Below are 144,179 nucleotides of genomic sequence, written 5' to 3'. Positions count from 1 at the left end.
TGCCCCAAACGCGCAGCGCCAATCACCCTAAGCGCAACGCCACTTCTCCTTGGCCCAAAACTCGCTCAACTTCTCCTCTCTTCTTCACTTTTTGACTCCTTCTTTGCCAAATAAGAATGATAAGCTTGAAAATGAAATGTGACACCTTATATAGGAGTAGATTTTATTTTTCATTAGAAAAAACCCACTTTCTAATGTTTTTTGACCTTTTCAAAATATCTATTTTAATGCCTTTTCTTCATTGTTCCTTTTCAGGTGGATGATGCTCAATTTGAACTAATTTTTGCAGTGGTTCATTGTCTTGTAGCAAGGAGAGATGCATTGATGCAGCCGGGATCATTTATTACATAAAGTGACTTAAATTACATAAAAATATAAATTAACCTAAAATACTTTGTTTTCACCTCAAAAACATGTTTTTGAGGTGAAAATTACATTAGTGAAAGAAATAATTGTACAGTGACTATGACTTACTAGCAATCATTCTTGATTTATTTATCATCCTCATACCCTTGCTGCCCTTTATTTACACTTTTAAATCATTCCTTTGACCTTGGAAATGAACCCTAAAACCTAGTGAAAACATGTCCTAAGACCTAATGGAAACATGATTGCATTTGACTCTGAAACTATGGCTGAATATAACCTAGAGATGGGTCAACAAGTGTACTTTATGAGGGAGAAATTGGATTTTCTGAGGAGAAGACAACCATTAGTGGATCAGTTTGACATGACCTAATGAAATGATGCAAAAATTTCAGTATGGGACCCCTAAAATGAAAATGAAAAGAGAAAATTTGATCCTTGATGGAAGTATGCAGATACTGACACTAACATTGGCCTTATTGGGGATGGCAGCTCCTTGGAGGTGTCAAGAACACTGTAGACCAAGTGCCTAGCTGATTGGGCCAATATGGTCAAACAAACAAAAGACTGAAAAAACCCCTTTTCTTTTACAATTTTGAAGAATAATGACTCAATACAAACTGAAAAATGACATCATAGGCGACTCTAAACTGACTCAAAACAAAACCAACCAAACTCAACACAAATCATTCAAGCTTTATAGCCTTCTCTTTGGGCCCCAAGCTCAGATGATATTGTACTTGAAATCTTGCATGGAAAAGTAAACTGGTATATACAATGACGGTGAAGCAACTTCAGGGAACAACATCAAAAGTAGTAGTGTTTCAGGAGCCTACCATTCACTGGTCCTCCTGAGAATTCTTGACCATCCATTTCCTTTAACAAAAATGCATTCTATCCTCGATAGGCTAAGATTTTATATGGTCCTTTCCATAGATTGTCAAACTTACCATGCTTTCCTTTTTCTTCATTTCGTGCATCCCATCGCAGCACTACATCTTCTAGCTGAAACTTTTATGCCTTGGTTTTGCAGTCATAAATCCTCTTTATCTTCTCTTGCAGCCAGAAAGTGTTTTGAGAAACCTCTTCCCTTGTTTGCTGAAGGTGAATCATTTGATTAATCCTGCGCTGAATATCATCCTCTTCACTGTCATCTTCCTATAATAATCTCATGACCGAGACTGCAAGTGATGTGGGAAACACCGTATCAGTACCATAAACCAACTCAAAAGGTGACATACCTATTGATTTCTTGCTGCTCACTCTGTCGGCCCACAAGGCATTGAAAAGCTTTCGATGCCAATTCTTTTTGTTTGCCTCCAACATTTTCTTGATAATGTTCACCAAGGATTTATTTGACGACTCAACTAATCCATTTCCCTGTGGGTAGTATGCTGTGGAATGACCCAATGTGATATTGTACTTGTTACAAAACTCGACCATCCTCTTTGACTTAAATGCTACTGCATTATCTGTAATAATATTGTGAGGGAAACCAAAATGAGACAAGATATTAGATTCTAGAAACTGAATAATTACTGTGTCCGTGGCTTGCCTCATCGGAATGGCTTCAATCCACTTGGTGAAGTAATAGGTAGCTGTCAAAATCCATCTGTGTTGTGCTGATGATGTGGGATGGATTTATCCTATGAAATCAAGTCCGCACTACTGGAAAGGTGCATTTACTTCAACTGGCTTTAGAGGAAGAGGAAGCAACTTCCTTTTTCCCTGAAAAACTTGACATTCATGGCATCTCATAATTGTCTTATATAAATCTGAAAACAAAGTTGGCTGATAATATCTTGCTCTCAACACCTTGTTAGCTATTGTCTTCCAAAACAAATGACTACCACAATCACCTCTATGAAAATCATTCATTACCCACTGAGCTTCATCTTCAACCAAACAATTAAGAAGAACCCCTCTCAGGTCTTTCCAATAGAGAGCACTATTTAAAATACAGAATTTTACAGACTTTAGTTTTAGTAATCTACCTTTACTTCTTGACATTCTAGGAGGCGACGAAAGATGCTGAAGAACATATACTATATCAGAATACCAAGGTGATTTGAGAAACATTTCTGATACCTGAATGAGTGAGCCACCATCTTCGTCATCTGACATTACTGCAATGAGATTGTCCTTTGATCAGTTTGGTAGGCTTAATCTCAAGAACGTACTCCAACATTGTTGCTATCCACTTACCTCTTCTTCCCTCTGGATCAGTTTGCATGAGAACATCTTTGAAAACTGCGTTAGGAAAATATGCTATGGTATGTGAATGCAGAATGTAGACTCAGAAATCCTTCAATGCTTTTATAAGAGCCAGATCTTGTTTGTCAATAATATTGTAAGACAAAGCAACATCTCTAATAGTCCGATTGAAAAAAATCAATGGGTTGCTCCACTTGATCCCTCTTTTGCATCAACACTGCAACCATAGTGTGCTCAGATGCAAATGAAAATATAATAAAATCATGAGTATAATCAGGGCTAATCAAAACTGGGGCTATGGTTAAAGCAAACTTTTCCAAGTTGAATGATTTCATGGCATCCTCGGTCCATTTCACAGTGCTGTCCTTCTTCAACATATTAGTTAACTCACGTAAATGCTCAGCCAAAATTGGTATAAATCTGCGTAAGAAATTCATCTTTTGAATCTCCTTTTTGTTGCATGGAAAGTCTATTTGTTGGATTGCCTCCACCCTTGAAGGATCAATGTGAATACCATCTTTAGAAATTATATGACCAAGGAGTTTACCTTCTTCCATGGCAAAAAAAACCTTTTTTTTATTCGGGTTTAAAGAAATCTCGAACTTCCTGCATTTCTGAAAAACAATCCTTAAGTGGTGCAAATGCTCATCATCAAAACCAGAAAATATTGTCAAATCATCTAAATAGACTACCAAGAAAACATCCTTCTCATTAGCAAAAGCTATGTCCATTGCCCATTGAAAAGTGGCTCCGACATTCTTCAGCCCAAATGGAATTTTGGCATACTGAAAAGTTACCCATGGTGTTGTGAAGGCATTTTTGTCTTGGTCTTTTTCATGCACCAAGATCTTATTATAGCCCAAGTAGCCATCTGGTAGTGAAATTCGTGATGCTCCAACTACTCTTTGCAGAATATGGTCCATCTTAGGAAGAGGGTAATTATCCTTCAAGGACACTTTATTGAGGTTCCAGAAATCAATGCGCAACCTTATCTCTCTATCCTTCTTTCGTATTGGGACCAAATTTGAAATCCAATCAGAAAATCTAATTGGAACAATGATACCAGCTTTAAACAATCTATTTACCTCTTTCTCGATGGATGGCAGCAACTTTGGATTGATTCTTCTCAACTTTTGTCTAAAAGGTTTTTGATCTGGCTTGATAGGAATAGTATGCTGAATGATGTTCTTGTCATACACTTTCAAATCTGAATAATCCCACACAAAACCATCAGAAAATTTAGAAAGCAACTTAACATACTTATCCTTTGCTTCAAGAGACAATGTTTTTAATAACTTTACAAGCTTGGGCTGGTCTACTATTCCAAGGTTTACATCTTCAACTCCTTTGTCCGTAGGAACCAAGGTTGGTTTTCTTGCCACATCATCTTGATCAAAGAGCTCCTCTAAAGGTATGAGACCTCTAGGAATAATATTATCCTTTAGCTGTAAAACCTCCATCTAATTTACCTCAATATCTTGTTCATCGGAATCACAAACATCATCAATGAAATCATTCTTAAACTTCCCTTCATTCTGCAAAAGGGAATTAATTTCATTGTCATCCAAAAAAACTTGCCAATACCTCAAATTATCAGGAACAGTAGGCCTATGTTTGACATGAATTTCAAATTTATTGCTATAATTCATTGGAATCTTCAAATTTCTTGCTGCGGTAGCGAGGGAATCAACAATGATGTTTTGACTTCGAGGTACTGCTGTCAAGGTGTATTCCGGAAACATCTTCAAAATATCCAAAACTGCATTTTTGTAGGCTCTCATCCACAGATGCTTTGCTTGATATTCTCATTTTACTTGTTTAATCACCAACTCTGAATCACCATAAATAGAAATCCTTTTCGCACCTAGTTTCTTCAAAAATTTTAGACCTGTAATCAATGCCTCATACTCCGCTTCATTATTAGAGCAATCAAAAGCTAACTTGTAGGAACATACTCTAACATTACTTGGGACTTTGGCAGACTAGAAAGTAGGGCTTTGAATCCAAATTCCAATACAGGCACCGTCTTTACCCAAAGCACCATTGAAGTCCATGCTCCAAAGGCCAGCTTCATCTTCTAGATGTTGGAATTCTATTTTATTTTCAACCTTACCTTCGCTGATTACTTCATTTTTCTATTCTTCACTGACCTTTTGCTGCTATGTAGGCTGCTCATAGGTGTTGAAAATGCAACAAGATGATGGAGCTTAGTGAAAAGAAGTCGCCTTCACTAAGTGGGCCCGCAGACTATTTTTGGCGCAAAGTCTATTTTTAGACATATGGATCATGGTCTATGAGTTGCAGGATGCTATTTGTGGATGATTGGTCATGTTGGTAAAAATAGATGGACTTCTATTTTTAGACATATGGGCGGAGTCTATTTTTAGACTGCCAGTCTAAAAATAGAACAGTCGAATATTATTAGCTCTTAATAATATTTGGACTATAAACATTATCTTATCCTCTTGGAGCACTTCAGTTCGAGCTACGGATGTGGCACATGCAACTGCCAGAAGGAAATATGCTTTTCTTATGGGTTAGTTGAGCTATTGCATGATGGAATTCAGTTAGAACTCAAGTGATTGAGTTTGGTGGAGTTGATTGAGGAGTTGATGGAGTTGTGTGCAGTTTGACTTAGTTGAACTAGTTGTATTTAGTCTAACTGCCAAATACACTAGTGATGAGTGATGTGAATTAATTCTTAATTAATTCACTAATTATTAACTCATAAAGCAACTAAAGGATACATAAGTTAACTCAGTGCATGGACAGTTCAGTGGAGACAGGTGTTAGAGGTGGAGACTACTATCAGTTGTGACTATAGCTGTGCATGAGATTTGCACAATCATTGATTGAGATTGCCAATGAGGATTACGCAGTACAAGCCAAGGGAAAACGAGCTTGGATCATTCCTATTCTCACATTGGATTGCACAGTAGAGGCAGGCAAACAACGGAGGAGATTTGAACCTGTGACTTGATTAAGATCTGAGCTAGTTTGTGTGTAGCAGGTGGAGATAGTACTGAGTACTTGTAAGGAGCATTATATTATGTATTGTTACATGTTCTCTATCATTATAATATACAAATAGTTGGGGGTTTTCAGCTGTATGCTTTCCCCAGTACATACTGTGTTGATATGTGTGATTGATGTTTCAATGTGCGCATGCAAATGTTTTAATTCTGCAAATTCATGATCAACGTAGAGGAGGTTATGTATTATGCATGCATTCCAAAAATAATGTATAATCAGGATAATTTCTGTAAATAAGTGTTATATTATTCAAAATTTCTACATGGTATCGGAGTGAAGTTGATCATCAGATCTATTATTCAGAAAGTGATTACATTTTATTTCTTTAGGCAGAGTCTGTAATCGGGCCAGGTAGCCTCTGGATTCATCCTTCTTTTGGAAGGTGAGATATCCGGTAAATTCCCATACAGTCAATCTCTATACGAGAAATACCTTGTTCACACAAATTTTAGATCAGAAGCGGTTGAGTTTTGAGTTGGTGGAATTCAAATTTGCAGCAGTGTTTTCTTGGTGTCGAAGTTGAAATGTCTTTCAACGGATTGCGATTGGAGTATGCCCTTGAAGGTAGCTTGAATTATATTGCATGGAAGGACAGGATGGAGGTGGTGTTAGATGACAATGGGCTGAAGGAGTTCATAGAGGTTGAGGTCCCAAAGCCCACCGATGCTGCTCACGTTGAGGCTTGGCAAAAGAAGACAGCAAAGTGTCGAAGGATTCCGTTGGAGGGCGTGAAGGATCACATTGTATCCAGCCTGCATGGAAAGGCTTCTCCATACTTGATGTGGAAAGCGTTGACATATCTATTCCAAAGAAAGAGCGACCAGAGGAAGTTGGCGCTCAAGGATAAACTTAGAAACATTAAGTGTGAGAAAGGAGACAGTATGCCCAAGTATCTCATGAAGTTCACTCAATGCTGGGATGAGCTGGGAAGTGTGGGGGTGACTGTCGATGATGAGGACTTGGTGAGCTTGGCTCTCCTTCGTCTTCCGAAGAGTTGGCATTCCTATCAAGACTCTGTTAATGGTCGGGAGAAATTGCCAGGATGGGAGAGACTTTGGTCAGATCTTGTGCAAGAGGAGATCAGGTGGAATACCGGGGACGGATCTTCATCAAAGGCATCTGATGAAGAAAATTGCGCTTTGGCTGCCAAAGCAAAGAAGGGGAAGAACAAGAAAGCTTCTCATTCTACTGCGAAAGGCAAGAAGCAAGACATGTCCAAGGTGAAGTGCTTTCACTGTCATCAGCATGGACATTATGCCACAAATTGTCCGCAGAAGAATAAAAATAAGCAAGCTGCTGGATCTGCAGCGGGAGAGGCCTTAGCCTCGCAGTTTGAGCTGGATTTTTCACTGATCGCATGCTTGGTATCAAGTGTGATGGGATCAGTATTGTTCTTGGACAGTGGTGCGTCTTTTCACATGACAGGAGATCGAGATTTGTTTTCTGATCTGGATGAGAAAGATCTTGGAGTGCACATCGAGATGGGTGATGATGGCAGATACAGTGCGACCGGTATCGATACCATTTCCTTTGAGAGGGAGTTTGGTAAACCCTTCGTATTGAAGGAAGTGATGCATGTTCCAGGATTGAAGAAGAATCTTATCTCTGTGGCGATGTTAGAAGACAAGGGATATGATGTTGTTTTCAGCAAGGGAAAGGCTTTCCTGCGCAGTAAGACAACTGGAGAAACCCGGAAGATAGGGGTTCGAGTCAGGAACCTTTATCAATTGCATGTAGATGGCTACGCAGCAATGGCATGCAAGGCAGAAGGATTGGTGAGCCGGGATGATGGCGAGCTGTGGCATAGGAGATTGGGCCACCTTCACCATGGAGCCTTGAAGATACTGCAGCAGATTTCTACTGGGCTTCCTAAAGGCACTCTTGCGCAGTCAGATCAGTGCAAGGGGTGTACTTTGGGAAAATTTGTGAAGGTCACCTTTCACGAGAAGGATAGTCACGCCACGACGATCCTTGAGAGAATTCTCACAGACGTGTGTGGAACTTTCTCAGTAGGTTCGATAGCAAAGTACAAGTACTATGTGATCTTTGTTGATGACTTCTCTCGGAAGTGCTGGATCTTCTTCATGCAGAAGAAGAGTGAGACATACTCTAAGTTCTGTGAATTCAAAGCACTGGTCGCGAAGGAATTGGGGAAGAAGGTGAAGGCTCTTAGGAGCGACAATGGTGGTGAATTCATCTCTGGCGAGTTCAAGGACTTCTGCAATGCAGAAGGGATTCGAAGAGAGCTCATAGCTCCCCATAACCCACAGCAGAATGGAGTTGCTGAGCGGAAGAACAGAACAATCGTGGGTGCTGCACGGGCAATGTTGCATGATCAGGGCCTACCCCTTCACTTGTGGGTGGAGGCATGCAATACTGCAGTATATGTGCAGAACCGTTGTCCTGACAAGATATTTGGCATGAGTACACCCGAGGAGGCTTATTCTGGTAAGAGGTCTGATATTTCCCATTTGAGGATTTTTGGTTCTCCTATTTGCATGCATGTGATGAAGGATGCCAGGAAGAAGCTGGAGTCGACCGCAGAGGTTGGGATATTTGTGGGGTACACTGATACGCCCCACAACTATCGTGTGTATTTGCCAGACAGTCACAAGACTGTTGTGCGACGGGATATCAAATTTCAGGAGGAGAAAGCCATGAAGTGTTCACTAGAGAGGGAGCCACACTTGCATGCAGATGAGGAGCTATTAGTTCCTAAGGATGAGCTTCAGGATGTGGATCAACCACGAGATGAAGTTCATGGAGTGGAAGAGACTACTCATGCAGCGCCAACCATCAGAGGGTGAAAGTGCACTACAGAAGCTGAGCGACTGGCTCAAGATGCAGAGAAGGTTGTAGGACCACCTACAGGACAGTGCAGACAGAGACAGTCACTTGTTCGGTACACTGGATACATGGCTCTTGTGAGAAAATGTGTCGTGACTGAGCCATCCTCTTTCGAGGAAGCTGTGGAGGATCCCGCATGGGTAGATGCCATGGTGGATGAGTATGATTCGATTGTCAAAAACAGTGCATGGGAGATTGTCCCAAGACCGGAGGGGAATCAGTGGTGGGTTTGAGATGGATCTACAAAGTGAAGCAGGTAGCTGACGGGAGTGTGGAGAAGTACAAGGCAAGATTTGTTGCCCGAGGCTTCTCACAGATAAAGGGGATCGATTATGAGGAGACCTTTGCACCTGTCGCAAGGTATTCTTCCATACAGATGATTCTTGATTTCTCAGCGCAGATGGGGTGGCACATTCATCAGATGGATGTGAAGACTACATTCATCAACGGAGTCATTGAGGAGGAGGTGTACATAGAGCAGCCCGAAGATTTCGAGATCTTCAGCAGCGAGTCACATGTGTGCAGGCTCAAGAGAGCGCTGTATGGGTTGAAACAAGCACCATGTGCTTGGTACACACGGATAGACAGTTATTTCACCGGACTTGGATTCTCCAAGAGTGAGGCGGATCCTAACCTATACCAGATTGTGGTGGAGGGTAAGTTTCTTATCATTGTACTTTATGTAGATGATTTGATTTTGACGGGAGGATCTTGCTAGAGTGTTTGAGATGAAGGACTTGGGCCTCCTTCATTATTTCCTGGGATTGGAAATTTGGTAGCGCAGTGATGGACTATTTGTTTCTCAGGGTAAGTATGCTCGGGAGATACTGGAGAAGTTCAAAATGCATGGCTGCAAGCCTATTGATACTCCTCTTCCTGGAGGTTGGAGGAAGGAGGATGCTACTTCAGCGGAGGTAGTGGATGCCACTGTTTATAGATAGTTGGTGGGATAGCTTATATATCTGGTCAATACACGACCCGATATATGCTATGCTGTTAACCAACTTTCACAAGCTATGGTTAAGCCAACCAATCTCTTCTGGAAGGCAGGCAAGCATGTATTGCGTTATCTCAGAGGCACATCAAGATATGGATTGTGGTACAGACAGGAGGATGAGGTGAAGCTATGTGGCTTCACGGATGCAGATTTGGCAGGAAGCCGAATGGACAGAAAGAGCACATCTGGAGGGATCTTCAGTATCGGGTCGACAATAGTTTCTTGGTACAGCAGGAAGCAGAGATCCGTGGCACTAAGTTCAGCAGAGGCTGAGTATATGGCAGCAAGTTTCGCTGCATGCGAGGCTATATGGATGAGGAAGATCCTAGTCGGGTTGTTCAGGTCACAATTGGAGCCTATTGTGATTTATTGTGATAACTAGAGTTGCATTAAACTCTCGGCTAATATAGTATTTCATGATAGATCCAAGCACATCGACATCAGGTACCATCATATCAGAGATTGTGTGCAACGGAGAATCATGCTACTTTCATACATTCCCACGGAGGATCAGGATGCTGATATCTTGACAAAGGCGCTCACCAGGAGAAATTCGAATACCACAGAGGCAGGATAAGGGTTGCTAATAATCCATATCTTGTTGAGAGGGAGTGTTGAAAATGCAACAAGATGATGGAGCTTAGCGAAAAGAAGTCGCCTTCACTAAGTGGGCCCGCAGGCTATTTTTGGCGCAAAGTCTATTTTTAGACATATGGATCATGGTCTATGAGTTGCAGGATGCTATTTGTGGATGATTGGTCATGTTGGTAAAAACAGATGGACTTCTATTTTTAGACATATGGGCGGAGTCTATTTTTAGACTGCTAGTCTAAAAATAGAACAACCGAATATTATTAGCTCTTAATAATATTTGGACTATAAACATTATCTTATCCTCTTGGAGCACTTCAGTTCGAGCTACGGATGTGGAACATGCAACTACCAGAAGGAAATACGCTTTTCTTATGGGTTAGTTGAGCTATTGCATGATGGACTTTAGTTAGAACTCAAGTGATTGAGTTTGGTGGAGTTGATTGAGGAGTTGATGGAGTTGTGTTCAGTTTGACTTAGTTGAACTAGTTGTATTCAGTCTAACTGCCAAATACACTAGTGATGAGTGATGTGAATTAATTATTAATTAATTCACTAATTATTAACTCATAAAGCAACTAAAGAATACATCAGTTAACTCAGTGCATGGACAGTTCAATGGAGACAGGTGTTAGATGTGGAGACTACTATCAGTTGCGACTATAGCTGTGTATGAGATTTGCACAATCATTGATTGAGATTGCCAAGGGAAAACGAGCTTGGATCATTCCTATTCTCACATTGGATTGCGCAGTAGAGGCAGGCAAACAACGGAGGAGATTTGTACCTGTGACTTGATTTAGATCTGAGCTAGTTTGTGTTTAGCAGGTGGAGATAGTACTAGTACTTGTGAGGAGTATTGTACTATGTATTGTTACATGTTCTCTATCATTATAATATACAGATAGTTGGGGTTTTTCAGCTGTATGCTTTCCCCAGTACATATTGTGTTGATATGTGTGAATGATGTTTAAATGTGCGCATGCAAATGTTTTAATTCTGCAAATTGATGATCAACATAGAGGAGGTTATGTATTATGCATGCATTCCGCAAATAGTGTATAATAAGGATAATTTCTGTGAATAAGTGTTATATTATTCAAAATTTCTACAAGAGGAAATCGCTATTTTTTCTTTTTCTTGATTAAGAATTTCTCTAAAATTCTCAGAAATTTCTGGTACATCATATACCTCTACAAGATGAATATCTACATCATTCATTCCATTATCAGAGTACAAAACAAAAGACTATAAATTAGTATGTACAACATTTATCGGATGATCACAGGCTTCTCTTTACTAGTGACATATACTTCATTTTCTTTTCCCGGTACAACTTCCTCAATTGACCAAAAATAGGGATTGTAGCATACGAGAAGTCAAGTTGTAAAGTGCCTTTGAGTTTGGCTCTCCACAATCTAGATAATAGCATACCGAATCGTGGTGGTATATCAGCAACTACCACATCCATCAAGACATTTTTGGCTGCGATCTGATCTAAAGAAACCACCAAATCTTTGAAGAGACCAATGTAATGAACTCTACCAGAATCAAATGAGTATAAATCATGATACTTTTGAGTGATATCAAGGCCCAAATTTTCCATAATGGCCTTGGGCATCAAATTGTGGGAAGCTCTGGAATCAAACATAACATTATGGAGAATATACTCATGCAGTCTAAGACTCAGATAAAAGGGAGGGACTTTGCTATCTTCAAACTGACCTTCTATGGCTGGACCAAAAATGAGTTCAGGATGATCATCCTCAACATTCACCATGTCAGACAAAGGATCTATTTGCAGTATTCTAGATACATGATGCTTATAGTTGCTATTCTTAACAAGCTCAGTCAAAGGAATGGACACTTTCAATTTAGCAATTTCACTTTCTAAATTAAAAGATGAAACTTTCTCTACCTCTTTGACACCGATGTCCTTCTTATCTATTTTCTCTTTCGTTGCACTATCCTTTTGCTGATTGTTCTTCTCATTTGCAGCGGTACTTGTTGATGGTACCTTGTTGGGATTAGGATCAACAAGCTCTTTTCCTTTCTTTTGAGTGTTTGAGGGATCATTCTTTGACTGCACATCCTTTCTTTTCTGAATGGGATTGACTGGTACATCTCTGCTCCTTAAAGAGTATTGCCTCTGCTGTGCAATCAAAGCATTCATGTAACCACGCTGATAATCATCATATTCAGCCTCCAAAACCACATCATTTTCCAAGATGTAGTCCTCATCCTTTTGAATGTCGGGAACTTCTGCATACTCTTCATCTTCGGTCAGAAATATGGGCATACCATCAGCAGTGAAAAAGTGATTTGTTTCAATTACCGGATCTTCCTCATCTTCCTCTTCCATTCCTTGAACATAATTCTGCTGTAGGGGAGTTCTGATCTGTTGTTGTTGTTGTGCTGGTTGCTCTGGTGCTTTTTGTTCTCTCTACTTGATTCAGAATTGGGGTTGCTGCTGGCCTCTAAAATTTGGATTCCAGATCTGAGGTTCAGGTCTATCTGTGATGGATAACCGGTCAACCATCCGCTCCATTGTTCGAATCAATGTATCCATTTTCACATCTGAAGTAGATGCTTCTTCTTTCATGGTCACTCTTTTCTCGGATCTCATTCTTGCTCTTTTGGCCAACAAGTTTGCTTCTATGCTCACAACATTCTTTTGCATGTCTTCTAGTGTTGTAGGATCACGTTCCCGCAACTAATATGCCATATCAATATCGAATCTGTCTGGAAACTTAAGCAAAGCCAATCCCTCTGATGGTTTAATGTTTGCAGGAATAGTATTGTATACTGCATTAAACCTCACACAATAGTCTTGCACACTCTTGCCAACATTTCTTTTGATGTTCTCATATTCGGACAAAATCTGAAGGGGATTCTTCTTCACCTCCCATCGATCCAGGAACTGCCTATGGAGGACTGGTAAAGTGGTGATAGAAGCTGCTGGTAGGGCTCTGAACCATTTCCGAACTTCACCTCCAAAACTTTGTACAAACAACCTCATCATTACATCTTCAATTTCAACTTCATGGAGGTCAAAGAAATCATTCATTTTATCTACATGCTGCTGAGCTGTAATGGTTTGGGTGGCATCAAAGAAAGGTATTTTGGTTTGATAATCAGCGGGCATGGCACCAAGATTTTGAGGTAAAACAAGGGGTGCATATTGGACAACCATAACTTGAGGTGGGGGAGGTGGATTTAAAGCAAGGATTGGGGCACTCGGTATATTCAAAGGGGGATTAACAATAGCTAGAGTAGTGTGAACAATCTGTAAAGATGAAAGCAGTGGGTAAGGAATTGTTTGAGTTGTAGTAGATGTAAAGGAGATATTTTGAAAATTAAAAGATGGCCTATTTTTCACCCAAGTGTCTACGCTTGAAGTAAGGTTCTGCAACTGATCTAGAGCATGAATAAGCTGTGACCCTGATTTACTTTGTGTAAACAAGTCTTCAACGGGGTTATCAAAAGATATAGAGGAATCAATAACTATTTGATCAATCCAACTCAAAGATTTACTGCGAAATAGACTTTGCTCAAAATGAACATCAAACTCAATATCTTGCAAAGTGTCTAACCTTTCCGGGAGTGAATGAACATGAGGAATGAAAGTTTCACTTGATTGTTCTTCTACTATATTTAATTTCTCTGCAACTTTCTTATATTTCTGCCCAATTTTATGAGGATCACTGACAATGGTTGGAGGATTCGGATCTAGATTGGATCTGGTGTACTTTCAAGAAGCCAATATGCTTAATTTTGAAATTTTATATATTTCTTTACAACTTTCCAATTCAGCCTAGTAAATTCTAAAACTCATCATCCACAAGCTTAAGAATTCAAATGAAAGATATTACCGGGGTGATTAATCTTTCGTTCCCCAGTATGGTCACCACTATGTTATCACCTGGATTGAACCTCAAGCTGAAGGAAGGCAATGCCAGGGTAACCACAAACCACACTTAGCCAAGTAGCTAGCCCTACTAGGCCATGAGAGGGCTCTCTCTGTAGGGATCTCAGTCAAAATGACTGGATCAGGAAAATGATATTAGACTAGATATAGTAGCACAAGGTTTGATTTGATTTTGAAGGGGTTTTGCTGGATTAGGAGGAGCCGAATAGTTTGGGCAAGGAAACTAGGTCAAAATTGTAGGGTGTTCAATGGGGCAAGGTAGGTATGAAGCTTAGCACTCTAGGGTTTGGTAGGTGAGGTGATGGGAGGAATAATAGGGGTTAGGGTTTTAGGCACAACTAGGGGAGAATCTAGGGTTTTACATTGCCATGGTAAATTATCCTTAAAAGCTTTAATTGCAAACCAACAATGAAGTCCAAGGAGAAAACTTACTTGTTTGAGGGAAAGGAGGACAATTTTGATGTGTTTTAGGTGGCAGGAGGTCTTTTGGCCCTTGTTGGCCCAACGCGCAGTACCTCCTACAGACGCGATCCGCCCTTTGCAACGCTATTGTTTTCTCCATTGCCAAAACCGGCCTAGGCGCAATGCTCAATCTATATGCGTAGCGCTCCGGCCTGAACGCGGAGCACCACCTCCAACTACCCCAAATGCACAGCGCCAATCACCCTAAGCACAACGCCACTTCTCCTTGGCCCAAAACTCGCTCAACTTCTCCTCTCTTCTTCAATTTTTGACTCCTTCTTTTCCAAATAAGAATGATAAGCTTGAAAATGAAATGTGACACCTTATATAGGAGTAGATTTGATTTTTCATTAGAAAAACCCACTTTCTAATGTTTTTTGACCTTTTCAAAATCTCTGTTTTAATGCCTTTTCTTCATTGTTCCTTTTCAGGTGGATGATGCTCAATTTGAACTGATTTTTGCAGTGGTTCATTGTCTTGTAGCAAGGAGAGATGCATTGATGCAGCCGGGATCATTTATTACATAAAGTGACTTAAATTACATAAAAATATAAATTAACCTAAAATACTCAGTTTTCACCTCAAAAACATGTTTTTGAGATGAAAATTACATTAGTGAAAGAAATAATTGTATAGTGATTATGACTTACTAGCAATCATTCTTGATTTATTTATCATCCTCATACCCTTGCTGCCCTTTATTTACACTTTTAAATCATGCCTTTGACCTTGGAAATGAACCCTAAAACCTAGTGAAAACATGTCCTAAGACCTAATGGAAACATGATTGCATTTGACTCTAAAACTATGGCTGAATATAACCTGGAGATGGGTCAACAAGTGTACTTTATGAGGGAGAAATTGGATTTTCTAAGGAGAAGACAACCATCAGTGGATCAGTTTGACATGACCTAATGAAATGATGCAAAAATTTCAGTATGGGACCCCTAAAATGAAAATGCAAAGAGAAAATTTGATCCTTGATGGAAGTATGCAGATACTGACACTAACAGGGTGGAAGCGATGATCTCTTAGGTAGGAGGGAAAATATTAGTTGAAGCCAAGTCACATTTTCCCCTTGTGATGGGTCAACTAGAAGGCATGCGAAAGGACATGGATACTGTTAAGGATTCCTTGTAGGTAATCATGACGAAGATTGATAATTTATATCGGAAGGTGGAGAACTCATAAGAGAAAGTCAAAATCACTGTAGCGTCAGTGTTGAAGCAAGTGTTTCGTGTCGGGAAATGTTGCAACAACAAGCAAGCTAGGAGTGACTAGGGAGCTCCCTCTTCGGAAATTCAACATGTAGCTACCTAAAGTGATCCTAAGGATGCAGGCCAACAAGAGTAGGCTGAAGTGGCAGAGATGGAAGAAATAGAAGAAGATGTACCAGAAAAAGATGCTAGTTAGTCCTTATATGTGGTAGTCAGTCTATATATGTAGTTTTGGTTTTATGTTTTGAAAATATGTAAATTTTAATGGTGTGATTTGGTGAGTATATAAGCTAAATTTTGTTTAAACATTGAGTTAGAAACCTTTGAAAACTCTCACTCTCTACCTTTGGTCATAGCTATTCTGGAAGAATATACTAAAGAAACTGCTACTAAATGTATTAGTTCTGGCTAGATTCCAACTTATTCAATAGAAAATACCCGTTTATTTAAAAAAAACAATAAATATGAATTTAACTTTTCTTTCTTATTGTACTTGATGCTCGGCCCCACTTGCAACAACATAGTCGTAGGACTAGGTCAACAACAATAAATGTTACACTAGAGACCATAACAACTCAAGGGATCCAAGATTAAGACATCCTTGCTAACTTCATATTAAAAAAGAGAAAGAAACATGATAAAAAATGGTTGCACTTGTTTAATAAGAGCCCATTTTTTTGAGTACCACATTTTTGACTGAGAGGTTGAATGCCTCATGACATGTGCACATGTAACTTTAGACTATCTTAATAAAAAGTTGTGATTTTTCCATACAGAAAATTAGAACAATTTTGTTTCATATTATGTAAAGATATTTTTTGTGATACAAGGAGGGTGTAGAATACCATATATTTGATAAATTCGTGGTATAAGTCAATTAACTCTGTTACAAACACCAAGAGCCTATAATCATATTTCCGTGTTAAACTAAGCCTTTACATAATCTGTGCCCATGATAAGTCAACCATATACTAATTTGTATACCTATCACACTCCAACATACACCACCACACACCTAATTTAGGTGCTAGCTACTCGTGCTTCAATGCATAATCACACGAATTTGTGATTATTAGGACAATTTAAGTACATATGTGTGTAATTTCCATGATGGGATGTATGAATTGTCGTCCCCAAATTGTTCATCAACGATTATAACCTTAAATGGGCTAGCACTTGTCGATCTCATCATCTCAAAATGAACCGACAGATGAAAATTTACAATTTCTGTCATCATCACTTCACACTATCTCATGAATGACCCTTTCTATAGATTATATACATGAGTTTATGAAGGTCATCCCCTCTACCTATCCTATGATTGATTTTGACAACAAGTGAATAAAGGACAATCGAAAAATCTATGTTGACAAGATCCCCTACTTATAAATTATACTTTGTTCACCTGTTCTCACAATCAATCATAAGCTAGGTAGACGGGATGGTCTGGTAGAAATTCATGCATATAATTTGTACAAGGGGTCATCTACGAGACAGTATGAAATGATGATGACAAACAAGGTAAATTTCCATCTTCCGTGTCATTTTGAGATGGTGATGACATACTAGTGCTAGCCCATTCAAGGTTATAATCATTGATGGATAATGTGCAAAGGACAATTCATACATCCCATCATGGACATTACACTCATGTGTACTTAAATTGTCATCATAATCACAAACTGTTGTGAATTCACAACCAATATATGTTAGAATTTTTTTAGACTAATATAAAATATAAAATGCAACAAATATATAGATTAGTTACAATAAAGATAATAGAAAATATAACAACCATTCCAGTAGGATCAACTAGTGCACAAGGTAAATAAAACTCTAATGCTATTTTTATTAATGAATAATAACAAAAAAATATCGATTTAACATTTATTTTTTATTACAACTGATGATCTCCCCTCTTGCAGAAGTCTCGACAACATCATGAGTACACGACCAAGCCATCAAAAATAAATAAAAAGAAAAATATTTTTTTGGGTTAGTTATATCATTAGAAACATTGCGTACCATATTATGGAAACATATTTTTGATGATATTTTTTTTTGAGATAAAGTATTTTGTGTCTATGATTAATGAATGAACATTATATGCTAATGAATAATTTATGTATATCTCTTTATGTACATGCCCTTGTTTCATATTATGTAAACATTTTTTATGATAAAATTTATTGAGATGAAATATTTTGTGGATTTACGAATGAATGAATGTTTGCTATTTGTTGTTGTTGTTTTTTTTTGTATCTTAATGTCTTGCATTCAACTATTTCCTATATAATATATAGTTTGGGCACTGGGGAATTGAGAGTGATGTGAGGGAGGGGAGGGGCCATGAGAGCTTCTACCTTCACATGGTTGGCCCTGTTCAGTGGAGAGTAAATTAGGAATTGGATAATCTTGGAGAAAAACACCCTCAATCCAACAGAGCAACAACAAAGTCAATGTTGAGTTCATTGTTGCTCCGTTGAGTGGAGGGAGATTTGCTCCAAGATTAAACTACTGCAACAATTTATTCTCAAAATCAAGAGGAGATCTTTCAAGTATTCATGCGCTCAAGTATTTTTAAGTATTATTTATTCGTGAAATCAAGTTTAATATTTTGTCAAATTTAATAGAAGTTTGCCTCATTGGTTTCATGAATGTGTGTAGGATAACTAGTTTCAATTCATATATTGAAGTGGAACAACTATTTGAAGAAAATAGCTCAAAATGGTAAGGGTTTAGGTGAGACAACAAAATTTGTTTGATATTTGTGTTGTATGTCTTGGCTGAGTGGGAGTTACATAAATTTTGATAATAATTAAAAAACTTTTCCATGAAAAAATTCATATATGACAACTCATATAATAATAAGTATTTGTCTTTCTTTGACTATTGTGTTTGTATTTGAGTGAAATATCATAAACTGTCATTTTTCATGCAGGGTAGTAGGATAAACTCTTAATATATTAATTGGGCATAAGGAACTGGCATGATTTTTATTCTATTTTATTAATTATTTATCACATCTAACTTCTCTTCCTTCCTTTGTTTTGCAGGCACTTTCATTCGCATATCTGGATTTGAAAGATTAACTAAGGTTGGAGTCATATACATGAAAACAACTCATCGAAGTACTGCTCAACTTTAGCCCACCAAACGCTTGGATACCAAGTGCATGATTTAGTTTTGCATTGCATTTGATTTCAAGCAATTTTTTATTTCTACATTGCAAATGTTCCAAGACCATAGATGTTGAGAAAAAATAGGGAAAATAGAATTATGGTTTCTTTTATAATGTTTTTTCTTGCTATATTGAAACTTATTGTGATATAATGTTAGTTCATCATATTCATTATTATTTTGTGGTCATCATCAAGATAATTCCAATAAATAAGATCACAATACAAACAAGAACGCTAGAAATAGGTTCCATGCCAGGGAAAACCCCTCCAAAGGGGGAAAACTGAGAAAATTCTCTTCTTATAGAAATTCAAGTAAGACTTCCAAGACATTTAACCAAGACAATCACCAAGTGATAGGCCAACCACCCAAAAAAATAATTTCTGCTCTCTATTACTTAGTCTGTTGCTCTTCTCTAGCTCGAAATCTGAACAGAGATAACTTTCTTCCCATACGTGTGAGCTTGCCAGACAAAAAAATGATGCACAATCCAAACAAATAGACCTTCTTGCTTTCCTCACTATCCTTCACCTCTTTCTCTTTCTTAATTTGCCTCAAACTTCTTGAAGAGACCGAATTACTTGTGTGAATCAAATGAGGTCCAATACCTCTCCTTTCTTGAGAAATATAGGGAATTATATGTGTTAGGTTCTTCAAATTTATTTCTCTTATCTTGACGCTTACTTGTGAGATTATATGTTGATTATCTTATTGTTACTTTCATAAAATAAATTCCAACATTAAGATCACAAAGACAACCCATATGAAGGGGAAAACCCAATCAACTCTTTCTCTAGTAGATTAAATCATGTTGAGACACACTTGACCCTTTGAATAAATAAATAGACTTACTCCAACCGCCAGACCAATTCCTCCTGCAATTGTCTCTGCAATAATGGTTCTTGGCCCCTTTTGTTTCAACTTAAAAAATTTGACCCTCCTTTTGCAATAGCCTTGACCCTCCTACTTCAAAAAATCTTGACCTTCCTGCTTCAAAAATCTCAGCCTTCCTTCTACAATAGTCTTAGCCCTTTCTGTAATCATATTTGCAACAACGAATTTCAGCCTCCTTGTAATTGTTTTTGCAATTCACATTTTCAACTTCCTCTCTATAATAGTCTTCTAATATTCTTTGTTTCCTCTCCATTTCTTGGTCCTATAATAGTTTCTCTTACTTCTTAAACGAATGCTTCACTTATCTCCTTCAAATGGTGCAATAGTAGGCTATTTATACTTATTGGTCACTATGCATTTGAGTTAACATGAAAAATTTGACTTGAAGCCGACTTGTAGGTTTGTAATGAAGGTTGACTTGATTATCTTCTGTTTGGAGGCCAACTTTGAAGGATGAATGGTAATCCTTCGGGAGAAGGAACTAATTTGGTGGAGGAGATATTTAGAAACAAAAAAAATATCCTTTCTTGACCTGAAGGAGCCCAAGAAGGGTCTCTTACAAAAATAACTTTGACTTTGATTGAACAAAAATCTTAGAAGCCTACAATGGAGGCTTGAGCTGTTGACCATTGACCCAAGCGTGAAACCCATGCTTTAATAATTCAATAAAAATATTTTTCTCTTCTTTCTTATGACTCAAATACAATTATGAAGACTGACACTAGTTACATTCTTCAACACTCCCCCTTAACTAGGGAGGTGTTAATAAGTTTTACATATACGTACAAGGATGAACTAAAAATGAAATGATCTACAAATATAGAGATTCATACAATGCTGCAACACTTTTGACTTAGATACTTGACGTGGGTATCTAACTAGGTGGGACTAAGGTGTGTTCCAAGCTTCAACCAATATAGGTACCATCAAGCTTCCACTCTAACACCAACTAAGGGATTTAGGCATGTATCCAAGGTTAGAGCTCTATGGCCAATGCCACCCTCCCTACTTCGGGATCTAGACATCAACACATGGGCCGACTAGATGTCCTCCCAAGCATCAGGCACTCAACCCCAAATGCTTACATCTCTCCCTATAATTTAGATATATATTCATTGGTCAAGCATGCTTTTAAAAATTTGTATTTTATCATGGAGAGATCATGTGAAAACAAAACCCCAATTAGTAATAACCTTTCAATACATCTATATGTTAATACAAACCTTAGGAGTCTTCAATCATCTTGATTCTCCTCATATATCTTGTTGCATTAAAAAAAAAAACATTTAAATCTTCTTCAACTTTATTATCGGAATCTTATGAACTCATGGACGGTATCCAAGCTCCCCCTGAACTCAACAATAGACTTTATCAAGTTCTTCTTTTCATCATGCTCATCATTAAGTCATTTTCAAGATAGTTGAACATCTTCAACATTTTGAAGATTGTGTACCTGCAAATCTAGTAACCAAATACAAATATACATGAGTATGAGATCAATACAAGGTTACCATATCAACATAAAGAGAGTATCGATCATAAGTAGCCAATCTTTCATATCTTAAACTTAAATAATCTTTCATATCCAACTCGAGATCTTCTGCTAGGGTTTTTGACACAATCCTTCGTATCCAAAGTCAAATCTTAGGTATTAACAACTTAATAGTGAAAACAATTATTTAAGTCCCAAAAATTAGACTCAATGCCCACAAAATCAAATATTGTAAATATAGGGTTTCAACAATGTGATTTTTAGAAGTTCATGACATACTTTACTAGGTTTTGTTACAAACCCTAGAACAAGCAAGTTTACATCTAGGGTTTCATTCATACTAATCTTTTGGATGGATACAAACAATACACCTTAGCAATTTTGACTAGGGTTTCAATAATGCACGAAACCCAAAAGGTTTAGGGTTTTATGACAACCCTAAAATATTATGGTTTTACCAAAGTATTACCAAAAAACCTAAATATTGTTAGACTTACAAAGCCTATGTAGCCTAGGATTTGAATATTATCGACAATATATTCTAAGCATCAAAAAGTTAGAGTTTTATAGTGAACCCTAAAAATTAGAGTTTCCACAAAAATGAACAAATGAAAAGAGATATGACAGAGGTAGTTTCAATCTAGTGATTGATCTTCCTAACAATAATGTTTTACGATTCAAAATCCTAAACATAAAATAGTTAGTAATACAAGGAAAATTTTAAAATAATTTTAATAACTAAATTTTTGCAAATAGACATACCTGGAATTGGTCCTTTTACAAACCTTGTAGGGCTTTTCCTTGGAGTTCTCTCTATCATGAATCACAATTTATACTTGCAATACTTAATGACAAGTACAACAAATCAAACAATAAGATACCAAAAACTGTGAAGTCAATCTAGGATTTCCTAGGCAATTGAAGTTTCCCATTACAAACTTTGGAAATCAAAATATCTTTTACAAATCCTATGATTAGGGTTCTTCATGAGTTACCTAGGGTTTTACACTATTGGATAACAACTACTAATATTAAATTTTCTAAACCCTGAGATGACTCAAACCTTGATCATACATATCTTATAAATACATACCTTTGCCTTTGTTTGTTTCGTTGACCTTGTTTCCCTTTGCAAACTGAAGACAAGTTGTTGGATAACCAAAACATAAAAGATAAAGGTGATACTTACCTGAGATAGATGAGGTCTTGGTGCCAAGAATGTTAGAGAGAATATCTCATAACATTTTCATTATCTACATCACTTGCTTGTAAACTTTGATCCTTCTAATTTTTTGTTCCATGGTGATTTCTACTTATTTATATAAATACACGTCTTATTCACTACTGATTAGATTTGGAATTCATGAAGGTGACTGTAAGAGGTATTTTTTGTCAACATATGTTTACTGCTACATAACTTGAAGTTTCCCATCACCAAACAAAGGAGATAGTTCCTTCTTAGAGACTGTATCTTTTTCTTTTATGATCATGGAGATTGTTGTTAGGCATGCTCCTACATGTCATGATCAAAAAATCTGTCTTCAAGGGGTATAGTGACTTTTATTAATGTCATGTGAATAATTCTAACTGCAAACATCCTTCCTGTTTGGTTATGTGGTGCACATGTCTTAAGATATCGACTTCTTTGATCAAAACTTCTTTGTAGAGATCTTCAAGGGAGACATTTGTAGCTTTGCTTGGCTCACTGAATTGTATGGGCTTGAGCAATGTATACATATATACCAATCTTGACATTGGAACTTTGCATAGAAATTATACTACAAATTTAATCTTCTAAGGTGACTGTAACTAGATGATAGGCCTAATGAGCCTTCGCTCTCAGTCTCCTTTATGCTCAGAAATAATGTGGGAAATATTGGTTCCTATGGTTGAATCCTTTTAATATACTTATGCTTAGAAGGTGGTATTATGGTGACTCATGTCACTTCTTATAGTCTTCAAAATAGTAATGTGTATATATATGCCTAGAACAAAGGGTCTTTACCACCAAATTGGATGTGACATAATACTGTAATATTAGCAAAATACTTGCTCCAAGATGATGATGTGAAGGCGAGTGATAGATTAGTTTAGAAGTCTTGACCTTGAGTTTCTTTTATGCATACAATGGGTTTCAATCCTCTTGAAATAACACATAACCCGATTTCTCAAAAAACACATAATTCATATCTTTTGGAGTGATTTTTGAAACAACACATAACCTGATCTATAGCCTAGGAAGTTTGGTCTAGAGAGAGTTTCTTTTCCACCTATTCAGACTCTTCTAATGGAGATTAGTCTAAGACCTTCGCTATTCTACCTTAGGTTACCAAATTATCCTTTGGGTCCTCTAGAACAAAAAATATCTATGTTATTTGTGCTAGTGTACATGTCCAAAATAATTGGGCCTTTAGCTTATATAATGATATTTCCCCATCCAAAAAAAATGTCATGGAGGTCTCATCTATATGTAAAATATATAAGTCTAGCAATCTAACCCCTCAAAAAAAAATTATATTTTCTAATTTCCTAAAATTAGTCATTATTAACCACCTATGTGGCATCCTTTCCTTTTTTTCAATGTAATTTTTTAACAAAGGATTACTCAACATCCCTATGTGTCACCTTTTGGATATTTCCAAATAAATATTCTTCCTAATTACCAAATTAAATAATAATATATTAATTTTCACTCCAAAAGTGGGTAATTTTTAAGTGAATTAATATCAACAAGTCCACTTACATTTGTACTAGTTTAAGTAGAATTTGGAAGGATTAGTGTTGGGGAGTAAGGATTACACACCACTAATGCATTTCCCATATCATAACTCCCATTATTCCCAAGGTGAAGGTATTCAACTCACATATTTTACAAAATGGGACTATTTCACTTGCTATCCCATTAGATTACTTGTCAACGTTGTCACTGTCAATGTCACAGTCAAACGAGTTAAGTCAAAGCAAGAAACTCATCATAATACTTCTCATGGTAAGGCATCAGTATTAGGTCAATCAATTCATATTTTCATAACTAAATATTCTATATTACAATATAGTCCAAAGGTGTTGTAGCTTCATGCACTAATGTTGTCACATTAACACAAGACCGTGTCAATATACCATTGTCCAAGACACTGTCATGTGTGCATATCTATACTCATAAACTGATTTTACAACTCATGAAGTCTCTATGTTAAGTTAGCAGTTGTCTTCAAGTCACTATCTCTATGGCAATTTTAATATATCAAGGCCAAACAAAATCTGTATTGAGGTATTATGTATTTGGTATAGAAGCCATAATTCTTAGAGAAAACATGCCATACAAACTATATAAATAATTGATGCCAAGAATGTATGCAAATTTCCATCACATAGCCAAAACAAACTTTATATTGACGTCATATGTATTTGGTATAGAAGCCATAATTCTCAGAGAAGTCATATGTATTTTGAGACCAACGTTGTTGAAGAGTTCCCCCTTGATTAAAATTTCTGAATCTCTGAAGACTTGGAGATCTTTAGCACCTTTCTCTCTAGCAATAAGACAAGCTTTGAGCAGCCCAAGGATCTCAGCTTGATTGTTAGTTTTCAGTCCTAGGCCCCAGGCAAAGGAATCTCTAAAAGACCCACCCGTGAAGTAGATGACCCCACCAGCACCTGCGGCTCCGGGGTTCCCTTTGGATGCCCCATCAAAGAATATAGTAGTTAATTTTTGGGCCCTCCACCAGTTTTGGAAGATGTCGTCTGGCTCTCTTTTTCGCCAGTCCGGGTTAGCTTTCTGGGGGGGCAGGAGGTACTTTCGGGGATGTGGCTCTAGGGCTAGCCACCTCTTTTCTTCTGGCGTGAGCATAGGGTCATCTTTGTAATACTGTTGTTGGGCCGCTTCCAAGAGCAGAGACTTAGCTTTTACAGCAACTTGAATCGGAGAATGTTGTATATCTTTGAAGATCTGCTGATTACGTGCCAGCCAAAGCTGCCAACAAACAAATTTGGGGAGCGCTATCCATACTTTGCGCCAGAAAGACTTAGGAGGGATACGTTGAGGGTAGCAGGCACTCCATGAAGCAAAGAGGTCCGGGACAGAAATCTGAGAAGGGAGGGAGGTCTGAAAATCTTGTAGTATAAGACCCCACACCTCTTTGGCGAAGAGGCACTCCAAAAAAAGGTGTTGGGTAGTTTCTAGATTACTTCTGCAAAGCACGCATCTGTGAGGCCCTTCGATCTTCCTTTTTACAAGATTGTCTCCCATTAAAAGCTTATTGTGAGCTAGAGTCCAGAAGAAGAAATTTACTTTTGGAAGAGCTAACGACTCCCAGACTTGTTTCCAAAAGGTGGGTGATTGATTATTGTTCTTAGAGCCCTGTGGAGCTCTATAACCCTCTGCTGCAGTATAAGTTCCTGTGAGGCCCTAGTCCTAACCGTCCCTCATGTATCTGTTGATCGGCGCGGCGTCTTCAAGCAGTTCCTCAAGCAGGTTCTGTTGGTCGCTTAAACACGCAGGGACTCCATGTAGATCCCTACCTGCCCAATCGCCACGACTGTCCTAGTTTGACAAATCATAAATGCTGTTTATACCCGCTCTTTCTAACCAGTCTCTGAGCTCAGCAATTTCTTCATTTTCTGCCAGAGGATCGCACCCCATTATGCGATCTTTCCACAAATGCGTGCGCTTACCGTTACCAGGGATTCTGTACAAGTGTTTTTTGAAAAATTTGCTGCTTTTGCAGCAGAGCCTCCAAACCTGCGTGCAAGATACTGAGCTGTTGAATTGCATTTTCCTGAGGGCATCATTGTCTGCGTATTTTGACCGTAGAGTAACACTGACAGGGTGAGAGGGATCATGGATCATTTTCCACAAGAGCTTGCCTCCCAGCGCTGTATTAACAAGGGAGGGGTCACGTATTTGCAGTCCGCCCTCAGCAATTGGCCTCTTGACCAAGTCCCAGTTAACTAAATGCATTTTTTTGTCATTGCCTTTCCCTCCTTTCCATAAGAAATCCCTAAGGAGTGTAGAGATTTGTTCCATTACATTTTTGGGAGCCAAGAGGAAAGCTGATTGATAGATAGGAAGGGCTGATAGCTGAGATTTGCTTAGGATAGTTTTTCCACATTTTGTTAACCAGTGGCCTCCCCAAGCTGTGATTTTAGCTTTGATTTTGCTGATGATATCATTCCAGAGGGACCTCTTATTCACACCTGAGGTTATAGGAAGACCAAGATACCTGAACCTGTCCCATTGAGCATGTCCTTTGAACCCCAAGATCTTAGAGATGTTAGTGATCTCTTGCTGATCAGTGTTCCAACTGAAGATTTCACTTTTACTCTCATTAACAAGTGCGCCAGATACCCTGCAATAACTTCTCAGAACAGTGTCAAAGGCTTTCGCAATTCTGGAGGAAGCACCTCCAAGGAGCAGGGAGTCATCCGCAAAGAGAGCGTGATTCAGGGGGCTGATCCGTTGGAAGGTTTGAGACCTGGGAGGGAGCCAGCAATTCTTTCAGCTGATAGTTTTCTACTGAGGGAATCTGCCATGAGGATGTACAGAAAGGGAGAGAGAGGGCATCCCTGCCGAATACCTCTCCGAGCTTGGAAGAAATTAGATGGGCGACCATTGATAAGGGGAGCAATCCACGGGGAATCAATACATGCTTTTATGAGCTGAACAAATTGCTGAGAGAAACCAAAAGAGAGCAGAACTTTGCAAAGGAACAAATGGTTAACTCTATCAAATGCGTTTTCCATATCAAGTTTAATCAACATACCTTTCTCCCCTCGCTGTTTGCTTGTGTGGATGGTCTCCTGAACTTGAATAACGTTATCCATAATGTACCTGCCTTCCACGAATCCGCCTTGAGAACTGGAGATCAATCTTTTGAGCAGGGGCTTGATTCGGTTAGCTAAGAGTTTGGCTATAATTTTATAAGATGCATTACACAACGAAATAGGTCTAAATCTTGCAAAAGAGTCAGGGTTGGTTTCTTTAGGGATTAGAGCTAGATAGGTGGAGTTGGTTCCTCCTCCTATCTTAGCTTTTTTCATGAAGCCTCTTATCATTTTAAGGAGATCAGCTTTGATAACTTCCCAGCAGGATTTGTAAAAATGGATTGTAAATCCGTCAGGCCCAGGGGCCTTGTCGGCTTCCATGGACCAAATTACGTTGATAATTTCCTCCTCAGAAATGGGTCTGCAAAGAGCTATATTATCTTCAGGGTTAACGAGAAGAGGGATATTAGAGAGGAAGTCAGCAGTTTCCTCAGCGTTACCTTGGATTCCATCGTTGTATAAATTCCTGAAATGAGTTTCAGCAGCGTCTTTAACCTGGTTGAAACCTTTGCAGACTTGGCCCTCCGTAGTTTTGATTTCAACTATATGATTCCGGGACAGTCTAGCTCTGTATTGTCGATGGAAAAAAGAAGTGTTCCGATCACCAGCCTTTAACCAAAGACTTCTGGATTTTAGCCTCCAGTGTTCTTCTTCAACCCGGAAGGATTGATAAGTGGATCGTTGAGCTTTTACTTCCTTGTCCAAGAGCTCTTCTGTAATGTCTTTTTTTCCATTTCTGTTTGCAGGGAGTGCAACATCTGAACTGCCTCTTTTCTTTGGTTGGTTGGAGTGGGGTCTGGCTTTTTTATCCATTCCTTCAACGCTTGTTTTGTGGCCTTCAACTTCTGTTCCCAGATATAGCTGGAGGAGCCTGAGAAGGATTTAGCCCAAGCAGCTTTCACAGTTTCCATGAAGCCCACTTTCTCGATCCAAAGAGGGCTGAAACGAAAAGGAATGGGCCCCAGATCTTCTTCATCTTCCAGTAGGAGCTGAATTGGCTTGTGGTCTGAGGTCAATTTAGGCAGAATTTTTGTGATGATGATCTTTTTGTTCATCATAAGGGCGCTTTGAACCAGGAACCTGTCCAGACGAGCAGAGATGTGATCCAACCCAACACGATTATTTGACCAAGTGTAAAGCCCGCGGACTGGATTGAAGTCTAAGAGGTCCCAGCTCTGGGAGAGCTCCTCCACAAAGGCCAACATGGAGTCTCTGGTGCAGGAGCCACCCCTCTTCTCTTTTGGTTTCAAGACTATGTTAAGGTCTCCCGCTATGATAATGTTACTTGGGGAGTGCTGCTCAAGAAAAAGTGAAAGCGAATTCCAACATTCTCTTTTTTCAGAGTAGTTTACAGGAACATACAGATTGAAGAGGGAAATGTTCAACTTACTAGCTTTATGCATGAGTTCTGTGAAGATCCAGTGCTGAGTTTCTTTAAAATTGTGAAGCTGGAAGGTGCACTCTGACCAAAGAGTAGCCAGTCCTCCAGAAGTGCCCCTGGCGCTGACTGCCTTGCCTGTATTTTTATTCCACTTTGACTTACTGATATCTAGAAGGGCTTGCCCTTTAATCTTGGTCTCTTGGAGCATGAGGATGTCTGAGGGTTTTGTTTTAAGTAGGTCCTTGACTGCTTCTAGTTTAGAGGGATTCCCTAATCCTCTGCAGTTCCAAGAGACAAGCTTCATTATTTATTGAGAGGAGGGTTGGGACCTCCCTTGGAAGGTCTCGGTCTAGTATTTTGTCCGATGGACATTTCTATTGTGGTCTGACTTCCTTGAGTTTTGAGTCTTTCGGCCTCTTCTTCTCTCATTTCTTTGCGGGATTTCCTTCCAACTCTTTTAGAGGGGTGCTCATAGGTTTCATCCTCCAATGATCCTGAGCTTTCTGTTGCTTTTTTCCTTGTAACTTCTGCATAAGAGGGATTGGATGGGCTGCCTTGGGTGACTTCGGTCTGCTTTGCTTTCTCTCCTTCTTTGCTTGGTGGGGTGCTTTCTACCTGCCCCAGATTTTCCTGCTCTGTGGCTGCAGGGTTGGTCTGAGTGCTTGCTGTCCCTTTTGTGTTTGCTTCGTCTTCCTGAATGGGCTTAGAACTGCTTGGAATCCCTGTTGTGTTTCCTTTGCCGGCACCTTTTTTTGGGTGTGTTGTTTTCTGAACTAGAGTCCATTGATCCCCATTTTGTTTGTCTGGTTGCTCTTCGACCCTTTTCTTGCAGTGCTTGGCGAAGTGTCCGTGCCCATGACAGTGTCTACATTTGAAGGGTAGTTGTTCGTAGTCCAGTTCCTGGATATGCGTCCATCCAGCGACAGTGAGCTTGATTGCTTCCGGTAACCCCTCCTCTAGGTCAACTTCAACGCATATGCGAGCACATGAGTACTGATCTTTTCTTGCAGCTTTGTCTATGTATTTACCCAGCGCATTTCTGATGTTCTCAAGGGATTTTTGGTTCTAGCAATGGAGAGGCAGATGGGGGAGTCTCACCCAAACCGGAACAACAGAAGGGACATCCTGGGAAGGGTCAAAGTCTGGGGACCATTTGTTCAGATACAATCCCTGCGGTCCCATGAAGTATGGGCCATTCCTGAATATTAAGCTTCTGTCTTCCGAGCTTTCGAACACAAAGACAAAGAATCCTTTGCCTACAAAGTAGCTTTTGACGCCCTCTTTGATCAGTGGGTTCCAGTTTCTTTGAGTCCAGTCTTCTACTGATTTAGGAGAAGGCCAGAGGCCTGTGAACTGGCCAATGAGGCCTCTCTCTGCCAGATTCAAAGCTGCTTTGCACGTTTCTTCTTCAGGAAGGGCCACTGAAGGGATCTTTTCCATCTTCTTAATGAACTTCTGTTGAGTCGCCGATGGAGCTCGCTTCGGACCTGCATCGATCATTGCTCGGAATGCTAACACCTCAGGAGGCGGATTGGAGGAGCCCCCGGTGGATTCCATGATAAGGGCGCCTCAGGGCTGAGCGCAGGGGCGCAGCAGCCACAAGGGCGCGCGAAGGGGCACCCAGCAACCCGAAGTTTGAGTAACGCTGCCCTCCGGAGCAGCCAGAGGGCCGAGACGGCCTGCGGCCTCAAGCGTAAGGGAGAACCAGTAGCGAGCGTCGGCTAGGTCAAGCTCTCGCAGCGCAGTTCGTATGCATATTTTTAATATGGTCAAATTGATAATACGTTAAAATAATCATATTAAATTATTATTTATTTTGTTAAGAATAAAAATAATAATAATAAATATGGGATAATATTAGTAATAGATCAAATAATTATATTAAATTAATATTTGATTTGTTTAGAATCGAAAATTATTATTAATTATGGGATACGATTAGAATACAAAAAGTAAAGGAAGAATTAAGAACACATAATTAATAATTTAATTAATGAGTTTATATTTACTAATTTAGGTTAAATTATTATAGTATTAATGTGATATTGATGAATTAAATTGATATTTAAATATTAATTGAGCTTAAAAGATGTGAATATTAAACTAGAAAAATCTTTAACGAAATGGAAAATTAAAATATTATAAAATAAAAAAGGGGATAAGATTGAATTAGTAATAAAGAAAGAAACTATAGTTATAATTAGATATAATGTAAAGGGGAATTGAAAACTCAAATTATTTATTAATGGTTAGAAAGGAGAAATAAATGAACAGGAGGGACTATAAAAGAGAAAAAAAGGAAGAGAAAGGGAAAAAAGGAAGGCGAGGGGGGCAACAAGGGGGTTTAAGGAGGGTTAGGACTGATATTGGTTTTGGAGAAATTGGGTCTAGAGGACAAGAAACAAATAGTGGGCTTCCAAGAATGGCTTAACTGGTATCCATCTTTGCAATTAAAGTTGTTAGGGTATTTTCAATTTTTAGGGCCTTCCTAATAACACAGTTGGAGTAGAAGGGGGAAAGGCCAAAATGTTGGTTTTATCAAAACAAATTAGATGCTTGGTATTGTGGGAGTGTTCAACTGTGGCAAATTTAACATTGTGATTATGGTAGGTGTCATCCATATCTTCTTTGAGCCAGGCATTGAAGGATCTACTAGTTTGTCCTATATAAGACATTCCACAGGAGTAAGGGATTTCATAGACTCTAAGGCCAAACATATGGTCATTCTTGTTCTTGGTCGATCTAAAGAGATGGTTGAGGGTTTTCTGGGGTTTGAAAAAGGTTTTGATGTTATTTTTAGAAAGAAGTTTGGATATATGATTGTTAACCCCATGAATGTAGGGAATTGTTACTTTGGCTAAGGGTGGGTTACAGGAATGGATTTTAGGTTGGGTGTGGAGAATAGAATGAAATGCCTTGTTGACTTGGGATGTGGAGTAACCATTGGCTTTAAGGGATTTGGTGAGATGGGATTTTTCATTGGGAAAGGATTGAGAGGAGGAGATACACATGGCTTAGGTAACAAATGTTTTTAGCGCAACAACATTTTAAGTCGGATGATGGTACAATTTGGCATGGAGGTACCTATTAGTATGAGTACTCTTGCGTTAGACTTGGTGAGTAAGAGAGCAATCAGGGAGGCAAGATGCAAGGACATTAAGAAAGGGGAGGGGATGGTTATCTTCAAGCTGCATAGTGAATTAGATGTAAGGGGAAATGTGAATGAGATGGGAAAGGAAGGCTTGAAATTCAAGTATAAAACACTTCCAGAATTTAGGTTTTAAGTGGAAGGTATCAAGGGCTAAGGATTCAAAGTTCTCCATAAAAATTTTGGTCACAAGAGGGTAAAGGGAGGAACCCATAGTTGTTCCCTTAGTTTTCTCATAGCAGACTCCATCAAAGGTGAAAAAGGTTGTAGTAAGGAAAATTTTGATAAGGTTGAGGGTTTATGAGTCTACTAGCTTATAAATGAGATCAATAGCTTCTAGGATAGGGATTTTGGTGAATAAGGAAATGAAATAAAAGCTAAACAGGATGTTTTTTTCCTAATTTTAAGGTGTTTGGTTTGCTAAATAAAATTAGAGGAGTCCTTAATGAAGGAGGCAGGGTGGTTGAATAAGGGATGAAGCTACTTGGCAAGGAATCTAGAAAGGGCATGGGTAGGACCACCAATAACGCTAACTATAAGTCTAAGGGGAATATCCTACTTGTCGATCTTATGATAACCATAGATCCTAGGGGTGATGGGTTTAAGGGGGATAAGAAGCTTTTGGATAGCGAGGTAAAGGGAGGAAGATTTAATGGCTTTGGTGACCTTATTTCTCACACATTGGAGGGGGTTCTTACTTAAAATTTTGTATGGATAGGATAAAAGGAGATCAAACATCTTACAATGAAAATTTGAAGAATTCATAACAACAGACTAATTTCCTTTATCCTCTTTTAGAATGATAGTGTTGGGGTTGGAATTGAGTTAACGAAGGGCCACAAATTCCTCTTTTGTAAGGTTAGGCTTGGGGATCTTGGAGATCCAGAGAATGCATCCACATTCTTGCCAAAGCTATTTTTCCACATGGGATGGAAGGTGGTGGAGATGGATTTTATGGAGCATATAGTATACTCGAAGGGAATGGTATGGGGAACTAAGAGCATAGTTAAAGCTTTTTAATAAAAGGCTTGAGGAGGGACTGTCAAGTTCAACAAAGGATAGTTTAACCACTTTTGCATTAAGAGGGGGACGAACAAGAGAATGGGATGAAAGGGGGGTAGGAGAGGAGGAGGAATTATTATTAGGATTAAATTTAAAATTAATGTTAGGGTTAGAATTGGGTAGGAATTGCAATGAGACATGGAATTAAAGGGGAGAGGGTTGGAATTAGAATTAGAATTGAGACCAACATTGAGATTGGAATTCTTATTAATGTTGGGGTTAGGATTAAATATGGGGTTAGAATTGGGATGAGGCATGTAAATAAGGGGGACAAGACTGGAATTAGTATTATAATTAGAATTAAGACTATCACTAAGATTATAATCAAAATTAAAATAAAAAATATCATTGGAATTATCTTTAAAATATAATAAAAAATTGGCCTTAGAATTAGAATAAGTGCACGAGCTATCAGGGTTAGCTTTATCCCTGAGGTGTTTGGAATGAATGGAATGACTGACGAAAATTTGGGACGGTGTAGGAGTAGCGCAGGGAATTGGAGGATCCATAATGAGGGGAAATTTATCAACTGAGGGAGGGATAAAAAGGACTAGTTCAAGGGAACTAGAACTGTGAGGTTCATCGCAGGATGGGGTGGGGATGGATAACGAAAGACCAAATTGATAAGGAAAAAACTTTGAGGAAGGGGACAAAGAGTTATAATGGGATAGCATGTTACAAGGAATGGTAAAAGTGAAGGTCAAAATGACAAATCCGAAGAAATGAAAACTTGGGTAAATGGCTGAGGGTGAAGTTGGGGAAGATGCAGGAGCTCTTGAATTATAATATCTAGGCAGAGCGATGGCATCCAAGAGGATGGAAGTCAATTTAAGAGAAGAGACAGTAGTAGGGAGGATGGAGTTTCACAACAAATTTTAGTTAAGTGAAGAGACAATTTTTTGGAAGGGTGATGTTGGGGACATAGGTGTCACAAAGATAGAGGATAAAGGTCATTAGGGAGGCCCTCGAAATTGAAAAACACCCTAACAACTTTAATCGTTACAATGGATACTAGTCAAGTTATTCTTGGAAGACCATTATCCATTTCTTGTCCTCTAAACCCAATTTTCCTAACACTAATTTCGGTCCTAACCCTTCGTAAACCCCCCCCCCGTCCCCTTGCCCCCCCATTTCTCCTCTTCTCCCTTCTCCCTTTTTTTTGCTTCCCCCCTCCCTTTTTTTCCCTTCTCTTCCTTTTTTCTCTCTTCTAGTCCCTCATGTTCCTTTATTTCTCCTTTCTATTTATTAATAAATAATTTGAGTTTTCAATTCCCCTTTAAGTTCTATCTATTTCTATTTTCATCCATTATTACTAATTCAATCTTATACCCCCTTTTATATTTTATAATATTTTAATTTTCCATTTCATTAAATATTTTTCTTGTTTAATATTTACATCTTTTGAGTGTTGGGTGTGGAGCCTAATTATCGTCCTGATTCAGAGGTATTATTTTAGCCCGGTCTATACCTTAGAAAAACTGTACACCATTCCATGCGGGGGGTGGGGGGTGTACACTTGTCTGCCCTACAGGGGTTTAGTGGTAGCACCCCTGAAGCTAAAAATAGATGAAAAAACTATTTTGTAAAATATTGTAATTTCGTAGTCAATTTGGGCCATTCATTAGGCAAATGATCTAACGGTAGAAATTATGTTAATTTAGGGTTTTTTTTTTTTCCCTAGAAGGCATCCCTCAATTTATATGAGGGAATTGTATTGCGACTGTGTATTATTATTCTGAGCAAGAAAGAGAGAGGAGACAGTGTGTTGTTGTAGGTGGTATCTCTTCATTTTGTTGGATAATATAAAAGGAAGGATTGACTGTTTCTTCATGGATGTAATCCAAATTGGGTTAACATGTATATTTGTGTCTCTCTTGTTTTATGCATCTTTTCGTTTTTATTTCCACAATATTGTATGTGTTTAATTTCTCCATTAATTATTTTCTAACAACTGGTATTAGAGGCGAAGGTCTATTTGGATGATAAACACACATGAGAGAAGGGTTCCTAGTTCTAGTGGGAGCAATGATAGAAGATGGTAGGTTTAGGGTCGATAAATTTAACGGCCAAAACTACCTGTTGCGGAAGATGCAAATGGAAGATTATTTGTATCACAATATATATGTACCTACCATTGAGCATAAAATCAAAGAAGCCAACAAGTATGACCGACGAAGAATGGGATCTTCTTGACAAAAAGATGCTAGGAACAATAAGATTTTGTCTACCAACATTGGTGGCATTCAACATTTCAAAGGAAACGACAATGGAAGGTTTAATGACAACATTAGTGAAATTATATGAAAAACCCTCAGCCTCAAATAAGGTATTTCTTATGAAGCATCTATTTAATATGAATATGTTAGAAGGTGGATATGTTGTTGATCATTTAAATGAATTTAACACGGTTACGAGTTAGTTAAGTTTTGTAGGGGTAAATTTTGATGATGAAGTTAAGGATCTTTAATTTATTTGCCCATTGCCAGAAAGTTGGAATGGATTAGTTATGGCTATTAATAACTTTGTCTTTGGATCTAGTACTTTAAAGTTTGATGATGGTGTTGGTGCCATTCTTAGCAAGAAAATGTGAGGGAAAGCTCCGGTAAGACATCAGGTAATGCTTTGACTGCAGAGGCTAGGGGAATAAAAATGGAAAGAGGAAGGAGCCCAAGAAATCGCAGTAAGTTAAGAAAAGGCAGATCCAAATCCAAATCAGGGATAGTGTGCTGGAAATGTGGGAAGAAAAGACACCTAAAGAAAGACTGCAAATATCTGAAGGGACTAAGAAGGAGATGGACAGTAAGAGAAAATCATGAAGCGAATGTGACAGGTGATGTGTTGCAAAATGATTTGATTCTTTCATCAGAGAATATTATTGATGCTTGGGTGGTAGATTCAAAGGCTTTATTCCATGCCACACTTGATAGGAAACATTTTGATGACTATGTTCAAGGAGATTTTGGACAGGTTCATTTGGGTGATGATAAGCCATGAAAATCATTGGAATGGGTAAGGTTTTTATAAAGCAAAAAAATGGAAACTAATGGATATTAAAGGGGGTAAGGCATGTTCCATATATGGAATTTTTTTTATAATTTCAACTAGGCAGTTAGGCGGTGAAGGTTGTGTAACTACATTCACAGACAATACTTGGAAGGTCACTAAAGGATCCTTGGTAATAGTAAGAGGATAAAGGGTTGGTACGTTGTATTTATGCAACGGTATATCTAATTTTCTTAATGACTTAACCTCCACAGGAGCATATATGACATCGTGGCATCACAGGCTTGGGCACATGAGTGAGAAAGGGTTGCAAATTCTTCACTCAAGAAATTTGTTTCCAGGTTTAAAGCATGTCCATTTGGATTTCTGTCAAAATTGTGTTTATGGAAAACAAAAGAGAGTCAAATTTCTTAGAGTTGGGAAGGAAAAGGAGCACAAAATTAAAGTTTGTGCATACATATTTATGGGGACATGCTCAGGTATCATCTCTCAGTGGGTCTTGCTATTATGTTACATTTATTGATAAATGTAACTAGGAAAACCTGAATTTATTGTATTCGAAATAAATCTAATGTATTTGATACTTTCAAGAAATCAAAATCTTTGGTTTAGAATAAAAAGGGAAAGAAGTTGAAGTGTCTCAGATCAAACAATGGAGGTGAATACTACAACAAATAGTTTGATAACTTTTGTTAAGAGCATGGAATTCATATAGAGAAGACAGTTTCATGAACACCACAGGAAAATGCTGTGTCAGAAAGAATGAAAAGGATAATCATGGAGTGTGCAAGGTGCATTATATTGCATGCATGATTGCCCTTACAATTTTGCACAGATGTTGTAGATACTGTTGTTTATCTAATAAAGAAAGGGCCTTCAAGTTCCTTGGATGGTGGCATTCTAGAGGAGGCATGGATCGGTAAAAAGGTAAACTACCCATTTTTAAATACTTTTGGTTGTGAAGCCTGTGTCCACGTCAATAAATAAAATAGAACAAAGCTTGAGGCAAAATCAAAGAAATGTACCTTTAATGGATATGGTGTTAGTGATTTTGGTTATCGCTTATATGATTATGAAAATAGCAAAATCATTAGGAGCAGAGATGTCATATTCCGTTGACACCTAATCATAGGGATTGGGTGAACAACTGTAATTAATGTAAATAAATAATAGAAAAGATGAAGAGTCACCGAGAGATGAAATGAACAGTCTCTCCCTCCTGTATATAATAATGAACAGCCCGAATGAATTTCATGATTTGTTTTGAGGAGTTACCTCTTGGCCTGACATGGTATCAGAGCCAACGCCATTTTTGGCTTCCCTCTCTACTTTGTAACTCCCTTCTGCCTATTCTGCCTATATTCTGCGGACTGACATCTATGTTCTGCCAGAAATCTCTCCGCTCCCTTCTCCATAGTCGATTTTAATAACAATTGTTTTTAAAATCCCTCTTTGTTGTATTGGTCACAATACACTACCATACTTGCTGGGTATTGAAATCTTTGGTGCGTTTTCCAGTTTCGACTCCAAGAAGCCACGACTCGCACCAAAGAACCACGTAATCAAAGAGGAGGGACAGGTCGGGTCTGGTGCGTTGAAGCTCCTGCTGATTCGATTTTCAAATTGGGTGAAAATTCAGTGCTACAGTTCTGCAATTCCACAAACACAACTTCAAGCTGTGGTGAGCCTCCTCCATGCTGCATGAAAGGAGAATTATATGTGGTATGCTCCTGTTACATTGAATGTTGTTCCATACTCCGCACGATATATATAGTCCTGTGGTATACGCTGTGATTTTTTTTACCAGTCCCGTGGTATATGCTGTGTGGTATCTATTGTGGTATACGCTGGTTTTTTACCAGTCCACCTCTCTGCAGACCTCCCCTCCGTTGTGCCTCCACCACCATACCATATATATCACCATTTTTTAATATATAAAGTCTCTTCTCGACAGTCTCTTCCGCTCCCCATACCATACGATGCCATTGGATGCTGTCATATCATACCACAGTTATCAACACTCCCGGTTTCGGTGCAACATAATCGTGGCCCAGCAGAAACATGGTTCCATCGTGATACTGAGGGCCCAACACAGTTTTCATGTTTCATACATATCACTCCACCACTTTGCGTTAACTCCACACCATTCCATACCACTACACTCTTGTGCCTTAAAGGCCGACCACCATAACACCGTATTTTGATTTTAACATTGTGATTTTAACACTGTCTTTTGTGCCACCTACCCCGTAAACCACCTCCCCCACATAATACCTTTGTTTGATATATGAGAGTGCAATTTTTATACATATTACTATCAGAAGTACAATTTTATATATTGGCAACAGAAGAATTTTTTCACAGTACATAGATTTTACAATGCATTCAATCATATCTATTGTGGGAGTAGTTCTCACTGGTGAGGAGAACTATCCTGAGTGGTCTGGGAAAATAAAACACACCCTCATTTTCAATGAGTTGTGGAAAGGAGTGTGTCTTGGAGACAGAGACAAAGAGCCAGAACAACCTACCTCAGACAAGGAGTTCGCCATTTGGGAAAATAAGAACAGCAAGGCCTATGCATTGATTGCAACATTGGTAAGTGAAGAGGTGAGTCACCATATTTCGCCATTTTCAAATGCTTTCGAAACCTTACAAAATTTGAAGGAACTCTATGACTCACACTCTGCACTTGAAGTTGTTCAACTCATGATTAAACTCTTCACTCTTTAATTACAAAATAATGATCCTCTTGCTCTTGCATCCGAAGTAAAATCTATAAGGCATGATATCAAAGCAACTAAGGTTGAATTGGATATTCCTCTGATAGCTTTTCTCAAGGCACTTTATCCTACTTACTCCAATTATCTTGAGTCACTGCAAGCAAATGGAAATCTCAAAGTTATTACCTTTGACTCCCTTGTGAAAAATTTGCTGAAAGAGAGAAAGATTTTGGAAAGAAGACAACCCCTAAATCTTCTGAAGAGGTTGTGTGCCTTGCTCATAAAGAAAATAATCTTGCCCAATATTCTTCCATAGGAAGAGGTGGTCGAAGAGGAAGAGGAAGATATTTCAGAGGCAGGGGGGGAAGACACTCTCAAGGAGAAAAGTCAGATTTGCATGCATACGCTGCAAAAGAAATGGATCACATGATGCCTCCACATGCAAGTTACCTTGGGATAAAATTGAGCAGCAAAGAAACCAACCCAAATGTAAAAATAATGACACAGACAAAGGTAAAGCACCTGAATCCGCTCATTATGTTGTGGCACACTGAAATATTGGAGTAAATGAAGACTTATTTAATGCTTCACTTGCTTCTTGGAAAAATGATTGGTTGCTTGATTAAGGAGAAACTTGCCACATGACTCATAGAAAATATTTTTTTGAAGAATTTACTGACAATGTTGATGGAGCAGTATACTTTGCAGACCAATCAAAACTCAAGCCATCAGGGCTTGGCACAATCAGGCTTAAATTGCCTGGTCTTCCAGACTTTCTTCTGCATCATGTTCTATATCTCCCACAGCTGAGGAGAAACTTGTTGTCCTTGGTCCACATCCGCCAGCAAGGTCACTCCATTCATATGTTTGATGGCAAGCTTGAGGTGAGAAAAGCATTTGACCACTCACTTGTCATGACAGGGATAAAAGAAGAAAGGCTTCTCAAGCTGCCGGGTACCTCTGCTCGTACACAACATTTCTCATACAATTCTCATTATGAAGAAGGTACACTTCCATCAAGTTTATTATGGCATGCTATATTTGGACATTTGAACTATGACAGCCTCCGCTTGTTGAAGAAAAATGGTGTTACTGGTTTGCCTACAATTCCGAGGAAGCTTAAGCGATGTGATGCTTGCATTTTAGGAAAGAATAACAAACAGTCCTTTCATGATTCACACTCCAGAGCACATAGAAAACTTGAACTCATTCATTCAGATTTATGTGGTCCAATGCCTATTCCTTCTGCAAATGGAAATAAATATATGATGACATTTATTGATGACTACACTAGAATGTGTTGGGTTTATTTATTGAAGAACAAATATGATGCTTTTCAAACATTCAAGAACTTTCATACATGGATTGAAAATGATGCACAATCTCATATTGGCTCTATTCACACTGATAATGGAAAATAATACACTTCAAATGAATTTGAAAACTATCCTCACCAACATGGGATCAAACATCAAACAACTGTGCCTTATAATCCCCAACATAATGGTGTAGCTGAAAGAATGAATAGGACAATCTTAAATATGGTTCGCTCCATGCTGTTCTTCAAAAATGTAAAAATGATGTTTTGGGCTGATGCAGTTCTATGTGCTGTATATATAAAGAATAGATGTCCATCTAATGCTATCAGAAACAAGACTCCCTATGAAATGTGATATGGCACATTCCTTCGGTAAAGCATCTCAGGGTCTTTGGTTCCACCTATTATGCCTTGATACCAAAGGTACATAGAAACAAACTTGGTGCAAAAAGTCGTAAGTGTATCTTCCTAGGGTATTCAAACACCTCCAAAGCATACCGTCTCTATGATGAAGTCAATAAAAAGTTTGTTGTATCTAGAGATGTAATATTTCTTAAATAATCCAAAACTGACAACGTTGTTGAGCAGGAACTTGATCGCTTGGATAAATTTGCAAATGCAAAATCATTTCAAGAATTTGATAATCAGATTCCACATCTTGAAGGGAGGATTCATATACTAGATCAACCTGTGGAATCTTCTTCTGAAGCACTCTCTCCCTCGCATGAAACTCCAACAACGGATGATACTTTAAGTGATGTGATTGATAGAATTGGGAGACTCAATATTGATTCAGTCCCAACTCAATCAACGGAGCAGCCTGGACCATCTGAGAAAGGTCCCCCAAAGTGGCTGACAAAGACACTTGAAAGTTTTCATCTTGATGAGGTTGGAAAGACAGGAACTAGAAATTCAAACCAGCAAAATGGAGGTGATGTAGATGACTCTGATTCACCTGTTGATATGGATGTTTCTTACGATTGTGAATTGAATTTTTCTACAGATTTTGAATCAGCTTCCTTCAAAGAAGCTGATTCTCATGAGGAATGGAAAGAAGCGATGCAAAAGGAGTATGATGCCTTGATAAAGAATGGCACTTGGAAGCTGGTTGATCCTCCATTAGGAACCAAACCAATTGGCTGCAAGTGGGTCTACAAGAACAAGTATAAAGCTGATGGCTCACTTGACAAGCACAAAGCCAGGCTTGTGGCAAAAGGTTTGGCACAGAAGGAAGGGGTCGATTATGAGGATAATTTTACCCCCACAACAAAATGGGCTACCATTCAGACACTCTTTGCCCTAGCAGCTCAAAACGGTTGGAAAGTCCATCAAATGGATGTAAAAACTGCTTTCTTGAATGGAGATCTAAAAGAGAATGTTTTTATGTCCCAGCCTGAAGGATTTGCTGTGAAAGGACAGGAACATAAAGTATGCAAGCTCATGAAATCCTTGTATGGCCTCAAACAAGCACCGCAAGCCTAGTATGAAAAACTAACTGAGCATCTTCTAAAACTCAATTTCAAACATTATGATCTTGATGATGCAACTTTGTTTGTTAAGAAGGTTGGCAAAACAATTGTATATCTTGTGGTATATGTAGATGATCTTTTGATGACAGGGAACAATGAAAGCTACATTACATCCATAAAGAAGGAATTGAGGAAAGGTTTTGAAATGACTGATTTGGGCTATGTTCATTACTATCTTGGTATTGAAGTAACTCAACATCTGAAGTCCATATTCCTTTCTCAAAAGAAGTACATTGGGGATCTGTTGAACAAGTTTGGCATGACAGAATGAAATCCTCTTACTACTCCAATGGAGCAAAACTTAAAGCTCACATCCATTGAAGGAAAAGAATTTGAGGATGCAACAAAGTATAGATAGCTTATAGGAAGTCTCAACTACTTAACTACTGCCAGACTAGACATTTCATTTGCTGTTGGAATCCTCTCCAGGTTTATGCAAAAGCCTTGTGAGGGACATTGGTCTACTGCAAAAAGAGTTCTAAGGTACTTGAAGGGAACTCAAGACTTTGGAATCAAGTATACACAGGTGGGCGACTTCAACTTGATTGGATACTCTGATTCAGACTTCGATGGAGACAAAGAAACTAGGGTATCTACTTCAGGTTATGTTATGAGTCTTGGATTAGGAGTTGTATCCTCGAGATCACACAAACAATCAGTTCCAGCAGATTCCACAACAGAGGTGGAATATGTGGCAGCAGCTGAGGCAACAAAAGTAATTGTGTGGCTCAGGAAAATTCTTGAAGATTTGTAGGTAAAACAAGTACAATCAACTCCACTCATGATTGACAATACTTCAGCAATAAAGTTGGCCAAGAACCCAAAGTTCCATGATCAAACGAAGCACATCAATACTAAATATCATCTGATTTGACATCATGTTGAGGCCAAAACAATCCATCTCTGCCATTGTTCCACTAATGGGAAAATTACAAACATCTTCACCAAAGCACTTGGAAGAGAAAAGCTTGAAATATTTAGAACAATGCTTGGACTCACCAACATCCCTTCAGATTAAGGGGGGGAATGTTGACACCTAATCATAGGGATTGGGTGAAAAATTGTAATTAATGTAAATAAATAATATAAAAGATGAAGAGTCACCGGGAGATGAAATGAACAGTCTCTCCCTCCTGTATATAATAATGAACAACCTGAATGAATTTCATGATTTGTTTTGAGGAGTTACCTCCTGGCTTGACATATTCAATGAAAAGGTCTTGTATAAGGATCAAATGTAGGAAAAGAAACAGGAAAAAGAAAACAAAGAATACACGGTGCTTGATGAGATCACAAAAAAAGTAAAGGTGCTTGAAAATCATAATGATCAACAGTCACAACAACAACAACCACCACAACAATAATAGGCACCTCAAACACCTAAAAGTGGTGTTAGAATATCTACCAGGATATGTAGACCCTCTGAATGATACTCTCCTTCATTATACTATGTATCGTTGACTGATTTTGGTGAACCATAAAGATATGAAGAATAAATTTAGGTAGAAAGCAAGAAGAAGTTGGAGCAAGCCATGGAAGAAGAGATGGACTCCTTGATGCATAACTAGAATTGGGACTTAGTCTAGTTGCCTACAGGTAAAACAACATTGTGGAATAAATGTGTTTATAGGTTGAAGGAAGAAGATGGAGGTAAACATATGTATAAGGTTAGACTTGTGATGAATGGGTTCACACAAAATAAATGTATAGACTTTGATGAAAGTTTTTCTCCCGTTGTTAAAATGACTTTAATCAAAACTATTTTAAGTCTAGTGGCAACAAAATATTTGCACCTTGAGCAATTATATGTAAAGAAAACCTTTCTCCATGGGGATTTGGAGGAAGAAATATATATGCAGCATCCAAAATGGTATGAGGTCAAAGGGAAGGAGAAATTAGTGTGCAAATTGAAGAAGGGATTATAGTGGTATCTAAAATTTGACAGGTTTATGTATGAACAAAGTTATCCTAAATGTCACTCTGACCATTGTGTTTATCTTAAAAATAAAAATGATGGCAACTATATTATATTGCTATTGTATGTAGACGACATGCTTGTTGCAAGGTCTAACATGCAGGAAATAAATGTGCTCAAAGGAAAATTGGAAAATTCATTTGAAATGAAGGATTTGGGTGCCGCAAAACAAATCCTTGGCATGAGAATAACTAGAGACATGAAAAAGTGCAAATTAGCATTGTCTTAGAGTGAGTACATAGAAAAGGTGTTGGAAAGATTTAATATGTAGAATGAAAAACCATTTAGTATACCTTTGGCCAACCATTTCAAACTAAGTAAAGAGATGTGTCCCAAGACTCAGGAAGAGATGGATGATATGTGTAAGGTTCCATATGCATTAACAATTGAAATATTAATGTATGCAATGTTGTGCACAAGGCCTGATGTTGCACATGTAGTGGGAGTTTTAAGCAGGTATATGAATAATCCAAGAAAATATCATTGGATGGCATTGAAGTGGATTCTCAGGTATTTGATAGGTACCACAAATCAAGCACTATACTTTGGTGGTTCAAACATTGATCTATAGGTATATGTTGATGCATATATGGCAGGTGATAGAGATAACATGAGGAGCACCATAGGGTATGTGTTTATTGTAGGTGGAACAAATATCATTTGGGTTTCAAAATTGCAAAACATTGTTGCACTTTCAACAATGGAAGTAGAGTACATTTTTGCTACAAAGGTTGCTAAAGAAATGCTTTGGTTACAAAGGTTTACAGATGAACTGGGAAAGAAGCAAGAGATGGGAAGGTTATACAATGACAACCAGAGTTCCATTGATCTTGAAAAGAACTCAACATTTCATTCCAAGTCTAAAAATATACATATCAAGTACCATTTCATATGGCCAGTTTTGGAAGGTAAACAATTGAAGCTGGAAAGAATACATACTAGCTAGAATCCTGCAGATATTTTAACAAAGGTTGTAACCATGGATAAACTAAGTTTATGATCTATTTCAATGGGTATTCAATTATGATGACTAGGATGAGAAACATCCAGGTCCAAAGTGGAAGCACTATACAACAAGTGAAGCAGTGATGGATTTGCTATAATCAGTCTCCAAGTGGGATATTGTTGGGTGTGGAGCCTGATTATCTTTCTAATTCGAAGGTTTTGTTTCAACTGAGTGTATACACCAGGAAGACTATACACCCCTCCATGTGGGGGGCACTTATCCCCCTCACAGGGGTTCGGGGGAAACACCCCCGAAGCTAAAAATAGATGAAAACATTGCCTTGTAAAATATTGTAATTTTGTAGTCAATCTGGGCCATTCATTAGGTGGATGATCTGACAGTAGAAGTTATGTTAATTTATGGTTTTTTTTCCCTAGAAGGAAACCTTTGATTACTATGAGGGAATTGTATTGCAACCGTGTATTATTATTCTTAGCATGAATGAGAGAGAAACCTATGTGAGAGTGAAGAGGAAATTATAGCAGATCAATTGTAGGATGTATCTTTTCATTTTGCTGGATAATATAAAAGGAAAGACTGACTGTTTCTCCGTGGATTTAGCCCAAATTGGGTGAACCACATATATATGCGTCTCTCTTGTTTTATGTGTTTTTGTTTCCTCAATATTGTATGTGTTTCATTGCTCCATTAATTATTTTCTAACACTGAGCTCAAATTAATATTTAAATTTCAATTTAATTCATAAATAGTATATTAATAATATAATAATTTGACTTATATTAATAAATGAAAAATTATTAATTATTTATTCTTAATCTTTTCTTTACCATTTTATATTCTAATCTTATCCCATAATTAAAAATAATTTTTGATTCTACACAAATCAAATACTAATTTAATATAATTGTTTAATCTATTATTAATATTATCCCATATTTATTAATATTTTTTTATTCTTAAAAAATTAAATAATTATTTTGACCTATTATCAATTTTATCATATTAGATTATTTGACCTATTATCAATTCGACCATATTCAATTTAATTTTCCATTTTGACCACATTATTAACCCTTTAAATTGATTATTTTTAATCTGAGTTCAACTCTAATATATTATCTCCCTAGTCCCCAAATTTCCTATTAATTATTATTTTTTTATCAACATCATCATTATTATCACCTACCTTAATTGTTATATTCTAACTTCTCCTTATATTTATCATGGTTTGAGACTCTTCGCATCATCAGTTAAGCTTTATGTCCTTGAAGATGGGTGAACTTTTCACTCGAAAAGTTGGACATCTCAATGAGAAAAACACACAATTTACCAAAAGTTTTCATCAACAACATAATTATATGTTTAGCACTGTGATTGTGTCATAGTAATGCCAAAGTGTCATTGTTTTAATGTCACACTTACATCATTTTTGTGTCAAAATTATATTATTAATGATTTATTATTTTGATTATTTAATTATTTATTATTACTATTACCAATTTAATTATTATTTATTATTTTGTTATTTTTATTCATTTGAAAATTTAAATTTATTTAATTATTGTTAATAAATTATTAATTTTTTAACAAGTTATCACTTTTATAATATTTCAATATGGATGAGATTGATGAGTAGTATAAGTCTCTTTCATAGAATGCTAATCATGAGAGAAAAACCATGTATATATAAACACACAACTTCACTCACATCTAGTCTATTTAACACCATGATAGAGCAAAACAATGTATTCAACAACACAATTGTGAAATTTTACTAAGTAATAAGGTCATAAAATTCTTCATGCAGAGGCCCATGAAGAGGAAAAGGAGACAACATGTGAAATTGGCGAGTATGTTAAGTAGACTATTTGGGTTTTGGAAAATAAGGTCTAAGAGTTTATGTACAAGGATGTGGCATTAGCCAATGAAGAAATTGTGATTCTATATGTTGAAAAGTGTAACTAGGTTCGGTCTTCGTAATGACATGTAATTATGATTTTATGTAATGAAATGTAAAGAAGAAAAATAAAATTATTGTATACAAGAGATTTTGTTTTTTAGTCAAGACTCCCATTTAGAGTCTTTAGTAATTATTTGTCATCTAGTCATAAAATGATAGAGTCATTGTCATGTAATGAAGTCATGTTATACTTTGTAAAAGGTCAAAATTGTCTATGTAAAATATCCTCCAAGACCTTGTCACTTATCCTCTTCAAGTCGACGTACAATGATGGAAGAACTTGCTAGAAGAAGTTGGCCTAACTACTTTTGATTATGTCGGCCTAAAGGACATGTGATGAAGTGTATATATAGCCACACCCGGCCTCACTTAGAAGCAAGCAACTCGACAAGCATTCAGTCAAGTATAAGTGTATATATAGCCACAAAGAAAAAGTACGAAAAAGTGACAAGAAGGATTCCTCTGGGCATAGCGAAAGAGAGTTTCTTATGAGCATTGAAAAAGCAAGTTTCTTCTGGGCAAGTGAAGGAGAGTTTCTTCTGGGCAAGTGAAGAAGAGTTTCTTCTACGCAATCAAAGGAGAGTTTCTTCTGGATCAGTGAAGGAGAGATTCTTTTGGGTTAGCAAAGGATAATTTCTTTAGGGGTCAGCGAAGGAGAAGTTTCTTTTGGAGATAGCAAAGGAAGGGTTATTCTAGGGTACTTGTTATGGGTAACCAAGCTAGAGACTAGAGACCAAGATTCTCTAGGTGAAGCCGAGAAGAAGCAGTGTGAAGGATAGAGACCGAGTTTCTCTAGAGGAAGCCAAGGAGAGAAATTCGAGATCAAGAAGAAACTCGAGGAAGGGAAGAGGCAAAGCATCAAGGTTAGTGAAAAGGTTCTTGGGAGGGTACTAGAGTCAAGGGTCATTGTCATGGTCTTGGTACTTATCAATTGAAGATATAGAAGAATAATTTTGATCAAGTTTTCCTCTCAAGAGTTGAAAGGTTTTGGCCCTGGCTGACAAGCCTACATACTGTGTCACTTGTGTTTTATTGTGCATATTGATAACTGTCTTGATGAAAAGAACACAATACTAACATAACAAAGAAAAGACTGTAAGCTAAGAAGTAAAAGTATATCACAAGCAATTATCAAGCAGAGATATATTTTAACTTTTCATGCCTTATATTTCTCAACATGGTATCAGAGCTTAGGCGCTGAAGTCAAGAGGGGGCATTCACTCAAGAAGACATCAAGCCTTGAATAAGGATTGTAGTAGATTGTTGGTTTAATGGGCCCTGACCCAGGTTCAACGTTAAGCAGCTAAGTAAATCCATACACTACTGACCCTTTTGGCATCAATTTGTGGAGCGCGGACTGAAGTCTCACCCGAAGCAGTATGGGGGGATGTAGGAACCAAGTTTCCGCACCTTGAGATGGTTGTGATGTCGGTTTTTAGACCTTCGATCTGTCTTCACGTAGATCGACAAGACCTTTAGGGCTTATCAATGTACTTCTCTTATTCGTCCTTGGAGCCTTTGCGGAAGTCTCAGATCGTCCTTCGTGGACCCTAAATAGATAGATCAGGTGCTTATGCACCTCTGTAATTATCCTTACTTCTGTGTTTATCCAGATTAGCTTAAGTATTGGTTAACTTTAACATGCATTATAGTTATCTTTGTGTAACATATATTCTTACTTGCGCTTATATGACAGAGTGAAATACATAGATTCGCGCATCAATATAGCATTAATTCATAGCCCCAATATTCAACATAGCATAAACACATCATTCATAGTAGAAATAAAATAACACATACACAGATGGAAAGTACACAATAATTTCAGAATACTTCTCTTTATTGATGATTCAGGTTCTCAATACAGACTCTATCTTCCCTGTGCACACAGCTGCAAGAGTCCACGCACTCAGTTGTGGACTTCTACCCTAGGCCTCTGCGTACTCAGCTGCAAAGCCTCTTCCTACGCTAAGAATCTCGCTCTTAGCTCTTTACATACTCATCAAGTACTTATACTTCCCCCACTTACCTCAGACTCCTCTAAGACCTCATTTTTATATAAGCCCATGGTTTGCGGACCAAGGACGGAACTCTAAAACCGACACAACCTATATAGACTAAGGTCGGAAAACCCTTTTTTACTTTAGATATCTTCGTGCTCCGTGACCACAAAATGTAGATACTTTACATTTATTTATACAAACTTCGGGCCTTCTTCCCCAAAACTTGGGTTTTAACCCCAAAATTGACCCCAAGGGACCCGTTCCCAATAAGCCCCAACACAAACATGGTGACTCACCCTTGAGTCACTCGGCTGGTGTGGAGATATTTTTGTGAAGACCTCCCAGCTCGACTTGGACAACTGATACCTCGACGATGCACTGTGTTGCCTCCTACTTCATCTCCTCGACCAACTACTCTATCACTATGTTGGGTTGTGTTATATTCTTTCCACGACTAGCCCACGTAGTTAACCGGGGGATTAGAGGGGGGGCGGAGCAACCCCTTCGTTGCGCCGATTGTGTAGCGAGGGGGGGTCACTGGGGGTTTGAGGTGTACTTGTAAGCCCACTTTATGGTGTCCGGGGCAGCGCCCAGGAAAATTTTGGTTTTGGACCCTATGTTAGGTTGGGCGGACCCACCTATGGTTTTGTGCATGATTTTCGCATATGAATTTTTTTTTGGACGCGATGGTTTTCGGTCCATGGTATTGGATGCGATGGCTTTCGGTCCATGGTATTGGATGCTTCGACATGTATAAATATGTATTATAGCAATGAAAGGAACATAATGAAAAATCAAGCTGGTAGTCCCGGTTTTGGGATCCAAGGGAAAATCTCTGTGTATGTATTTTATGTGTTCTGCTCTCGCATTATTTATTTTTTGTGTTTTAGAATTCATATGCAAGTAATTTCTGTATGGGGTTAAAACCTACATTTGGTATCAAAGCAGATTTGGCTTCAAGAGGACGCCTTTGTTGCTGAGGGGTTTCGCTTGGGCCTGTGGTAGACCCTGTTCAGTGGGAGATCTGCGAGATCGATTCTGGTGGTGAAAGAAGATGGTGAGCAGTGGAAAGACAAAGATTGAGAAATTTAATGGTTAGAGTTTTGAGTTGTGGGAACTCAAGATGGAGGATCTGTTGGTGGATAAAGATCAGTGGATCGCGGTAAATCCGGGTACTAAACCAATGAGAGTGTCCGATGAAGAATGGAATAAGTTGTATCAGAAGGCAAAGAGCACAATACGATTATGTGTCTCAGATTCGGTGTTGTTGAATGTATCAGGGGAAGCTACAGTGAAGGCTTTGTGGGAAAAGTTAGGGAATTTGTACCAATGTAAGTCTCTAGTTAATAAACTGTTCCTGCAGAAAAAGCTGTATAACCTGAGGATGAAAGATGGAGACTCGGTGACATAGCATCTGAACGCTTTCAATACTGTGGTAAGTTAGTTAGCATATGTTGATATTAAAATTTCAGATGAAGATAAGTGTATCAGTTTGTTGTGTTCTCTACCAGATTCGTGGGATAGTCTGGTTATTGCAATAGGTAGCAATGCAACTGCTTTGTAGTTTGATGAAATAGTCTCAGCCTTGCTGATGGAGGAGATGAGACGGAAAAATATGGAGAGCCAAAATGGTGATGCCTTGTTTGTACGAGGACGGTCCCAGAACAGAAACAAAAATAAGTCATCGAGTGGGAGATCTAAATCTAGAGGGAGATCTAAATCTCCAGGAAAACCTGTAAAGGTGGTGTGCTGGAAATGCGGAAAGGAAGACCACTTCAAAAGGGACTGTAAATCTAAAGCTCCTGACAAAGGAAAGGGATCTGATGAGGCTCCTTCTGCAGAGGCAAAAACCACCTCAGATGAAGGTGGGGATGTGTACTTGGCTTCTTCAAGTACACATGTAGATCATGAGGCATGGTTGATTGACTCAGGTGCATCCTTTCACTTCACTCCCCATAGAGAGTGGTTTTGTGAGTATGAGAAGTATGATGGTGGTGATGTCTTCTTGGGGGATGACAGGAAGGCTAGAATCATTGGTCGTGGAAAAGTAAAGTTGAAGCTGCAAGGTGGAAGGGTTAGAACACTTCCGGGTGTTTTGCATATTCCTGCATTGTAAGCTGGATGATGCAGGTGTAAAAACAATGTTCGAGAAGGATACCTATAGGATGGTTCGGGGAGCACTGGTATTGATGAGAGGAGTTCAGATTGGAACTCTGTACAAGCTGCAAGGTAGCATTGTTGTTGATGGGTGCAATAGTTCCGTGGTTCCTAAAAGTGGAGCAGAAAATCTAGTGGTCTTTGGAGAAAAGACCATGCTGTGGCATCAAAGGCTTAGACATATTGGAGAGAAGGGCCTTTGAATACTTCATGGTAAAGGTATGGTAGAAGGTATGAGTAATATCTCTCTGGACTTTGATTTCTGTGAAAATTGTGTATATGGGAAGAAGAATTGGGTGAGTTTCCCCTTTGGTAGTAAGAGGGCGAAACAGATATTAGAACTTGTGCACAATGATGTGTTTGGACCTTTGAAGGTTCCACCACTAGGTAAGTCTGTGTACTATGTATCATTTATAAATAACTTCTCAAGGAATACATGGATATATTTCCTTAAGAAGAAATTTGAAGTCTTTGACAGGTTTAAAGAATTTAAGGCTCTGGTGGAAAACCAGATAGAGAAGAAGATAAAGGTGCTGAGGACAAATAATGGTGGAGAGTTTTGCAGTAAGGAATTTGAAGAATTCTGTAAGAAGTGTGGTATATCATGACAAAAGACTACTCCATATACACCTCAGCAAAATGGAGTTGAAGAAAGAATGAATAAGACGTTGATGGAAAGGGCAAGAAGCATGCTCAGTGTTGCTGGGTTAGGACATGAATTCTGGGCAGAGGCAGTGGATACTACATGTTACCTGGTCAACAGGTCACCTTCATCAGCGTTGGAGGATAAGACTCCACAAGAGGTATGGAATGGTAAGAAACCCTCTCTTTGACATCTGAGTGTATTTGGATGTGATGCATATGTACATGTTCCAAAGGAGAAACGAACCAAGTGGATAGTAAATCTGAAAAGTGCATCTTTATTGGGTATAAGGATGGTTTAAAGGGTTATAAGCTTTGGAACCCAGTCACATGGAAGGTTGTGTACAACTGAAATGTGGTGTTTAGAGAGGTGAAAGATGTTATTAAACATGAAGTCCAATGAAAGGAACCTTAGAAGATAGAGTTTGAGCTAAAGGAGGAAGAATCAGACTCTATAGCAGAGAAGGAATCATAAGATGAAGAGCCACAAACTCCAACTGTGAGAAGATCAGTTCAAGAAAGAAGGCAGCCTCAAAGGTATATTCCATCTACTTTCTGTTAAAATTTTTCTTTATCTATTACTGATGATGATCCCAAAACTGTGAAGGAAGCAGTAGATTCAAAGGATGGAAAACTCTGGAAAGAGGCCATGGTTGATGAAATGGCATCTTTGCACAAAAATGAGGCTTGGGATCTGGTGGAGTTGCCGGCTGGAAGGAAACCCATTGGCAGCAAATGGGTGTTCAAAAAGAAGACAAATTCAGAAGGAAAAGTGGAGAAATATAAAGCTCGGTTGGTAGCAAAAGGTTATTCCCAAGTCCCGGGAATTGATTTTGGTGATATTTTTTCTCCTGTTGCCAAGGTAACTTCTATTAGATTACTTTTATCTGTTGCTGCTGCTTTTGATTTTGAGGTAGAACAAATGGATGTGAAGACAACATTTCTTCATGGGGATCTAGAAGAGGAAATCTACATGAAGCAACCTGAAGGCTTTGCAGCGAAGGGTAAGAAAGAGCTGGTATGCAAGTTAAAGAAGTCTTTGTATGGGTTAAAACAGTCACCAAGGATGTGGTATCAGAAATTTGATACATTTATATGGGGACTTGGCTTCACCAGGAGCAAAGCAGATCACTGTGTGTATTTTAAATTAATTGGTGACGTGTTATTTATCTGGTCTTGTATGTGGATGATATGTTGTTGGTTGGAAATGACAAAGAAGTTATCTAGGATTTGAAGACCCAATTGTCCTCCAAATTCGACATGAAAGATCTTGGTGCTGCAAACTATATTTTAGGCATGGAAATTAAAAGAGATCGGGCAAAGAGGAAGCTTTGGTTAAACTAGAGGAAGTATGTTGAGGCAATATTGCAGAGGTTTAATATGCAGGATAGTAAACCGGTGAAGGTTCCTATTCCTGTAGGTGTGAGGTTATCTACTAAACAGTGTCCCAAGACACAAGAAGAGGAAGAGGACATGTCCCGTGTTCCATATGCAAGTGCAGTCGGTAGCCTGATGTATGCAATGGTCTATACTAGACCAGACATTGCACATGTAGTGGGAGTATTGAGCAGGTTTATGTCAAAACCAGGGAAGGAGCACTGGACAACAATGAAGCGGGTTTTCAGGTATTTGCGTGGCACTAGTGATTATGGTTTGTGCTACCAAGGAAGACCAGGATTGGACGGAGTGTTGGATATTCATGGCTTTGTTGATGCAGACTGGGCTAGAGATCTGGGTCATAGAAGAACTACAAGTGGGTATGTGTTTAACCTATTTGGAGGTGTAGTCAGTTGGATGAGTAAGAAACAATCTGTAGTGACACTATCAACTACAGAGGCAGAATACATGGCAGCCACTCATGCAAGCAAGGAAGCAGTTTGGTTGCAGAGATTGTGTTCAAGTATGGGGTTAATATAGGAAGCTATAAGGATAGACTGTGACAACAAAAGTGCAATTTTCTTGGCAAAGAACCCTGCATATCATTCAAAGACGAAGCACATTGATGTTCAGTATCACTTTGTGAGGGATATGATAGAAGACAAAAAGGTGTTGCTGGTAAAGGTGGACACTTTGAAGAATACTGCAGATGGATTAACAAAATCTGTGAGCTCTGAGAAGTTCTCCTGGTGTAGAGAGACAATGGGCATTTCAGGGCTGGAAAAATGACTAATCTCTCTTGTGGCCCCCTGTGGAAAGAAAACAACAAGTGGGAGAATGTTGGATTGTGTTATATTCTTTCCACGACTAGCCCATGTAGTTAACGGGGGGTTAGAGGGGGGCGGAGCACCCCCTTCGTTGCGCCGATTGTGTAGCGAGGGGGGGTCACTGGGGGTTTTAGGTGTACCCGTAACCCCAATTTATGGGCTCCGGGGCAGCGCCCAGGAAAATTTTGGTTTTGGACCCTATGTTAGGTTGGGCGGACCCACCTATGGTTTTGTGCATGATTTTTGCACATGATTTTTTTTTTTTGGACGCGATGGTTTTCGGTCCATGGTATTAGACGCGATGGTTTTCGGTTCGTGGTATTGGATGCTTTGGCATGTATAGATATGTATTATAACATTGAAAGGAACGTAATGAAAAATCAAGCTGGTAGTCCCGATTTTGGGATCTAGGGGAAAATCTTTGTGTATATGTGTTTTATGTGTTCTACTCTCGCATTATTTATTTTCTGTGTTTTAGAATTCATATGCAGGTAATTTCTATATGGGGTTAAAACCTACACGCTGGCCCTGCACTGTTGGACTTAATCTTCTGCTGAGTGTCCTGCAGACTAGCCATCTTTCCTTCAATAGTCGTCGTGATCAAGTAGGCCTCATCCAATCAAGGCTTCAAGCGAGCCTTCAGCTCGACTTGCTTGTGCTGAGCTTCATCTACTTGCTCTTTCAATGCCTTGGCCTCATACAGCTTAGCTAACCTTTGCGTGATGGTGACAGTGCACGCTGTCGCTTTGACTTTGTTGTAGCGCTGCTGCAATTCTTGTGCTTTTGTTTCCAGCCGCTGTACCGTAGGATCTTCTTGCAAGTAGGTGACTACCCCAAGCGACTGCTCGAATAGCATGGTATAGTCCTTTATTGCTCTCTCCATTGCTGTTACTGCGTCATTCATAGCAGTCTCGCACTTCTCTCTGATCTCTGGCGGAGTCGAAGGCTGGGACTTCAATTGCAATTCTGCAATTTTGAGGTTCAGCTCCAGATGAACCTTTTCCAATTCAGTTCGTGCATCTCACACTCCAATACCTAGCTTTTGAACCCTCATATTGAGCGGCTCAGCCTTGGAAATGCCTAAATTCGGGACAGTACTGCACGCCTCAGTCACGACGGTGGTAATGCGTTGGTTCCGCGCAGTTCCCTGATCGCGTAGCTCTTCGACCCGGGTAGTGTAGTTTATAGTCCCGCGCTTCCTTTCAACTGCATGGAGCACTAAGGCTGTGCTTCCCTTATATAGTCACCTAGCTGGATCACCAGTGTATGGCTTCAATCAGTTGCCATTATTCACCTTCCCTGAGTAGGGTTCTCCATTCAATTTAACCAGCTGAACTGCTCCACCATTGGTAATCTCCTTGATGACATATGGCCCTAGCCAGTGCATCCTAAATTTCCCTAGAAATGTATCAAATTTATAGTCATATAACAAGACCAAATCATTTACCTTTAAGGTGTGCAGTTTGATGTGTTGATCGTGGCATGCCTTTTTGTGCTCCTTTTGAACTTGTTGATGAAATCCAGCTAGAAATTGGTCCTCCTCAAGCTTTGATAGCTGCGCGAGCCTCTCTTCCAGGGATCCACGGTACGCCATTCCTGTGAGTGCCGCTATGCGTATACTAGGTACAATGTATTCCATTGGCATCACAGCTTCTACGCCATACACGAGTCTGAAATGTGTTTTCCTAGTCAGCTTCTTGCAAGTCGTTCTGTAGGCCCTTAGCACCACAGGTATGCGCAAATCCTAGTCATTTCTCTGAGCATTTCAGACCTTCGTCAGTGCGCTCTCTAGTATCTTATTGAATGCTTCCATTATCCCATTAGCCTACGGATGATAAGGCATACTTTTATGATGATACACCTGAAATTCTTATGTCAACGTGCTAATTGTTTCATTAAGAAAGTGTGTACTGTGATCGCTCATCAAGATCTTTGGACAACCAAATCTTGTCAACACACATTCAAAAATAAAATTTGCTGCTGTCGCGCCTGTATAGTCCTTCATAGGCTGTGCCTCTGCCCACCTGGTAAAGTACTCAGTCGCGGTGATGATGTACCACGCACCCGTCTTCTTTCCTTGAGGCTGAATTGGACCCATAAAGTCAATCGCCCATTTCTCGAATGGTTTTAACGTCATCTGTGGTATCATAGGTAGTTCATCCCTCTGCGATGGCCTACTAGTCCTTTGACATGTGTCACATGCCCTACAATATGCTTTCAAATCCTTATGCAGGGTTGGCCACCACAACCCAGCACATAGAACCTTCTGCGTTGTTGCTTTCCCTGCATAATGTCCTCCTGCAGCTCCTCCATGAGCCTCAGCGAGGATGCTACTTCATTCAAAGTCAGGCACATAACGTCGCAATATTTTTTCTGACCCCATTTTGTACAAGTGCCCTGCAATGATAGAAAAGTCTGCTGTGCGCACTACCAGTTCCTTCTTCTGTTGACTTGTATAACCTTCTGAAGGCGATCTTGTTGTCAGGAAGTGGATGATATCTTCAAAGTGACTATTTGTGACACATACCACAAAGAGATGCACATGACCCTTCCTCCAAATTAGTAGGTTCCTCTCCCATTTCAATGCGCGACAGATGATCAGGTCCCGTATTCAGTCATCTTGGCTTCACAATAACTTCAAAGTCGTACTCCTGGAACAACAATATCCCTCTACATATTCCCACCTCCTCCCCCCCCCAAACATAAGCTTGTTGACCAGGTACTTCAACGTGGAATGATCTATATACATTTTAAAGTGTCCGCCCAACAACTATTGCCTCAACTTCTGGAGCACGTACACCATAGCTAATCCTTCGCGCTCAGTCGTGGAATAATTTTTCTCTGCTTTAGATAGTTTCCTACTTGTGAACACTATAGGGTGATCCAGTTCTCCCTCACTGACCTGTGTCAGCACGACCCCCAACACAATACATGATGCATCCACGTGCAGATGAAATTCCTTCTTCCTGTCCGGGAAGACTAGGGTCGGCGTGGTGACCATTTTATCTTTTAGCATGTCTAAGCTCTTCTGAAATTCATCATTCCAACAGAACGTAGCATCCTTTTTCAACAATTTCTCCATAGGCGCGGTGATCTGGGCATAGCTCTTGATGAACTTCTTATAGTATCTGGTATGTCGTAGAGTTCCACGCAACTGTTTCATGTTCCTCGACACCTCTAAGTTTATTATCACCACGATCTTCGCAGGGTCTACCATCAATCCTTGTCTGCATACCACATGACCCAGCAGGATCCCAAAAGGGACACAAAACATACACTTCTTCAGATTGAGCATGATCTGGTATCTCCGACATGTATCTAGCATCAAGCGCAGACTTGCCACATGGCGCTTGATCAATCCAAACATTGTCTAATCGTTAAAGTATACCTCCATAAATTTATGAATGAAGTCTTTGAATGTCGCAATGACTATGTGCGAAAAGATTGTTGGCGCATTCTTCAGCCCAAAAGGCATTACAGTGTACTGAAAACATCCCCATTTAGTCATGAAGGTTGTCTTGCTTCTATCCTCAGGTGCGATTTTGATCTGATGGTACCCAGAGAACCCATCAGTGAAAGAGTATGCTTCTTGGCCGCCTACATTATCTAGGACCTCGTCAGTGAACGGGGTCGGGAAAGGATCATGCACACAAGTGTCATTCAATTTCTAGAGATCCACGCATATCCTTATTTCTTCTTTCTGTTTCTTTTCCTGAACCACTATTGGGCTTACCTAATCAGATTCTTCCACTGGTTGAATAATTCCTACTGCGAGCATCTTATCTAACTCAGCTCGACCCTTTCCTTATACTTCAGATTAAGGAGGTAAGGTCTTTGTTTCACAGGTTTCACGTCTAGTTTCAGGGTGATCTTCATGACACCTAGGTCTCCTTTATTCCCTTTAGATCATAAAACTTTGTGGGGAACAATTCCTGATATTTGTGGAGGAGCTCAACGACCTTGTCTAATGTCACATCGTCCCAATAGTCCCCAATATTTGCAAATTTCAGCTTCGCCTCTGTGCCAATGTTGACCTGCCTAGTTCTCAGTGGCACGGTTATGTCTGGATCCTCTATCTGCAGACCTTCAAGCTCGCGGTGACCCTCGGTTTCTAGAATATTAATCTTTCTGGGATCCTTGTCTTCTTCTTCTTCAACGGTCATGTTATAACACTCTAGCGCGTGGTTCAACTGGGTAGTCCAATCAGGTTGAATCAGGTCCAAAGGATCTTGCGGTATCCTAAATATCACTGCTTTAACCTCTTATAGCGCTACGTCAATATAGTCAAACCCATCCTCAAAGTTGAACGTCATTATAAACCCCTGGCGCAAGATATCCCATTCTTCAGTGCCATGGCAGAGCTCTGTTTCCAAGTACCAATTCATTGGTATGAAAAAACAGATGCACCCATTCAGGCTGGGGCTTCGCTCCATAAGCCTTAGTCCATTTGGCGAGGTGATCATGTGGATCATCCCTTCCATCATACTTGTTTGTCATCCGCACTTTCAGTTGTCCAAAACGTATTCCCATCATCCTCCTATAGTTGCGCCAATCACCAAAATTATCCTTGTGCGCACCCCACTATCTTGCGGGCGTAGTGCACAGTGCCCAATCCAAGGCCTATAAGTGATGCTTCTCTGGAACTTCTCTCTCAAATGCATCCATAAAGCGATCAACATCAATTAGCCCGTCATAGTGAGGCAAATTCCTTGCCTCTGATGATACGCAACACAGTGACTTGGTCATCATATTACAATGCAGCGTAGATACTTCATGCAACTAGTTTTTACAATACTCTAATTCTTCGTCTGAATCTGATGTGCAGGAGCTCTCGTGCCGTTATCTTGTAAATTTGGTCCAAATCGTCATCACTTTCATAATCATGGTTTGGTTCTGTATAGCGCAGTCCTTCTGCAGGATCTAGTGGCACCACTACACGAAGAAATTTCTTTTCAAATACCATCTTTTGCTTCTTCAGGTTGATTACCCCATTCATGTCAGTGGACCAATCGATTCCAAGGAGCACAGGGTAGGGATAGCTATCATCCACAATCCCTATTGCCTCAAAATCTGCCAGTGCGCTTGCGCCTTCGATGTCAACTGTTACTCCCTGCAGCCTCTTCATTGGGATAATTTTCTGTTGATTCACCATCATCAATTGGATCAGAGACCACTGGAGCACAGGTCTCCCCATTCTTTCCCATGTTTGTTTTGGCAAAACATTTGCATTGGACCCCAGATCCAAGATAACTTGGTCCATTTCGTATTCCCCTATCTGCGTGGTGAGCCTCATCTCACGCCCAGTCCTTGCCTTATGCTTGCCAAGCTTTCTGACTACACACAGTTCACCAGTAGCACCGTCCTTGCCAACGAATCGATTGATCAGTTCCTGTAGGCCCTTCACAACCTTACTATCATAGAGCAGTTTCATGCAAGTCTCCAAGAACGTGGTAATCATGGATGGGTCCATTTCTTCAACTGGTTTCTCCTGACTTCCTCAAGTAGAGGCCTCAACGAAGTTTTTCTTTGCTTCCATAAATTTTGCTTTTGCGCGCTTCAAAACAAACCTAGTCTCCTTTTCTAGTGCTCTGCGGACCCATTCACCTTCTGCAGGATGCTTCCCTTTATCCTCCCTAGTCATCGTTTCGCTCCACATCATAATGTTTACCTTAGGGTCTTCCTCGTGAGGTTTAGCTCTCATCATCTGGAGGTTATGCATCGGTTGTGGAGGCTGTGCCCCCTTTTCATGAATATTTTCGAACAATATAGGGAAATCCTTAGTCACATGGTCAAACTAAGTATAATAGTGGCATGACAGTCGTGTTGGATTCAGACAGTCTCTCGCGTAGTGTCCTGGTCCTCCACAATTGTAATAAATAAGCTGCCCTCGGCCTCTACCAGGTCCCCCTCCACCTCGGCCTCGGTCGTGCCCCTGATACTCACCTCGCATTCCCCCAATGCCTTGGTCCAGAGACCACGTTTCTGCTTACACCCTGTATGAAGGTGTCCTGTCCATCATTAATTCGTAGCTACAGAAATTGCACTCATCATGACCTACTGATTGATAGAAATTGCAGAAGAGATGTTGTGGTGTCTGTACAAATTTCTACAGAAAATGGCAGTTGTCGGTCGCATGTTTCCCAACTACTTGGCATATGGCACACCCTAGCACGGGCTCTGCACTTGGCCCTGCCGCAACTTCCGGCCCTAGAGGCATTGGTCCCCCTACTGCAACATAGTTCACAAAGACTGGACAGTGATCCTTGTCATGCCCCTAACCTTTGCATTTTAGGCACCAAACTTCTTCTCCGCTTCTTCGACCGAGCTGTTCTGTCTTTCTTCAAACTTTGCAGTTCAAGGCAAAGGTTCTGCAACTACGCCTGAATCTGCTGAACCCCCATATTAGCATCCTGAATTGGTGTCTCATGTAGTCTCATCACGATTTCCAGAGCTTCTGCCTGGGTCCCAATCTTCTGTTGTGATAGCGCAACCCTTAGGTGGGGTAGGAGTGAGGCCACGAACCATTCGCGATGCTCCATCAGTTAGGTTCATGTTGGCTTCACGGATCATACACTTCAAACTTTGATCCAAATCCTCGGGCGTCTCCCCAGGCTTCATCGTGATCTCCTTGAATCTTACAATTGATTGTGCTTGAGACTTAGGTCTACTGAATTCTCTATTCAGGGTAGCCTGGATATCTGCCAATGTGAACGTTGGGTTATCAGTACTATACTTAATGTACCACGTTAGTGCGCGGTCCTGCGAAGCACTAACCAGTGTGGCGTTCTTCATTTTTTCGTCCGTGATACCCTGAGCTTCCCACACAGCCTTCACGACGAACCAAAACTAGTCCGGATCTTCATTCCCTACGCCCTTGAATACAGGTAGCTTTACAAAGTTTTCCATGTTGAACAGTGGTGGAGGTGGCGGTGGTCTGGGTGATGGGGTGAGTGGTGGAGGTGAGGATGGAGGCGGTGTGGATATATGGGACAAGGATGGGGGTTGTGTAGGTCTTCGTGGGAACCCTTGTCTGATCAGCTGAATAACACTAAGTGGAGACAACTGCACTGCTCCTTCGTCGTCACCCAAAGGAGGTTCAATCAGCGGGCTATATTCAGGACCTTTCCTTCCTTCGTCCCTGAAATACCTTCCACTTCGCACAACTCCAAACATCAAGGTAATTGCATGACCCACTCACACAAGAGCATATTAATCCAAGTATTTAGTGATTTCAAATACTTACCTTGCGGTCCTTTGAAGAAGTGGAACTCTGCTTCGTTGTAACTAACAGAAGTATCAACCGCGAACTTTGTCACAAATCCTCCTATAATGTGGTCGAGCCAATGGTCGAAAACGCACGTGATCTTATCTTCAGAGGCTTGCAATCTCCACACTAGTCCCGAAAACAGAACCATTTTTTGGCTTAATGGGCCCTTACCCAGGTTGAACGTTAAGCAGCCAAGCAAATCCCTACACTATTGGCCCTTTCGGCAGTTTGGGGGGATGTAGGAACCGAGTTTCCACACCCTGAGATGGTTGTGATGTCAGTTTTAGACCTCCGCTCTGCCTTCACGGAGATCGATAAGACCTTTAGGGCTTATCAATGTACTTCTCTTATTCATCCTTGGAGCCTCTGCGGAAGTCTCCAATCATCCTTCGCGGACCCTAAATAGATAGATCAGGTGCTTGCACATCTCTGTAATTATCCTTATTTCCGTGTCTACCCATATTAGCTTAATTATTGGTTAACTTTAACATGCATTACGGTTATCTTCGCGTAACATATATTCTTACTTGCGTTGATATGACAAAGTGAAATACATAGATTCGCGTATCAATATAACATTAATTCATAACCCCAATATTCAACATAGCATAAACACATCATTCATAGCAGAAATAAAATAATGCATACACAGATGGAGAGTACACAATAATTTCAAAATACTTATCTTTATTGATGATTCAAATTCTCAATACAAACTCTATCTGCCCTACGCACACAGTTGCAGGGGTCCGCGCACTCAGCTGCGGACTTATACCCTAGGCCTCTGCGCACTCAGCTGCGGACTTATACCCTAGGCCTTTGCGCACTCAGCTGCAGAGCCTCTTCCTAAGCTAAGACTCTCGCTCTTAGCTCTTTATAGACTCATCAAGTACTTCTACTTCCCCTAGTTACCTCTCTTAGACTCCTCTAAGACCTCCTTTTTATACAATCCCATGGTCCATGGACCAAGGGCAGATCTCCAAAATCGACACAATCTATCTAGAATAAGGGGGGAAAACCATTTTTGACTTTATACATCTTCACGCTCCGCGACCACAAAATGCAAAGACTTTACATTTCTTTATACAAACTTCGGGTGTTCTGCCCCAAAACTTGGGTTTTTAACCCCAAAATTGACCCCCAGGGGACCCGTTTCCAACATAGATTCAAGGGCTACCAAGGTCAATATCTTCAAAACCCTAAATCAAATAAATCTACACAAACAAGAGTCTTGAAATCATCTTCAAGAAAGAAGGAAGACTAAAACATCCATGAAGGATCGTGAATCAAGCTCTCCCTAATCAATCTCTCAAGAAGCAAATCCTCTATCAACATCAAGATTAAGGAGGAAGAAAGCATCAATTTCTCAAGTAACTATATGATTATATCTGATAATAACAAAATGTCTTTTTTCAAGGAAAACAATAAATTGGTTGGGGCTACAAATTACCTTGCATGGAAGAAAAGGACAGACCTAAATCTTATTGTGAATGAGTTCATGGATCACATCAAGGGGTCGATAACCCATCCTCCAAAAGAAAATACTAAAGCACATTCTATGTCATGAAGGGAGAAGTGAGAGCCGAGGGAATCCTTATAGAATCTATAAAAGATCTCTAATCCCATATGTATCAAAGTTGGAGACTGCAAAAGCTATATATGATAAATTGGTAGAGTTGTCTTCTGTAAGTACTGCAGCAGAAGTAATCTCATTAAGGTAAGAAATCTACAAACTAAAGATGTCCAAGGAATATGGAATAGCCTCATACTTCATGAGGATATCAGAAATTCGAGATCAACTACAAGAGTTAGGAGAAGTCATGTATGATAGAGAGATGACCACAATAGTACTAAATGCACTACCGGAAGAATGGGGTAAATTCACTTCAAGTTTATATGGGAAGAAAGAGACTACTCCATTTCAAGATCTGTGGTCACTTTGTAAGATCAAAGAAGTCAGACTGAAGGTGAAGGTTGATATAAGACCAGATGGGCAGAATTAAGAATATGCCACTATGGCAAGGAGAAAAGGGAAATTTGGAAAGTTTGGTCCTCAAAAGAAAGGAAGAACATGGCTAAGGTAAGATGTTATGGATGTTAAAAACTTGGGCACTATAGAAGAGATTTTCCTAAACGTAATAAGGACAAAAGGGATAGGGAAGAAGCCCATATTACTGAGGAAGTGAAAGAAACTGAGACAAAGAAGCTTAATAAGGAAGAAGTAAAAGATCTCTACTATGATTGAGATCACTTTCTTCACTAGAAGGTACTTTTCACTTGAAATTTATAGATAGGAAGCAATATAAATAAGATAGGATGCATCATATTAGAAAATAACATCATGATAGAAGCATTATAAGTTAGAGCTCTTGACATGGGAAGCATAAATAATTTCTGGAAAAAGTTCTATTGATTACAAAGAATAAGGGCTCTTGGAAACCTCATTGAAATCTCAAGTGATACTCATATAAATAAGTAGAGGTCATCATCGACTGAGATCATCATACAATAGTCAAGTGATACTCCAGCCTTGTATGCCAACTTAAAAAATACCCTTTATGGTCTCAAGCAAGCCCCTTGGGCTTGGTATGCCAGAATGGATAGCTTTCTTTTAGAAACTGGATTTTCTAGGTGTCATTCTGACAATACTGTCTACACCAAGAAAGTGGGCAAGTCTCTTATCATTCTTGTTATTATGTTGATGATCTTATCCTTACTGGTAGTGATCCCATCTTTATAAACCATGTGAAGTCCAACCTTAAAAAGAAGTTTGAAATGACATACTTAGGACACTTGCATTATTTTCTTGATCTTCAAGTCTTGCAATCCAAGGAAGGTATTTCCCTTTCCCAGTCCAAGTATGCATGTGATCTTCTACGCCATTTTCACATGGAAGACTGTAATCCATCCCCTTCTGCCTTTTAGTCTGGAACCAAAATTTCAGTCACTTGTACTTCCCCTGAATTTGATGCTACCTTATACTGTCAACTTGTAGGAAAACTTTTGTATCTGACCCATACTCGTCCTGACCTTTCCTTTGTTGTTGGCTTTATTGCTCGGTTTATGCAAAACCCACATGAAATTCATTGGAAAGCAGCTAAAAGAATACTTCGTTATGTTTGAGGTACAATTCAGTTTGGGATTCATTACAGTGAAGAAGCATCTCCTCTATTGGTTGGTTTCACTGATTCTGATTGGGCTGGTGACCTTGATGATCGAGAGTCTACTGTAGGTTATGTGTTCACTCTTGGTTCAAGACCTATTACATGGGATTGCAAGAAACAAAGTGCCATTTCTCTTTCTTCAGCAGAAGCAGAGTATCGTGGTGCCGTAGAAGCTAGTAAGGAAGCCCCTTGGCTTCGTCAGATCCTGTCAGAGTTTGGCTTTCAATAACAACATCCGACTACACTTTGGTGTGATAATCAAAGTGCCATTCAACTATGCAAAGATCAAGTCCAACATTAGTGCAACAAACACATTGAACTGCACATGCACTTCATCAGAAAGCTCATTCACGACCATGTTCTTGAAGTGCAATACTGTTCAACAGATGATAAAGTTGTAGACATCTTTACAAAGGATCTCACAGAGGTGAAGTTTACTAAACTTTGCTTTATGGTTGGAGTTCAGGAAGTTGTCACTAAGGGGGGATAGGCTCTAATGCCTCCTTCCTTCTCCTATTGTGTCATATTTGTACATCCTTCAATCCTAACCCAAGTTGTTCTTAAGGGGGGATGTTAGGATATTCCGACACATAGAAACTAGTTAGGTATAACTTGGTCTAGTGTAGAGTTAGGTAAAGTGTGTTTCTTTACTATGTACTTTTGTAACTTACAATCCAATAGTCATGATATGTAATGATCTGATGGTTCATTCTCTCCTCGGTATTACCGAAACTTGATCTGTGGCTTAACACTCGATTGGTCCATGATCTCTATTTAAAGAGCATGGAGGGTCATTTGTAGGGTAACCGTTCATGAGAGAAGCTTATGTAAATTTTCATTCTTTTATTAATAAATTTCCTGAAGTGACCGCATTGGCTCAGGTCATGGACTGTTTCCCTCTTTGAGGGTTTTAACCACGTCAACAATACTGGTGTATTGATATGTGATATGTTTGTGAGCGGTGTCCTTTGGTGTTCTGTCTGAGGAACTTAACCTGTAAATTCCTAAAAACTTGATAGAAGAAGTTGACCTAACTGCTTGTGATAATGTCAGCCTACAGGACATGTAATGAATTGTATATATAGCCACACTTGGACTCACTTAGAAGAAATCAACTCAACAAGCATTCATTCAAGTAGAAGTGCGGAGAAGAGGCTACAAAGAAGAAGTACGAAAAAGTGACAAGAAGGATTCTTTTGGTCATAGCGAAAGAGAGTTTCTTCTGGGCATTGCAAAAGAGAGTTTCTTCTAGGCAAGCAAAGGAGATTTTCTTCTGGGCAAGTGAAGAAGAGTTTCTTTTGGGAAATTGAAGGAGAGTTTCTTCTGGATCAACAAAGGAGATATTCTTCTGGGTTAGAAGAAGACAGTTTTTTCCGGGGTCAGTGAAGGAGAAGTTTCTTCTGGAGATAATGAAGGAAGGGTTCTTCTAGGGAACTTGTTATGGGTAACCAAGCTAGAGACTAGAGACCAAGATTCTCTAGGGGAAGCCGAGAAGAAGCAGTGTGAAGGATAAAGTCTGAGTTTCTTTAGAGGAAGCCAAGGAGAGCAGTTCGAGATCAAGAAGAAAGTTAAGGAAGGGAAGAGGCAAAGCATCAAGGTTAGCGACAAGGTTTTTGGGAGGATACTAGAGTTAAGGGTATTTGTCACGGTCTTGGTACTCATAAATTGAAGATCTATAAGAACAATTTTGATTGGGTTTTCCTCTCAAGAGGTGAGAGGTTTTGGCCCTAGCTGACAAGCCTACGTACTATGTCACTTGTCTTTTATTGTGCATATTAGTAATTGTCTTGATGAAAGAAACACAATAATAACATAAAGAAGATAAGATTATAAGCTAAAAAGTAAAAGTATATCACAAGTAATTATCAAGCAGAGAAATCTTTTAACCCTTCATGCCCTAGATTTCTCAACACTATAAACTATCTAGGGGTAATAATCATTGTGTTGTGACATTTGATCTTTCTTTTTTCCTTAATAATTTACCAAATCAAAATAGTACATAATCCTTGTTTACAATCGATCAAGATAGGGTTTTTACAAGTTCGTGACACAATTTGATCTGATGGGAGGAGGTTGGAATTCCTCAATTTGAATGAAAGAGGAGTTTGTATACTTTACAAATGATTCACTGGAAGGCTAGGAGATATGATCTGGTCTAGTGTTCATCACATTTGGAGCCTTGTTAGAACCATGGTGTACCTACCACTTGGAAATAAATCCACTAGAAGATGAGACCATGGTCATTATTGAAGAAATGGAAAAATCATTATCCATCAAATGCAATTAAGATGATGTACTTTCTTAGTGGGGGTGATAGGACATGTCATAATATTTCTCGAGGTTCATAAATGTAAGGACACCATTCCACATAAGATCTATAATTAGTGTGATTCAAAGATCTTGAGACTGTAGTTCAAGCCAAAAATTGGATAGGATATTAGTAGTGTCACATGATGTCTCTACAAATGCATTTCCTATAAATCATACAAACAAACCTTTGAAAATCCCTTACTATGAAAAGGTTGGAAATGGTATTTAAGCTTCAAAATAAGGGTTCATTAGAGAAATATTATTAACATTATTTAGTTTTATTAATGTTATATGGATATTAGGAGGAAATTACTATGTGGAGTAAAAGTTATTTTTCCCATAATAATTCATGCACTTTATCAATAGGTCTAAAGACATCAATGTCCTCTTTGGACCTTCGTAAAGAAATTACTCTTCTAAATGTTTATGGATCCTATTTGGATAGGGTGTAATACTAAGACAAGATTTTCCAAATTGAAGGGATACAAAATGGTTTAGTTGTGGTGGTGAAACTTAAATTTTACTCCGGGAGCATTAGAAATTTTGGAACTAGATGCACAAATGGATTGTCTACCTAGATGTTTCATAAAAAAATTGGTGGAAGTGGGCGTACTGGATATCGAACTTGCAAAACTATCTCCAACTTCAAGAATTAAGAGAACATGAGAGGTTCACATTGGAAAAAAGTTATATTTATTTTTAATTTTTGAAACATTCCTTTGAAAATTCATTATAATTCAACAATGTGCCACCTCTAAGGGGGATTCTGACCATATCCTTGTGTTATTAGAAGTAGCCCAAATCCAGGAGAAACCAACTAGCCCATTTAAAGTAAACCCATAATGAATAAGGGAGGATTGGGAACCCATTGGATCCTTAAGAGAATATACACACATAAATTTCCACCAAAATTTGAAAAAGTAAAAAAGGCACTAGTCCAATTAGCAACAGGAAAAAAACAAAAAGATGAAAGAATTCTCAAGGAAGTGGTGTATATTTAGCATTTCACTATAGTAATGAGGCTTTAGAAATGTCTCTAAAGAAAAAGTAGAAATATAAATATCTAAAGACAAAAAGAAACATATACTCCTCGAAAAAGAGAGACAAAGGCTCAAAATGAAGGCATTATGGCTCTAAAGTCTAGGCAAGTGATGAAAACACAATTTTTTTCCACGTATATGCCAAAAATAGAAATAATATTTAATTCTATTTAGAAATTTGAGAAGGAATATGGTTCTTGGTCCAAAAAATAATAATGATATGTCAGTAGAAATATTTAATTATTTCATATCCCTCTTTGAGGAGGAAACTTATGCCACAATAACAAAGGTAATAAGATTGACAGATTCCTTTCCAAGTTTCGACAATTAGTTATTGGGCGAGGAAGTTGGCAAAGAGGAGTTACAAATGATTGTACATATTTTTCAAATGGATAAAATCCTAGGGCCAAATGGACTGCCAACAGAATTTTCTTAGGGTGTTATGAGTTTACTGAAGATAAATTAAGGAGGGTAGTTGAATCATTAAGAACTACAAGTAAAACCCTTGGTGATTCATACAACTCTTATAAAATTGGTTTTTAAAGTTGATAACCCAACATCATTTGAAAAATTCAAGCCAATCTCATTATGTAAATGCATCTATGAAATCATATTAAAGGTTATTGTGAAAATACTAGAAGAGTTTTGTCAAGGAAACTTTACGAGGAATGAGTTGGATTCTTAGAGGGAAAGCATTTCATGAGGCTCTAGGGTTGCCCAAGAAGGACTTCACTCAATTAAGATTTGGAAAAAAGTTTGATGGTGGTCAAAGTGGATCTATCCAAAGGATACAATAGGGTTATCTAGCTATACATAAGACAAATTCTCATAAACTTGAGATTTTTTCATCAATTTCTTGTATGGGTGATCACGTGCATTAAATATATATCATTTGTTATTCTCATTGATGGGGTGGAATTCCGCTTATTCAAACTAGAAAGAGGCCTAAGATAGAAGTTCCAATTGTTTCCTGTGCTTTTCCTTTTAGTAGTTTAAGGCTTGAGTAGGACTTTAAAAGAGGCCTATCAAAATTGTAGTTTTAGATGGTTAATATTGGGATTTTTTGTAATGTCACACACTGATTGTTTCTCGATGATATTTTAATTTTCTATAAAGGTTCAAGAAGGGTGGATGAGAAGATTTATGAAACCATGTACATTTTTTCATGGTTAATAGCATGAAAATTTATTTATATAAGTCAACAATATACCTTTGGGGTATCTTGAAATCGAATAAAAACAAATTCCTATATAACTTAAATATTTCCGTGCAATTGGTGGATCTAAATATTGGTCTATAATATTTAGGATTTCAACTAAATTACAATATGTACAAAAAGATGTGACTAACATTAGTTGAACACTTGGTGTAACCAATGGATATCTAAAGGGGGTTTTCTGGTTCTTAAATGACAGTACTAGGAGCAATTTTTGCATACTAGATGTCCTTTATCTAGATTCCAAAAATAGTTGTAAAATGATTGGATGATTATGTTATAGGTTCATTTGATTAGGGGACCAAGGAAAAAATGTGTTTGTTATAGAACCTTTAGAAAATATATCTTTACAACGGAAAATGGAGGTTAGGGAAAAAATAATCATTTCTTGTTATCTAATGACTTACATTAAAAACATGTCTAGAGATTTATTGAAGATATAGGACTATGGGTAAAGCTAACAAAGGCCAAGTATTTAGCTCTAAATTTAGTAGAGGAATCTGTAAGGAATATTGTTAAAAAAAACCAATCTAAATCTATATTTTATAAAGCGATCACCTCATCTTTTCAACTAGTTAGCATTTGGTCATTTTGGTTAGTTGGAAAAGGAGACAAAGTCCAAATTGGTCTATATTGTTGATTTAGTATTCGAGGCTTGCACATGTTACCTCCTCAAATAATTCATTAATTAAGGAGTAAAGTTTTTATTTTATTATTATTTTTGGGTGAATTGGCATAATTGACAATTGGGTTGGGCTCGTCCTCGCATGACACGAGATCGATTCCAACCGCTACCACTATAACCTTAAGGCATACCAACATGGCGCCTTGCATGACACCCATGGATAATCAGGGGTTTGAACCAACAATGTTTCAAGGGGTTCTTTAACCGTACACTTTATCACCAATTGATATACATCTTTGGGGGCAAAGGCTATTACGCACTATGGAAAATTGTTAATTAGGATAGGTTTTCTATATCACAACAACATTGGTTCTCTTAGAGGGAGATAGAACTCAGTGAAGAGGAAATATCCATATGGAAAAGATACATGAACATAGTAAATTATTGCTATGTTAAGATAAGAGATGGCAATGATCAGATTGTCTAGTCATTAAATCCAACTAGAGACTATGTTACAAAATATGGATATAAAGTCCTCATTGCGAAGGGAAGAGAAGAATATGATGGTGAAAAATAGTTCAGAAACTTTAGTGTCCATAAAAATATAAAACTTCTTGTGGTTTTTATTGAACAACATATCTCCCACTTGGGAAATTTTGCAAAAGAGGAACTTTGTGGGACTTGGTTGGTGACAACTTTGTTTGTAAGCAAAATAATCAAACTCTTATAGCATTATGATATACCTGTTGGGTGTGGAGCCTGATTATTTCCCTGATTATTCTCTTTATTCAGAGGTATCATTGCATTGGACCCCAATTCATAATGTGGCGGCAACACCACCCGTAATATTTGCGATGCAATGCCCCCGAAGCTAAAAATGGATGAAATTTAATTGCCTTGTAAAATGCTGTAATTTCGTAGTCAATCTGGGCCGTTCATTAGTCGGAGATCTGACGGTAGAAGCTATGTTTAATTTAGGGTTTTTTGCCCTAGAAGGCAACCCCTCGCTATATATGAGGGAATTGTATTATGTCTATGTAGATCTGTATTATGAGCAAGAAAGAGAGAGGATATTGAGCTAGAGAGAAGAGGAAATTACAACGGATCTATTGTAGGTTGTATCTCTTTAGTTTGGTGGATAATATAAAAGGAAGGACTAGTTGTTTCTCCGTGTACGTAGCCCAAATTGGGTGAACCATGTATATCTGTGTCTCTATTGTTTTATGTGTTTATATTTATGCGATATATTTTATGTGTTCCATTCCTCTGTAATATATAATTTTCTAACAACACCCGTAAAAATAAACAAATAAATGAAAGGAATTAAAGGAATACTTTGTGGAATTTTATTATTGTGTCTTAGCATCCACTCCTTGTTCTTTCTTATCTTTAGCAAGTCTTTTGTGATATCCTCTGACTTGATTCTTTTATGTAATTAATTGTGTATATGTGTGCTTCCTTTTTGAAGGTTTAAAGTCCGAAAAACATGTGAAGAATTTGATTATGAATAAACTATTACTGATAATGATTGATTATAAATTTGTAAGTATGATGTTTTTCTTTTATAAATGAAGAAGTGAGGAAAAATGATTTTGGAGTACATGTGGCTGAAAGGGATGAGGTTTCAAAATTATTGGTGAATATTAATTACCCATCAATAAGTTTTAGGAACGTAAACTGGATGATTATATTTATTGACAAATTATGGATTTGGTCAATTAGTTGCTTCCTAAAAGATAGGATGTTGTCTTTGATAGTGGGAAATAGGAGCTCATTAATGAGCTAGTAACTACGTGCAACTTGTTGGTGAGGTGGAGGTAGTTAATAACCACAAAAAGAGTGGTATATAGGTAATGGATAAAAAAAATATATCATATTTGTCTTCTTGCTAGAGAGACACAAGTTGTATAACAGACAAACTGTGAGAACAACAAGAGAAGAGGACAAACAAAGACAATTTCAAGACTTGTTATGCTTGGGGGGATACTGGTTGGATGCAATATCAAGGTTGGGAGGAGCCAAGTACTTAAATATTGATTTTCCATATTGTTAAATTCAAGTCGGTATTCTTACCTACAATGTTTTCTTTAAAAAAAAGAAATAGTTATGCTTTCATTTGCAATTATATACAATGAATTGTAAAAGACACAAATTGGATTTTATGTAAAATAGAGTAAAAGCTAGAATATATATATTTTAGTTTGTTAAAATTATAGTATTATTTAATTACTATTGTAGTGTGGATGTTTGATAAGTTTTTATAACATTATTAAGAAGAAAAACATTTTTGTTATGATTTTAGTTAAGTTATATTTACACATAGGTGGTTATATAGTACATTCATAGTCTAGTACAAGAGTATTCATATATATATATTTTAACATATCTTGAACAGGAATATACAATTGTAGTTATTTATGTAAATAGAAGGATATGACAAGATTGAAATAAATATGCTAAGTGTTAAGTAAATACTTATGTCCTTTTTCATAAATACAATCAGATTTGGATAAGTTCCAGTAATTATGAAAATATTTTCATAAACTATATTCCGAGGAAGAAATCCCATGAGAGGTGCATGCAACCTCAAGAAATATATAAGAATAGAGAAATGATAGAACTTGAAGGTTATATTCATAATGAAAGAAAATGTCATCATAAAAAAAGAGGCTTTAAGCCTTTTATTAGTTACTTCCTCTCAGGAAGAATCACATGCTACAAATATGTTAAATAAAAATAAGTAATAGACACATCTGAATTTATAAATTCTAGAGACATGTATTCGAACATAATATTCACGCCTAGGCAGAACAAGAGACCAAGGGTTTAGAACGCTTGACCTGGGAAAGTGAGATCCAAATTTCATAATGTTGTAGACATTATTCTCCAAAGAATTCTTGGAAACATCAAAGGAAAAACATAAGAAACCTTCTTGATGTAGAGAATAGGTACTTGTAAGAATAAAAAATGAATAAAAATTAGTAAACAACATACAAAGTGTTATGAGAATAAATGAAAACAATAGAAAATGAGTTTTCCTTTTAAATACCTTTGAACAAATTATATTTTGTAAATACTCCATAGAGACTGCACAAGAGTCAAATGTATCAATACAAATAAAAGAAAACTTGTTTAAAGTCAACAAAAAAAATACAGATTAAACATTTATAAACAAAGATATTCAGTTATGAAGATCTTGTGTACAAATATATTCAATGCTTATTTCAAATACACAAAAACAAAAGATATAATAGCCTACAGAGAGGGTAAAATTACCCTTTGTTACTATGAATGACTAGTGAAAAGTAAAAACTCTACGAGGGAAGAAAATGGCGAGCCTATTCCTCCATAAACAATTGGACTAGTAAGGAAATAAGTCATGAAGGCATAAATTAATTACATAAGTTTAATAAGCGATTCTTCACGATTTGTACCCATACAAAATTATTTAAATAAATATTGTGAGAAAATATAAGTTACAAAATATTATAGAGTATGTATAAATATGGTGGAAAGATTAGAACTCCAATTAATAATACTAGGCAAGGTATAGTATCGGACTTAATAAATTCACACCTATTAACAAAATTCACACTTAATGCCAAGAATAAGGTCAAGGCCTATATATGGGCATAATATGACCCAGGTCACAGTTACATTATAAACTCAAAAACAATACAGACAAATATCTCTACAAAATTGTATCCAACTACAAGGAACCTATCAAAAGTTTGTCGGCATTATATAGCACTAAGGGTTTGGGAAACCTCAAATCCTAATACAAATTTGACCCAATAATAGAACAAACTTTTTGAACCCTTAAATCTAAATGAAAACGAGGAACGAAAAACAAAAACAAACCCTAGATGGTTCTACAAAGAAACACGATAGTTAATAGAAGGAAAGGTGATATAGGGTTTGTGAATTTATGTTCAAGTGTAATTACAAAGAGACGTTATATAATTTACTTGGAAATTTAGACCATTGTTTAATTGAAAAAATGAGGAGTAAAGACTCCAGAACCCTAATATTGTCCTCAATGAAAAAACATACTTCGAAAGGGGAAATATGTAAACAAGTTCTGAACCTCTGTTTATTAGAACCCAAATAGAGAAATCATAAAATAAAAAAATTAACATTATAAATTTATTACAAAAGTTCACTTGAAGCCTATTAGTATCCAAAAGCAAAGGAACCGTTTAGTTTTGCAAGCATAATCACTGATAAAATTCTTATGACCGACGACCAAATGCTGTGAAGCAAACCCTCTCTAGAAGGACAATGTAAAATTTGCACTAAAGCATATAAGAGGAACAAAACATTACAAAATTAGTCCATGATCAGAATAAATATTAACAATTTCACCAAAGAACAATTTGAGTAAAAAATAAATCATATAACAATAGAGAAATGAGTGAACCAACAGGTTGTCGGGATAATTCAACGAGGAGATAAGAAATTCGAAACAATGAATTCGAAATGCATGTATTGATAAAGGTCTATGTAGTGTGTTTTATAATGAAGCGATGTATATGCGTTATATTTGATAAAAATGGGAATATATTATAAAATATATTAATATTTACTTTTAGAATAAAATACTCAACAAAAAAGAGTTGATGGAATTTGGTTAAGAGGATAGTTTCATAATTTTATGGAAGAGTATCATGTGACAATAGCAATATAACACTGGGCGGGTTTCTATTAATTATTTAGAAAGAATCATATCGATAGTAGAGATTTTATTGGAGGAAATGAATATAAGAAAAATAAATGTATGAATTTAGATAGTTAATTATTTTTTAATTAAAAAGATGTTTGGTTGGAAGGGTGTTTATTATAAGTGGTATTAGAGTTGTAGGTTGTAGTATTGGGCTTTTTATGGGTCCTAAAACTAAAGAAATTATTTTATTTATGTCATGATCAGATTTTTCAGAGGATTGTTAGAAAATTTTGAAGTATGGTCGAAGAATATAATGAGAAGACTTCCATAGGACTACCTAAAGGTGGTGACGAACCTGATATTGAGATTGGAATGATGGGTGAAGGAACTAGTAATGCAGAAAATCAAGAATCTAAGTTGTTGCAAGTAGTACATAGTTTGAAGGAAGATTTAGATAATATAAAAGTACACCAAGAAAGACTATCCAAGACTAAAGAAGAGCAACAGGAGATTAATGGTTATCTCCTGAGAAAACTATCAGAAGATAGAGTCAATAAGAAAACAATAGAAACTCACAAAAAGAGAACTAGGAGTGAATCAACAGACACTACTGATTCTATAACTTCTCGGGGAAGTAAGTCTTGTGAGTTTGATGAGGAAGAAGATCAAAAATATGAAAGTAGTACCTTTGTATCCAAGAAAAATAGGACTACATCTCAGCTGCAAGGAGAATTTAAAAAGATAACGCCTCCAAATTTTGATGGTGAATCCGAGGAAGGAGAGGAAGCATACATCTTAATATGTATAAAAATTTCGAAGTCTACAATTATCGAAGTAATCTAAACGCCAAATTGGTAACTTACCAATTAATTGGTAAGGCAGCCTTATGGTGGGAGGAGAACAAAGTTGTGAAAAAAATCAAAAATAAAAATATGATTTGGAAACTTTTTATGAAAGAATTTAAAATAAATATCTAACTGAAAAGTATTTTGATGAGAAAGCTAGAGAGCTTCATGAGTTACGATTGGGACAATTTACCACAGATGAGTTTGTTAATAAATTTATGCGTTTTCTGAGATATGTACCTTACCTAAAGGAGGAAAAGGATAAAATACAAAGGTTCATTAGTTGTTTGCCTTTTTCTTATAGAGAAAGGATTGAGTTCGATAATCCAAATACCATGTATGAGACTATAATGAAGGCAAAGTTGTGTTTTAATCAAAACTAGAAGAAAGGTAGCAACTCAAAAAGTTGGATAGCCAAGAAGCATGAGAATTTCAGCACTAAGAAAAAGGGGTTCAAGAAACCATCTTTTTCAAACACTTTAAAAAGTAATCAAGGAGGGGATTATAGCTAAAGTGTGAATCAACCAAGGAATTTGGGACAAAAAAGTGACAAGGGGTCGGAGCAGGAAAAATACAAATTTTGCAGAAGCAATCAAACCACTGATTAAATGTTTGGGTTGCAATGAAAATCGCTTGTGGGGACACTGTCCACAAATCCAGTAAACAAAATGCGTATAGTAAATGACCTACAAAAAGCTTCAAAAATTAATGACATTGTCTGCAACATTCTGAGGATCAATGCAACATTATATGGAAGACAGGTAGATGCCTAGTCCACAATTGTTGAAGTCCAAGGTAAAATTTCCGAACATAATGTTTCAGTGTTAATAGACCTTGGATCTAAATTAAGTTGCATTTCCCTTGCTATAATTGAAAAGTGTGAACTTAGAAAGGAAAAACAAAACAAACTTCGGTTAGTACAACTAGCCACAAGAACAAAAAGGAAAGTAACTGAAATAAGCAAAAAATGTTTATTGAACTTGAACAGAATGAATACTCAATTGAGTCTAAATGTTTTACCTCTGGGGTCATATGACATGTTAATTGGGATGGACTAGTTAGAATCTCATAAAGTAATTATGAATTGCTTGGAGAAGTCTTTCACCTATGTTAATGATGAAGGGGAGGATTGTATAGTGAGGGGAGTGCCAAGAGCTACTTCGGTGAGGTATATTTATGCTTTAAAAGTGAAGAAATGTGCTAGAAAATTCTATCAAATGTTTGTTGTTCAAGTTGAGGATTTAGATGAAAACAAACAAAAACCATATTTAAATGTTTACCTTGCTTTGTAGCAATATAAGGATGTATTTCATGAGGAGACACTAGAACTTCCTCCAAGGAGAGATATATATTTCAATATTGATCTCATTCCCGGAGTCGTTCCCGTGTCCAAAGCTCCATATAGTATGAGTATCCTTGAATTAATGGAGTTGAAGATTCAATTATAAGAACTTTTAGATAAGAAATACAAAAGGCCTAGTGTATCTCCCTAGGGTGCACCAATTTTATTTGTCAAAAAGAAATATGGAATACTAAGGCATTAAGACCAAATATCCTTTAACCTATATTGATGACTTGTATGATCAAGTCCAAGGAGCATTAATCTTTTCAAAAATTGATCTAAGGTCGGGATATCATCAAATAAGGATCAAGTATGAAGACATACATAAAAAAACATTGAGAACAAGATATGGACACTATGAATTTGTGGTGTTGCCATTTGGAATCACTAATGCACTAGAAATTTTCATGTGCTTGATGAATAGTGTGTTGAGTCCTTTTCTTGACAAATTTGTCATAGTAGTTATAGATTATATTATGGTTTAATCTGTTAAATTTTAGGTCTAGATTGTTATTTTCTTTAGATAATTACAAACTTTTCATCATTTACATATTTCATTCACCCTATAATATCATTAGCAATTATGTAGAAATAACAATATCATAAAAAATGCAGTCGAACAATAAGGAGCATAAGAAGAAAATCATACACAATAGGGACATTGATATTTAGGTCAAAGACTAGAGTAAAACCCCATAAGGGGGAAATCCCAACATAATTCTTCTTCTATTATATATTCATCAATTGTTCAACTGAGATACAAAGTACAATGAGAATGTGATATAGCAATCATGTCAGGCCTATTAGGGCCAACCCAAGTTAGTTCACAACTATGTTTATGAACTGACCTAGACAAGTTCAAGAGAGTTGCTATCATATATGATATCACATCTAAAATCCATCATGTAATTATTACGAGTCAATGTCAATCACTGCCACAATAAGTAGAGTCACTGCAAATAACTACCATCACAAATATAGTCAAAATTATTGTCATGTAGCATAGGAGAAAAGAGCATGGCCACTGCCATCATAGATCCCACTGTCATCATTATAGTCATTGTCACATGTATCATAAGAGTCATTGTCCCATTTATCATGAGAGTCACTGTCATAATGATTCATAAATAAGATCATTGTCAAATGTATCATATTTCTCCATTATCCCAACAATACTAACATTAGGGTTGATTCCTTATAAATTATAGGTTACAGATCATCGAGGTCATCCAATATCACAACCCCACTGTCTTTTACATACATTATTCCACAAGTATTAGGCATCACAGTTGTAAGACTAGGTCACTATTACATCAAGTGTTACTATGTCTGCATTATATCACTATCCATATATCATTGTCCATTATATTTGTGTAATGCTTTCCACTGCAATAAATATTGTGAGCCTTAGGGTAATACATTCTTCATGAGCCACCATTGATTATGTGCCGTTATAAAGAGGGATTTGAGCCACTATAGAGTGCGAGCTCTCAAAAGTGATACCATAACATTAATCAAGCCATTGTAGATTACATGTCACTATAAGGAGGAATTTGAGCCATTGTAGATTATGAGAGACAACGTCCATTAAAGAGCCTTAGGAGAATATGATCCACATAGAGAGATATGAGCTACATTAAGCACAATACAAATCATAGGGTATAGTGCATTGCTTAGAATTATCAATGTGAGCTATTGTATATAGAGTGAGCCATGGTATTGTGTAGAGTACAAAATGAGCCATAGTAAGAGGAAGACAAGTTATATGATGATGCACAAAGATAAAGAGTGTGAGTCTTAGAGTTCAACCAAAGCAAGCCAATCCATACAGAGATAATTGTACAAGCTACAGAGAGTGCAAACTACACAAAAGAGAGCTACAGGAATTTAACAACGAACCAAACAAAGTAATGAGAAATAGTTAATTAACTTGTGCGAGTCACTATTGGAGAATTGATATCATTGAGACTTATAGGTGATGTGATGCCCCTGATATTTAACGATGCTACTTTACACAATGTATCGATCCTCTTAGAATAGAGCAACATCTATGTGCGAGTCACAGTAGCAAGAGCAATGCAAAATGAACCACGTATATGATTAATGAACCATGAAATATGATCCATCGAAATATAGCGAGCCAAGGAAACATGAACACCAAAGAAATGCAAGTTTAATATATTCCCAATAAGCCATATCATAACCTTATTATATAGGCATATCAAGGGTGAAATAAATCCTTCAAAAGTGGAGCTGAATTTAGAGACTAGGAGGGAAACATAATTCAAATTTGAATTTGCTCAATAATATTTAAATATATTTCTTTATCCATTTTAAATTCTTCTTTTGGGAATTTGGGCTTCCTTTAGGGCACTATGGTTTCCCTTTGGGGATATTCATCTTGAAGTTGCCTAAATTTCAACACTCCCTCTTAGCTAGGGAGGAATTTCCATCTTTATCATAAAATTCATCTTGGATGTGTACAAATGTTGCATATCATCTCATCTCATATCATCTCGTCTTATAGAAGAAGAATAATCCACAACCGACGATAGGCGAGATCATTTAGATATTCCATACCCTACAAGTCTCTAGGTCAAGTCGCATGACCTTCGTCTGAGCTGCATCAAAGAGATATCCATATCAACACACCTCATCTCAACTTGTCTCTCCTTTTATTATTAGTTGAACGATGATGTCTAAATATAAAGAAGAAGAATCATCATAGGGGAGCTCTGGCTTTCACCCTATATCCATGGACAGTAGGGGAGATTAACCTACTACCCTATATATCTAATCGACAATAAGTGAGATACAACTTACCAAGAGAGCAACACAACCATCCTATTGTCTAATGACACTAGGCAAGATACCAATTGCCATGAGATGCAAGGATCACATTCATCGTATCGTCTAGTGACAATGGGTGAGATGCAACTTACCAGGAAAGGATCAAAATCATCCTATTTTTTAACTACACTAGGTGATATACCACTTTCCATGAGAGGTAAGGATCACATCCATACTAATGTCCATTGATATTCCCACATTGATCCTCAAGAATAAAGTGGTAGAACACTAGGAATCCTAGAATTAGGGAGCTCAGTTTCCCAGACATGTTCATCATGGGTAAAGCTACTCCAACCTAATACTCTTCCCTACTCATTAGCCAGATGAGTGGTACTCCCTATAATCCCAACTTGTGGGTAGGATGCATACTGGGGTATACTATGTCAAGTCTCAAACAAGATAGGGGGAGATACCTAAATTTCCATAAATGACAAGGATCACACACACCCTATAGTGACAATAGGAAATATACTACTTACCGCAAAGGGTAAGGATCAAAACCATCCTATTGTCAAGGGATCCCTCAAACCCAAGAGCTCTCTTACTTGATTCCTTTCCCTGGGAGCTAAAACAGGGAAGAAGAGCATAACTTAGTGTTCTCGATCATCTGTGACCCCTTCCTCTCATCAGTGCCTTCACTAGGATTACGATTATTAGTCCTGGCCATAGTGTATGACACCTAGAGAATATTGAGTCAACCATAAGATTACATGCTGTGAAAATTTCACTACCAAAATACTAATGCAACAACTGGTATTATTTCTTCTAACTATTAATTAAATTAGCAATTTATTGTTATGACAACAATGAAATTAATACATTGCAGTCTTCACAAAAATACTGTGAAAAATAACAACACTAGAAATTGAGAAATATTCTAGCGCACACACACAAGAATATGACACAATTATTTTTGGATAAATGTCCCTAGAAAAGCCCATCTTGGGGAAACTGGTGCAGTAGCTAAGGGTTTTTATATTAAGCTACAGTGAAATTATTCGAGGACAATATTTATGCCGAAAAGTGGAAATCTTGCAGAGAAAATATTGGCAAAAATATAGTTAGTAATTTTCCTCACCCCCGCAAGCAATTTGGGCCTTGACTGCAGCTCCAAGTGAGCTGTCCAAACTACTTATGCGCAAGCCTGCATCACCCTAGCACAATATCTCATATGCTCAACCTGAATTAGTTGCTATTCAATCCGTATATCTTGCTGCTCACTGGGAAAATGTCTCTCTTGGCCTCTGGAAAGTCTTTCCGTCCTATGGAACTGAAACTCTTCTTCTCCCTAGTAGAAACAAATTTCCTCTTACAGGCTTCTGCACAACCCTTGCGTAGCCTCTTTATGGATATCTTTGCCTCTCTACAATGCACTTCACCTGATCTAGAAAACTTCCTTCAACTTCACTATCCTTGCCCCTCACTATCTCTGATTCCCTCCTGAAGCTCAAACTCTTCTGGGTGTTACCTCTAGAAAATCAAACTCTCTAAGGAAATAAATCTTTATGTGTGTATTCTCCATCTATCCATCGACTTCTTCTTATAGTATTTTGTTGGACCTCCAATGACCAAGATCATATCAAGGTCAATCCGTGTGTGTTTCTAGATGATTCACACCTTATCTCAATTAATTTTGATTAATTAACCCCTTTTCCTAAGTTTAGACTTAGGAAATATTTAAAAATAGGCTAATAATCTAATTGAGACACTTTTAGGTGAAATTTTCAAACTGTTTGTGGTTTATGGAGAACTCTTGTGTTTTAGCCTCTCCACAAAGTTTTGAGACTAGAACACCTTCGATGCTACAAAAACTAACACTGCCTCTTAGTGAGGAAGGTGTTCTCTCTAGTGTTGCACATTCTACCACAAAACTCTGTCTTTGTACCACCCTTTGTCACACTACTGATGTCTGGCCACTGCCCACCAACCACTGTGCAACTTTAATGCTGCAACTTTGCTATTACTGACACTGCCATATTGCTGCCAACCCTGCATCTACACTCCAACTCCCTCTCAATTGTTGTTGCTTCAACTACAACTACTACATCTAAGAAGCATCCTAAATATTGAATCAACTATGTTTATTATGATGCATTTGTCTCCCGAGTCTTGACTGCTACTAGCATCTACACTGTGCTCTAGGAATCTTCACTGTTGTTGACTCTGCTACTGAGCCACTTGATCTTCTACCATCACTACACTGTGCTCCTTAGTTCCTGAAAACAACTAGTCCGCATGTGTCACTCTGGAATATGACTGCATCACTGACACTGATCCATCCTACTACTGAATACTATGGGCCTCATAGAAATCTAATAATCCATGGGGAGGAAACCTCAATGGACCCTACAAAAATCTGCAACTTTGGGACTATAACTCCATATCGCCCCACCTCAGTTTTGGAGGTATAGTTGTACACATATCGAAGTATTCCTCCAACCTAGAGGAAAACTTATCTACCTGAGCAGATGTTGTCACCTAGTCCTACTTCTCCTGCTTGTCCTTCTTCCTGAGAGGACATTGTGTACTGTAGTGTTTAAACTCACCATATATGAAGCACTTGAATTTTGATAGGTCCTTTTTCTTCTTCTTTTCCCCCTACCCTTGACTGGGACCCTTAGATGATAGAGCTACATTTTCTTCTTCCTTCTCACCCTTCATGCCCTTGTTTCTAATGCCACTGATGGTACTATTTACTTGAGCCTGCCTCAACTCCTCCTGTTGTAGATCGACCCACATCATGTCCAACTTCAACAATTTGTCTCTGCCCAAGATTCTTTGGACAAATACCTGCAATTCATCTAAGACATTATTCAAAGAAAATCGTACAAGATCTGTGGGTTGTGGTTCCTCCCCAATGGCTGATAGTTGATCTCGGACTTCCTGAATCTTGGTGAGGAAGCCATTTATGCTTTCGCCCTTCTTCATCCTTATGCTTTTCAACTTCTCCTGGAGAAACATCTTCTGCTGCTCAGAAGAACTCTAAAATAGCTCTGAGGGAGCATCTCGCATCACCTTGGTCATCCCTTTCTCTGCCACATGTGAGACTAGATGATCTTATACTCCATCCAAAATTATCCGCTTCAACTTCGCCATTTCTTTTCTGTACTCCTTCAAGTGATCAGGGTACTCCTACTACATTCTCCACATAGGCTTTTAGGCCATATTCATCCAGAAGGAAGGACATCCTAGACTTCCTGATGACATAGTTGGAGGCTCCCTCCAACCAATCATGATCTATAAGCCCTATTGTGCCCATCTCTATATATCATTGAAAATCTCCCTCCTTCCCTCTGCTCGACTGTTGGATCTGCTACACACACTCCCTTATAGCGTTAGGAAATTTGCTCACAGCTATTGCTAATCTACAAATGAAAAAATTTAGATCTCTAAAACTTGAGATCCCCTAAGAGAAATTGTCCCTCTATGTGTGTTATTTATCTTCCACCCGATGTTGCTTCTGCTACTACAAATTGCTGCAAAACCCTCTGTGCCCAAACAAGGAATCTACTTTGTGAAAAATCTGAGTTGTTGCTCCCTCCGCCTGTTAGAATCATTGAATTTGGAAAACTAATTGTTTTTGCCAAACTGCACTAAAAATCGATATTCCCAGCAATTCGACCTGCTTGGCTTATGCTCTACACAACCTCCAGAAATTTGTCCCATTTCTCCCTGTGAATAACAAATTTTTCTTTCGCTTCTGAGCTTCCCTGTCTTATCAATCACACTCTAATACCATGTGAAAATTTCACTACCAAAATTCTATTGTAGCAACTGGTATTATTTCTTCTAACGATTAATTAAATTAGCAATTTATTGCTATGACAACAACAAAATAAACACACTGCAATCTTCACAAAAATAATTCAGAAAATAATAGCACTAGAAACTGAGAAATATTCTAGCACACACACAAAAATATGACAATTATTTTTGGACAAATGTCCCTGGAATAACCCAACTTGGGAAAAACGGTGCAACAACTGAGTGTTTTTATATTAAGAAACAATGAAATTATCTAAGTACAATTTTGATCCCGAAAACTGGCAATCCTACAAAAATATACTTGCAAAAATCTAGTGAGGAATTTTCCTCATCCCCCCACAAGAAATCTAGGCCCTGACTATAGCTCTAAGTGAGACACCCAAATTGCTTCTATGCATACCTGCATCACCCTAGCACAGTCTCTCCTACGCTCAGCTTAAATCTGCTACTCCTCAAGCCATATATTCTACTACTGATTGGGAAAACGTCTCTCCTGGCCTCTAGAAATTCTTTCTGGCCTTTGGAACTAAAACTCTGCTTCTCCCCAATAGAATTTAATTGCCTCTTCGAGGCTTCTGCACGGCTTTTACATGGCCTCTATGTGGATATCTATACCTCTTTGTAATGCACTTCACCGAATCTGGAAAAACTTCCTCCTGCCCCTCAATGTCTCTACTTCCCTTCTGAAGCTCAAAATATTTTGGTTGTTGCCTATGGAAAATCAAACTCTTCATTGAAATTGATCTCTTTGTGTGTGTTCTCCATCTACACATCAACTTCTTCTTATAATCTTCTGCTAGACCTCCAATGGCTGAGATTAAAACTTAAACAAGGGCCAATATCATATTAGGGTCAATATATTTGAGTTTCTAGATGATTCACACCTTATCTAAATTAATTTTGATTAATTAACACATTTTCCTAAGTTTAGACTTAGGAAATATTTAAAAATAGGCTAATAATCTAATTGAGACACTTCTAGGTGGAATTTCCATAAAAGATTTATAGGTTATAGAGAACTCCTGTGTTTTACCCTCTCCACAAAGTTTTGAGACTAGAACACCTATGATGATACGAAAGTAACACATGCTACAACACAAGGATCTACTTGTCTCCATGCTCATAAATCAAAATATAGTGGAGTCCCATTTCTCCTTTCTGCACCATATCCCAAATATAGTGATATTTGATCTCAATGTGCTTGAACTTATCATGGAACATATGATTCTCTGCATGTCAGATCCCATAATATGTCACAATATATCATAGTTGTAACTAGCATATGCTCAAACAACTCTCCAAAGATATTTCTCAACCACACTGCCTCAGAACTAGACATACTAGCACCAATATATTTAGCCTCTATTGTACTCTGATGCAGGAGCATCTAGACTTAGCCAGCAATGTGATTGTTTGTTCACATTTTGTGGTTAAAAGAATTGAATTTCATGACCTAAGTGGTCAAAAAGTTAGTTTTAGTAGAGGGGGTTGGACCTCTCGAAGACAAGTTTTACTTCATTATTGTAATAGTTAGGAAATTACCTTATTTTAGACTGAGGCTAAGTTGTTAGCATAGGTGTGTAATAGAGCTTAAAGATAGAGATTTGATTATTAGATTGATCAAAATAGAGATCGAGTTGTTAGTGCAGTTAGAATAGAGTATGACTCATAAAAGAAAGAAAATGTAATGGAAAAGATTAGCCGAGCTGAGATGATAGAGGTTTGAGTGAGAGGCAAGAGTTTGAGTGTTAGAGAGGGTTTGAGATTGAGACAGAGGTCAATATATTGCTATAATTGAGCCAAGAGGGCCAAGACTCTATAACAGATATTATATTAATGAAATTGATTCAGCGTGTATTTGTAGTATTCTTGGTGTGGACTCTCGTTTACTCTGTGTATCCACATTCAGACATTTAACTGGGTATTTCCTTTATTTTCACACCTTAAATGGAAATCTCAGTGTTTAACGTATTTTCTCATAAATCGTGGTTATTTTGTGTTAAGGGCTAATTTTACAATTAAACGCTAAAACCCTTGAGCAAGCGCTTTGTTAAGTATTGAGTTAATGCATGTGATTATATCTGAAAGGCGGGTTTTAAACATTAAAGGTGGTTATCGAGTGGACAAAGAGCTGTAAGTGGTATTTTGGGGGAGTCACCCGATTCCACTAACCAAGTGACACGTAGTACTCGGTGGAGAGAGAAAACCGCCTTATCGGGTGGGTATTCTCTGTGCAAGTGGTTCACCCGATATCCTTGTGAACCATTGGATCTAGCGTGTGGTTGATCGACAATGGAGGATCAACAGACTGTTTTGTTGATCAGGTTGAGTGTTGACCATCGGATCTGATAGTGAAGAGATCTACGGTGTGGATTGAAGCGCTGTTTATAAAGCGAAAGTCAACGTGGGACCGAAGTTTTAAATAAAAAGTGGGGACCCTCCGTGTAAAGCTAGCCACGAATAGAATCTGATGAGAGCACCGGATTGGTTCTAAAGTAACCAATATTCTATCTAAAGACATAACCTTGTTTTCACCAACCTGCTGCGTCATTTTTGGTATCAGAGCACAGAGATTAAGATTGATTGTAGTAAACATGCCACCGAGGAGAGGAGCTGGCATTGGTCGAGGAAGACCTGAAGTATATGCAGTTCTGCTGGAAGAGATCCGGAGTCTGCGTACGAGAATGGAAACAATTGAGAATACTTAGAGAAGAACACCCGATGAAGGAGCTGACAGTGCTAAAGAAGAATCTTCAAAGGAAGAAGAAGAGGAGGAAAGTGAAACTACTAGAGTTATCAAGATGTTGGCGAAAGTAGGAGGAAAACCAAAGGTGGAAATTCCTATGTATGAAGGGAGTATCAATGCAGAAGAGCTAATGGATTGGATCAATTCATTGGACAAATATTTTGACTATGAAGAGGAAGCTGACGACAAAAAGAAGGTGAAATTTGTAGTTACCAGATTGAAGGGTCATGCAGCTATTTGGTGGGATGAATTACAAACATCCAGAATGAGAAAAGGAAAGTCCAAGATCAAGCAATGGGATAAAATGGTGAGTAAAATGAAAGCTAAATTTATGCCTAAAGATTATTAGTTAAATCTTTTCAAACAATTGCATAATTTAAGGCAAAAAGGAATGTTTGTTAAAGAATATACAGAAGAGTTTTATAGATTGAGTATTAGAGCAGGACATGCAGAGGATGACATGGAGAAGGTAGCCAGATATATCAATGGCTTAAGGTATGACATCCAGGATGAGATCAACTTGCTGATTATGAAGTGTTAAGAAACCAACTCAAGAAAAGAAAGAAAAGATAGATCAACGCCTTAGAATTCAGCCTCTTCGTGGGGGCAACCTCCTTTACATTACATAAATGACCAATTCTTGGATGATTCAAATGAAAAAACCTCCTTTCTATATATAGGAGTCTAAGGAGTCACAATATAACCCAACCGACCTAACAATAATAATATAAAGCCACAAAAATAATAATAGAGGGATTCTATGGGGCACAGTAATAACAATATGGGGATAATATGGGCACAACAATATTAATAAGGGATGCAACTACAATAGTAATGGGGTAATCACTAGTATTATAGGGACCCAACGTGCCCCTCTCCTTCAAAAAAGTGTTGTCCTCAACGCTTGAGTAGTTCTGGATGCTTCTGTATAAAATTCTCATCCTCCCATATGGAATCTTCAGCGGATAAGTTCTTCCACTTGATAAGATACTCCGAAATTGATCAATTTCGTAGCTGTCGAGTTCTTGTTTCTGTGACTGCTTCCAGTTCCAATATAATTTTTCCTTCCTCGTCAAGTTCTGGCAATATTGTTTGAACTGGGAGCTTGTCGCCTATAACCTTCTTTAAACATGAAACATGGAAAACTGGGTGCAATCAAGAAGCTGCAGGAAGCTCCAATTTGTATGCCATTGTACCAATCTTTTGCAACACTTGTACGGACCATAATACTTTGGTGATAATTTATTATCCTTCTTAGCTTGCTTGAGGGACATTTACTTATATGGTTGTAGCCGTAGGAATACCCAATCACCTACATCAAAACTTCTTTCGCTGCGATGTTGATCTGCCTGTTGTTTCATTCTATTCTGTGCCAACATGAGGTTATCCTTTAAGAGTTGGAGGACTTGTTGTTGATGTTCGATGTGATGTTCCACTGCTTGAACCTTAGAATTTTCTCTTAAATATGATGTGATGGATGGTGACTGATATCCATAAAGTGCCATAAATGGGGTCATTTTTGTTGTTGTATGGAAGGAAGTGTTATACCACCATTCAACCAGAGGCAACCATTTGACCCATTGTGTTTGTTTATCAAATACAAAGCAACGAAGATATCCTTCCAAACATTTGTTTACTATCTCAGTTTTCCCATCAGATTGAGGATGATAAGATGAGTTATGAGCTAACTGAGTACCAAGACAAGAAAATAATTCTGTCCAAAAATTTCCAGTGAAAATGGGACCTCTGTCACTTACAATAATCTTTGGGTTTCCATGTAGCTTTTGAATTGTTTCCATAAATGCAATAGAAACTGTACTGGCTTTAAATGGATGTGATAATGCACAAAAGTGTGCATACTTGGTAATTTTGTCAACTACCACCATGATGACACTCTTTCCCCCAGACTTGGGTAAACCTGTGATAAAATCCATTGAAACCTCCTCCCAAAGTTGGCTTGGAATGGATAAAGGTTGTAATATACCCGGTGTCTTAATTGTTTCAACTTTATTTTGTTGGCAAACCAAACGTTCCGCCACAAATTTTTGAATATCCGATTTAAGGCCATCCCAAAAAAATTCCTTCTTAACCCTGTGGTAAGTTTTTAAAATCCTGAGTGCCCTCCTAAGGGAGAAGTGTGCAATTCCATAAGAATCTTTTGTTTTAGTTGGGAATTCTTACAAAGGTATAAGTGATCTTTGTACCATAAAGAATCATTTTGCCAGCTAAATGTATCAGACGTACTGGAATCTTGTTGTAACTTTCGAATAAGTGCCCACACTTCTTCGTCATTCTTCCATTCCTCCCTTGATTCATTTATCGAATCTGGTTGGATAATAGAAATGGTGCACAACAATGCTTCCACATCCTCGTCCTTTCTTGAGAGTGCATTTGCCACCACATTTTGCTTCCCTTTTTTGTAGATGATTTCAAAGTCATAACCCAACATCTTTGTGACCCACTTTTGTTACTCTTCAGAGGATAATCTTTGTTCTAAAAAGTATTTAAGGCTATCATGATCCGTTTTTACCTTGAAGTTACTTCCCATGAGGTAGGGTCGCCATTTCTAAGTGCATGGAGTATTGCCTACATTTCCTTCTCATAAATAGCTTTGTGTAAAAACTTTCCCTTGATTGGACGACTTTCAAAAGCAACGGGTCTTTCATCTAGCATTAAAACAACACCAATTCCATTTCCTGAAGCATCACATTCCACAATAAAGGTTTTTGTGAAGTTCGGTGTAGCTAAGACCGGTGCTTGGCACATTGCCTCTTTAAGATGTTCGAAGGCCTTTGTTGCTTCTGGAGTCCATGAAAATGCATCTTTATTCAATAATGTTGTTAGAGGTGCTACTATTCTCCTATAATTCTTAACAAACCTCCTATAATTCTTAACAAACTTGCGATAATACCCTGTCAACTTGAGAAATCCTCGTAGATGCTTTATGGATGTGGGGATTTTCCATTCCTTAATGGCTTTAATTTGCTAGGGTCTACCTTAACTCCATGAGATACAATATGACCCAGATATTCCACCTCTTGTACTCCAAAGAAACATTTGGATATTTTTGCATATAATTATTTCTCCTCCAATAGTTGTAGCACCCTGTCAAAATGTTCAACATGATCCTTCCAAGACTTGCTGTAGATTAGTATATCATCAAAAAATACTAACACAAATTTTCTAAGGAATGGTTTGAAAATGGAATTCATCAAACCTTGAAATGTTGAAGGTGCATTGGTAAGGCCAAAAGGCATGACCAAAAATTCATAATGATCCTCATGAGTTCTAAATGCTGTTTTCGGAATGTCTTCAGTCTTCATTCTGTTTTGATGATATCTTGAACGAAGATCCAACTTGGTGAAGTAAATTGATCCATGCAATTCATCCAGTAATTCATCAATGACGGGAATGGGAAACTTATCTTTAATAGTGAGCTTGTTGATCTCCCTATAATCTGGACACATGCGCCATGATCCATCCTTCTTGTGCACTAATACTACTGGAGCATAGAAAGAACTCTGACTCGGTTTAATTATACTAGCCTCTAGCATTTTTGCAACCATACGTTCAATTTCACTCTTTTGGGCATAGGGATATATGTACGGCCTGATGTTTGGAGGAACACTTCCTGGAATTAGATGAATAGCATAATCATGAGCATGAATAGGTGGGAGACCTTCGGGAGTCTCAAATACCTTGGAATGATTGTCCAAGACTTTTTGGAGATCTGGAGAAATGGATGATTCCAATGTGGAAACATCTAGTGAACATAATTGTGCGATTACACCCCTTTGTTCCTTTTTTAGAAGCTTTTTCATACCGTTAGAGCTGATTATCTTTCCTGGTTTCCCTACAATACCCCTTAATTCAACTTCCTTTCCTTCCACAGAAAATTTCATGAAAAATTCTTGAAAATTAAAAGCTATTGTACCCAAGGATTGTAGCCATTAGACTCCTAGTACAACATCAGCACCTCCCATTGGAATGGAAAGCATTGGGCTAGTCAATACATATTCTCCCATCGATAGCTTGATATTATGGAACTTTCCAGAGCAATTTATTGTTCCTCCCTTTGTAGCCATCACTTGACACTCTGGTGTTGGATATAAGAAGCAATTCAATTCTTTTGCTACCTTACAATGAATAAAATTGTGGATACTTCCTAAATCAATCAACACTATTACCTTTTTCTTCTTGATTTGTCCTTCTATCTTGATGGTTTGAGGAGTGGTAATTCCCACCAATGCATTACAAGATATGGTTGGATTCATTTCTTCTTTATCTAGGCTTTGTTCTTGGAGTATATCCTCTTCTTTTGACCTTTCTTGCTCCTTTTCTTCTTCCTCTTCGCAATCTATGTAGAATAATTTCTTCTCAGCACACTTATGACCTTTAGTGTATTTGCTATCACAACTATAACAAAGCCCTTTTGCTCTTTTTTCTTCCAATTGTTTTGGTGTCAACCTTATAGGTTGTGGAAGACTAGGGGCAACAACACTTCCATCTTTATAGTTGTGAGTGGTATGCTTCCTGGTTGCCATAATTTTTCTTTCGATTTTTCTTGCTAACTTGAATGCCTTCTCTAATGAATCAGGTTCCCAAAGGCGAACATCATGTTGGATATTATCCTTTAAAGTCCCTATGAGCACATCAATCCTATGCTCCTCTAGAATATTTTTTACCCTTATGTTCAATTTTTGGAACTCCTCAATGTGCTCCATTATTGAACCCTTTTGTTTGAGACTTATCAGTTGGCTAAAAAAAGTGTTGCTTTTTGTATCCTCGTAATGTGCTGTCAATTCTTCCGTAAAAATTGCCCAAGTGATAATTTGTTTACGAGAGCAAAGCCATTGATACCATACAAACTGATTTGGTTCCAAATGTAAAGTTGCAATACGTACCTTTTGTGTGTTTTGCACATTATTGAGATCGAAAAATTGCTCCATCTGTAATATCGATGTTGCGGGATCCTTGCCATCAAACTTCCTCGTATCGATTTCTGGAATATGGTGGGTCTTCAATCCCACATTAGAGTCTAAGAAATCATGATTAACATTTCTTTTGTTCGCATCATGAGTTTCCTTTACTACCTTTCCACCATTAGTAAGTATTTCTTGTAGAAAATTTGTGAAATCTGTCTTCAAATTTGCCATGTCTATCTTCAAATCTGCCATGTCTCTCTTCAAATCTGTCTTCAAATCTATCTTCAAATTGTCCATCTTAGCTTCCACACCCTTTATCTTAGATTCCATGCCATTTATCTTAGCTTCTGTTAGCTTTTGTGAGAGTGACATTTGTTGCACTTGTTCTTGTAATTTTGATATATCATGTAGCATTTCTTCCTCTTCTTCATGAGTCATGCTAGAGATTTCAGGTTTCTTACTAGGTGTTTGAATTTTCTTTCCTCGAGGCATCAGTTACCGATAGTAATGCTCTACTATGCCCTTTGAATTCCTTCAAAATAATTTTTCAAACCAATCTTAAGCAAAAATTTAAAAGAATCTACACCTTTTTTCAATTTGTAGGAGCTCGATGTTGCCTCTGATGTATCTCTGTACTTTCGAATCATCTAGTTCTAAAATTGCGACTTGTAGTAGCCCTCTATGTCCTCTTTCCTATGCCACCAGTCTGATCCAAATTGGATTCTCCAAGGAAGAGTTATGCGAAATCTCCCATAGTGACCTGATTATAGTCTAGTTCAGTAGAGCGAACTTGTACGACGTGCCACGAGTCACTGTTTCGACCTTTGGATCTGAAAAATACATACAAGAAACTAGAGTCCGTCCTCTTTCTGTACCTTCTTACTAAATTTCAATCCGATGCTCAGAGAGAAAGTTATGACGATTTTCCCCAGGTCACCTGTTTGGAATGTAATTCAGGAGTTTGCAAAAAGACCAAATTCCTCAGATCATATCCTCACAAGTATAGTGCAAAAAGCTCTGAAATTTGGACCCGAGGTTCAACACGATTTCTTCTCAAATGGGTTTGTTTTTGAGCTTCTGAAACATCACAGAAAAAAAGTTATAGCAAAAATTCCACGATGACCTATTTGGAGCAGCGAAACCCTAGAATCCAATGCTTTGATACCAAATGTTATGAAACTAGCTCAAGGAAAGATAGAAAAGATAGATCAACACCTTAGAATTTAGCCTCTTTGAGGGGGAAACCTCCTTTACATTACATAAATGAACAATTCTTGGATGATTCAAATGACAAAACCTCCTTTCTATATATAGGAGTCTAAGGAGTCACAATATAACCCAGCCGACCTAACAATAATAATATAAAGCCACAAAAATAACAATAGAGGGATTCTATGGGGCACAGTAATAAAAATATGGGGATAATAGGGGCACAACAATATTAATAAGGGATGCAACTACAATAGTAATGGGGTAATCACTAGTATTATAGGGACCCAACATGAAGACTATTGAAGATGCCTATCAAGCAAGTTTGAAGGTAGAAGAGAAGATGTTGAGAAAACAGAATCAGAGGAATAGAGGAAGAAGTTCAGTAAGAGGTAGAGGAACTACCAGACCAAGGGGTCAACAACATCAACATGAAGCAGGAAGTTCAAGTAGTAGACCACCACAGAGGGGAGATTTTAATAGAGGAAGATTTGCACCTAGAGGAAGAGGCCGAGGAAGAGATATTCGGTGTTACATATGTGGAGAATGGGGACATGGATCATGGGACTGTCCTCATAACAAAACAACAAGTCAGAGGAATGTGAATGTGGCTGAGGCAAAGGAAGAAAAACCTCAAGTTGCAGACAAGGAAGAATCACCTGAAGTAGGAGAATCCCTGTTGTTGAAAAGGGCATTGCTTAAAGCTGAGAAAAAGATTGGAGAACCAGCTCAGAGGAAGAGTTTATTCAGAACTACATGAAAATCTAAAGGTAAATGTTGTAAAGTGATAATTGACAGTGGAAGCACTGATAACCTTGTTTCTACAGAGATGGTGGACAAGCTAGGATTGGTAAAGACATTACACCCTACTCCTTACAGAGTGTCATGGTTGCAGAAAGGACATCAAATCATTGTGACAGAACAATGCAAGGTAGAGATACAGATTGGTACTTATAAAGATGTGATATTGTGTGATGTAATGCCAATGGATGTATGCCATGTATTGTTGGGAAGACCTTGGCAGTTTGATCGGAGAGATATTCATGATGGGAGGAGAAATACTTATACTTTGGAGAAGGATGGAAATAAACATACACTGTTGCCATTGAAGGATGAAGCTGACAAGGGAGCACCTGGAAACAGTGTTATGTTGATGAGTGGAAAGGAGTTGTTGCAAGAGGTTGAAAAAGGTGAAGAAATGCATTTTGTTGTCATAGGGAGACCTAAGGTAATTTTGACTTCCACAAACTTAGATGATTTACCTGAAGAAATCAAAACTTTGTTGAATGATTTTGCTGATATTATTGTGGATGAGTTGCCAAATGCATTGCCACCAATCAGGAGTATTAGTCATCATATTGATCTAATACCAGGAGCAAGTTTTCCAAACAAAGCAACATACAGACTAACTCCTCAAGAGAATGCAGAAGTTGGAAGACAAGTGCAAGAATTGATGGATAAGGGACTAATCAGAGAGAGTCTTAGTCCATGTGCTGTACCAACAGTACTCAGTCCAAAGAAAGGAGGTGAATGGCGAATGTGTACAGATTCCAGAGCCATAAACAAGATCACTATCAGGTATAGATTTCCTTTACCACGCATGGATGATTTGATGGATTGTTTGAGTGGATCAAAGTATTTTACTAAAATAGATATGAAGAGTGGATATCATCAAATAAGAATTAGAGAAGGAGATGAATGGAAGACTGCATTTAAAACAAATAGTGGGTTGTATGAGTGGTTAGTGATGCCTTTTGGACTCACTAATGCACCTAGCACATTCATGAGATTGATGAATGGAGTCTTGAATGAATATGCAGGCAAGTTTGTTATTGTTTATCTTGATGATATTCTAGTCTTCAGTAGAAGTAAAGAAGAACATCTAGAGCATCTTAAGTTGGTTCTAAGAATTCTGCAGAAAGAGAAACTACTAATAAATCTAAAGAAATGTAGTTTCATGAAGGGAGAATTAATTTACTTGGGATTTGTAGTTTCTAAAGAAGGATTGAAAATGGATCCAGAGAAATTCCAAGCAGTTTGGAACTGGCCTATTCCAAGGAATATATTTGAGGTAAGAAGCTTTCATGGTCTTGCAAGTTTTTATAGGAAATTTATCAGAGGTTTTAGTCAGATTTGTGCACCAATTCTTGAAACAGTCAAGGAGACTAATCAACAATTCAAGTGGATAGAAGCAACAGACATGAATTTTAAGTTGTTGAAGGGGAAAACCATAGAGAAACCAGTTTTGACTTTACCTGATTTTGAAAAGGTATTTCAAGTTGAAACTGTTAGATGATCCAAAAATACAATTTTATCATAGGTTATAAAATTAGAATAAAATAATTATTAATTTAAGATATTAAATTAATAATTATTATTCTAGAATGTTTAATTATTTAATGGAGACTTTTAGAATTAGCATATTGTTGTAACTAGATATGACTCTCCAAATGTGTCGTATCTTAGGCTCTATTTTAGGAGATTAGTTAGCTAGTTGGTTTGAATAGCATTTATTGTAAATGGACACTTGTTATTTAATAAGTGATCCATAATTAGAGGTAGTTAGGACATGGAGCTTATAAATAGCTCATTGCAAGAGTGTTTGGTTGTTCGGGTGTAAACTCTTGCAAAATCAATTATGTAATTGTTTTTTTCTGATTAATAAAATTACGTGTCTGAGGACACTTCTGCCATTAGAAACGGATGCTAGTGGAGTTGATATTGGAGCAGTTTTGAGCCAGGAACAAAGACCAATAACATATTTTAGTGAGAAACTAAAGGAAGCTAAGAAGAAGTATTCTTCTTATGATAAATAATTTTATGCTATTGTACAAGCCTTAAATAAATGGAGACATTATTTGCTAGCAAAGGAGTTTATATTGCATTCCGAAAATCACGCATTGCAGTTCATAAACAACCAGCCAAAATTGAACCAGAAACATGCCAAGTGGGTAGAGTTTTTGCAGAGCTTTACTTTTGTGATAAAGCACACAAGTGGTAAGTTGAACAAAGTTGCTGATGCTTTAAGCAGGGTAAGTTTTATTGTGCAAGAATTCAAATTTAGTGTTGCAGGATTTGAAGAAATGGTTGAAATGTATAAAGATGATGCATATTTCAAAGATATCTATATAGCAGTTCAAAATCCAATAGTTCATAATAGAAGTCAGTGGTTAGATTATCTTATCCAAGGAGGTTTATTGTTTAAAGGTAACAAGTTGTGCATTCCCAAATGTTCTATGAGGGAAAACATAATAAAGGAGAAACATAGTGGAGGATTATCTGGTCACTTTGGACAAGACAAAACTTTTGCATAGGTAAATGATTTTTACTATTGGCCAAAGATGTAGACTGATGTTAATAGATTTTTTGAGAAGTGCAGGATATGTCAGCATGCTAAAGGGAGAAGCCAGAATACAGGATTGTACCAACCATTGTCAACACCAAACCGACCATGGGATGCAGTTAGCATGGATTTTGTTTTGGGCTTACCTAAAACTCAAAGGGGGAATGATTCTATTTATGTTGTGGTAGATAGATTTTCTAAGATGGCACATTTCATTGCATGTAAGAAGACTAGTGATGCAACACATATTGCTAATCTATTTTTTTTAGAAATTGTAAGATTACATGGATTGCCTATAAGTATTGTGTCTGATAGAGATACAAAGTTTGTAGGGCATTTTTGGAGAACTCTTTGGAAGAAACTGGGAGCTAACCTTAGTTTTAGTTCAGCATACCATCCTCAAATAGATGGACAAACCGAAGTAGTAAACAGAAGCTTGGGGAACATATTGAGAAGTTTAGTGTATCAAAGTCCTAAACAATGGGATTTAGCACTAGCTCAGGCTGAGTTTGCTTATAATGACACTCCAAACTGAAGTACTAGAATGAGTCCATTTCAGATTGTTTTTGGGATGAATCCAAGAGGTGTGTATGAGCTCAGAGATTTGGGTAAACAGGAGATCAGAAGTGAAAAAGCTGAAGAGTTTGCAGAGCAGATGCAGAGACTACAAGAAGATGTCAAAGGTAGATTGCAGGAAAGCAGTGGCAAATACAAATAAAGAACATATATGAAAAGAAGAGAGAAGGAATTCCAAGTGGGAGATTTAGTGATGGTGTATTTAAGAAAAGAAAGATTTCCTGCTAAGACTTACAATAAACTGAAAATGAAAAAGATAGGACCATGTAGAATTATAAGAAAGTTTTCAAGTAATGCTTATGAAATTGAATTGCCAGAAGGGATTGGGATATCACCTATCTTCAATGTTGCATATTTGTATCCATACAAAGAGACAGAGACAGAGCTACAGGAGGAGACTATAGAAGATGAAGTTCAAACTTTGAACTTGGAAGAACAAATGCCAAAGACAGTTAAGAAAGAGGTGGAAGCTGTTTTGGAAAAAAGAGTAACCAAAAGAACCAGAGGACATGTTTATTTTCAATATCTAGTCCAATGGAAAGGACAACCAGTGGAGGATGCTAGTTGGTTGACAGCAACAAAGTTGCAGAAGTATGGAGTAAACCCTGAAAGTCTGAGGGACGATTCTTTTCTTCCCTAGGAGTTTGATGCAGGAGCATCTGGACTTAGCTAGCAATGTGATTGTTTGTTCACATGTTGTGGTTAAAAGAGTTGAATTTCATGACCTGAGTGGTCAAAAAGTCAGTTTTAGTAGAGGGGGTTGGACCTCTCAAAGATAAGTTTTACTTCATTATTGTAATAGTTAGGAAATTACCTTATTTTAGACTAAGGCTAAGTTGTTAGCATAGGTGTGTAATAGAGCTTAAAGATAGAGATTTGATTGTTAGATTGATCAAAATAGAGATCAAGTTGTTAGTGCAGTTAGAATAGAGTATGACTCATAAAAGAAAGAAAATGTAATGGAAAAAGATTAGCCGAGCTGAGATGATAGAGGTTTGAGTGAGAGGCGAGAGTTTGAGTGTTAGAGAGGGTTTGAGATTGAGATAGAGGTCAATATATTGCTGTAATTAATCCAAGAGGGCCAAGACTCTGTAACAAATATTATATTAATGAAATTGATTCAACATGTATTTGTAGTATTCCTGGTGTGGAATCTCATTTACTCTGTGTATCCGCGTTCAGACATTTAACTGGGTATTTCCTTTATTTTCACGCCTTAAACAAAAATCTCAGTGTTTAATGTATTTTCTCATAAATCGTGGTTATTTTGTGTTAAGGGATAATTTTGCGATTAAATGCTAAAACCCTTGATCAAGTGCTTTGTTAAGTATTGAGTTAATGCACGTGGTTATATCCGAAAGGCGGGTTTTAAATAGTAAAGGTGGTTAACGGGCAGACAAAGAGCTGTAAGTGGTATTTTGGGGGAGTCACCTGATTCCACTAACCAAGTGACACATAGCACTTGGTGGAGAGAGAAAACCACCTTATCGGGCGGGTATTCTCCGTGCAAGTGGTTCACTCGATATCCTTGTGAACCATTGGATCTTGCGCGCGGTTGATCGATGGTGGAGGATCAACGGACTATTTTTTTGATCAGGTTGAGTGTTGACTATTGGATCTGAAAGTGAAGATATCTACAATGTGGATTGAAGCGTTATTTATAAAGTGAAAGCCAACGTGGGACCAAATTTTTAAATAAAAAGTGGGGACCCTCCGTGTAAAGCTAGCCACGAATAGAATCTGATGAGAGCACTGGATTGGTTCTAAAGTAACCAATATTCTATCTAAAGACATAACCTTATTTTCACCAACCTGCTGCGTCATACTCAAAGAAACAGACTTCTATTTTCAGCTCATTCAACAAATCGTGGTAGACCCCAAGCTAAATCATCACCCATGTGTGCTATTCCTATCAATAACATTTTCCGTCTCAGACAACATCGATGTGTCCATCAAATTTCTGATAGTGTATTTCAATCCAAATAATTTTCAATGATCAAACATACATGTGTTAATGGTGTTCGATGCCACCAAAAGTCATGTAGTATCCCTGATATGAAGTCCCAATTAGACCTCACATCATTTGGAGTAGGAGCCCCATCTGGGATATAGGCCCAACTGCCATATTCTTAATGATTTGCCTTGGCTGCAATGACGACACAAGAGAAACACATTTACTTTTGAGATAAACAAGTAAGTTGTCCCTGTGTTATATTCAATTTCAAAGTGCATAATGGTTCTTGCACGGAAAGGGAAGAGGAAGTGAATCTTTAAAGTAAGAGTAATAGTATTATCCTAGTAAAGACACACACCTAATTCTGAAAGAGTCATTATTTATCTTGCAAAATAGTTCACAAAGAAACTATGATCGTGAAAGAATAACAATACCATAAATCATCCAGGTCATCCAATACCATATCATCCAGGTCATCCAATACCATATCCCCATTGTCTTTGACATACATTATTCCATAAGTATTAGGCATCACAGTCATAAGGCTAGGTCACTGTTACGTCAAGTGTTACTTTGTCTACATTATATCATTGTCCATTATATTTGTGTAATGCTTACCACTACAATAAATATTGCGAGCTTTAGGGTAATAAAATATTCATGAGCCACCATTGATTATTAGCCATTCTAAAGAGGGATCCAAGCCACTATAGAGTGCGAGCTCTAAAAAGTGATACCATAACATTAATCGAGCCACTATAGATTACGTGTCATTGTAAGGAGGAATTTGAGCGATTGTAGATTATGAGAGACGATGTCCACTGATGAGACTCAGGAGAATATGATCCACGTAGAGAGATGTGAGCTACATTAAGCACAATATGAATCATAGCTATATAGTTCAATGTTCAAAATTATCAATGCGAGCTATTATATATAGAGCGAGCCATGGTAATGTATAGAGTACAAAGCAAGCCATAGTAAGAGCGAGCCTCTGATTTATATGAAGATGCACAAAGAAAAAGAGTGTGAGTCTTAAAGTTCAACCAAAGTGATCTAAGCCATACGAAGCTAAGTATATAGGCTACAAAGAGTGTGAACTACACAAAAGAGAGCTACAAGAATTTAACAATGAACCAAACCGAGTAATGAGTGAACCATTAACTAACATGTGTGAGCCACTATTGGAGAAGTGATGTCACTAAGCCTTAGAGGTGATGTAATGTTGTTGAGATTTAACAATGCCACTATACATAACCGTTATTGAACCCCTTAGAACAGAGCGAGATCCATGTGTGAGTCATAGTAGCGAGAACCATGTAAAATGAACCACTGAAATGATTAACAAACCATGAAATATGATCCACGGAAATCTAGCAAGCTATGGAATTGCAAACACCAAAGAAATGCGAGTTGAATATATGCTCAATGAGCCATATCATATCCTTATTATATAGGCATCTCAATGGTGAAATAAATCCTTGAAAATATGAGTCAACTTTAGATACTAGGAGGGAAATGTAATTCAAATTTGAATTTGCTCAATAATATTTAAATATATTTCTTTATCCATTTTAAATTGTTATTTGGGGCATTTGGGCTTCCTTTGGGGCAGTAGAGTTTCCCTTTGGGAAAATTCATCCCAAAGCTGCCCAAATTTCAGCATAATATAAGAGTAAGGAAGAACATGATCAACACTTGCAAATTATTCTTCAGACAATTAGAGAGAATGAGCTATATGATAAGTTTGGCAAATGTTCATTCTACCAAGAATAGATTCGATATTTGGGAGATGTAGTGTCTAAAGAAGGAATTCTTATGGATCCAAAAAATATTAGAGTTATAATTAAATGGACAATACCTAAAGATGTAGCTGATGGAAGATCATTTATGGGAATCCTAGGTTATTATGAGATGTAGTGTCTAAAAAGGAATTCTTGTGGATCCAGAAAATATTAGAGTTATAATTAAATGGACAGTACCTAAATATGTAGCTGATGGAAGACCATTTATGGGAATCCTAGGTTATTATAGAAGATTTATACAGGGCTTCTCTAAATTGGACTATCCCATTACTTCTTTGCAAAATAAGGGGACAAAATTTGAATGGAGTTAGAGGTGTCACGATAGTTTTGAGAAGCTAAAGTAGTTATCAACCACTGCTCCCATCCTGAAACTAGTTTATCCTAATAAAGAATTTGTTGTATGCATAGATGCTTGTAAAGAAGGATTGGCAGGCGTTTTAATGCAAGAGATCCATGTAATCAATTATGAATATAGAAAACTAAAGGACCATGGAAATAACTATGCTACACATGAATTAGAATTGGCCACCATAATTCATGCCTTAAAATGTGGAGACATTACCTGATTGGGAGTAAATTTCAACTAAGAACAAATAATGTTAGCCTCAAATACATTTTTGATCAGCCAAACTTGAACGCTAGGAAAGCTAGATAGGTAGCATTTCTTAGTGAGTAAGATTTTGAAATCGTACAAATGAGAGGAAAAGAAAATAAAATTGTTGATGCCTTAAGCAAAAAATTACATCAAATTTGCACAATTTCAACAAAAAATTGGCGAATAAATTTGATTAAAAAGATGAAAAAAGGAACAGGATTTGATGGAGAATACATGCAAATTAAAAATAAAATGGAAGAAACCGAATTATTAGATGAAGGAGAAATTTATTTTCCAGTAAATGATGAAGATTTGTTGTTGTTTAAATGCAAAATTTACTTTCCTAATGACCCATAGTTGAAAACATTTGTGTTATATGAGTTACATAAGAAACCAAAAACTGGTCACCCCGGATATCAAAGGCTGATAACTGTGTTGAGGAAGGATTATTATTGGCCAAATATTAAAACAGAGAAAACAAAATATGTGGCTAGGTGTATAGACTTCCAACAAGTGAATGCTTCTCATCAACACCCAACAAGATTGTTGCAACCTTTGCTTATTTCGGAATGGAATGGGAAACCATATGCATGGATTTTATCACTAGAATACCAAGGAATAGAAAGTAGCATGATCCAATAATGTTAGTGGTAGATAAACTTAGTAAAGTTGTACACTTTATTCCTATTAAATCTACCTTTAAAGCTATCAATATAGCATAAATTTTCATGAAAGAAATATTTAGGCTTCACGGTATGCCCAAAACTGTAATTTTAGGTCGTGATGCCAAATTTAATTAAAAATTTTGGAAAGGATTATTCGAAGGAATGGGGAAAAGGTTGAATTTTGGTACATATTATCACCCTCAAACCAATGGACAAACAAATGAACTAATCAAATCTTAGATGATATGTTAATGTTATGGACAAACCAACTAAGTGGGAAGATTACCTTCACCTAGTTGAGTTTTCCTATAACAATGGATACCAAATTTCTTTGAAGATGAGTCCCTTTGAAGTATTATATGACATAAGATGCAAAGTACCTCTAAGCTAGGACCATCCTGAAGATCGGTTAGTATTGGGGCCAAATATGTTAAAGGAGATGGAATAAGTGGTTAAAAAGGTTAAACAAAATTTAAAAACATCATAGGATCGAAAAAAGAGTTATGTGGTTCTGAAAAGGCTTCAAAAGGAATTTAATGTGGGGGATTATGTGTATTATAAAGCGAAACCAAAGAAAATTACACTTAGACTTGGAAATTGTGCCAAGTTATCACCTAGATACAGTGGATCTTTTGAAGTGTTAGCCAGAATTGGACTGGTTGTTTACCAACTTTCCCTTTTAGCAAACATAAAAGTTCATAATGTTCTTCATGTGTATTTATTAAAGAAGTATGTGCATGACATAACTCATATAATTGATTGGAATGTTCTACATGTGGAACTAGAGGGAGAGTTTCTAGCATAACTACTATGTATTCTAGACCAGAGAGAAATCACACTCCGGAATAGAGACATAGCACAATTAAAGATTACGTGGAAACATTTCAGTCTAGAAGAGGAAACTTGGGAGATGGAAGGTGCTTTTAAAGAAGAACATCCTTCTCTATTTTAATGAGTTGGAATGTATTCTAGAAGGTTATGATTAGACACGGGGACAATGTCAAATTCAAACGGGGGAGAATGTGATATCCTCTTACTTGATGCTTTTATGTAATTAATTGTCTATATGATTGCTTCGTTTTTGAATGTTTAAAGTTTGAAAAACATGTGAAGAATTTAATTATCATTAAATATTTACTTATAATGACTGATTATAAATTTGTAGTTATGATATTTTGATTTTATAAATAAATAAATCTGGAAAATTAATTTTGGAGTACATGTGGTTGAAAGGGATGAGGCTAAAAAATTATTTTTGAATAATGATTACCCGTCACTAAGTCCAGGAATCTAATATAGACGATTAGATTTATTGAGAAATTATGGTATTGGTCAATTAATTGTTTGTCAAAAGATAGGATGATGTATTTGGGATTGGGAAATAGGAGCTCAGTAATGAGCTAGTAACGACTTGCCACTTGTTGGTGAGGTGGAGGTAGTTACTAAGCACCAAAAGAGTGGTATATGGGTAATGGATAAAAGAAAATATATTTTTTGTCTTCTTGCTGGAGAGACTCAGGTTGTCTAGTAGAGAAGATGTGAGAAAAGCAACTGAAGAGGACAAACAAAGATAATTTGCAGACCTATTATGCTCGGGGGGATACTGGATGTATGCGGTATCAAGGTTGGGAGGAGCCAGGTACTTAAATATTATTTTTTCAGACTAATAAAAAAAAGTCAATATTCTTACCTACAATGTTTTCATTTAAAAATAAAAGAAAATAAATGGTTATATTTTTATTTTCAATAGAGAAATGGTTATGTTTTTATTTGCAATTCTGTACAGTGAACTGTAAAAGACAGAAATTAGTTTTTATGTCAAATAGAGTAAAAACTAGAATATATATCTTTTATTTTGTTAAAATTATAGTATTATTTAATTACTACTGTACTGTGGATGTTTGATAAGTTTTTATAACATTATTCAGAAGCAAAATATTTATGTTATACTTTTTACTTAGGTAATATTTACACAGAGGTTGTTATATGGAAGTAGATTCATACTTTAGTATATGTATATGTATATGTATATATATACAAATAATGCATACAAAAAGATAGAATAGAGATAAAAATATACAAATATACAAATAATGTATATATATGTAGATATATATAGAACAACTATATATATATACACACTTTTGATCTTTTAACATATCTTGAACAAGAATATATAATTGCAGACATTTATGGAAATAGAAGGATATGACAAGGTTGAAATAAATATTCTATGAGTATAATTAATAGGAAAATCAAGCGTTACATAAATACTTACGTAATGAAATAAAATGTTATCATTACAAAATAGGATTTAATCCTTCCATTGGTCACTTCCACTCAGGAAGAATCACAAGTTGTTGAAAAATGTAGCAAGAAATTCTCAATTTGATTTTTTCTTGATTAAATTGAGAAAAAACAAATTTCCACATCAGAAGACAACTTGGATGTAGTTAACTTATGTGACATGGCTTGTGTCGCCTAGTTTACTCAACAAATTTGAGTTGGAGGAGTTAGAGTTTAGTTAAGCATGTGAGATTGCTAATTTGTAGCAATCAAAGTCAGTTATCTCAAGTTGTTTTCGGTTAAAATAGTTCCAATTGTTGGAGGAACTAGTGGAAGGTCAGTTATGCAGTGGGAATTTATTCAAACTTAGTGATCATCCAGCTAACTGAGAAATCAACCTAAAATAGCTAGTACATCCAATGAATTTGAGTTCCCTAACTATGGTGGAGATTCCAAGGCAGCGTACATCAATTGTAGACTAGTCTTGAGTATACGGTGTTACATGCAGTCAAATGATCAACCTTTGGAATTGCATAATCCATTTTGGAGAAATTCCTAAATAATAGGGGCCTAATTTCTCAAGGAATTGCACAAGGAAATAGGGGCTAAAGCAGAGGCAAAATTTAACAAATTCTGGGTTAGAGCTTTTCAGTGAGCAAAGAGATAGGTTATTCACTTGCACATTGTACTCAGTTAAGAAAAGAAATTGTAATACATCTGTATTCATCATATCAATGCATGAAGGCATTGGGGTTTTTAGAATATTTCTTTCCCCGGGAAAAACATTGTGTGCATATGTGTTATTTCTTATTTCATATCTAATTTTTTTGTTCTAAATTGTGAATTAACTTCCACATAGCGGTAGAGTAGATTTGTGCCTTGTGATTTTGATTAAAACTTCACGAGAAATTGCAAATATACACCATATTTTCTACATGGTATCTGAGTAGGATCCACACTAGAGCAAAAATTTCAAAGTTGTTTCTCAGGAGGTTCAAAGTTGGAGTTTAGTGAAGCAAGATCTCTTCAAAGTTGAAAGATTTCCTTCAATGGACTGCGGCTAGAGTATTCCTTGGAAGGAAACTCTAATTTTATTGCATTGAAGGATCGCATGGAGGTTGTATTGGATGACAATGGATTGCTAGAATACATCAAGAGAGATGTTGCAAAACTAGTGGAATCTGATGTCGAGAACCTTTATTAGTGGAAGAAATATGTAGTCAAGGAGGGGACAATAATATTGGAGGGAGTACATGATCACATTGTCTCAAATATACATAGGAAAAAAATTGGTTTGCAATGTGGAAAGCAATGACAAAATTGTTCAATAATAGTAGTGACCATAGGAAGCTAGAGCTCAAGGATAAACTTCGAAATATCAAGATGTAAAAGAATGACACTTTTACGCAGTATTAGAGCAGGTTCACACAATGTCGTGATGAACTTGGTGGGGTTGGTGTTAAAGTTGCAGAGGATGACTTGGTAAGGCTAGTCCTTCTGGGCTTTCCCAAGAGCTGGCATAACTATCAAGACTCAATGAATGAGAGGGAGAAACTACCAAATTGGGAACACTTATGGTCCATTTTGGTATAGGAGGAAATAAGGCTGAATACCATAGATGGGACTTCATCTAAGGGAAAGGATGAAGAAAAAATTGCATTGGTTGGAAAGGGAAAGAAGGGAAAATGGAAGAAATATCAATCCAAACTAGAGTCCAGCCAAAGGGGTAAGACTTGGCCATTTGCATCATGGTGCCTTGAAGATTATGCAGCAAATAACCACTTACCTCCCCAAAGGATCACTTGAGCAATAGGATGTATGCAAAGGATGTATCTTGGGAAAGTACACAAAATAAACATTCCATGATCGAGACAACAAATCACATGTAGTCTTGGAAAGGATCCACTCTAATGTCTGTCGACCTTTCTCGATGGCCTCCACTGCTAGACACAAATATTTTGTTATTTTTATTGATGAAGTCTCAAGGAAGTGTTGGATCTTCTTCATGCAGAAGAAAAATGAGAAATTCTCCAAGTTCGTAGAATTCAAGGCACTAGTTGAGAAAGAAATCGGCAAGAAGGTGAAGGCTCTCATGAGTGATAATAAAGGTGAGTACATGTTGAATGAATTTAATTCTTTTTGTGTAAAACAAGGAATTCAATGAGAGTTGACAACACCCCACAACCCATAGCAGAATGGGGTGGTTGAGAGAAATAATCATAGCATTGTGGGAGCAATGAGGGCGATGTTGCATGACCAAGGCTTACCTCTACATTTGTGGACCGAGACTTGCAACACAATAGTCTATTTGCATAATTAGAGTCCTCATCGGATTCTTGGTATGATTACACTGGAGGAGGTTTTCTCGGGGAGAAAGTCAAATGTGTCGCACTTCAAGATTTTTGGAGCCTCTGTTTACTAGCATGTATCCAAAGAATCAAGGAAGAAGCTTCAGCCAATAATAGAGTTGGGGTATTTATGGGTTACAAAAAAACTCCACACAACTACCATGTGACTTTCCATCCCTCAAAATGACAATTGTGTGAAGGGATGTGAAGTTTGATGAGGAGAAAGCGATGCAGTGCTCTCTTGAGACAAAGCTTCAGATCCCACCAGAAGAGGAGCTTTAAGCTCTAAAGGAGGAGCCTTAGGAAGTTGTGGAGAAACCACAAATTGAGGAGCAGAGAGTGGAGACAACCACTCAAGCAGAACCATCCAGAGGAGGTATAAAAAGAACAAGGGAGGTTGAGAGACTTGTGCAGGATGCGAGGGAGAATGTGGGTGCTCCTTCAAATTAGTGCAGGCAGAGAAGGTCACCTGATTGGTACACTGGCTACATGGCTCTAATGACTAAGCTTGTAGAGATTGAGCCATCCTATTTCGAGGAAGAAGTAGAGCAACCTGTATGATCCATTGTAAAGAACAATGTTTGGGAAGTGCTCCCAATACCAGTAGATAAAGAAGTTGTGGGTTCAAGATGGATCTTCAAGGTGAAGCGCATAGTAGACAAAAGCATAGAGAAGTATAAGGGCATATTTGAGGCCAAGGGGTACTCTCAAGTTGAGGGAATTGACTATGAGGAGACCTTTTCTCTTGTAGCAAGGCACTCACCCATTAGATCAATTCTTGCACTAGATGTGTAGAGGGGGTGGAATATCCACTAGATGGATGTAAAAAAAACATTTCTCAGTAGGGTTATTGAGGAGGAGGTGTACATCAAGCAACCATAAGGTTTTGAGACATTTTATTGAGAGTCTCATGTGTGTAGACTCAAGTGAGCATTGTATGGTCTCAAAAAAGTACCTCGTGCTTGGTACACTAGGATCAATAGCTAGCTCATGCGTTTGGGCTTCACCATAAGTGAAGCAGATGCAAAAATCTATGATATCTTGGTAGAAGGTAAATTACTTATTATTGTCTTATATGTTGATGATTTAATTTTACCTGGTGATGAGCAGCCAATTAGATCTTCCAAGGAAGGAAATTTGAAATGAAGGACATGGGTCTCATGCACTACTTCCTTGGTTTGGAAGCATGGCCGGGTGATGGGGAACTATTTGTCTCTCAATGCAAGTATGTAAATGAGATACTACAAATTTTTCACATGGAGAGTTGCAAACCCATGGAGACACCTCTAGCAACCAACTGGATTGAGGAGGATGCCAAGAAGTGAATGCTACCATTTATCGATAACTACTAGGTTCACTCATGTATCCTATGAACACATGACCAGATATGTGCTATGAAGTCAACCAGCTGAGCCAAGTTATGGTTAGGCCAACCAAATTATGTTGGAAGGAAGTCAAACATGTTTTACAGTACCTCAATGTAACTACCCAATTTGGACTATGGTACAGACGAATAGAGGGAATGAAGATGTGTGGCTTCATAGATGAATATTAGGCAGGGAGTCCATCAAACTGAAAGAGTATGTCAGGTGGAATTTTCAGTGTTGGGTCCATAGCTGTTTTATGGTACAACATGAAGAAAATATCTGTGGCGCTTAGCTCAACAAAAGAAGAACACATGGATGAAATTAAAGCAACGTGTGAGGGGATCTGGATGAGAAATATACTTGTTGGACTATACAGTCAGATGATGGATCCAACTGTGATCTATTACTATAATCAGAGTTGCATCAAGCTCTCTGAGAATCTTGTTTTTCATGATCAATCCAAGCATATAGATATCTGGTATCACCATTTAGAAGACTGTGTGCAGAGGCGGATAATGCTGCTTCAGTACATTTCGACAGAGGAAAATGATGTTGACATTTTGATAATCCCTTTCTTGCTGAGAGTGAGTGTTGAAAATTTGAATTTCCACATCAGTAGACAACTTGGATGCAGTTAAATTGTGTGACATTGCTTGTGTCACCTAGTTTACACATTAAATTTGAGTTGGAGGAGTTAGAGTTTAGTTAAGCATGCGTGGTTGTTAATTTGTAGCAATAAAATTCAGTTGTCTCTAGTTGTTTTCAGTTAAACCAGTGCCAACTATTCGAGGAACTAGTGGAAGGTTAGTTGTGCAGTGGGACATCAATCAAACTTAATGATCATCTAGTTAACTGAACAATCAACCCAAAATAGCTAGTGCATGTAGTGAATTCGAGTTCCCCAATTGTGGTGGAGATTCCAAGGTAGTGTAACATCAGTTTTTAATATCCCAAATGGGATATTTGACTTATTTTGCAGAAATTTAACTCAACTAAAAATTTCACCATAAAATTACTATTTGATTAACAGAGGATTTCTATGTAAAATAGAAAACGAGAATGCATGCAATTCAATCATACAATGAGCAGAAATAACCTCAGCTTTTATTATAATATAGAACTATGGTTTTACATGCTAAAATAACAGAATAGCTGATATAGCTGAGATAGAACTGGCCTCAAGGATCTGCTCCAATGATGCATGGGCCCTCCACCAAAACTGAACTTAGCTACCACTGTTAAGCTCTCATGTGAATTCTGGATGAATTCACTAAGGGGAGATGGGTACTCGCCCAATCTCACTAAATCACCGGAGGGTTTCCATTTTGGGGCTACCAAGGAAGTAGAGAATCAGGTTCCCAACCCCTTATACAAGAATAAATATCAAATCCAAGATCTCCTCTAATGGCCTCCTCCTCCTCTTTTTATAGATTTTATGGACCCCTCTAGAAACTCCTATTTTATAATTATTTTAATCATTTAACACATTTAATTTAATTAAAATATTCTTTTTAATGCGGGAAAATGGTAAATTGGCCACCATGCCTCCTCAAGCCTTTGAATATCACTTCTATCCACCCCATCCTATAGATATTCTCATTCTAATTCCAACGAGCCATTACACTAAGGCGTTATGCCAAGTATTCCTCCTGAAATGCCACCTTAAGCGTACTTATTTGAGTCAGGCCCATTTATAACTCAGTTTTTGAAAGTTGTCAGAATGCAATGGAATGAAACGAAAATTGCACGGATGATGGAATATACCAAGAGGATGCCATTGGACCTCATAAAAACTCCTCAAAACCCCATGAAAACACCTTTTGAAGCCCCTGGGTATGTTGATGAAGTAAACCTGCACCTATGACTTGTTTGCCCTAGCCTTGAAAATCTATCCTAAACATGTCGCAAGGAAGACCAGAAAAGGGAACAATACAAGTCCTCCCGCCCCAAGACTACTTTCCCTCAAGCAATCCAAACCTGTGGACCAGTCTGGTGGCCCAATGAAACTAAGACCTAATGCCGGATCCCATACAAACCATTGGGTGAGGCTATGCCTCTGTGTTGACCCACCAAGAATGGATCCCTCAATGCCCAGATCCCAGACCAATCTTTGCCTGAAACTGCCATCAATAAACCCTCTTGGATCCTAATGCCACCAAGCATCAATGCTCCATGGAACCTGCTGGGTTATAGCTCCGAATATGAATGTTGCCCCACCGACTGCGTACCAACTCCTCACCTCTCTCTAGTCCAACCCTTGATTCAATCCAATGCTAATCCTTCTCTCCTGATATTGGGATGGAATGTTAAAGAGTTGTCGACCTCTATCCCATTGCCAACTAGAGTATGTAGCCTTTGACATGTCTAAGGGTCCCTGCTTTACTACACCACAGACTGAGGATATCACGCCATCAATAAGATACCAACTCATGATCTCTTGCCAATCCATCCCATGGGAAGGATCAGATGCACAGAGACCTATATATGTGATAAGTCCCCTATGTTGCATCGTTCCTCACTCCCGCAACTCTTCATGGTCAGTCAACAATATCCATTGAGAAAACCTTGACTATCTCCCTGTAATGGGTACAAGTGGCCAAAATATGCTGCAATCCCTGTCCATGTACTCTTGGAGTGGGTTTCTCCTTGAAAGTACTGTAGCTCTGCCAGCTGCCTATGCAAGCACTTGCACTTCATCAGTGGGTCGATCCAAAGATGGATGCGCCACCATATTAAAAATATCCACCCCCATCTAGCTCAAAACTCCATGCTCCTCCAGTCTACCAACCTCATGCAAATCTATCTCGTTAAACCCTCGCACCTCTTGAGGACATGTGTCTGCAAATACTACCACCATGTGAGTTGCCTATACATCTGCCTACTTCTCATCGATGGCTAGCCCCAAGGATGGTTGCTCATCATCCTCCATCATGGGCTCATCATGCATACTATGCATATCATCCTCCTCAGCTGACTCATGCTCCACCATATGCTGCTCCTGTTGAATCATCACTGGTGACTCATCATCCTGAATGTCTCCCATAGGGTCCACTGACTGCTCACCATACACACTGGAATATAAATTTGGCTTGCTAACAACAACTCCACATGAATGCTCATGCTCCCTAGAGGCATCCTCATATGACCCCATGGACTCATTGAAAGAAGATTCCTCATCCTGAGAGTCAGAAGGAATATCCTCCTACTCTACCTCTGCCATCTCCTCTGCATCTCTCAAGCATGAGTGGTAGGTCCCCAAGGTTCCTTGCAGATGAAGCAAAGACCCTTCCTCCTCATCTCATTCTTCATAAATGGTTGGTCTCCATAAATTGACTGCGACTCCTCTTGGGTCAATCATCTCCTAAACAACCCAATGTTCTGCTCAACTAACCTTTCGGCTAGTTCATAATCAACAGGTGAAACAAAATTTTCTTCCCTCCAAATGGCCAACAACCTAAACTGCAATCTCCTACAAATGGCATCATGATCACCCGTACAAGAGGAAGAAATGGATTGTATGTGTGTCATGATTGTGTTAGGATGATGTTTCTTAATGCTGAAGAAGCACTGGAACATCTATAGGATCAAATCGTCACACTCTAGCTCAAACATGATGTCATAAGATCTAACCAAGGCCATAACTTCTAGAATATCTAGCCTCTTCCCAAAGGTAGGGCCCTCACTGTTATCCAAATCCTGGAAGGTCTCTACTATTAGTCTGAAGATGCTCCTCATAAGGCCATCACTATAAGGAGGTATACGTGTGGTCAACATCATGATACTACTAAGATAGGAAGCAACTGGAAGTTTAACCCCTACACACGGATGCTCCAAAAATTTGTGTTGTATGAGAGCAAGCATGGCTGGTTTTAGAGTCCAGACCAAGCTCTTCACATTTCATTGATGCACCCCTGAGAGAAGTGAACCAAGTTATTCTAGTTTGAGAACGACTTTTGTTGTAACTCCCATGCATCTCAAATTTGTGCCAAGTGCATAAATTTTGTACCCCAATTCATGTTTTTTCTGTGGCTGCTTGTGTTGTAGCAAAGTAAGTATCTCCTTGGACAATGTTTCGTTGATTGTTGATGCTAGTTTATTAAGGGAGTTTAGTAATGTTTGATCTATGTTTTGGCTCAACGAGGACAAGAATATTTGTGATAATGAGATCATTGTGTTTCTAATTTTGATGAATTTATCAATGAAGTGTTTTGACAAACGGATTCATAAAAAAAAACTGTTGTATGTGAAATTACATGTAATAATGCCATTTCATTCTCAGGCTAATCAGTTTAAAGCAACCACTTTTTGTGCCAAAAAAAATGATTCATTTTAGACTAATAAATGACATGGGATCAAAACATTCAACAAAGAGATAGAACCCAAGTTTTTCTTGACTATAGGTGTGAGTATAGGCTTAGCTGCAACGATATGACACCTTCAGCATATAGTACAATAACTCCCACAAAATGAGACCACAAACAACTCTCTTCCAGCATTGGGATATATGCTACTCCCCAGAGAATTGCGTTGTCCCCTTAAATCTACATTGCTAGTTGACTTAAATCTCTGATTTATCCCCTCAAAACAACCCATAATTTTTTTCAATTTTGGGGATGTACTCCTCTCCAAAAACCCAGAAAGGGTTTTCCCTAGTTTTGACCTACCAAATTCGACCCCTTAGGGATTGGCCCTCCTCCGATACTGGAGCTCTGATTTACCCCCTCAAAACAACCCATAAATTTCTGTAATTTTACAGATGTACTCCTCTCTAAAAATGCAGGAAAACCCAAAAAGGATTTTCCTTGGTTTTGACCTGCCAAATTTGAACCCTTGGGGATTGGCATTCATGAAGATTTGTTCAACGCTCAAGCGTTTGTCAACGCACTGGATCGTGCACAACAAATGACAGCTAATGATGAATAACTAGCTTGGCCAAACACAACTTCAACCTGATGAATGAATGATTGGCCCCTTTCGTTTTTGTTTTTATTTTATTTTATTTATTTGTTTGGCAACTTTTGACTTCTCAATATTAAACTCAGATTCGTTGAATCATTAATAGTCACCAGAGAATTGGCTCAAGAAATGACAATTTGTCGAGCATCTGATATGCAATATTTCCAGATCCAATAATACCTGCATAGATAATAAATCCTCGATCTTCCTCTGAAGTTGATATGTAGTAAAACCCTCAGGCTGACAGGATGACCAACTCTGATACCACTATAATATCCCAAACGAGATATTTGACTTATTTTGTAGAAATTTAACTCAACCTAAAATTTCACCATAAAATTACTATTCGATTAACAAAATATTGCCATGTAAAATAGATCAAGAGAATGCATGTAATTCAATCATACAATGAGTAGAAATAACCTCGACTTTTGTTATAATATATAACTGGGGTTTTACATGCTGAAATAACAGAATAGATGATATAGTTGAGATAGAACTAACCTCAAGGATCTGATCCAATGTTGCATGTGCCCTCCACCAAAACTGAACTGAGCTGCCACTGCTAAGCTTTCTTGTGAATTCTGGATGTATTCACCAAGGGGAGATGGGTACTCACCCAATCTCACTAAATCACCCTAGGGTTTCCATCCTGGGGCTACCAAGGAAGTAGAGAATCGGGTTCCCAACCTCTCATACAAGAAGAAATATTAAATCCAAGATCTACTCTAATGTCCTCCTCCTCCTCCTTTTATAGATTTTATGGACTCTTCTAGAAGCTCCTATTTTATTATTATTTTAATCATTTAACACATTTCCCTTAATTAAAATATTCTTTTTAATGTGGGAAAATGGTAAATTGGCCACCATGCCTCCTCAAGCATTTGAAAATCACTTCTATCCATCCCATCCTATATATCTTCTCGTTCCGGTTCCAACGAGCTACTACACTAAGGTGTTTTGCCAAGTATTCCTCCTGAAATGCCACCTTAAGCGTAATTATTTTAGTCAGGCCCATTAATAACTCATTTTTTGAAAGTTGTTGGAATGCAATGGAACGAAAGGCAAACTGTGCGGATGATGGAATATACCAAGTGGATGCCATCAGACCTCATAAAAACTCCTCAAAACCCCATGAAAAAACCTCTTGAAGCCCCTGGGTCCACTGATGAAGTAAACCTACTCTTGTGACTTGTCTGCCCCAACCCTGAAAGTTCATCCTAACCATGTCGTGAGGAACACCAAAAAAAGGAACATTACATAGTTATAGACTAGTATTGAGTGTACACATTTTGCATGCAGTCAGGTGATCAACCTTGGGAATTGTGCAATCCATTTTGGAGAAATTCCTAAATAATAGGGGCCTAATTTCTCAAAGAATTGCACAAGGAAATAGGGGCTCAAGCAGAGGTAGAAATTGACAAAGTCTGGGCCAAAGTTTCTTAGTGAGAAGAGAGATAGGCATCCGTGTGTGTGGTTTATTTCTTATTGCATGTTTGACATTTTTGTTCTAAATTATGAATTAACTTTCACAGAGCATTAGAGTAGGTTTGTGCCTTGTGATTTTGATTAAAAACTCATGAGCAACTGCAAATATACACCATAATTTATACACAAGTAACAAAGATGTTAAAGAAAACTAAGTAATGGACACATCCGAATTTAGAAATTATGGAGACACGTCTTCGAACATATTATTCATGCCCAGGAAAAATGAAAGACCAATGCTTTGTTACGCTCGACTAGAGAAAATGAGATCCAAATTTCAGAATGTTATAGAAATTATTCTCTAAATAATTCTCAAAAACATAGAAGGAAAAAATAGCGAAACCTTCTTGATGTACAAAATAGGTACCTGTAGGAAACGAAAGGAATAAAAATTAGTAAACAACATACAAAGTGTGATAAGAATAATGAAAAGAATAGAAAATGAGTTTTCCTTTTAAATACCTTCGAACAAACTAGATTTTGTAAAAACTCCATAGCATCTGTATGGGAGTCAAATGTATCAATACGAATAAAATAAAACTTGTTTAAATTCAACCAAAAAAATTACAAATTAAATATTTATAAACAAAGATATTCGTTTATGAAGATATTGTATACAAATATCTTCAATTCTTATTTCAAATACAAATCTATACATATATATATATATATATATATATATATATATATATATATATATATATATATATATATATATATATATATATATATATATATATATATATATATATATATATATATATATATATATATATTGACATACAAAGAGGGTAAAATTACCCTTTGTTACTATGAACAACCAACGAAAAAGTAAGAACTCTATAGAAGAAAAAAATGATGAGTCTAACATTCATAAACAACTGGACTAGTAAGGAAATAAGTCATGAATGCATACATATGTGTAATTTTAATAAGACATTCTTCACGGTTATGTACCCATACAAAATTATTTAAATAAATATTTTGAGAAAATACAAGTTTAAACACATTATAGAGTATGTATAAATATGGCGAAAAAAATGGAACTCCAATTAGTATGTGTGTCATGATTGTGTCAGGATGATGTTTCTTAATGCTGAAGAAGCACTGGAACATCTGCAGGATCAAATCGTCACACTCTAGCTCAAACATGATGTCATAAGATCTAACCAAGGCCATAACTTCTAGAATCTCTAGCCTCTTCCCAAAGGTAGGGCCTTCACTGTTATCCAAATCATGAAAGGTCTCCACTATCAGTGTGAAGACGCTCCTCATAAGGCCATCACTATAAGGAGGTATAGGTGTGGTCAACATCATGATACTACTAAGACAGGAAGCAACTAGAAGTTTGACCCCTACACACAGATTCTCCAAAAGTTTGTGTTGTATGAGAGCAAGCATGGCTGATTTTAGAGCCCAGACCAAGCTCTTCGCATTTGATTGATGCACCCCTGAGAGAAGTGAAGCAAGTTCTTATAGTTTGAGAATGGATTTTGTTGTAACTCCCATGCATCTCAAATCTGTGCCAAGTGCATAAATTTTGTACCCCAATTCATGTTTTTTCTATGGCTGCTTGTGTTGTAGCAAAGTAAGTATCTCCTTGGACAATGTTCTGTTGATTGTTGCTGCTAGTTTATTAAGGGAGTTTAGTAATGTTTGATCCATGTTTTGGCTCAATGAGGACAAGAATATTTGTGATAATGAGATCATTGTTTTTCTAATTTTGATGAATTTCTCAATGAAGTGTTTTGACAAATGAATTCATAAAAAAAATCTTTGTATGTGAAATTACATGTAATAATGCCATTTCATTCTCAGGCTAATCAGTTTAAGACAACCACTTTTTGTGAAAAAAAAAATGATTCATTTCGGACTAATAAATGACATGGGATCAAAACATTCAACAGAGAGATAGAACCCAAGTTTTTCTTGACTATAGGTGTGAGTATAGGCTTAGTTGTAGCGATATGACACCATCAACATATAGTACAATAACTCCCACAAAATGAGACCACAAACAACTCTCTTCCAGCATTGGGATATACGTTGCTCCCTAGAGAGTTGCGTTGTCCCCTCAAATCTACATTACTAGCTGAATTCAACATTTGATTTATCCCCTCAAAACAACCCATAAATTTCTGCAATTTTGGGGATGTACTCCTCTCCAAAAACCCAGAAAAACCCAGAAAGGGTTTTCCCTGGTTTTGACCTGCCAAATTCGACCCCTTGGGGATTGACCCTCCTCCAATACTGGAGCTCTGATTTACCCCCTCAAAACAACCCATAAATTTCTGCAATTTTGGGGATGTACTCCTCTCCAAAAACCCAGGAAAACCCAGAAAGAATTTTCCTTGGTTTTGACCTGCCAAATTCGAACCCTTGGGGATTGGCATTCATGAAGATTTGTTCAACGCTCAAGCATTTGTCAACACACTGGATCGTGCACAACAAATGACAGCTAATGATGAATAACTAGCTTGGCCAAACACAACTTCAACCTGATGAATGAATGATTGGACCCTTTCGTTTTTGTTTTTATTTTATTTTATTTATTTGTTTGGCAACTTATGACTTCTCAATATTAAACTCAGATTCGTTGAATCATTAATAGTCACCAGAGAATTGGCTCAAGAAAGGACAATTTGTCGAGCATCTGATATGCAATATTTCCAGATCCAATAATACCTGCATAGATAATAAATCCTCGATCTTCCTCTGAAGTTGATATGTAGTAAAACCCTCAGGCTGACAGGATGACCAACTCTGATACCACTATAATATCCCAAACGAGATATTTGACTTATTTTGTAGAAATTTAACTCAACCTAAAATTTCACCATAAAATTACTATTCGATTAACAGAAGATTGCCATGTAAAATAGATCAAGAGAATGCATGTAATTCAATCATACAATGAGTAGAAATAACCTCGACTTTTGTTATAATATATAACTGGGGTTTTACATGCTGAAATAACAGAATAGCTGATATAGTTGAGATAGAACTGACCTCAAGGATATGATCCAATGCTGCATGAGCCCTCCACCAAAACTGAACTAAGCTGCCACTGCTAAGCTTTCCTGTGAATTCTGGATGAATTCACAAAGGGGAGATGGGTACTCGCCCAATCTCACTAAATCACCCGAGGGTTTCCATCCTGGGGCTACCAAGGAAGTAGAGAATCGGGTTCCTAACCTCTCATACAAGAAGAAATATTAAATCAAAGATCTCCTTTAATGGCTTCCTCCTCCTCTTTTTATAGATTTTATGGACTCTTCTAGAAGCTCCTATTTTATTAGTATTTTAATCATTTAGCACATTTCCTTTAATTAAAATATTCTTTTTAATGTGGGAAAATGGTAAATTGGCCACCATGCCTCCTCAAGCATTTGAAAATCACTTCTATCCATCCCATCCTATATATCTTCTCATTTCGGTTCCAACAAGCTACTACACCAAGGTGTTATTCCAAGTATTCCTCTTGAAATGCCACTTTAAGCGTAATTATTTTAGTCAAGCCCATTGATAACTCATTTTTTTGAAATTTGTTGGAATGAAATGGAACGAAAGGCAAACTGTGTGTATGATGGAATATCCCAAGTGGATGCCATTAGACCTCATAAAAACTCCTCAAAACCCCATGAAAACACCTTCTGAAGCCCCTGGGTTCGCTGATGAAGTAAACACACTCTTGTGACTTGTTTGCCCCAACCTTGAAAGTCCATCCTAACCATGTCGTGAGGAACACCAAAAAAAGGAACATTACATAGTTGTAGACTAGTATTGAGTGTACACATTTTGCATGCAGCCAGATGATCAACCTTGGGAATTGTGCAATCCATTTTGGAGAAATTCCTAAATAATAGGGGCCTAATTTCTCAAGGAATTGCGCAAGGAATAGGGGCTCAAGCAGAAGTAGAAATTGACAAAGTCTGGGCCAGAGTTTCTCAGTGAGAAAAGAGATAGGTTATTCACTTGTAGGTTGTGCTCCGTTGAGCAAAGAAATTAAAATACATCTCTATTCATCATATTAATGCAATCATGCATTGGGGTTTTTAGCTGATTGCTTTCCCCATGAAAAACATTGTGTGCATGTGGTTTATTTCTTATTGCATGTCGGAAATTTTTGTTCTAAATTATGAATTAACTTTCACAGAGCATTAGAGTAGGTTTGTGCCTTGTGATTTTGATTAAAAACTCATGAGCAACTGCAAATATACACCATAATTTATACACAAGTTACAAAGATGTTAAAGAAAAATAAGTAATGGCCACATCAGAATTTAGAAATTATGGAGACACGTCTTCGAACATATTATTCATGCCCAGGAAAAATGAGAGACCAATGCTTTGTTACGCCCGACCAGAGAAAATGAGATCCAAATTTTAGAATGTTGTAGAAATTATTCTCTAAATAATTCTCAAAAACATCGAAGGAAAAACTAGCGAAACCTTCTTGATGTACAAAATAGGTACCTGTAGGAAACAAAAGGAATAAAAATTAGTAAACAACATACAGAGTGTTATAAGAATAAACGAACAAAACAAAAAATGAGTTTTCCTTTTAAATACCTTCGAACAAACTAGATTTTGTAAAAACTCCATAGTATTTGTGTTGGGTCCCTATAATACTAGTGATTACCCCATTACTATTGTAGTTATACCCCTTATTTATATTGTTGTGGCCCTATTACCCCCATGTTGTTATTTATGTGCCCCATAGAATCCCTCTATTATTATTTTTGTGGCTTTATATTATTATTGTTAGGTCGGCTGGATTATATTGTGACTCCTTAGACTCCTATATATAGAAAGGAGGTTTTGTCATTTGTATCATCCAAGAATTGTTCATTTATGTAATGTAAAGGAGGTAGCCCCCTCGAAGAGGCTGAATTCTAAGGCGTTGATCTATCTTTTCTTGAGCTGGTTTCATAACATTTGGTATCAGAGCTTTGGATTCTAGGGTTTCGCTGCTCCAAACAGGTCATCATGGCATTTTCGCTATAACATTTTTTTCTGTGACATTTCAGAAGTCGCAAAAAAAACCCATTTGAGAAGAAATCGCGCTGAACCTTGGCTCCAAATTTCAGAGCTTTTTGCATGACATTTGCGGAGACATGATCTGAGGAAGTTGGTATTTTTGCAGACTCCTGAATTACATTCAAAACAGGTGACCTGGGGAAAATCGTCATAACTTCTCTCTGGGGATTAGATTGAAATTTCATAAGAAGGTACATAAAGAGGATGGACTGTAGTTTCTTATATGCGTGTTTCATATCCAAAGGTTGAAACAGTGACTCGTGGTACATCGTACAAGTTTGCTCTGCTAAACTAGTCTAAAAGCAAGTCACTGTGGGAGATTTCACATAACTCTTCCTTGGAGAATCCAATTTGGGTCAGACTTGTGGCATTGGAAAGAGGACGTAGAAGGCTACTACAGGACACAATTTCAGAACTGGATGATCCAAAATTGCAGAGGTACATCAGATTCAATATCAGTCTTCTATAAAGTGAAAAAAGATGTGTAGTTTTTTTTAAATTTTTGTGTAAGCTGGGTTTAACGGAATTCAAAGGGCATAGTAAAGCATTATTATCGGTAACTGATGCCCCGAGGAAAGAAAATGCAAACACCTAGTAAGGAACCTGAAAGCTCTAGCATGACTCATGAAGAAGAGGAAGAAATGCTACATGATATATCAAAATTACAAGAACAAGTGCAACAAATATCACGCTCACAAAAGCTAACAGAAGCTAAGATAAATGGCGTGGAATCTAAGATAAATGGCGTGGAATCTAAAATAAAGGGCATGGAAGCTAAGATGGATGATTCGAAGACAGATTTGAAGAGAGACATGGCAGATTTGAAGACATATTTGACAAATTTTCTACAGGAAATACTTACTAATGGTGAAAAGGTTGTAAAGGAAACTCATGATGTGAACAAAAGTAATGTTAATCATGATTCCATAGACTCTAATGTTGGATCGAAGACCCACCATATTCCAAAAATCGATATGAGGAAGTTTGATGGCAAGGATCCCGCCACATGGATATTACAGATGGAGCAGTTCTTCGATCTCAATAATGTGCAAAACACACAAAAGGTACGTATGGCAACTGTATATTTGGAACCAAATCAGTTTGTATGGTATCAATGGCTTTGCTCTCGTAAAAAAATTATCACTTGGGCAATTTTTACGGAAGAATTGATAGCACATTATGAAGATACAAAAAGCAACACTTTTTTTAGCCAATTGATAAGTCTCAAACAAAAGGGTTCAGTAATGGAGCACATTGAGGAGTTCCAAAAAATGAACATAAGGGTAAAAGATATTCCAGAGGAGCATAGGATTGATGTGTTCATAGGGTCTTTAAAGGATAATATCCAACATGATGTTCGCCTTTGGGAACCTGATTCATTAGAGAAGGCATTCAGGTTAGCAAGAAAAATGGAAAGCAAAATTATGGCAACCAGGAAGCATACCACTCACAACTATAAAGACGGAAGTGTTGTTGCCCCTAGTCTTCCACAACCTATAAGGTTGACACCACAACAATTGGAAGAAAAAAGAGCAAAAGGGCTTTGTTACAGTTGTGATAGCAAATACACTAAAGGTCATAAGTGTGCTGAGAAGAAATTATTCTACATAGATTGTGAAGAGGAAGAAGAAAAGGAGCAAGAAAGGTCAAAAGAAGAAGATATACTCCAGGAACAAAGCCTAGATGAAGAACAAATAAATCCGACCATATCTTGTAATGCATTGGTGGGAATTACCACTCCTCAAACCATCAAGATAGAAGGACAAATCAAGAAGAAAAAGGTAATAGTGTTGATTGATTCAGGAAGCACCCACAATTTTATTCATTGTAGGGTAGCAAAAGAATTGAATTGCTTCCTATATCCAGCACCAGAGTGTCAAGTGATGATTGCAAATGGAGGAACAATAAATTGCTCTGGAAGGTGCCATAATATCAAGCTATCCATGGGAGAATATGTATTGACTAGCCCAATGCTTTCCATTCCAATGGGAGGTGCTGATGTTGTACTAGGAGTCCAATGGCTACAATCCTTGGGTACAATAGCTTTTAATTTTCAAGAACTTTTCATCAAATTTTCTACGGAAGGAAAGGAAGTTGAATTAAGGGGTATTGCAGGGAAACCAGGAAAGATAATCAGCTCTAATGGTATGACAAAGCTTCTAAAAAAGGAGCAAAGAGGTGTAATTGCACAATTATGTTCGCTAGATGTTTCCACATCGGAATCATCTATTTCTCCAGATCTCCAAAAAGTCCTGGACAATCATTCCAAGGTATTTGAGACTCCCAAAGGTCTCCCACCTATGCGTGATCATGATCATGCTATTCATCTGATTCCAGGAAGTGTTCCTCCAAACATCAGGCCGTACAGATATCCCTATGTCCAAAAAAGTGAAATTGAACGTATGGTTGCAGAAATGCTAGAGGCTGGTATAATTCAACCAAGTCAAAGTTCTTTCTCTGCTCCAGTAGTATTGGTGCACAAGAAGGATGGATCATGGCGCATGTGTCCAGATTATAGGGAGCTCAACAAGCTCACTATTAAAGATAAGTTCCCCATTCCTGTCATTGATGAATTACTGGATGAATTGCATGGATCAATTTACTTCACCAAGTTGGATCTTCGTTCAGGATATCATCAAATCAGAATGAAGATTGAAGACATTCCGAAAACGACATTTAGAACTCATGAGGGTCATTATGAATTTTTTGTCATGCCTTTTGGCCTTACCAATGCACCTTCAACATTTCAAGGTTTGATGAATTCAATTTTCAAACCATTCCTTAGAAAATTTGTGTTAGTATTTTTTGATGATATACTAATCTACAGAAAGTCTTGGAAGGATCATGTTGAACATGTTGACAAGGTGCTACAACTATTGGAGGAGAAACAATTATATGCAAAAAGATCCAAATGTTTCTTTGGAGTCCAGGAGGTGGAATATTTGGGTCATATTGTATCTCATGAAGGAGTTAAGGTAGACCCTAGCAAAATTAAAGCCATTAAGGAATGGAAAATCCCCACATCCATAAAGCATCTGCGAGGATTTCTTGGGTTGACAGGGTATTATCGCAAGTTTGTTAAGAATTATGGGAGAATAGCAGCACCTCTAACAACATTATTGAAGAAAGATGCATTTTCATGGACTCCGAAAGCAACAAAGGCCTTTGAACATCTTAAAGAGGCAATGTGCCAAGCACCGGTCTTAGCTACACCGGACTTCACAAAAACCTTTATTGTGGAATGTGATGCTTCAGGAAATGGAATTGGTGCTGTTCTAATGCAAGATGAAAGACCCATTGCTTTTGAAAGTCGTCCAATCAAGGGAAAGTTTTTAAGCAAAGCTATTTATGAGAAGGAAATGTAAAGACACTTCAAGGTAAAAACGGATCATGATAGCCTTAAATACTTTTTAGAACAAAGATTATCCTCTGAAGAGCAACAAAAGTGGGTCACAAAGATGTTGGGTTATGACTTTGAAATCATCTACAAAAAAGGGAAGCAAAATGTGGTGGCAGATGCACTCTCAAGAAAGGATGAGGATGTGGAAGCATTGTTGTGCGCCATTTCTATTATCCAACCAGATTGGATAAACGAAGCAAGGGAGGAATGGAAGAATGATGAAGAAGTGTGGGCACTTATTCGAAAGCTACAACAAGATTCCAGTACGTCTGATACATTTAGCTGGCAAAATGATTCATTATGGTACAAAGATCGCTTATACCTCTGTAAGAATTCCCAGCTAAAACAAAAGATTCTTATGGAATTGCACACTTCTCCCTTAGGAGGGCACTCAGGATTTTTAAAAACTTACCACAGGGTTAAGAAGGATTTTTTTGGGATGGCCTTAAATCAGATATTCAAAAGTTTGTGGCGAACACAGGGTCTATTACAACCTTTATCCATTCCAAGCCAACGTTGGGAGGAGGTTTCAATGGATTTTATCACAGGTTTACCCAAGTATGAGGGAAAGAGTGTCATCATGGTGGTAGTTGACAGACTTACCAAGTATGCACACTTTTGTGCATTATCACATCCATTTAAAGCCAGTACAGTTTCTACTGCATTTATGGAAACAATTCAAAAGCTACATGGAAACCCAAAGATTATTGTAACTGACAGAGATCCCATTTTCACTGGAAATTTTTGGACAGAATTATTTTCTTGTCTTGGTACTCAGTTAGCTCATAGCTCATCTTATCATCCTCAATCTGATGGGCAAACTGAGATAGTAAACAAATGTTTGGAAGGATATCTTCGTTGCTTTGTATCTGATAAACAGACACAATGGGTCAAATGGTTGCCTCTGGCTGAATGGTGGTATAACACTTCCTTCCATACAACAACAAAAATGACCCCATTTATGGCACTTTATGGGTATCAACCACCATCCATCACATCATATTTAAGAGAAAATTCTAAGGTTCAGGCAGTGGAACATCACATCGAACATCAACAACAAGTCCTCCAACTCTTAAAGGATAACCTCGTGTTGGCACAAAATAGAATGAAACAACAGGCAGATCAACATCGCAGTGAAAGAAGTTTTGATGTAGGTGATTGGGTATTCCTACGGCTACAACCATATAAGCAAATGTCCCTAAAGCAAGCTAAGAAGGATAATAAATTATCACCAAAGTATTATGGTCCGTACAAGGTGTTGCAAAAGATTGGTACTATGGCATACAAATTGGAGCTTCCTGCAGCTTCTCGATTGCACCCAGTTTTCCATGTTTCATGTTTAAAGAAGGTTATAGGTGACAAGCTCCCAGTTCAAACAATATTGCCAGAACTTGACGAGGAAGGAAAAATTATATTGGAACCGGAAGCAGTCACAGAAACAAGAACTCGACAGCTACGAAATCGATCAATTTCAGAGTATCTTATCAAGTGGAAGAACTTATCCGCTGAAGATTCCACATGGGAGGATGAGAATTTTATGCAGAAGTATCCAGAACTACTCAAGCGTTGAGGACAACACTTTTTTGAAGGAGAGGGGCATGTTGGGTCCCTATAATACTAGTGATTACCCCATTAGTATTGTAGTTATACCCCTTATTTATATTGTTGTGGCCCTATTACCCCCATGTTGTTATTTCTGTGCCCCATAGAAGCCCTCTATTGTTATTTTTGTGGCTTTATATTATTATTGTTAGGTCGGCTGGATTATATTGTGACTCCTTAGACTCCTATATATAGAAAGGAGGTTTTGTCATTTGTATCATCCAAGAATTGTTCATTTATGTAATGTAAAGGAGGTAGCCCCCTCGAAGAGGCTGAATTCTAAGGCGTTGATCTATCTTTTCTATCTTTTCTTGAGCTGGTTTCATAACAATTTGCGTAGGAGTCAAATGTATCAATACGAATAAAATAAAACTTGTTTAAATTCAACCAAAAAAAAATACAGATTAAATATTTATAAACAAAGATATTCGTTTATGAAGATATTGTATACAAATATCTTCAATGCTTATTTCAAAAAAAAAAAAAAAAAAACAACAACAACAACAACAACAAAAAAAACAACAAAAAAAAAAAAACAAAATATATATTGACATACAAGGAGGGTAAAATTACCCTTTGTTACTATGAACAACCAACGAAAAAGTAAAAACTCTACAGAAGAAGAAAATGACGAGTCTAACATTCATAAACAACTGGACCAGTAAGGAAATAAGTCATGAAGGCATACATTAATTGTGTAATTTTAATAATATGTTCTTCACGGTTATGTACCCATACAAAATTATTTAAATAAATATTTTGAGAAAATATAGGTTTAAACACATTATAGAGTATGTATAAATATGGCGAAAAAAAGGGAACTCCAATTAGTAATACCAAGCAAAGTATACATTATGTATCAGACTTAATAAACTCACACTTATTAACAAAATTCACACTTAGTGCCAAGAGTAAGGTTGACGCCTGTATATGGGTATAATAAGACCTAGGTCAAATTTACATTATAAACTCGAAAACGATACACACAAATATCTGTATGAAATTATATCCAACTACAAGGAATAAAGCAGAAGACTACAAACATTATATTGCACTTAGGGTTTATGAAACCTCAAACCCTAATACATATTCGACCCAGTAATAGAACAACCCTTTTGACCCCTTAAAACTAAACAAAAATGAGGAACAAAAAGCAAGAATAAACCCTAGATGGGTCTTGTTTGGTAATTTAATTGATGTTAAATTACTACATAAATTATCGACCAAGGCTTGTAAATTGATGAAGTGTATGTGCACTGTATGTGTTAGAAGTCCTTATGGTGTAAGCAATTCCTAAATTAAATTGAGATATCTTTATGCACATATGATACTTTAAATTTTATTAAAACAACTATCGCTCTTGCATAAAGTAAAGATGCCACACTTAACAGAAATGAAACTAAGTTTATCACACTTGCTTGAAAGAAATATCACATTTGCAAAATGAAACTAAAATGATCACACTTGCTTAAAAGAAATATCACACTAGAATTATCACACTTTCTCAAAAGAAAGATCACACTTGCAGAAATAAAGTTACTCTAAAATATAAGACTAAATAATCAAACCCAAATTACTTTCAATAGAAAAGGAAATTAATCTAAATATCACACTTAATATAAATCGAAATCTTCTTCACTCAAATGTAACTTAAACTATTTCAAATCTCAAATCATTTCACACTCTATCTACAAATTCTTATGTGCGTAAGAGATCTCGAGTTATTCTAGCCATCCTATAGCAAACTGATTAAACACAACATACTCTATTATGAACTCTGTTATCACTGTGAAAAGCATTCACTAACAATCACAACTGAAAGGTTAGATAAAATAATTCAAAGCGATATAAAATGCAAAACTGAATGCTCTCTAAAAATAAGTAAGACCTTATAGCTCCAGGGGGGCCTCCTGTGATTTGTAGGTACACACGATTACTCAGAAACTAAATATGAATCAAGACAATTGTTAAACAGAATGATCAAACATTCCTTTATAAATGCAAACAAATTTTCAAAAATAATATTCAAGTCTATTGTTTTTCATGCGGAGAGGTAGATTTATAGCCTCTATCAATAACTGTTTTAGAGATTTACAAGCCTATCCTACTCGACAGAGATTAAAAAAAACATAAGAAGATAACATGACATGATTTCCTCATGATTTGCTATCAGAGAATCAAATGATGAGTCTAAATATCTGCTTCCATTAATTTTCTCGCTTGCTTGGTTCGCCTTCGGCTCCTTCTTCGCTAGTTGACTTGTGCGTTGACTGGGCTTATACGATGTTCTTTTCATTGATCTAGGTCATGAAGATAGGTAACTATCGTTATGCCATCTATTAGCCATCTAATGCTGGTTCTGAAACCACTGTTAGCAATATTAATATTAATTTTCTATAAAATGATAATAAGACCTCAGATAAGCTTCTAAAGGTAACATATATATATATATATATATATATATATATATATATATGTTGATAATAATTGAATGATGATTACAAGGTTGAGGCGGTGCTCCTTAAATAGGAGTTGTCTGGCCACACCTAATTAGAGAGACATGTCCCTTGGGGACTGATGTCTCTTCATTTAACTAATTATTTGCTAATTAATTGATTATAATTAATAATTATTTATTTAAATAATACTTTAATATTTTAATATTTTATTTAATTTTTTATGATTTTAAGTTCATAACATTGCCTTCCACTTAAGATGCTTTGTTCTCAAAGCATAGGTAGGCCTGGGTGTTGATGCATGAAACGTTCCGATTCCCAAGACGAATCTTCCTTTGGTAACCTCTTCCACTTGATGAGATATTCCTTTATTGTCTTAGATCGTAAAACCTTTTCTCGGGTAGCGAGTATACCATCAGGTTCAAGGACTATTCTTCCTTCTTCATCGGTCTCTGGTATTTCTGTTTGTGCTCAAGAGTGTTTATAATTTGGGGTTCTTCTGGAGGATCAAAATGAATTCATTCATTTAAAATTTCTTCTTGGTTTGAGGATGATTCAACATTTTTTCTTGTTCTGTTTCTCCTTTTGATGTACTTTCCCCTTTATTGTTGGCTATCTTTCTTCTAAGATTTTTTTGCTTAAGAGTTTCCAACACACTTGCAAGAGGGGTTTCATCATCAAAATATTGATCTTGTTGTGTTTCTTATGCAAGTGAGTTTTCATTGGGGTTTGAGGGAAAATTTATTCTACTCTTTCTTGTTTTATTACTAGGTTCTTCTTGTTTAGCTTCTTTGAAATGATTTCTAATCAGAAAATCTTCCCAATTATCCCTTTTTCTTTTCAGATGGGCTTCAATTAAAATTTTCACTAACCCATGATGGTACAAGGTATTGTCTATGGATTGTATTTTCCTATGAATGTTTCCAACCATTTTTCTCAAACTATGAAGCAGGAAGTATGGTAAGTTGATTTCATTACCATCAATAAAATTCATTAACACGTGAGCATGGTAAAAGAACATGTTTCCAAACCTACCTTCACAAGTTATGAATTTTTGAATAATTAATAGCAAATTTATCCATTTATTCTTTAAGTTTGTGACTGAGATTCCTTTCTTAAAGACATATATATCCATACCTGGGTTTTTAAGGAAGACTTCCCATTCTTTCTCCTTAACTTCTAGTTCTTGAACCAACTTTCCTCGATTCTTGATAATCAGGTAGCTTTTGCTACAAATGACTCTATCAAAACCAATTTAATGTCTCCAATCTCCGCTTCTATACCATCATATTCCCGAGAAAATATTTTCGTAACTTCTTTCTCATGCCCATCAATTTTTTCAACAAATTCTAACCACTGCGCTTACTGCAACTACTGTTTCACCTGTGGGTATCCTTCAAGAAATTTAGCCCCATTTGGTTCTGAGTGTACAATGACTCCCATGTTGAAGAAGTCTTAGTCCCTAATTGCTATTTTTTACAGGGTTATGGAAGGAGTTTGGTTATGGAGTGGATAAAAAGGATGAAATTTGGGTAATAGGTGAGGCATTTTCGACAATGGAACAAGGCCGAGTGGAATGGATATGATGTAAGGAACTGTGATGGTATGCGAAGGAAGTGGGATGATATACAGAAGGAAGGGAGTAAGTTTGAACGATAACAAGGTTTCATATCAGATTCATATTCTTTTGACAAGATATAGATATTTTCATTAGAACCAAAGTCATTCATCTATTTAACTTCATAATTTAATTTTTTTCCCTTTATTATCTAACTAATATTTACATTCCTTCTATCTGGCCTTGCTTATTTTTGGATTTTTCCTTTTGTAGGTTGTTATCACAAAAAATTGATCATCTAGCCATAATTTACTAGATGGATCGAAGTACACCATGTAGGGCCAATTTTACCATAGTAAAATTGCTTTCACTGTGAGAAATTACTTAATAAACCACATTTGTTAAGTCATTTATAATTAAAGCCATGAAGAGTAATAAAATAAATCACTATTTATTTAATTATCTTCTAGGAATAATTAATTAAACCATTGTTTAATTAATATTCCTTGCCACATTTGACCCAATTATGATAAATAAATAGATAAATCATTAATTATCTTATTTTTCTCTAGGAATAATTAATTAATCACTAATTAGTTATTATTCATTGTCAAGTTTCACTAAATCCCTTAGGAATAATTAAATAAATCATTATTTGTTTATTATTCCTTAACCATATTTCTTGAGATGATAAATAAATCATTTATTTATTTATTATTTCTAAATAAAAGTTTAAATACTTTTTCCCTCCAACCAAATATAATAAAATATTCCAAATGGTTAATTCTAGAATTTGGTTAATAATATTTTATTATTTCCCATTATTCAAGAATAACCTAATATTTTGTTATAAATAGAAGGGTTTTACATTCATTCTTCACTTTTGATTATTTTCATTGTTGCACTCACTGTTGTAGCTCTGATTATTATCATTGTCGCACACCATCTTCTTTTTCATTTGAGTTCTCATTGAGCTCAAACATTTTGTTTGTTGGGTTTTACACATTATAGAGGACTCTACAAAAACTGAAGACATTTGAGGATAGCCAATAACCCATCCCATAGAGGGGGACTGGTAACATTATTTTTTCCCTTCAAAAGTGTTGTTTAATAAAATATGTTCTCTATATATCTGGTTTCCATTGGACTATTGGAGTTACTTGCACTTATTTTACCATTCCATTTTGTTGTTTAACTAGTTTTGTTACATAGATAAGGTCTTTGGCAGGTTTTGTTTCTATCATTGGCTGCAGATCCAGACTGTTTAACAACCATTTTCATTATTAGGGTTGTTTTTCATCCACATCCTAAAGTGGTTTCTTTTCTTACACATTTGAGAGGAATTCTACATAACAAATTGGTGACTCTACTGGGGAATTTCTGATTGTCACTACAAATTGGCGACTCCACTGCGTTTTTAATTCTGATCCGAAAACTTGGTTGACCTTCAATTTTTAGCTTAGGGTTTTTATTTTTTAGTCTCTTAATGTTTTTTACTAGCATTCTAACCCTAGATCAGTCAAATTTTTAACTTTCGCAAGTTTTCTGGTCATTCCACAGGTCACAGGAATTGGCCGCGACATCGATGACAAATTTTTCCGATACTTTCTGATCGATAATCAAGGAGTAGAAATCACACTTTTCTTCTCCAAAAGTGCGATTGAGAGGTCCAGAGCGCACTTTATAGCCCAAAAAGTGTGATCTCCCCCTAAGCAGGTCAGTACCTGCGATTTTTAGGGTTTCTAGGATTTTTTCTAATCTGTTTCTAGGTTTTGCCAAGAGTTGTCTGTTGGGTTGGTTGACCACTGTCTTACCCCACTTAGGCCTTGATCTACTCTATTTTGCTCGTTGAAGTGGAATTTAGACCCTTTAGGGCTTCTAGTATGCTTCCACCTTTATAGGAGGAGTTTAGCTGAGTAAGAAGTCTGAGTTTTTGTAGAGCTTTCAGCCATATTTTCTAGATCTATACCTTCTTGTTTCAGATCTTCAAAGATAGGTTATTTCCATCCAAAGTTTCATCTTAAACCTTGTTTGGTCATTTTCCTTAGGGTCCCATTGTTTTCCCTAGGTTTCACACCCATACTCCTATCTTTTTGCAACGATTTTCCTCCCTGTTTTTTTGTTGTTGCTGCACCACTTTCCAACAACATAGTGTCATTTGATCCTAGTCACACTGACGCTTAGATATCTTAGCCTTTTTTATGTATTTTCAGTTGATTTTTCCACCAACCAACACAGTGTTTACAAACCCAGTTTGGGTGGGGTTTAGAAAGTTGATTTTCTATTCATTTTCTGTTTTTAATTTAAGTTTATTTCAACAATCTTTTTCTTTTTTCAAACATGATCTGGGCTTAATTAATAAATGTACTCGCACAAACAAGCACAACTTAAGCGAAGGGCGCTTATTTTACACTGCCAAGCCAAGACTTAAATTAATTAATTTATCTCCCCACACAAAGATAAAACCATCTTGTTGATCTCCCTTCACCATTTCTGTGTTACTTGTGTCTTACAGCCATTGTGCCACCAAGGCGTTTGTCGCAGAGACTTTTAGGCCTTCATCCCTGGTTTTCGCTTGGGCATATTACCCCCCCCGCAGGGTTCGATTTCATAGTCCCCCGAGACCCCATAACGACTCCTCTTCTGGTTCATTCGATTCCTCATCTGATTCTAATCCTCCTTCACCGCATATTGTCATCATGTCAAGACCCACTACAGGTGCAAGAAACCAACCTCGTGTTGGCTCTGGTTCTACCCCGATGGTCACATCTAGTGGAATCGTCTCAGGAACCATTCCAACAGCTTCGATGCTACCTTTCATGGCTGGGTTAAGCCTCCCGGATTTTAGCCACTTAATTAATGACCCTATACACGATTCTGGTTGGCCAACTATGCCGACTAAGCTTCCCTCTGACATTCCCAAGTTTGAGGGTAATTATGGAGAGGACCCCACCAATCATGTCCACTCCTTCCATATGTGGTGTTCATCCAATTCCATCACCGATGATTCCATTCGTCTTCGGTTGTTCCAATGCATGCTCATTGGAGATGCTGCAAAGTGGTATGTCGACCAACCCACCGCCTCTCATTCCATTTTCACGATGTTTGGTATTTATTCATATGTGACGCTTGTACTTTGGAGACCACCTTCCCTTGGCACTTATCGTCTCACATGTCGATTTTTGTCATGGGAAACCATCATTTTCTCATGTTTTCATGGTCCTCACCGGGCCTATTCTGTGTGGCAGCATCATCGAGTCACCCTTGTTCAAAGCATCTGCGATGAGTCACCTTTGCATCCATGGAGTCTATTTTGTGTCCCATTATATCATGTCATAGTATTCCCTCCATCTTTACATACCATTCACCCTGTGTTTCTCATTTTGTCCTTTAGTCATACTGTCCCCCATCCCCTCCTGAGTCGAGTCAGTCGCTGCCAGGTCAACCATGCACTTTATGCTCTGACAAGGGAAGTCATATGTTTGTCCCTCAGTCCCATTTTCTCCATTGTCCCTGGTGTCAATCCATCAATCACATTACTATTTTCCCTCATATATGGCGAGACATATTTTTTCGACATCAACACGTCTATTCCAGAAGAATGACCTAGAGGGCAGTGTATCTTGGTTTCAACTTCCACTCTTGTTCGGTACCTCAGATCAAGCAAAGGAAATCATAATTGTCCTTTGCCTTGACTATTTCATGATAGTGATTCATACACTTGATGGTCCATTGATGCAATAGATTGTACTAGTGATTCCCGGGTGTGTGTGAGATGTTTCAGGCCTCATGAGGGGGTGGCCCTTCATGTAGCACCCCACATGTCTGGATACCTTCCTATTATGCTACAACCTCAGATGAAGTTCCTCATATTTGATGGGTTTGGTTCTTGTCGCTTGCAGCATCCATAGCATGCATGTCTCCTTTAGATGATCCATTCAGTTTTGCATAGCCCTTTCCTCTTCAACAGGGCTTCTTTGGTTGTTCTACCCTCTCTCCCACCCATTTTTTAGGGAAGGGCCATTATATCTCATGTACTAAGATGTTATTATATTCAGTCCTGGATCATGTTTTTTCCAGGCGCATTATGTATATGGGACACATTGTATTATTTTCTGGTTCATTTATGCCAGCATGTCATGTACCATTCAACATGTATTTTATTGCTCAATTTCATTGTTCAGTGGAGGTGCCATCAGACATTATCATACTCCCAATTATGCAACCAATTTATGCATCTGCAATGGCTAGTTATGGTTTTCTAAGGATGAGCAGGTATCCCTCCAGGGAGGATTTTAGTTGGAGAACCATAAAATCAGGAGGATACTCCCACAAGTCAATGATATCACCACATCCTCCAAAATTCCCTTTAGTTTGACTATTGACCAATCAGTGAGTTAAAGTACAGTGGGAGTTTGTATTTGGCCAAAGATTCCTAAGGATCCCATGGTTTCTTGTGTCGTAACATTTATAGTAGCACCTAGATCAGTTAACGTGTTTGGGATAAGCATGTTATTGATTAACACATTAACCATTGAGCTACTAGGATCAAAGTATTTTGCAACAAGGACTCCCTGCATCATCAAATTTGATAGCTTATCTATGACATGGATGCTTTGGGGATCTCTTCATCTTTGGCCAAGCCTCCTCAAACAAAGTCCCCTTACCACTTTTGAATAAATAGGTACATCTTTAATAGCTTGAAAAATATCAGATTTTAACACGTGTCTTTGAGTTCACCTATGAAATCAAATTTTGAGTGGGTTGTAGGTTTCTCTAAGCTTAATCTTTCAGGGTAAGGTGGGTTTTTAATTTCTGGCATTACTTGTTCAGTTCTCAAGGGTTTTGAAGCTAATTCTTAATCAATTTCTTCATTTCGAGCTTCCTCATTTAAATATTTCATATGCATAGGAGGATGCTCTCATGTCAGTGTCTTCCTGAATCTGAGATGAATATCGTCATTGTCCATGAAAGAGATAGAGTAAGAAGGGTAGGGTTGAGTCCAACAACTTCATTTGGTTGAGCTAGCCTACCATTAGGGTTAGATAGAGGTTGTAGGGGAATTTGAGGTCATGGAGGGGCAAATGTGGATGCTTGCAATTGAGGAGGTGGAAGGATTGGTTGCATTGGGATTTTTTGGGGGCCTCTCCACCCTTTTTTCTAGATTTGTTGAAGGGCAGGAGGTCCATCTATGGTTGAGAAGGCAGACACCACTAATGAGAGAAATGTTGCAAATTAGGATTAGTCCAAAATTAATTGAAACATTATGTTGTGTCTTGGATCATACCTTGTTTTTTATGTTTCCATGGTTGTTTTTATGTAACAAAGCACAATTGTTCGGGTTCATCCACTTCTTAATATATAGCTTTCAATCTTGGCAAATAAGGATAGTCATTGGTAGCATGGTCTTTACTGCATATTCCACAAATTTGGAATTGTTCCAAGGAACACTCCTTCAACGTGTGTTTCCTTTTGAATTTCATGTAGAAGATAGCTAAGGCTAGCTCTGCCTTTTCCCTCCTTTTCTTCATCTGCATAGTATCCATTTGGGATCTTAGGGAATTCACTTTGTCTATTTTAAAGTCCTCTAACATGTTTCACATTTCAGTTCTGGTAATTCCACTCCCTTCCAATCCTTGCTATACATCCCATGGGATTTTTCCTATTTTCATTTTTCCATGAGAATATCTACGATAAAGTTCCACAATAAAATTATGGTTATTGGGGGACGTCTCCACCCATCAAATTGAGGAGTTCCATGCATTAATCTCAAATTTCTCTCAACAATAAAACATGTACATTTCAAGAGCCATATTTTCTTATTTTGGTATATCTAGGTTGTATTTGAATCTTTCAACATTGTCCTCAAGGCTTTCGTCCTCATTTTGCAGTACCCAAAATACTTCTTCCCTTCTTTCCTTATCCTTGCAATGATCTTAATACTTTTCCAAAAAACAAAATCCTCATTTGATTCCATGATTTGATGTTGCCTTTATCAAGGCTCATGAACCAACATAAGGTTGCATTCTTGAGCATGGAAAGGAATGATTTAAGTTTCTGAGCATCATTCACATAATCATAACTTTAGTAGATTAGATCAAATTCAAATAGAAATGTGACAAGATCTTCTTGTGACAGACCATGAAAATTAGGGAGAGCAGAGAGAGGAATGTTCTCCATTTTAGTCTCTGCATTTGTCTCTAGTATTGGGAATTTGAAAGTAGAAGCCCCTCCATGAAATCCTTGTGTGTCATTGCATTGTCCTCTTTTTTCTAAAAGTGCCTTTAGAGATTCAGGAAAGATAACTCCCCTGGATTAGTAATTCTCTCTAATCAAATCTTTAAGGGGCAAGATTTATGGTTGCTTAGGACCTTGTGTAGCCTTTGACTTTAGGGTAAAAGATTTTGGTTTCTATTTAACAAGGAAGTTGTTTGTAGGTAAATAATGTGGTTAACTATGCTCCTTTCCCTCTAGAGATGTGCCTGCAATGTCATTTTTAAGGGGAGTTTTTGAAGTGATAATAAATCTACCATGTTGATCCCTATTTCTTGGAATTCAACAAGTCACTCTTAAAATTGATAAAATATGGCTAATTCATCATAGAAATAAAAACAAAAGCAAGACAAAAGTGTCTATACTAATGATATTTCCTAGGACATGTGCGTCGAAAATGATGGGCCTTTCAATTATCCTCGAATTATTGATCAAACAATGGAAGTGTTATTCATTTAATTATTAATCCAGAATTCATACAAAACTTATGAACTATCATGCACCATATATGCTCAGTATAATTATGTTTGTGTAAATGCAGTTGTATTAGTCTAGATGATTGTCACAATTCAAGATTTACAATGCATCATCAAGTCACCAACTAATTTCACACTAAGCTCGCAATACAATCCACACTTTGCATAAACATAAAGGACATACTTCTAATCTAAATTTCAAGAAAGTAAATTCACTCTTATAAAAAGTAAATCGCACATAAACAAAAAGGCGACTTGTTGAAGTGAGAGAGTAATCATGTATGTTGTAACAGAGTTGTAATTGCAGTTATGATGAAATGCAATGAAATATAAATTATCAATTCACTCCTTTGATTATGAAAGAAACAAAATATAACTCAGATGTTCTGAATCAAACCTTTAAAAAAATCTGATTAAATCTTAAAAACAGAGTATTGAAGGTTAGCATTTAATTGCAACAATATAAACTTACAAGTTGGAGAAAAGTAAAAAAAGATGAAATCATGATAAAGCAAACCATATGGAATTGCAACACGTAATAAAATACCATTATAATCGAATAGTAATTGCAACAATGCAAACAAATGAAATTGCAACATCACAAAAACAAGTTAAAGAAATAATGTAAAGCTACTTATATCTACTAATATCAGCAATACCTTAATAAGGAGGGGCCCTACCTCCTTAGGATTTCACTAGGTTAAGAAGGCGGGTAAACATGAATGCTCGGCATGCCATTTAGGAAGAAAATGGAACTTCAAATTATAACAAGAATGAAATTACAAAAAAGGTGTCTTTCTCCTCACTAACAACTCTCTACAACCTTACATTTCTCACTCCTAATGTTCTCTTTTATCCTAAGTACAATCTATCTGAATTAAGTAATTGAGAAGGATGGACAGCCATGAGAATCAGGTTTTTCCTTCCTCATACATTGTTTTCCCACATATAGCAAGAAATCAGGCAAATGAAAACTTAATTAGCTATATGGCAAGTGGCAAGTGAGTCATCCTTTTTCCCGATCACCTACTTTCTCCTATCGCTTTCCTTTCTGAGAATTGTTATGCATATGACCAATCCAAAGGTCATCATTATTCATTTAACTGTCAAACAAAGTTGCAACAACGCATGTAGTCTTGGAGTTGTAATGATGGACGTAAGCAAGAATTGTAGCAATAAGTCAGTGGCAAGAGTTGCAGCAATGACACGAACGGGAGTTGCAGCATCAGCTGTGAGTTGAAGTTGTGACGACAAAACAAATGGAGTTGTAGCAATGAAAGTCGTAGCAATGGAGTTGTAGCAACAAGAATTATAGCAACTGCCAATAAGTACATGTATGCTCTTATCCCTTGTCCATCGTGTTTAGTACAAAAAGGTAAAAATTTCCCAATAATACATTAAAATAAACATATAAATGGCATATTGAGGTCGTAATCGTACCTTTGTAAAAAAATGTGTTTGTGAGTGGAAAGTGAGGAAACATGGTATATTTAGGAAAAAGGAAAAGCAAAAAGGTGTCGAATGGGTGCAAAAAAAATCCCAAATCAAGCACCCATCAATACTTCATAGACTAAACATATATGCTCTTAACTAGATAAATGAGAGTTGGTTGAAAAAAAAAAATTGAGAACTACAAGGTACAATGATGTGGAGCTTTTCTAGTGACTAGTGAAATAGGTCAATGTTGAAATTTCTATAAACCATGCTAAAATTTGAAAAATTGTGACCTAATAATCAGAGACAAATAATTGATCGATATCGGATGGTTTCAATACTAAAAAATAGGGAGCTTGAAATAAGCCAAACAATAGAAGACTTAATTTGATTGCTTATAAAAAACTTCGTGTTAATCATTATGGCCTTGATGGTTGTTGTTAATGGATTAAATGTTTTACCTATCAAGTTAGTATTTACATTGTTTGGTTGAAGGAGATAGCACATTCCTATTATTAATATTTTGTTGCCAAAATAACTACAATAATTTTTTGCTTTGTTGGTACTAGGAAAGATTAAAAGAAATTGTAGCTGATAGAAGATAACACAAATCAACCACAATGTGAAGGGATTACATGATTTGTGAGATTTTTGGCTACCTCACTCGCAAACACAATAACGTATGATTATGAATGAGAAAAATATGTGGAAATTGTGCCTATAGTTGTTATAGCTAATATCTTGACAACATGTTTTTTGTTTATTTAATGAAACGGATATGAAGATTTATATTAAAAAGAGATCTGGGATCCAACCCATAATCTTTACATTTCTTCAACATTATTAATATCTCCTATGGATTTGAAATTGAGCATGAAGAATTAATCCAAACCCGTAAGCGAGAACACCATATCCCAAAAAAATATTCCCTTTCCAGCTATTTTTTTTCCAAAATACTCCCAAAATCCAAATACATTTATGTTCCATTTCTCACTACTTGTCATCTTGATTTTGACTAACTTCTTGTTTTCCTTGTCAATATATTTTTTGCCTTTTCCCCAACTTGGATATAGCCCATATTTTTAGGTAAATTTGAGAGGTCACTTGTATGGGAGTGATCTTTGTTGTCTTTGTCTTCTTTTGCATCTGCCTAATCAACCCAAGATGTTGTTTTTCCCACCTCATTTCCTGAGAATTTAGAGGAAGGTCCAATGTTCACAAGCAATTGTTGAATATGAGTGTCCTATGTCACTAGGCCGAAAGAATCCTCCTTAGCATGCACTTATTGCTAATTAATTTTTGTTTCCTCTGATGAATCCTTTTGGAAAAGAACTTCTTCTTTGTTGATTTTTACCTCTTCCTTATTTTGGGTTCTTCCTCCTTGTATACCATATAAGGGTCACTTTGAGCTCCTTCCCACCATTTGGGCCTCTCGCTATTTTTCCTGGCTCTATTATTCTGCAATTGTTTGGGGAAATTTTGTATTACATGCTCTGTTTCATAACATGCTTGGCATCAAAATGAAACATTTTCATAATCAAGCTTCTAAACACACACATAATTTGGTGCCATTAGATTTATTTCAGTAGGGAAACCCTTATTAAATCCATCTCCATGCATATTTGAGCATAAGTGGTCTTAAAAAAATTCTTAGTTTCTGAACTACGATTTTTTTTTCCTATTGCATTTCCAATAGAAGTTAACATTGGAATATTCCAAAGATGCAGGGGAAGATTCAAAAGCATTTCCCAAATTGGAGTCGTAGAGATCAATGTCATAACTAGGTCAAAAGTAGGAATCCAAAGTTACATGAAAAGACCAGCACTACCCCAAAATCAAGGTCAAAAATCATAAATAAGCTTCTTATCCTCAAGAGAATAAATAACAACAACAAAAACACCTCAAGCCATCAGGTAGATATGTAGTTCTTGAGACAGTAAGGGTTTCCAAGTTTCAGATATCCACTTATGAAGATCAACAAATTGTGGCCAAAACCAATTAAATCTACATACCAACCCAAGCTAAGAAATAAAAAAAATCATAGCTAAAGGCTTCATTCCCCCAAGGGGACACTATAGGCGAGAGCTTCTTGAACAATTAGAAGAGAATATCCACATTGCGACATGGCATTGTAAGAAACTTTGACTTGATCTGCCTAAGAAATAGGATTTGCTAAACCAACAACCATTCCTTCAAGAGAGATAGTCCTCATTGTTGAAACTTAGGAGTTCGACATTGATCAAAAGGCTTGCGAGAGCCACACAAAAGGGGGTGACCGGCGGATCCACACATCATAGGATGGTTGGCTAGGGAAAAACCCTAGTCGTCACAAGGATTTGAAGAGCTCTCAGAACCAATCGATTTACGTACTTACAATTTTTGGATCTATGTTTCTTTACAACATGGTTGCAGAGTTAATTTCTAGTCATTTAATGATACACTACTTTATTTTGTGGTTGGAAATGTTCCATTCATGGTTGGGAAGGGTCCATTCTTCTAGCAAGAAATTTTTTTTAAGTGAATTATTTGTCCAAGCATACAACAATACTAGTTGATGAAGATGTTAAAGCTTAACTATTGTTTCATGCTCCAATATTTGTGAATATGATACCTACAAAGGATATGGCTTGCAGGAGAAGGTATTTTGAAAATTTAGCATTTGCAATGTACATTGTTTGGCATGAATTTATCATTTTTTTCACATGTATTGTAATTTATGTATTACTACCATGTTGTCCACCAAAGGCAAAAAATATATTTTGTATTTACCAGTCCATAATCTTAATGAATACTACATTATTTGAAAATAGACTATAATGCATATTTAGAAAGGTTTTTCATTTTATTCGTTATATTTAGTAGATTAATCATCATGGTAGTGATAAGAAGGATGGTGGAGAAAGAAAAGGGGAGGAGGGGATGATGATGAGAAGGGAATTGATGAATCCAAAGATGATGATGAAGATAGAAGGGTGAACATAAGAAAAATGAAGTTAATTTTACCAGATATGTCATTAAGTATATATTATCAAACCCAACAAATTATCAAATAAGTTGGTAGAGAAGAACTATATGGTAGAGAAGAAATATATCCGCAAAAAGGCTAGGAATTATATCGCCTCCACTTTCAATTTCCTTTCTTTTGCAATTTTCACCATTGTTTTTTTTAATTGTAGCAAGATATATATTTTTTATTATAAATTTTCATTTGGCAACATATGCATATAGAAAAGATACAAAAATTGTCGAATTAAGCTACATCCGTAAGTCTTTTCCTTTTGCTTGAATATAAAAATAAACCATGCTAAATTTATTATGATACTAAAACATTATATGCATAGATCTATCAAAATGTTCTTGAGAGCCCATAGTATTAGCTTGTATATATTATTGTCCATAAACATAAGATTCATTAGCTCTGTGGAGCCCTTCATAATCCTAAACATGATATTTTACATTTAAATCAAGAATATCCAACATTTTATGGCTTACAAAGCTACCAATTGAGGTTCCCAATTGCTTTTGGATCAATCTTTGTTGGAGGTCTTCAATTTGTTGATGAAGGCTTGAAATTTCATCTTCTAACCTCTTGATTTGAATTATGTGCTCCACCAACGTCTCCATTATGGATGTTAATATAGAAACTATTTGATTGTATCTCAATCGTAGTTGGGTGATATCATATTGAATTTTTTATATCTAATCTTCCATATCCTGCAGAGTATCTCATCCTATCCTAGTGTTTATGTTAAACCAAACATGTAATGATGTCCCAAAGCTCCCTCAAATCAATGCACAAGTATTCCAAATTATATCATTGCCTAATTTCCCATCCCACACTTCTTGAATATCCCAAAGTACTTCCAAGACAAGTCAGTCTACCTTTAAACTCCCTCCTAGTGGAAACAAAAAACTAATGGCCTTTGGGGAAAGGAGTTTGTTATTTATTACTCCAAATTTCCCATCCCAGACTATCACACTTCATAGCAATTTCAAAAAAACCTATATGCACATTCCTCGAATAATATAGCTCATCACATAATATAAAAACTTTCCATGACTTCCCTCAACCCTACATGAAATCCATTCTCTTAGTGATACAAAGACAATATTATTTGTACCAGTTTTCACATTCCCCTAGATTAGTTCTAAAACAATAGCTTCTCACAAGGTCTTGGATTGTTTCAACCATTGAGATTGAGGCTGAGCATTGCATGTTTAATAATTTATCCACTACATGAGATGATATGACATAACAAATGGAATTAAACTATTTAAAACATAAATGATAGGTAAGGGAGGCATGTGCCAGCCCCCTCCATGCTACATCATAAAACCAGGAGACATAACCCTCTATAATTCCATAATCTCTCTTGTGCACCAGTAGCTCCACGCTGACACAATGAACACATGGAGGCCTCCCTTTGAAATAAGAGAGAGGCCTTCTCTAGAACCTTATGTATGCTAAGACCACCTTGGATTGGACACTTATTGCAAAATTCACCTATTTCTTGTGCCACCCATCATTTTGATCAAGGTATTGGGTGGTAGCTCGCCTACTCATTAATAATCAAGGTTCCAATGACATTTTTGGTTCACAAATTTTCCAATATCTTTGCATCTTGGTTGTTCTACCTCGAGGTGTGGATCATGGTACAAATGACTCGTTTAGAAGGAGTTTGTTTCTTTTAAAAATAATGTTCAAATTCACATCTATTAGGTTTGTACCCATTTGTAGATGACAAATTATGTTTCTAAATCCCCCTATTATAAATAATTTGTGATATTAAGTGTTGATTTTCTAGTGAAATGAAGACTAGTATAATTTTTCAACTTGATAACTACTTCTAGTGATATAATTTGAGTTCTTATAGCATTCCAACCATTAAGCAGTTATACATGAAAAATTTCAACCATTTACTTTCATCAATAAAGAAATAGAGATCACAATGAACAATAAAACGAGAGACAAGAGACACCAAAAATTAGGCTAGAAGCCATCGCAAAACACACAAGGGGAAAACCAAACTAATCTTTCCTTGTGAGAGAGAAATTTAGTTCATCGAAAGTACATCAGAATATTCCAAGAAGATTCAAACTTCTGACCTCAATATTTCAAATTCAAACCAATCAGGAGAGAGAAGAAAGTCAACGTTGGTCAAAATTCAGGTTTTGGAACAAAAGGGTGGAATTTCAACCTAAGGTAGCTCAGAATAAAGGGCCAAAATTTGTTCAAAACAACAGTCAATGAACCCCTGCAATTCTCTATCAAATTCATAGGTTTGACCTTCAGTCAACAACCCATAAACAAGATAGAATCTCAGTCAAATAGAGTCAACAAACCCCTGGAATATTCGGCCTCCAAACAGTCAAAGAAATCTGGCAAACATAAGCAATCTCTCACAAGTCAATGTTGGTCAAATAGAAAAATAGAATATGGTCAATGCAGAGCAAAAAGCCTCCTTTGACTCCTTTGTACATATGACTTCTTCTTGATATTTCAGATCAAATGATTTGATGTGTTGTGTTGCCAAATGAGGGTCAACAAGATCTTATTTATATGTGTCTTAAGGGGAAGGATTTCATCATGTGGCATCGACTTGAGCTTTCAAGATTGACTTGGTCAACATGTAAAATTCATAATTTCTTCATTGATTTGCAAATGAAACCATATCTACCATTTTTCAACACTCCCTCTTAGTGAGGGAGGTACTTTTCATTCTCTATCAAGATCAATCTCCTCGACCAATCCATAGGTCTCTCTACAACATCCCAAGGGAGAGATCAGATGTACAAGTCTCTCTCTCTTTCAATATCAATCTCCCCGACCAATCCATACCTATCTCAACAATAGCCTAAGGGAGAGATCAGATGTACAAGTCTCATCATAAGGAAAGATGCAGAACATCCAACACATCCCATAATCCAAAACCCAATGACTTCTAGGTCAGTGCCCAACTGACCAATGGGATTAATCAATGAGGCCAACCATATACGAGGCCCATATCCCCAACCATAACAAGGTCTCTTGATCCATGACCCAAGGTTGAAATTCCTATCTCATTCATTGACTATATAGTCTCCCGGTCCATGACCCAAGGGAGAGAACTCATCCTTCCTGACCAAACTCATTAGTCTCTCACTCAATAATGCAAGGAAGAGAAATCGAGATCAATATCCTCGACCAATCCACAGGCCTCTCAAAAACTACCTAAGGGAGAGATAACAAAATCAATTTCTTTGACCAAACCAATCTCTTAGTCATCGTGACCTAAGGGATCACTTAATGCCTCAGAACTAAGCTAGCTAACTAGAATCACTGGTCTCTCATTCAACTGATGTAAGGGAGTGATAATCTTCCTAACCAATCCATTAGTCTCTCTGGTGTAGCCCAAGGAATACTGTCAATCATAAGATGTTGTACAATCAGTGCTCTCTCTCTCTCTCAAGGAAGGGTTCTCAACAACTCCAAGTTATTTTATAAAATAAGCAAACTTCATCCAGGACAATGGATTTGTCAAAAAATTGGTAATTTTCTCATCAGCAGGGACATATTTGAGCCTCACAACTCTGCTCAAGACAATATTCCAGACGTAATTATACTTGATCTCAATGTGCTTTAACTTGTCATGAAAAAATGGGTTCTCAAAAAGCTTCACACAATGTTGATTATCATAATATATAATGGTCAATTCCAACACTTGTTCAAACAAATTCACAACAGGATGAACATGCAATTATATTCTCAGCTTCAGCACTGAAAGAAACAAAAGTTTATTTTCTACTAGACCATGAAATCATAATAGAGCTCAGGCTGAAACATAATATAGAAGTGATCTTTCTATCATCAGAGCTTCCATCCCAATCAACATAAGTGAAACCATGCAGCTATCATTATCCATTAGAAGCATATCTCATACCATAATCAATGGTACCACGCAACTATATCAGTATATGTTTCACTACAACCCAGTGCACATGTCGAGGCTCAACCAAGAATTGGCTCAGGTATAGTGTTCACATGATAGTTCAACGAACTAATCAATTCGTGAAACATAGAGGGATCAAACAAATTAGAGACACAATCCCAAATCTTCTTCAAATTCATCATATAGGAGTGTACATGGACTTGCAGTCCATCATGCCAAATATTTGAAGGATATTAATAGTGTACTTGCCTTGACCAACAAAGATTCCATCAGTGTTTTTCAAAATTTCTAATACCAAATAATAATGCATAAGACCAAGATCCTTCATCTCAATTTCAGAAATTAGCTCCCTCTTACACTGGAAAATCAGAACTCCAACCCCTATCAGAAACAGATCATCTACATAAAATAGTAAAATCAAGGGCTCTACTTCAACAACTTTGAAGCACAATTTTGGATCAACAATTCTTTTCTTGAAACCAAGACTTAACAAATAGCCATATATACAAGAATAGCATTCATGAGGAGCCTACTTCAACCCACATCAGGCTCTCTTCAATTTGCAAACATGTGTTTCTCTATCATGGACCTCAAAGCCTTGAGGTTTCTCAATATAGACTTCCTCTTCAATGAATCCATTCAAAAAAGAAATCTTGACATCCATTTGATGCAATTTCCAACCTACAATAGAAGAAAGAGAAATTGAAGATCTAGTAAAAGCATATCGGGCAATGGGAGAAAACGTGTCTTCGTAATCCTCTCCCTCTTTTTAGGAGAATCCACGGGCCACAAATCTTACCTTGTACTTCTCGACACTTCCATCAGCTACATGCTTGATTTTGTAAATTCATTTGGAAGATACAACATATTTCTCTTCAAGTCTTGGCATGATTTCCCAAACATCAATCTTCAATATAGATTGATACTCTTCGATCATAACATCTTTCCAAACTTGATGCTTAGTTGCTTCCTCATATGTGGATGGCTTGAACTCAATGATCTTGCACATCATTATTGCATAACCAAAATACTTCTACAGCCTCTTGCTTTCCCTGAAGGTCCCACAAGGTACAACATGTCCTTCATCTTCCTTCAATTTTCTTTCAATCTAGGCAGGTCTCTTTCTAGTCTCAAGAATAGTGGCTTTTGGAGAATCAACAAATTCAAGATAATTAAATTCTTCGTGAGGATCGTGTTCCATCAATTCAGGTTCTTTAGATTTCAATTCCATATTCTTTGGAGCCACCTGCATCTCATCATCAGATTCCATGTGTGAACCCTTGGACTTCCAAAGAGTAGCATCCTCGTCAAAGATAGAATCCCTACAAGTTTCAATAGAATGTTGTCCTCGAACATAGACCCTAAAATCCTTTGAATTGTCATTGTAACCAAAAAAATTTCCTTTCTTCCCGGAAGGTTCCAACTTCATCCTTTTCTCTTGGGCACATAAACATAAACAAGACAACCAAATATTTTCAAATTATCAACGTTGGGACATGTGAAGACTTCTTCAAGAGTCTTCCAATCCCAGATTCAATGTGGGTATCTATTTTGAACATAAATAGTTGTTCTAGTAGCTTCTCCCCAAATAAACATAGGAAAATCTTAATCATGAGGCATGGCCTTGGAAACTTCCATAATAATATTGTTCTTCCTTTCAGAAATCCCATTTTGTTTAGGATAGTAGGGAACTATTAGTTCCCTCTTAATTCCATAACCCTTGCAGAAAGCAATCAATTCCTTGGATACATACTTTCCTCCATTGTAAGACCTTATAGTCTTGATCCTTCTTCTTATAGCATTTTCAACCTATGCTTTGAATTCCCCAAACTTCTAAAATACTTCATCCTTGGATTTTAAGAGATAAATCCATGTCTTGCAAGAGTAAGCATCAATAAAAGAGACATAATACAAATTTCCACCCAAGTTCTTGTCATACATAGGCCCACAAACATTAAAGTGCACAAGATCTAAGATTCCTTTAGATCTACTTTCATTGCTAGTACATCTTCCTTTAACATTTTTCCCAAGGGCACATCCCTTGCAAACTCCATCATGTTCAATCTTAATTTCAGGTACACCTTTAACAAAATCTTTCATTCTAGACAATGCTTTATAATGAACATGAGCGTACCTTCAATGCCATAGTTCACAAAGATCAAATGTGTTGTCCTTCCAAATCATGATGGTGAACACTAGAGACATCATGAAGCGTTGGGTAAAATAGCCATCAAAGTTCAAAGCGAAACCCAACCAGGTCTACAAGACGAAGTCACTCAAGAAGGCTTACCAACACTCGGTCATCTTTGCATGCCACTTGTATGATCAAGAGAGCATGAAGACCTTCCTGCAGAGTTGGGTGGTTATGTTAGATCAGTTGGCAAATGAAGGAAGGCCATTCAGCTTGTCAGACATTTTGGCTCTTCATCTGAAAGTGCATGTTTCTAATGCCCAAAGTTCGCCTAAGGATGAGCGAGCAAGATTCTTTATGTCTGCATACCTACTTAATGCAATATGTGCCCAGCAGCAGTTCCCTAGGATGTGT

Source organism: Pinus tabuliformis, chromosome 2_2 (genome assembly GCF_031772625.1).
Source record: "Pinus tabuliformis cultivar Carrire ecotype Pingquan chromosome 2_2, CPIR1, whole genome shotgun sequence".
Taxonomy (NCBI): Eukaryota; Viridiplantae; Streptophyta; class Pinopsida; order Pinales; family Pinaceae; genus Pinus; species Pinus tabuliformis.
The sequence above is the reverse complement of the archived record's forward strand: the minus strand, read 5'-3'. Positions refer to the sequence as shown.